Source organism: Bombina bombina, chromosome 4 (genome assembly GCF_027579735.1).
Source record: "Bombina bombina isolate aBomBom1 chromosome 4, aBomBom1.pri, whole genome shotgun sequence".
Lineage (NCBI taxonomy): Eukaryota > Metazoa > Chordata > Amphibia > Anura > Bombinatoridae > Bombina > Bombina bombina.
In genome coordinates this window covers 16972315-17116493 of record NC_069502.1, presented here as the reverse complement: position 1 = coordinate 17116493, position 144179 = coordinate 16972315, and positions in this window count along the sequence as shown.

The following is a 144179-nucleotide window of genomic DNA, read 5'->3' as shown; positions in this document are numbered from 1 at the left end:
CTGTGTTGTTGTCACATATATGTTGTGTTATTGTGTCTGGCTGTGTTGTTGTCACATATATGTTGTGTTATTGTGTCTGGCTGAGGTGTTGTCACATATATGTTGTGTTATTGTGTCTGGCTGTGTTGTTGTCACATATATGTTGTGTTATTGTGTCTGGCTGTGGTGTTGTCACATATATGTTGTGTTATTGTGTCTGGCTGTGGTGTTGTCACATATATGTTGTGTTATTGTGTCTGGCTGTGTTGTTGTCACATATATGTTGTGTTATTGTGTCTGGCTGTGTTGTTGTCACATATATGTTGTGTTATTGTGTCTGGCTGTGGTGTTGTCACATATATGTTGTGTTGTTGTGTCTGGCTGTGTTGTTGTCACATATATGTTGTGTTATTGTGTCTGGCTGTGTTGTTGTCACATATATGTTGTGTTATTGTGTCTGGCTGTGTTGTTGTCACATATATGTTGTGTTATTGTGTCTGGCTGTGTTGTTGTCACATATATGTTGTGTTATTGTGTCTGGCTGTGTTGTTGTCACATATATGTTGTGTTATTGTGTCTGGCTGTGTTGTTGTCACATATATGTTGTGTTATTGTGTCTGGCTGTGTTGTTGTCACATATATGTTGTGTTATTGTGTCTGGCTGTGTTGGTGTCACATATATGTTGTGTTATTGTGTCTGGCTGTGTTGTTGTCACATATATGTTGTGTTATTGTGTCTGGCTGTGTTGGTGTCACATATATGTTGTGTTGTTGTGTCTGGCTGTGTTGTTGTCACATATATGTTGTGTTATTGTGTCTGGCTGTGTTGTTGTCACATATATGTTGTGTTATTGTGTCTGGCTGTGTTGTTGTCACATATATGTTGTGTTATTGTGTCTGGCTGTGTTGTTGTCACATATATGTTGTGTTATTGTGTCTGGCTGTGTTTTTGTCACATATATGTTGTGTTATTGTGTCTGGCTGTGTTGGTGTCACATATATGTTGTGTTATTGTGTCTGGCTGTGTTGTTGTCACATATATGTTGTGTTATTGTGTCTGGCTGTGTTGTTGTCACATATATGTTGTGTTATTGTGTCTGGCTGTGTTGTTGTCACATATATGTTGTGTTATTGTGTCTGGCTGTGTTGTTGTCACATATATGTTGTGTTATTGTGTCTGGCTGTGTTGTTGTCACATATATGTTGTGTTATTGTGTCTGGCTGTGTTGTTGTCACATATATGTTGTGTTATTGTGTCTGGCTGTGTTGTTGTCACATATATGTTGTGTTATTGTGTCTGGCTGTGTTGGTGTCACATATATGTTGTGTTATTGTGTCTGGCTGTGGTGTTGTCACATATATGTTGTGTTATTGTGTCTGGCTGTGTTGTTGTCACATATATGTTGACACAGTTTGCAGAGTGATTTGTTGCATCGTGCAGTGCCATTCTGTGTAAGCTTCTGTTCTGTGGTAAATTTGCTGCAGACCAATCTCTGTCTCAGGTTAGGCGGTTGTTTGAATGCTAGTATGGGGGGTTCAGGAAATATTTTTTTGAGTGTGGGGTCCTCTGAAATTAGTGGTTGTATCTCTTTAATAATTTTGTGCACTCCTTCCAGAGTAGGGTTGTAAGTGACTACTAGAGGGGTTCTTGTTTTGTTTTCCATTTCTTTGTATTGTAGGAGTCTTTCCCGTGGTGTTTTTAGGGCAGATTAGATTTTTTAGATATTGTCCTTTCCTTGTAGCCCTTTTGCCTAAATGACTCTGACAGTGTACTCAGGTGGTGATCTGAATTAAATGAATTAAATGATTTGTGGAAATCTAAGAGGCTTTCTTCTCCTTCTGTCCATATTATGAAAATATCATCGATGTAACGATAATATGTATACGGTTTGTGGGGCTGAGTACATAAGAATCTGTATTCTAGGTACGCCATGAAAAGATTGGCGTATTGGGGTGACATTTTTGTGCCCTTCGCTGTCCCTGTCATTTGTAGGTAGTAATTGTTGTTAAAACTGAAATAGTTGTGTGTGAGTATGAATTCTATAAGCTGGGCAATAGTTGCACTATCATATTTGTGTGTTGTTTGGTGGTATGAGAGAAATTTACTGCAGGCCTCAATACCATCCTTATGCGGGATGTTGCTGTATAAGGATTCCACATCCATAGTAACTAGTATAGTGTTTCTAGGCAGTTCATTTATCTGGTTAAGTTTATTAAGGACGTCTGTAGTGTCCTGTATAAAGCTATCAGTCTTAATAACAAGAGGCTTAAGAATGTTTTCTATTAGGCCAGATATTTGTTCAGTAAGTGTTCCCATACCTGTTATAATGGGGCGTCCTGGGTTTCCTGGCTTGTGGATTTTGGGTAGCATGTAGAAGGTACCCATCTGAGGATTGGAAGGTACCAGATTTTCTAATTCTTGCTGTATGTGTTTGAAATTCTTAAAGGGAATTTCAAAGACTCTCATGAACGAAAGACGTTTGAGATGAAAATGATCACACATTTCAATACCAGAAATGAAGGACTTAATGTAGACTCTGGCTTTCTCACACACTACCATAACTTCTATAATCTCTCATCTTATTGTCCTATATTGGTTTCTTTTTCCTTTTTGTTTTTCCTCTCATCTGGCCTATTTACTCTCCTCTGTTTATTTATTCTTTCTGGCTATTCTCAGCTATTTTCTCCTTCAGACACATTCTCTGCTTTTATGACCCCCCTCTCACCCCCTTCCTCCCTTCCATTTGTTGTATGTGATGTGTATCTATATCAGAATGATCAGTATTGCTTTAGACCTGAGGAAGAGAGGAAAACTCTCGAAAGCTTGTCTTTTAAATATTATGTTAGTCCAATAAAAAAGGTATCACTGCATACTGCAATACTTTGTTTTTTGAGCATCTATATATAAATATATATACATATACACAAATACATACACACACACACACACACACACACACACACATATATATATATAAATATATATACATATGCACAAATACATACACACACACATATGCACACACACACATATACAGGTATACCTCACTTTACAGCGCTTCGCTAATACAGCGCTTTGTGGAGCTGAAGTTCAACCTCCAAGTATTTTGAAACAGTGCTGTAATCATCATGAGATTGCGAGGTGTGACTGGCACCATTTTATTATGCTTAGTTCACTCTGTTTACAGCATTACAGTGCAATCTGTGTCTCAGTGTTATAGTCGGGCAAATTTTACTACAGTAATTGTCACTATTTTACAGGTACAGTATTTATTGAATACTTGCTGTGCTAGTGTTAAGCTAAACATAGCTCTATTGCACCTCTAATATATGTTAGTTCAAACATGTTTTCAAGTTTTTAAACACACTGGCAAGTGAAAAGAAAGCTAAAACTGCCTTGTTTCACTTTAAGGCGGTTTTCACTTTACAGCGGGGCTCCGGTCCCTAACCCGCTGTATGAGCGGGGTATACCTGTACACACACATAAAAACAAATACATTCACACACACACACACACATATATGTTTACAGGAGTAGCTTTATAAAAACAAAATAAAAAAATAAAGCAATTACTATATTGTACAACACTCTCTTTTAGATGCCAATATTTTTTCAATTTTTTTTGCCCCTTAAAGGGACATGAAACCCAAATTATTTCTTTTATGATTTAGAAAGAGCGTGCAATTTTAAAAAACTTTCTAATTTACTTATATTATCTAATTTGCTTCATTCTCTTGATATACTGTGCTGAAAAGCATATCTAGATATGCTCAGTAGCTGCTGATTGGTTGCTGTAAATAGATACTTCGTATGATTGGCTCACCCATGTGAATTGCTATTTCTTCAACAAAGGATAGCTAAATAATGAAGCAAACTAGATAATAGAAGTAAATTTGAATGTTGTTTAAAATTGTATTCTCTACTTGAATCATGAAAGAAAATATATGGGTTTAGTGTCCCTTTAAGGTATAGTGAGAATTAATTATCAGTATGTAAATAAGTCCTTAGTTATTGCAACTGATATTAATAAATTGTATTAATCATCAGTATGTAAATAATTCCTTAGTTATTGCAACTGATATTAATAAATTGTATTAATCATCAGTATGTAAATAAGTCCTTAGTTATTGCAACTGATATTAATAAATTGTATTAATCATCAGTATGTAAATAAGTCCTTAGTTATTGCAACTGATAGTAATAAATTGTATTAATCATCAGTATGTAAATAAGTACTTAGTTATTGCAACTGATATTAATGAATTGTATTAATCATCAGTATGTAAATAATTCCTTAGTTATTGCAACTGATATTAATAAATTGTATTAATCATCAGTGTGTAAATAAGTCCTTAGTTATTGCAACTGATATTAATAAATTGTATTAATCATCAGAATGTAAATAATTCCTAAGTTATTGCAACTGATATTAATAAATTGTATTAATCATCAGTATGTAAATAAGTCCTTAGTTATTGCAACTGATATTAATAAATTGTATTAATCATCAGTATGTAAATAAGTCCTTAGTTATTGCAACTGATATTAATAAATTGTATTAATCATCAGTATGTAAATATGTCCTTAGTTATTGCAACTGATATTAATACATTGTATTAATCATCAGTATGTAAATAAGTCCTTAGTTATTGCAACTGATAGTAATACATTGTATTAATCATCAGTATGTAAATAAGTCCTTAGTTATTGCAACTGATATTAATAAATTGTATTAATCATCAGTATGTAAATAAGTCCTTAGTTATTGCAACTGATATTAATAAATTGTATTAATCATCAGTATGTAAATATGTCCTTAGTTATTGCAACTGATATTAATAAATTGTATTAATCATCAGTATGTAAATATGTCCTTAGTTATTGCAACTGATATTAATAAATTGTATTAATCATCAGTATGTAAATATGTCCTTAGTTATTGCAACTGATATTAATACATTGTATTAATCATCAGTATGTAAATAAGTCCTTAGTTATTGCAACTGATATTAATAAATTGTATTAATCATCAGTATGTAAATAAGTCCTTAGTTATTGCAACTGATATTAATAAATTGTATTAATCATCAGTATGTAAATAAGTCCTTAGTTATTGCAACTGATATTAATACATTGTATTAATCATCAGTATGTAAATAAGTCCTTAGTTATTGCAACTGATATTAATACATTGTATTAATCATCAGTATGTAAATAAGTCCTTAGTTATTGCAACTGATATTAATAAATTGTATTAATCATCAGTATGTAAATATGTCCTTAGTTATTGCAACTGATATTAATAAATTGTATTAATCATCAGTATGTAAATATGTCCTTAGTTATTGCAACTGATATTAATACATTGTATTAATCATCAGTATGTAAATAAGTCCTTAGTTATTGCAACTGATATTAATAAATTGTATTAATCATCAGTATGTAAATAAGTCCTTAGTTATTGCAACTGATATTAATAAATTGTATTAATCATCAGTATGTAAATAAGTCCTTAGTTATTGCAACTGATATTAATACATTGTATTAATCATCAGTATGTAAATAAGTCCTTAGTTATTGCAACTGATATTAATACATTGTATTAATCATCAGTATGTAAATAAGTCCTTAGTTATTGCAACTGATAGTAATAAATTGTATTAATCATCAGTATGTAAATAAGTCCTTAGTTATTGCAACTGATATTAATAAATTGTATTAATCATCAGTATGTAAATAAGTTCTTAGTTATTGCAACTGATATTAATAAATTGTATTAATCATCAGTATGTAAATATGTCCTTAGTTATTGCAACTGATATTAATAAATTGTATTAATCATCAGTATGTAAATAAGTCCTTAGTTATTGCAACTGATATTAATACATTGTATTAATCATCAGTATGTAAATAAGTCCTTAGTTATTGCAACTGATATTAATACATTGTATTAATCATCAGTATGTAAATAAGTCCTTAGTTATTGCAACTGATATTAATAAATTGCATTAATCATCAGTATGTAAATAAGTCCTTAGTTATTGCAACTGATATTAATAAATTGCATTAATCATCAGTATGTAAATAAGTCCTTAGGTATTGCAACTGATATTAATAAATTGCATTAATCATCAGTATGTAAATAAGTCCTTAGTTATTGCAACTGATATTAATAAATTGCATTAATCATCAGTATGTAAATAAGTCCTTAGTTATTGCAACTGATAGTAATAAATTGTATTAATCATCAGTATGTAAATAAGTCCTTAGTTATTGCAACTGATAGTAATAAATTGTATTAATCATCAGTATGTAAATAAGTCCTTAGTTATTGCAACTGATATTAATAAATTGCATTAATCATCAGTATGTAAATAAGTCCTTAGTTATTGCAACTGATAGTAATAAATTGTATTAATCATCAGTATTTAAATAAGTCCTTAGTTATTGCAACTGATATTAATGAATTGTATTAATCATCAGTATGTAAATAAGTCCTTAGTTATTGCAACTGATATTAATACATTGTATTAATCATCAGTATGTAAATAAGTCCTTAGTTATTGCAACTGATATTAATACATTGTATTAATCATCAGTATGTAAATAAGTCCTTAGTTATTGCAACTGATATTAATAAATTGTATTAATCATCAGTATGTAAATAAGTCCTTAGTTATTGCAACTGATATTAATAAATTGTATTAATCATCAGTATGTAAATAAGTCCTTAGTTATTGCAACTGATATTAATAAATTGTATTAATCATCAGTATGTAAATAAGTCCTTAGTTATTGCAACTGATAGTAATAAATTGTATTAATCATCAGTATGTAAATATGTCCTTAGTTATTGCAACTGATATTAATGAATTGTATTAATCATCAGTATGTAAATAAGTCCTTAGTTATTGCAACTGATAGTAATAAATTGTATTAATCATCAGTATGTAAATAAGTCCTTAGTTATTGCAACTGATATTAATGAATTGTATTAATCATCAGTATGTAAATAAGTCCTTAGTTATTGCAACTGATATTAATACATTGTATTAATCATCAGTATGTAAATAAGTCCTTAGTTATTGCAACTGATATTAATAAATTGTATTTCATTTCTAGATCAATAGGTACCTTAGGACAGTGCATTTTACAACCCCAGGAGGAGAATATATCACATTTGACAACAAGGAAAACACAGCTCTATTTGATATTATAAATCTTCTTGCAATGCCAGATGAAAGAGTACAACAAGTTTCCGTTGGACTTTACAACCAATCTGCCAGCGATAATAAACTGTACATTAATGACAGCGCCATCCAGTGGCACCCAGAGTTTTCTCAGGTATTGGAAAATACAGAAATTTTATAGATGTTTCATCAACAAATTAAAGGGACAGTCTAGTCAAAATTAAACTTTCATGATTCAGATAGGGCATGTAATTTTAAACAACTTCCTATTTACTTTTATCATCAAATTTGCTTTGTCCTCTTGGTATTCTTTGTTGAAAGCTAAACCTAGGTAGGTTCACATAGTTGCCAACAGTCCCTAATTTCCAGGGACAGTCCCTAGATTTTGTTGTATGTCCCTAGATTTTTTTTGTCCCTGGAAATGTCCCTGAAAATCTCTTTTGCACAACATTTGTTGTTTGTATATATATATATATATATATATATATATATATATATATATACATACACACATATATACATATATACAGATAGAAGATAGATGCTAAATAGATATAGTGTATTATTTAAATATAATTCATTCCTAATGGAATATTATTATTATTGAATGGGTTCACATATTATTTGTCTTTCTAATTTTGATGCTGTGTTGTAAAAATAACCATATGCCCAGAATGTGTTCCAGAGACTGGGTAGGTGTAAGAGCTTGGTGCTGTAATCTGTATAATAAACTATGGATAAGGCTAAATTATACTATTACTATCAAATGGGTGTGTTTTGATTGCAGAACTGAGGGGGCGGAGCAGTTGAACAGTAGGTCGTCAATACTCCAGTAATCCGCTTGCTTACTCTGCTGCAAAGTGTCCCTGGAATTTTTTTTTAAATGTTGGCAACTATGGGTTCATATGCTAATTTCTAAGCCCTTGAAGGACGCCTCTTGTCTCAGTGCATTTTGACTGTTTTTCACAACTTGACAGTACTAGTTCATATGTGCCAAATAGATAACATTGTGCTCACTCCCGTGGAGTTATTTGTGAGTCAGCACTGATTGGCTAAAATGCAAGTCTGTAAATAGCACTGAGACAAGGGGGCAGTCTGCTTAGATACAAGGTAATCACAGAGGTAAAGGTATATTAATATAATCGTGTTGGTTATGCAAAACTGGGGAATAAGTAATAAAGGGATGATCTGTCTTTTTAGATAATAACAATTCTGGAGTAGTCTGTCCCTTGATACATTGATTGGCTGGCTCTTCGTAGCTTGATACATATTACCCATAATGACACTGGGTTTAAGTCTGCAGTACTAGAATGTAACTGTAAATATATGCATCTAAATACCAAAGGATAACACGTTATCCCGAAAATGTCAAACTCTAAAATCTCCAGATAGCAGAGAAATCCAAGGTAATAATGTGATACAAAGTGAGACAGCCTCAGGGAAAGAATCATTAAACCAATGCAAGCTAAAGTCCAATACCAAGTCAGTGTAAACAAAGGGATTAATACAGAACAAAAGTCAGGGGAAGCCAAAATCAAACCAGTAGAGTAAAAAAAAACAAGCTGCCAGATTACAGGTCAAACACTCAATACAAAAACAGCCTCATGCTGCAAACAAAGAGCTAATATAGACTACTACAATGAAGGCCTACTTGATCTTCTAGGCCTCCTTAAAGGTACAGTATCCTTACTGAAGCAGGGGCAGAAATCACTATCTTCCTGTATAACACTTCTGTTGCTCCACTCAGTAATTAACCTTCTGTAGTCACATTTCCTCCATTTCTACTTCTGCCTCTCCATTAATGGTCTCTTCTAATGCAGTTATCTGCCAGACCCTATTTTTGGAGTAATACGACTCCAACATTAAAGGGACACTAAACCCAATTTTTTTTTCTTTCATGATTCAGATAGAGCATGCAATTTTAAGCAACTTTCTAATTTACTCCTATTATCAATTTTTCTTTGTTCTCTTGTTATCTTTATTTGAAAAAGAAGGCATCTAAGGTTTTTTATTGGTTCAGACCTATGGACAGCACTTTTTAATTGGCGGATTAATTTATCCACCAATCAGCAAGAACAACCAAAAATGGGCCGGCATCTAAACTTACATTTAAAGATACCAAGAGAATGAAGACAATTTGATAATAGGAGTAAATTAGAAAGTTGCTTAAAATTGCATGCTCTATCTGAATCATGAAAGAATGTCCCTTTAATGTAGATATTTTCTTATCTGCTCTATATATATCTTAGATTCCAGTCATTTCTACAACCTCACAAGAGTTACCTTTCTTATCTCAAACTTTAAAGGAGAAGTTTAGACACGGGTGTCTCCATTACTTGAATGCAGTGCAAATATTCTGAGTGGCAAATAAAGATGAGTTGAGTTACAGGAATATATCTGTCTCAGTCCGTACTCCTCTGTATCTGATTAGATGTTTGTTACAATAAAATAAGAGAAGAGAAAAGCTGCCCAAAGATAAAATTAAATGATTTTGTTTGTATTATAGTCATGCCCCATATGGCTATAAAAAGGTTCTGATTATATAAATGACAGAGGTTTTGTCTCTCAACCTTCCCCTTAGATTAAGATACGTCTGCCTGTTATTCTTTACTACAATGCTATTTCCTTAATGGTTCTTTTTCTGATTCTGGAATTTATTCTGAATATATGCCAAGCTCATAATTTAAGATTACAGCAACTATTGGCAAACCCTTAGAGGCCTATTTATCATTTGTCTGTCGGACCTGATCTGACAGTGCGGATCAGGTTCCACAGACATCGCTGAATGTGGAGAGCAATACGCTCTCCGTATTCAGCATTGCACCAGCAGCTCTTGTGAGCTGCTGGTGCAACGCCGCCCCCTGCAGACTCGCGGCCGCCAGCAGGGGGTGTCAATCAACCCGATCGTACCCGATTGGGTTGAATTCTGGCGATTCCTGTCCGCCTCATCAGAGCACGTGGACAGGGTTATGTAGCAGTGGTCTTTAGACTGCTGCTACATAACTGCTGTTTCTGGTGAGTCTGCAGGCTCGCCAGAAACACTGGGCCTCAAGCTCCGTACGGAACTTGATAGATATGCCCCATAGACTCCAACCTGACAGAATATATAACTTGTCCCATTAGTTTTAGTACCTGAAGTCTTCAATCAGAAACCTTGTAGGTCAACATTATTAAATCACCTCACCAGACCATAACTCTGGGACCTAATTTGCTCTTATTATAAATTAAGGCCTCAATCCTAATCTATCGGGAGCAAGTTTTTTGTGCTGTTATGGCCACAAAGACCACTTTTCGATTCGGCACGATTATAATTTTGTCTCTCTCTCTCGCACTTGCAATGGGTTTTTGGATCTTAAAAAAAAGTCCATGGAGCCAAAACTTCTCAGTAATCACCATTTGTTTTCAGCTCAGTTTTCAACTAGTTTTTGAGTCCAGTTTTGGCATATTGAATTCGGCACCTCAAGACACTTAATATGTCCTAAGGGCTTTTCAGACATTACAATATTTTGTGGTACAATATTTTGTGGTACAATATTACAATATTTTCACATACATTGTATTGATTCATTGATTCATTAAACCTCCATTCATCCCTATTGGAGAGGCTGTAGTCAATCAACAGGACACACATTTACATATACAGTATATTTATTTTATTTATTTATTTATAAAAATATTTTACCAGGAAGGATACATTGAGATTTATCTCCTTTTCAAGTATGTCCTGGGATCACAAAACATTGCATTGATACAATAGGGTACAATAAAATACAAAAACAATATTAATACATAATATATACAAAATTTAACATAGAATAGGTAGGACATATTTAATCAACCATGACAGGTGCATTCTGTTTTGAGATATGTAGAGAGGGATCTCTTAAAAGATATTAGGCTTGGGGAAGGTTTGAAAGTGTGCAGGAGGTCATTCCATAACTGTGGCGCTCTGTAGGAAAAGGAGGATCGAGCTGCTTTCTTTTTGTATTGAGGCAAACTAAATAATGTGCTGGTACTGGATCGGAGGTTATAGGAGGTGGGAATAGCAGGGGAGAGCATTCTGCTCAGGTAGGGTGGGAGCTTCCCAGAAAGGCTCTTAAACACAAGGCAGGAAAGATGGAGGGTGCGTCTGGATTCCAGCGACAACCAGTTTAGTTCTTTTAGCATGTCACAATGGTGGGTCCTGTAGTTACATTGTAGCACAAAGCGGCAGAACGAGTTATACAATGTATTAAGTTTATTAAGGTGAGTTTGCGGTGCAGGTGCATATACTACGTCCCTATAATCCATGATAGGCAACAGCTTTTGCTGTACAATCTTTTCTTTTACTGTAGGGCTGAGGCAAGATTTGTTTCTGTACAGGACACCTAGTTTTGGATAAAGTTTAGATGCAAGTTTTTCTATATGGAGGCCAAAAGATAGATTGGGGTCTAACAACATACCCAAGTATTTGAAAGAGTGGACTGCGGTCAGCGTGCAATTGGATTTTGTTTTGATGCGTAGATGAGAATTTTGTAATTTGTGTAATTTTGGTCTCGTTCCAAAGATCATTGTTACAGTTTTGTCAGTGTTTAGGAAGAGTTTGTTTTTTGAGATCCACTTTTCTACCTCTGTGAATTGGTCTTGGAGCACTGTTTCAAGCTGCAGCAGATCAGATTTGTTTGCATAGATTACCGTGTCGTCTGCGTACATTTGTACAGTTGAGGATTTGCAGACATTAGGTAGATCATTTATAAATAATGTGAATAGTAGGGGGCCGAGAATGGAACCTTGGGGAACACCACACGTGACTGGGAGAGGGAGGGAGTCACTGTTAGAAACAGAGACATAATGTGATCGATCCGATACATATGATCTAAACCAGGTTAACGGACGATCAGCAATACCAGAGTTTTTTAGTTTGAGCTGTAGTATGTCGTGGTCTACTGTGTCAAAGGCCTTTGCAAAATCAAGGAAAATAGCTCCAGTTAGTTCTCCTTGTTCCATGCCAGTTTGGATGTCGTTGCAAACTTTTAGGAGGGCAGTTGTAGTGGAGTGATTCAGGCGAAAACCTGATTGATCAGGGGTCAGATAGTTAGAAAGTTGATAATACTCGTATAATTGCATATGGACGCATTTTTCTAAAATTTTTGGCAATACTGGGAGCAATGATATTGGGCGATAGTTAGAAACCAAGGTTAACTCCCCACTTTTATGAATAAGCACTACTCTTGCAGTTTTCCAGAGTTTGGATATGTATCCAGACATCAAGGATTCATTAATTAGGGTTGTGACAGGCTTAGCAATTGCCGACTCACTGAGCTTCAACAGCATTGCTGGGATTTGATCAGGTCCAGATTGTTTTTTTATTTTTAGATTATTAAGGTGTTTCTTAACGACATTGATGGGTATAGGTCTAAAATTGAACTTCTCTATATTGGGTCTTTGCTATTTTAGTGGGGCCTGATCCACATTATATATAGGTGCATATATATTTAGATGTGATGACTATGTGATAGCATGTACAGTTATAGGGATCTGCAGGAAACTCACTTCAGGACACCAATATCTACAAATGGCGAGATTTCATAATGCATTTTTAATATTTGGTTAGACACAACTTTCATAGTTGACTATTGAATTTGGTTTCAATCTTCACCACTGCTAATCCATCTAAAAGCATCTTTTTTAATATGAGGATGGCCAGACCGTGCACTAGTCTATCGCTATTTAAGCATTTTACAACTTTCAAAAGGATTTGTTTAAACTATATTTATTTCCCTTGTTTATTAAAGGCCCTGTTCATTAAGTCGCAAACTGTAAATAAGATGGTGGATACGTGTTTCTGTAGGGGACTCACCTCCATGCAAACTAAGTCAAAACTTGTTCATGGCAGTGCATTTATAATTGAACTTACATCCACAAATTCCTGTTCCAGATTACAAATTCAATATCATATGCACTGCTGTGAACGAGTTTGAATATAGCTTGCATGGAGACCCATCCTTCATAAAAAACTGTTTACAAACGTGAAATCTTGTTTAAGGGTCTCTTAGCAAGATCAAAACCAGCAAGGCCATGTGGTCACAGATTACAGTTTAAAAAAAGTCAAAATCCTTCTACAAAAAAGATATAATAAACTCATATCCACCATTTTGTTTGCAATTCACAACAAAATTGTACACCTGGGACTGGTTGATGCTATTCGTGCCCAGAGGTTTCACACCTGGAATTATGGAAAGGATAAAATGATTTTGAAGCAATGGAGTAAAATATCTATACTATAATTACGTTTGTGATGTCCGTCGCTGCCGGAAGTTGCACACGCATCCACAAAGGAATGTTGGCAGTGTGAGGCAGCCAAAATAATTCACCTAGATGCATTTGGTTTCCGAAAATGGCAAGGTGTGGATTCTTTCACCACCCTGCCATTTTCAGAATCCACCGGGATGCAGTGAAGGCAAACAGAGCATTACAAAAAAACAAAATGCCCGCAATAAGTATTTAAAAAAATATACCTAAAAGCCCGTACAAAGTATTAAAAAAAAAAAAACAACTACCTAATAAAATTATTAACCCCTAAATCCACAAACCTCAACATCCCAAACTACTTAATACATCTATTAACCCCTAAACTGCCAACTAATAATTTTTCTTAATTGTATTTAATAGTATTTAGTTTAGTTAATTTATTTAATTATAGTGTAGTGTTAGGTGTAATTGTAACTTAGGTTGGGTTTTATTTTACAGGTATATTTGTCTTTATTTTAGCTAGGTAGTTATTAAATAGTTAATAACTATTTAATAACTATTCTACCTAGTTAAAATAAATAAAAACTTGCCTGTAAAATAAAAATAAACCCTAAGCTAGATACAATTTAACTATTAGTTATATTGTAGATAGCTTAAGGGTTATTTTATAGGTAAGTATTTAGTTTTAAATAGGAATAATTTAGGTAATGATAGGAATATTTATTTAGATTTATTTAAATTATATTTAAGTTAGGGGGTGTTAGGGTTAGACTTAGGTTTAGGGGTTAATAAATTTAATATAGTGGCGACGGTGTAGGGGGCAGATTAGGGGTTAATAAATATAATTTACGTGGCGGTGGGCTCCGGGAGCGGCAGCTTAATGGTTAATAATTTATTTAGTTGCGGCAGGGTCCGGGAGCAGCGGTTTAGGGGTTAAACAATTTATTTAGTTGTGGCGGGGTCCGGGAGTGGTGGTTTTTAGTTGTGGCGGTGTCCGGGAGCGGCGGTTTAGGGGTTAATAAGTACAATGTAGGTGGCGGCGGTGTAGAGGGGCAGATTAGGGGTGTTTAGACTCGGGGTACATATTAAGGTGTTAGGTGTAGACATTACCATAGGAATCAATGGGATATCGGGCAGCAGCGATCAGGAGCTTTTGCTGCTTTCAGACTCCCATTGATACCTATGGTATCCGCCGCCTCCAGGGGTGGCGGATTGAAAACCAGGTACGCTGGGCCGGAAAAGGGCAGAGCGTATCTGCTAGTTATTTGATAACTAGCAAAAGTAGTCAGATAGTGCCGAACTTGCATTCGGAACATCTGGAGTGACGTAAGTATCGATCTGTGTCGGACTGAGTCCGGCGGATCGTATGTTACGTCACTGAATTCTACTTTTGCCGGTCTGTAGGGTTTGATAACTAAGGCGAATCAGGCTCTCCACAAATACGCTGCGGAATTCCAGCGTATTTGCGGTTGACAGCTTGATAAATAGAGGCCAATGAATTCAACCTAATTTACCTATTAACTCCTACACCGCCAACCCCCACAATGCAAAAAATCTAATTTAATGACTAAGCCCCCTAACCTAACACCCCCTAAATTAACCCCTTAATTACAATAAAAATAAACTACATTACAATAAAAAATACAACAAAAATGAAATTACAATAATCTGATTACAGAAAATAAAAAAGGCTAACATTACAAAAAATAATAAACACATTATCCAAAATAAAAACATTAAACCTAATCCCTATGAAAATAAGAAAGCCCCTCCAAAATAGCCCCCCCTAATCTAATGCTAAACTACCAATAGCCCTTAAAAAGGCTTTTGTATGGCATTGCCCTTAGTTAAACCGCTTTTATATTAAAAATAAACAAAGTCCCCCCTAACAGTAAAACCCCACACCCACCAAACCCCCCAAAAAGACTAACACTAATAAACCTTAACTACCCATTGCCCTGAAAAGGGCATTTGTATGGGTATTTCCCAGGGCATTCAACTATTTTTCACTGACCTTAGAAGGGCATTCAGCTCTTTTGAGATTTGCCCAAAAAAAACCTAATCTAAAATAACAAAACCCCTCAAAAAACTAACACTAAAGCCCCAAATAGGTACTCATGGTTTCAGAAGTCCGGCGGAGAAGGTCTTCTTCCAGACGGGTCCATCAGCGAGGGCGGCGCAGAGCAGAGGTTCAGAGTGGTCTTCCCAGAAGTGGCGATCCGCGGCGTCAGTCATCGGCGGAGGTGGCACTCATTGGCGGCGGTGGCCATGTTCGGCAAAGAAGTGGAGGTTCCTCTTCATGCGATCGTCCGCCGCACACTGAAGAAGAGTTCAAGGTACCCCATATTTATTGGAGTACCTTGAATTCCTATTCGCTGAAATTTTCAAAATCAGCCAATAGGATGAGAACTACTGAAATCTTATTGGCTGATTTGAACAGCCAATAGGATTTTAGTAGCTCTAATCCTATTGGCCAATAGGAATGAAAGGTACCCCAAATTGATTGCGGTACCTTGCATTTAATGTTCAGTATACCATGGACATCGGATGATGTCATTGAGGACCGCCACCGCAGTGGATTGCCACATTTCGGGAAGACCGTTCCGGATCTCCGCTCTGCGCCACCTTTGCCGTGGATGAAGATGATGGACCTGCCTGGAAGAAGACCTTCTCTGCCAGATTTCTGAAACAGTGAGTACCTATTTGGGGCTTTAGTGTTAGTTTTTTTTTTTTTAAGATTAGGGCTTTTTTGGGGCAAATCTCAAAAGAGCTAAATGCCCTTTTAAGGGCAGTGAAAAAGAACTGAATGCCCTTTTAAGGGCAATGCCCATACAAATGCCCTTTTCAGGGCAATGGGTAGATTAAGTTTATTAGTGTTAGTTTTTTTATTTGGGGGGTTTGGTGGGTGGGGGGTTTTACTGTTAGGGGGACTTTGTTTATTTTAAATGTAAAAAAATTGTTAAACTTAGGGCAATGCCCTACAAAAAGCACTTTTAAGGTCTATTGCTAGTTTAGTATTAGATTAGGGGGTGTTTTTATTTTGGGGGGGATTTTTTATTTTTGTAGGGGTATTAGTTTAGGTTTAAGTTTATTATTTTTGATAGCTTTGTTTATTTTTTTCTGTATTTCTATTTTTTGTAGCTTGGGGGTTGTATTTATAACACATAGACTGCCCTCTGGGCAGGCTTATTAACTAGTAAGTAATAACCAGAATTCATATTTATTGTATTCTTGGTCTGTATGTTCTGCAAACAAAAGTGACTGTTTGAATGGCCACCCTTGGTGTACTGTGTCTATAGAAGTGAAAGTGATACAGGCCCTACTAGATTAAAAGAGGTTACATACATAATTACCCTACAGCTGAGATAGTTATTGAAACCTAGAGTGGCTCTGTAAAGTGGTTTATTGGGTTGGTACAAACTGTGGCACACAATATACTAACTGGACGAGAGTTTCCTCATTTTTTGTGCTATGGGTCATTGCTGGAAAATCTACTACTGAGCCAGCAGCTTATTAATGAATTTACATTTTTTTATATTTTGATTGATGAACCAGATAGTAAAGATGTGATTATAAATAATCAGCTAACACCTTTGAAGACATTGGTGAAAAATGTTGTCCTTATTATAACTGAATAAGTTGGCAGTAAGAACATTTATCCCAGACAATATTGGTCACACTGGTGGATTTTCAAAAATTTTATGTATGGAGTTTGATAAATTGAACCCATAACATCATCTACATAATTTATCTTTTTATTCCTAGGTCTACAATTATATTTTTGTTAATTTCTATAATCAAATTGATCTCTTTTTAATGTATTAGCTTTTGAAATAATGAGTTCCTTATATAGTTTTTTCAACATGTTTCACAATATTGTCAAACACTTTTTTTATATTCATCATTTGTTAGCAAATACAGGGAGTCCCTGGGTTACAGACATCCGACTTAAGGGCAAGTCGTACTTACAGAGAAAATAGAGCTTTATCGCCAATCATTCCTTACAGGATAACCCAAAATATTCCAAATCCAATTGTCACAAAGACAGAAAGTGATGTGAAATTTTCTGAACAGGAGCACAGGTAGCAAAACAAACTTTTCCCTATGCTTTCCAAAACTAAAAAAATGTTTGGCTAGAGTTTCACCTAAAAAAAGTGCCTGTTCCAACTTACATACAAATTCAACTTAAGAACAAACCTACAGAACCTATCTTGTTCGTAGCCTGGGGACTACCTGTAATTAATTTGGTCTTCAATCTTGTTAAACACAACCTGTAGTTTTTTTCTAGTTTGCCATCTCTATATTTAATTAGCAGTTTAATCAAATTAATGTAGCACATATCGAGTGCTGCCTCCCATACAGTCATAAATTCAACCACATCAAGTGCAAATGCAGGTTTTTTTTAAATCCATAGGCCCCTTTGGTTAATGTTATGCTTAATAAAATTCTCTAACAAGATGATACCCTGCCAATGCTTGGCATCCTGTATCAATACTTTTTCATTTTGTTTTAGGATCACATCATATTTGACAACATTTATTATCTCTGAAGAGATCAACAGATCTCTTTCTATTCAAACTGAAAGAAAACACCTGCTACGATAAATAGAAAATACAGAAAAAAGTGCTATAGTCCAAAAAATACAAAAAAACAAAACAGTCTTACTTGATGAAGGTTGTAGGATATGTTGCAAAAATGAAGTTATCACAAGCAAAGATATTCGGCCAGATTACGAGTTTTGCGTTAGAGGCTGTGCGGTGCTAACGAGCAGTTTTTTCTCACCGCTCACTTACCTACAGCTCTGGTATTACAGGTTTTTACAAACCCGGCGTTAAAAGGCAAGAAGTGAGCATAGAGCAAAATTGATCTCCATAACGCACTTCAATACCAGCGCTGCTTAAGTCAGCGGTGAGCTGGTTGTATGTGCTTGTGCACGATTTCCCCATAGGAATCAATGGGGAGAGCCAGCTGAGAAAAAATCTAACACCTGCAAAAAAGCAGTGTAAAACTCAGTAACGCAGCCCCATTGATTCCTATCGGGAAATAAATTTTATGTTTACACCTAACACCCTAACATGAACCCCGAGTTTAAACACCCCTAATCTTACACTTATTAACCCCTAATCTGCCGCCCCCGACATCGTCGCCACCTACATTATATTTTTTAACCCCTAATCTACCGCTCCGGACATTGCCGCCACTATAATAAACATATTAACCCCTAAACCACCGCACTCCTGCCTCGCAAACATTAGTTAAATATTATTAACCCCTAATCTGCCGTCCCTAACATCGCTGCCACCTACCTACATTTATTAACCCCTAATCTGCCGCCCCCAATGTCGCCGCCACTATACTAAATGTATTAACCCCTAAACCTAAGTCTAACCCTAACCCTAACACCCTCTAACTTAAATATAATTACAATAAATATAAATAAAAATGAATATTATTACATAAATAATTCCTTTAGATTTAGAGTTTTGCTTTAGAAGGGGTGCGTTAGCTACGCGTGTTTTTTTCCCCCCGCACCTTTTAAACAACGCTGGTATTTAGAGTTCTCTGAAGGGCTGCGTTAGGCTCCAAAAAGGGAGCGTACAGGCATATTTACCGCCACTTCAACTCTCAATACCAGCGTTGCTTACGGACGCGGCCAGCTTAAAAAACGTGCTTGTGCACGATTCCCCCATAGGAAACAATGGGGCAGTTTGAGCTGTAAAAAAAAACTTAAAACCTGCAAAAAAGCAGCGTTCAGCTCCTAACGCAGCCCCATTGTTTCCTATGGGGAAACACTTCCTAAGTCTGCACCTAACACCCTAACATGTACCCCGAGTCTAAACACCCCTAACCTTACACTTATTAACCCCTAATCTGCCGCCCCCGCTATCGCTGACCCATACATATTATTTTTAACCCCTAATCTGCCGCTCCGTACACCGCCGCAACCTACATTATAGCTATGTACCCCTAATCTGCTGCCCCTAACATCGTCGACCCCTATATTATATTTATTAACCCCTAATCTGCCCCCCCAACGTCGCCGCTACCTACCTACATTTAATAACCCCTAATCTGCCGACCGGACCTCGCCGCCACTATAATAAATGTCTTAACCCCTAAACCGCCTCACTCCCGCCTCAAAAACCCTATAATATATAGTATTAACCCCTAATCTGCCCTCCCTAACATCGCTGACACCTAACTTCAAGTATTATCCCCTAATCTGCCGACCGGAACTCACTGCTACTACAATAAATGTATTAACCCCTAAAGCTAAGTCCAACCATAACCCTAACACCCCCCTAAGTTAAATATAATTTAAATCTAACAAAATAAAATAAATCTTATTAAATAAATTAATCCTATTTAAAGCTAAATACTTACCTGTAAAATAAACCCTAATATAGCTAAAATATAAAGAATAATTATATTGTAGCTATTTTAGGATTTATATTTATTTTACAGGCAACTTTGTATTTATTTTAACCAGGTACAATAGCTATTAAATAGTTAATAACTATTTAATAGCTACCTAGTTAAATAATTACAAAATTACCTGTAAAATAAATCCTAACCTAAGTTACAATTAAACCTAACACTACACTATCAATAAATTAATTAAATAAACTACCTACAATTATCTACAATTAAATCAACTTAACTAAATTACAAAAAACAAACAAACACTGAATTACAAAAAATAAAAAAAGATTACAAGAATTTTAAACTAATTACACCTACTCTAAGCCCCCTTAAAAAATAGCAAAGCCCCCCAAAATAAAAAAAAATGCCCTACCCTATTCTAAAATAAAAAGTTAACAGCTCTTTTACCTTACCAGCCCTTAAAAGGGCCTTTTGCGGGGCATGCCCCAAAGTAAACAGCTCTTTTGCATTTTAAAAAAACATACAATACCCCCCCCAACATTACAACCCACCACCCACATACCCCTAATCTAACCCAAACCCCCCTTAAAAAACCTAACACTAAGCCCCTGAAGATCTCCCTACCTTATCTTCACCACGCCGGGTATCACCGATCCATCCAGAAGAGGGTCCGAAGTCTTCATCCTATCCGGCAAGAAGAGGTCCAGAAGAGGCTCCGAAGTCTTCAGCCTATCCGGCAAGAAGAGGACATCCGGACCGGTAGACATCTTCATCCAGGCGGCGTCTTCTATCTTCATCCATCCGGCGCGGAGCGGGACCATCTTGAAGCAGCCGACGCGGATCCATCCTCTTCTTCCGGCGACTCCCGACGAATGAAGGTTCCTTTAAGGGACGTCATCCAAGATGGCATCCCTCGAATTCCGATTGGCTGATAGGAATCTATCAGCCAATCGGAATTAAGGTAGGAAAAATCTGATTGGCTGATTTAATCAGCCAATCAGATTGAGCTCTCATTCTATTGGCTGTTTCGATCAGCCAATAGAATGTGAGCTCAATCTTATTGGTTGATTGGAACAGCCAATCGGATTGAACTTGAATCTGATTGGCTGATTCAATCAGCCAATCAGATTTTTCCTACCTTAATTCCGATTGGCTGATAGAATCCTATCAGCCAATCGGAATTCGAGGGACGCCATCTTGAATGACATCCCTTAAAGGAACCTTCATTCATCGGGAGTCGCCGGAAGAAGAGGTTGGATCCGCGTCGGCTGCTTCAAGATGGTCCCGCTCCGCCCCGGATGGATGAAGATAGAAGACGCCGCCTGGATGAACATGTCTACTGGTCAGGATGTCCTCTTCTTGCCGGATAGGATGAAGACTTCGGAGCCTCTTCTGGACCTCTTTTTGTCGGATAGGATGAAGACTTCTGACCCTCTTCTGGACGGATCGGTGATACCCGGCGTGGTGAAGATAAGGTAGGGAGATCTTCAGGGGCTTAGTGTTAGGTTTTTTAAGGGGGGTTTGGGTTAGATTAGGGGTATGTGGGTGGTGGGTTGTAATGTTGGGGGGGTATTGTATGTTTTTTTAAAATGCAAAAGAGCTGTTTACTTTGGGGCATGCCCCGCAAAAGGCCCTTTTAAGGGCTGGTAAGACAAAAGAGCTGTTAACTTTTTACTTTAGAATAGGGTAGAGCATTTTTTTATTTTGGGGGGCTTTGTTATTTTTTTAGGGGGCTTAGAGTAGGTGTAATTAGTTTAAAATTATTGTAATCTTTTTTTATTTTTTGTAATTTAGTGTTTTGTTTTTTTTGTAATTTAGTTTAGTTGATTTAATTGTAGATAATTGTAGGTAGTTTATTTAATTAATTTATTGATAGTGTAGTGTTAGGTTTAATTGTAACTTAGGTTAGGATTTATTTTACAGGTAATTTTGTAATTATTTTAACTAGGTAGCTATTAAATAGTTATTAACTATTTAATAGCTATTGTACCTGGTTAAAATAAATACAAAGTTGCCTGTAAAATAAATATAAATCCTAAAATAGCTACAATATAATTATTCGTTATATTGTAGCTATATTAGGGTTTATTTTACAGGTAAGTATTTAGCTTTAAATAGGATTAATTTATTTAATAAGATTTATTTTATTTCGTTAGATTTAAATTATATTTAACTTAGGGGGGTCTAATGGTTAGGGTTAGACTTAGCTTTAGGGGTTAATACATTTATTATAGTAGCTGCGAGGTCCGGTCGGCAGATTAGGGGTTAATACTTGAAGTTAGGTATCGGCGATGTTAGGGAGGGCAGATTAGGGGTTATTACTATTTATTATAGGGTTTTTGAGGTGGGAGTGAGACGGTTTAGGGGTTAATACATTTATTATAGTGGCGGCGAGGTCCGGTCGGCAGATTAGGGGTTAATAAGTGTAGGTAGGTAGCGGTGACATTGGGGGGGCAGATTAGGGGTTAATAAATATTATGTAGGTGTCGGCGATGTTAGGGGCAGCAGATTAGGGGTACATAGGGATAATGTAGGTGGCGGCGGTGTGCGGTCGGCAGATTAGGGGTTAAAAAATTTAATTATAGTGGCGGCGATGTGGGGGGACCTCGGTTTAGGGGTACATAGGTAGTTTATTGGTGTTACTGTACTTTAGAGAACAGTAGTTAAGAGCTTTATGAACCAGCATTAGCCCATAAAGCTCTTAACTCCTGACTTTTTTCTGCGGCTGGAGTTTTGTTGTTAGATTTCTAACGCTCACTTCAGCCAAGACTCTAAATACCAGCGTTAGAAAGATCCCATTGAAAAGATAGGATACGCAATTGGCGTAAGGGGATCTGCGGTATGAAAAAGTTGAGGCTGGAAAGTGAGCGTTAGACCCTTTCCTGACTTCCTCTAAATACCAGCGGGCGGCCAAAACCAGCGTTAGGACCCCTTAACACTGGTTTGGATGGCTAACGCAGAACTCTAAATCTAGCCGTAAATACTTACCTGTAAAATAAACCCAAAGCTAGCTACAATATAACTAATAGTTACATTGTAGCTAGCTTAGGGTTTATTTTTATTTTACAGGCAAGTTTGTATTTATCTTAACTAGGTAGAATAGTTATTAAATAGTTATTAACTATTTAATAACTACCTAGCTAAAATAAAGACAAAAGCACCTGTAAAATAAAACAACCTAAGTTACACTAACACCTATCACTACACTACAATTAAATAAATTAACTAAATTAAAAACAATTAAATAAATTAAATTAGCTAAATCACAAAAAAAGACTAAATTATAGAAAATAAAAACAAATTACAGATCTTTAAACTAATTACACCTAATCTAATAGCCCTATCAAAATAACCCCCCCCCCCAAAATAAAAAAAACCCTAGCCTACACTAAACTACAAATAGCTTTTGCGGGGCATTGCCCCAAAGAAATCAGCTCTTTTTCCTGTAAAAAAATACAAACACCCCCTCAACAGTAAAACCCACAACCCACACAACCAACCCCCCAAATAAAATACTAACTAAAAAAACCTAATCTCCCCTTTGCCCTGAAAAGGGCATTTGGATGGGCATTGCCCTTAAAAGGGCAGTTAGCACTTTTGCAGCCCAAAGCCCTAACCTAAAAATAAAACCCAACCAATACACCCTTTAAAAAACCTAACACTACCCCCCTGAAGATCGACTTACTGTTCTGAAGACCGGACATTCATCCTCAAGGAAGCGGCAGAAGTCTTCATCTAACAGGGCCGAAATCCTCAACGAAGTCGGGAGAAGTCTTCATCAAAGCCGGGCAAAGTGGTCCTCCAGCTGGGCAGAAGTCTTCATCCAGACGGCATCTTCTATTTTCATCCATCCGACGCAGAGCGGGTCCATCTTCAAGACTTCCGATGCGGAGCATCCTCTTCATCCGGAGTCTTCTTACTGAATGAAGGTTCCTTTAAGTGACGTCATCCAAGATGGCCTCCCTTAGATTCCAATTGACTGATAGAATTCTATCAGCCAATTGGAATTAAGGTAGAAAAAATCCTATTGGCTGTTCCAATCAGCCAATAGAATGTGAGCTCAATCAAATTGGCTGATTGGAACAGCCAATAGGATTGAACTTCAATCCTATTGGCTGATTGCATCAGCCAATAGGATTTTGTCTACCTTAATTCTGATTGGCTGATAGAATTCTATCAGCCAATCGGAATCGTAGGGACGCAATCTTGGATGACGTCACTTAAAGGTACCATCATTCAGTAAGAAGACTCTGGATGAAGAGGATGCTCCGTGTTGGATGTCTTGAAGATGGACCCGCTCCGCGTCGGATGGATGAAGATAGAAGATGCCATCTGCATGAAGACTTCTGCCCGTCTGGAGGACCACTTCGCCCGGCTTGCATGAAGACTTCTCCCGGGTTCGTTGAGGACTTCGACCCGGTTGGATGAAGTCTTCTGCTGCTTCCTTGAGGATGGATGTCCGGTCTTCAGAACAGTAAGTTGATCTTCAAGGGGTTAGTGTTAGGTTTTTTTAAGGGTGTTGTAGCAGAGAGGCAGTAGGATCTGTAATATATTTTGGGTAGGCAGAGACAAGCAAGTAACTACTCTTGGTAATTGTAGCAGAGAGGCACTAGGATCTGTAATATCTTTTGGGTAGCCAGAGACAAGCAAGTAACTACTCTTGGTAATTGTAGCAGAGAGGCAGTAGGCTCTGTAATATCTTTTTGTTAAGCAGAGACAAGCAAATAACTATTCTTGGTAATTGTAATAATAACCCCTTTCCACCAAGAACTAGACGATACATAGCTTGGGAGTCAACAACCACTTTTTCTTCAACCGGAAAAAACAGTCTCCCCTACAAGAGGTTTCCCAACTGAAACAGCAGGGAGTTTAAACAGTAACATACAGTTTAACATACATTTTAACCATTAGCCTAAATAATAATTCCTGCATAGTTCATAAGTGGCGAGGTTTGCCACAATGCTCCCCCAGAATCAAGCCGGCATACCCAGTCTGATCCCAACGGATTGGCTTGGGGAGGTCCGGAGGAGTGTTCACAGATCAAGGTTCAAGTTCAGTTTGTCTGGACAACCCGTCGGTGTTGCCGTTTTGCTTCCCAGGTCGGTAATGGATTGTTAAGTCAAACGGCTGCAACGCCAAACTCCAGCACAACAGCCGGGCATTGTCTCCGGATACCCTGTTCAGCCACACCAACGGGTTGTGATCTGTTAGCAGGGAAAATTGTTGTCCATATAGATTTGGCTGAAGTTTCTTGAGGGCCCACACCATGGCCAGGCATTCCTTTTCGATGGCGGCGTAGCTAACTTCTCGGGGTAACAGTTTCCTGCTTAGGTAGGCCACAGGATGCTCGCCGCCATCAGCCCCGACTTGGCTCAGCACTGCTCCCAATCCAAATATAGAAGCGTCTGTATGGACAAGAAAGCATTTAGTTGGATCCGGGGCAGCAAGGATAGGGGCATTTACAAGAGCGTTTTTCAGTTCTTGGAATGCTTGTTCACACTCTGGGCTCCAGGTAACAATCTTAGGAAGGTTTTTACGGGTGAGGTCGGTGAGGGGTTTGGCTAGGGTACTATAATTAGGTACGAACTTCCTATAATAGCCTGCGGTACCTAGAAAGGCTAGCAATTGGGTCTTGGTACGGGGAGTGGGCCACTTGGCTACGGCCTCTACCTTGGCCGCTTCGGGCTTCTGCTGCCCGCTACCTACTCGGTGCCCTAGGTACTGTACCTCCGCCATCCCTATATGACATTTGCTAGGCTTAAGGGTTAATCCTGCCACCCTAATGCGATCTAGGATTGCCCCTATATGGTTCAAATGCTCGTCCCAGGAGCTGCTAAATATAGCTATGCCATCTAAATAGGCGCATGCGTGCTCTTGGGACCCATCCAGTAGCCGATCTACCATTCGCTGGAAAGTAGCCGGAGCGTTCTTCATCCCGAATGGCATGACCTTGAATTGGTACAGGCCAAACGGGGTGACGGACGCTGATTTGGGGATGGCATCCTTGGCTAGTGGGATCTGCCAGTACCCCTTACACAGATCTATGGTGATGAGGTAGTGGCCTCGAGCCATTTTATCTAGGAGCTCATCTATCCGGGGCATAGGGTAGGCATCAGAGACGGTTTTATCATTAAGTTTCCGGTAGTCTACGCAGAAGCGGGTCGTGCCGTTCCGCTTCAGCATTAGAACTACTGGCGAGGCCCAGGGGCTGTACGAGTGCTCAATCACTCCTAACTGTAGCATCTCGTCAATCTCCTTCCGCATAGGTTATCTCACAGATTCTGGTATGCGGTAAGGAGGTTGACACATGGGCAGGTGACCTGGGGTTTCTACCCTATGGGTGGCCAGTCAGGTATATCCAGGCACGTTGGAGAACGTGTCTCTCTTTTCCTGCAGTAGCTCTGCTATTTGAGCTCATTCCAGAGGACTTAACTGCTCACCCAATTGTACCTCTCCCAGACCTTCGTTCTGGTTCTTCATTCCTAGGAGGTCGGGAAGAGGTAAACTGTCTTCGTCGTTTGCGGCAGGGGCGCAAATAGCATTCACCCCCTTCCCTGCACGTTCATGGTACGGCTTCAACATATTTACATGGAGCATGCGTCTACCCCCTGCTCCAGTACATGGGCCGATCACATAGGTGGTGTCACAGATTTGTTCCACCACCTTGTATGGGCCCTGCCAGGAGGCCTGCAGTTTATCCTTTTTGACCGGTTTTAAGATTAGCACCTTCTGCCCAGTCTGAAAACTGCGGTCCCTGGCGCCCCTATCATACCAAAGGCGGCGCTGACGGGTTGAGTCGCCTGAAGGTTGGAGCGGACTGCCCGAGTCAGGGCCTGCAGGCGCTCCCTAAACTCCAGCACGTATGGCTCGATAGGAGTACCGTCACTAGTTACTTCCCCCTCCCAATGCTCTCGGATTAAGTCTAGGGGACCCCATACCCTCCTTCCGAATAATAATTTGAAGGGAGAGAACCCCGTGGACTCCTGAGGTACCTCCCTGTAGGCGAAAAGCAAATGGGGTAGAAACCGCTCCCAGTTCTTCTGGGTATCTATGAATGTGCGGAGCATCTGTTTCAGTGTTCCGTTAAACCGTTCACAGAGCCCATTAGACTGGGGGTGATAAGCGGAATTTACAATGGGTTTCACCCCACATGCTCTCCACAACTGGTGGGTAATCTCGGCCGTAAACTGGGTGTCCCGGTCCGAAATAATCTCCCGGGGAAATCCCATGCGGGAGAAGGTTTTGATGAGGGCATCCGCCATGGTCTCGGCATGAATAATAGCCAGAGCCACCGCCTCGGGATATCGGGTGGCATAATCCATGACCGTGAGTATATACCTCTTCCCCGAGGGGCTAGGCTTGGCTAGGGGGCCAATGAGGTCCACCGCCACTCGACTAAAAGGCTCCTCTATTATGGGGAGGGAGTGTAGCTTTGCCTTATATCGGTCTCCTCTTTTCCCTAATCGTTGGCAGGTGTCACACGTCTGGCAATACTGCCTAATATCTTTGGTGATCCCCGGCCAAAATAAATTCTGAGTTAGGCGGGGCTTCGTCCGACTAACTCCTAGGTGGCCTGACAGCGGAATATCGTGGGCAACCCATAGCAGTTCTCGTCTATACCTCTGAGGTACTATTAACTGCTGAATGGACAGGGGAATAGATCCAGCCACTATCTTCTCTGCATACCTGTACAGTAACCCCTTGTCCCAACCGTACCTCTCTCCTTCCAACCCCGCCTGATTCTGGTGTACCTTATCCCTATATACTTGCAACAAGGGGTTAGTGGCCACTTCGCTACCAAACTCTAGTGGAGGGGCCCAAGAGACATTAGGGGGGTGATTGCTTACCTGATCCTCAGAGTGATCAGCTAGTGCGTTGGTGTGGGCCTGTTGCTGGGTAACCACGGGCAGTGCTGCTTGTGGGGAGGTTCGGGGGGGGAAATGCTGAAGTCAGCTCCCCTAAGTCGTTGCCCAAAATAACGTCTGTGGGCAAATTTTGCATAAGGCCCACTTCTACGTTCCCCGACCCTGCTCCCCAATCCAAGTGTACTTTGGCCGTGGGAATCTTGTAAATGGCTCCCCCAGCCACCCGGACAGCTACACAGTCTCCGGTGAGTTGATTGGTGGAAACTAAATGTTGCCGCAGCAAGGTTATGGTGGCCCCAGAGTCACGCAGCCCTTGGACACATCGGCCCTCTATATAGACCACCTGGCGGTGGCTTTGTAGGTTGTCCGAAGCGGCCTGTACTGGGTTTACCTCATGTAAGATGCCCAAGGGTTCCTCGTGGAAGACTGCGGGTTGGGTCTGTAGTCGGGGCTCATTCTGGTAGCAGTGTACAGCTGCCCGGTTGTTTGACAAGTTGTTCTGGTTGTTCCAGGTGGATCGGTTCTTGTTCCTGGGACCGTCTCTCTGAATGTGCCCTTGTTGGTTACAAAGATGGCAACGGATAGCTGATCGAGTCTGGTATCGGGGAGGGAGTGGGTGGATTCCCCCTCCAGGACGGGGTAGCAGAGGTGTGGGAGCTGCAGTGGGGGTTGGGGTGACCCCAATACTGGAGCGTTGCTGTGTTCATGAGCTCTCCGAGCATCTTGGTATTCGTCGGCCAAGGTTGCTGCGGTATGTACCGTGCATGGTTTTCGATCTCTCAGCCAATTTTGCAATTTGGTGGACACCCCTTGGAAGAATTGCTCCATCAACAGGAGTTGTAAAAGGTCTTCCAACTGGGTGACTTGGGCTGCCTGCAACCAGCCTTTAGCGGCCCTGGTTAGCCGATGCACCCACTCAGTATGGGTATCTTTTTCCAGCTTCTTCAGGTCTCAGAACCGCTGTCGGTATGCCTCCGGGGTAATAGCATACCTACTCAGGATGGCCTGTTTTACCTTCTGGTAATCCCTGCTGTCCTCATCTGGTATGGTGCGGTAGGCTTCAGCGGCCTGCCCGGATAACTTGCCAGCCAGTAGGGGAACTTGGTCAGCGGTACTAATATTATGCAGTTGGCATAATCGCTCAAAGTCCTGTATATACCCATCATTATCCTCCGTGTCGGTATGATCCTTGAATGCGTGGTAGGGAATCTTAGCTTTCCCTGTACCAGCACTGTAGTGTACTGGTAGCCCCTCTCCGGATCTCGGGGTGGTTTGTCGGGTCACCATCAAGTACTCCTGTACGTCTGCTGATATCCGTGTCAGGAGATCCTCCGAATGGGGTAGTGGAAAAAAAGCCAACCGGGTCCGCATCTCTTTTCGGAATTCAATTTCATTGTTCGTCATGGGTACGGCCGTACCTGCTACTCGGTCTCCCTCCATGAGCTCCGCAATCAGCCTTGCTTTGGTTTTATTGCTGGCAATAATTCCTCTCACCTCCAGTAATTCCTTCAATGCAGTTCTCTTTAGTCTGGTATAATCTGTCCCCATTCAACGTCTGTTCATATACATCACATGTCCTACAACTTGCTGTGCAGTTTGAATCCCGTCGCTTGCCACCAATTGTAGCAGAGAGGCAGTAGGATCTGTAATATCTTTTGGGTAGGCAGAGACAAGCAAGTAACTACTCTTGGTAATTGTAGCAGAGAGGCAGTAAGATCTGTAATATCTTTTGGGTAGGCAGAGACAAGCAAGTAACTACTCTTGGTAATTGTAGCAGAGAGGCAGTAGGATCTGTAATATCTTTTTGTTAAGCAGAGACAAGCAAATAACTACTCTTGGTAATTGTAATAATAACCCCTTTCCACCAAGAACTAGACGACACATAGCTTGGGAGTCAACAACCACTTTTACTTCAACCGGAAAAAACAAAACTTTTAAAAAAAACAGTCTCCCCTACAAGGGGTTTCCCAACTGAAACAGCAGGGAGTTTAAACAGTAACATACAGTTTAACATACATTTTAACCATTAGCCTAAATAATAATTCCTGCATAGTTCATAAGTGGCGAGGTTTGCCACAGGTGTATTGGGTGGGTTTTATTTTTAGGTTAGGGCTTTGGGCCACAAAAGAGCTAACTGCCCTTTTAAGGGCCATGCCCATCCAAATGCTCTTTTCAGGGCAATGGGGAGCTTAGGTTTTTTTAGATTTTGGGGGGTTGATTGTGTAGTGGTGGGTTTTACTGTTGGGGGGTTGTTTGTATTTTTTTTTACAGGTAAAAGAGTTGATTACTTTGGGATAATGCCCCGCTAAAGGCCCTTTTAAGGGCTATTGGTAGTTTAGTTTAGGCTAGTTTTTTTTTTATTCTAATAGGGCTATTAGATTAGGTGTAATTAGTTTAAATATCTTGTAATTTGTTTATTACTAACCCCCTGAAGATCGACTTACCGTGAGACGTCTTCATCCAAGCCAGGCAAAGTGGTCCTCCAGATGGGCAGAAGTCTTCATCCAAGCCGGGTGAGGTGGTCCTCCAGACGGGCAGAAGTCTTCATCCAAGCCAGGCAGAAGTGGTCCTCCAGACGGACAGAAGTCTTCATCCAGACGGCATCTGCAGGGCGGCTCCATCTTCAAGACATCCGACGCGGAGCATCCTCTTCTTCCGACGACTAAAACAGAATGAAGGTACCTTTAAGTGAAGTCATCCAAGATGGCTTCCCTTAGATTCCGATTGGCTGATAGAATTCTATCAGCCAATCGGAATTAAGGTAGACAAAATCCTATTGGCTGATACAATCAGCCAATAGGATTGAAGTTCAATCCTATTGGCTGATCCTATCAGCCAATAGGATTGAGCTCGCATTCTATTGGCTGATTGGAACAGCCAATAGAATGCAAGCTCAATCCTATTGGCTGATTGGGTCAGTCAATAGGATTTTTTCTACCTTAATTCCGATTGGCTGATAGAATTCTATCAGCCAATCAGAATCTAAGGGACGCCATCTTGGATGACGTCACTTAAAGGTACCTTCATTCTGTTTTAGTCGTTAATAAAAATAATGTAGGTTTCTGTGATGATGGGGGCAGCAGATTATGGGTTAATAAGTATAATGTAGGTGGCGGTGATGTCTGGAGCGGCAGATTAGGGTTAATAAGTATAATGTAGGTGGTGGTGATGTTAGCTGCGGCAGATTAGGGGTTAATAATATTTAACTAGTGTTTGCGAGGCGGGAGTGCGGCAGTTTAGGGGTTAATATGTTTATTATAGTGGTGGCGATGTCCGGAGCGGTAGATTAGGGGTTAAAAAATGTATTTTAGTGTTTGCGATGCGTGAGGGCCTCGGTTTAGGGGTTAATAGGTAGTTTTTGGGTGTTAGTGTACTTTTTAGAACTTTAGTTATGAATTTTATGCTACTGCGTTGTACCATAAAACTCTAAACTACTGACTTTAAGATGCGCTACGGATCTTGGAGGTAGAGGGTGTACCGCTCACTTTTTGGCCTCCCAGGACAGACTCATAATACCAGCGCTATTGAAGTCCCATAGAAAAAAGGGTTTACAAAGTTTACGTAAGTCGTTTTTCAGTACGGCCAAAAAAGTGTGCAGTGCCTCTAAACCTGCAAGACTCGTAATAGCAGCGGTAGTGCAAAAGCAGCGTTAGGACCTGATAATGCTGCTTTTTCAGCCTAACGCACAACTCGTAATTTAGCCGATTGATTGCTGAAAGTTTCTTCATATAAGAGTAAATCAAACTGGGCTCTTTTCACAATGCTAATTATATAAATAATAGATGCCTGCCTGCAGGCAAAGAGAAATCACACACACTGCACAGATCTAGAGCACAAAAGAAAAATGGCCCAAATATTTTAAAATCTTCAATCACACATTTATTATAAAAATATATTTTACTCACAAACATAAGTAGATAGCAAGTATATAAAAAGACAATTTCTCATTTCTCATTACCGAGCTCGCTGTAGCAATTAGCGCTCCGAAAATTAACCAGAAATCAGATGTAAAAGTGCCCAAAATGCCCTCAAAATAGAGGGCATTATAGTTTCTTATTTAAAAAAAAAAATAACATTTCTTTTAAAATATTAATGTATTGCACTAGGTAGTTTTGTGGGTCTGAAGTTGGTGTAAGTGGGGTGTAAGAAAGAAAGAATAAGGAAGAACAGAGGGGCGTCTCATGTGTAGTATCATCAGATGTATATGGATACAGTAAACAATAAAGCCAAATGGGTACTCACATATTCCAAAAGCACAGCAATGTGCTAGTAGGTGCAGGCTGTAGATTTAGACTGGTGTAACAGCTCACCCACAGCAGGATTTTTTCTTGTGCTGTATTACTGGGATAAAGCAAAACACAAAGACAGGCACTACATGTGCAGATCATTCAGAGTACAATTATATTAGCTTTAATAGATTGCCAAATGGGTACTCACATTCAGGCTGAGCACACTAATGTGCTGGTAGGAGCAGGCTGGCAGATTAGGAAGAGGTGCGTCAGCCCACCCCATATGCAGATTTCCAAGATAGGCTGTATTTCAGGAGCATACAGGTTTAAATGGTTTGTCTCCCATATATTGATCAGGATAGCAGGCAGGTAAGGTGTATCCACTCAAAAAGTTTTTTTCATAATTTTTTTTTTAATTAAAAACAAAGTTAAAAAACAGCAATGCCATAAAAATGGATAAGGGGTATTCCAGTGACCCCCTAAAACTGCAACGCGTTTCTCGGTTTAAAACACTGTTTCCTCAGGCATATGTTCACCTTACCACTAACCCTGCCTTATATATCTGCTCCCTGACTGAAATGAACATTCTCCTCCCTTTGGGGGGACGTGTTCTCTAATTAATATGGGACACCTGTTAGCCCTGAATCTGCTTAGGTTTAGACAGGTGAGGGGAGCTGGAAAAATTGTAAAATATATATATATATATATATATATATATATATATATATATATATATATGTGTGAACTTTATGTGTAGTTTTCGTGGTAAATGTGAATTTGAACTGTGCAAATACAGTGGGGAAAAAAAGTATTTAGTCAGCCACCAATTGTGCAAGTTCTCCCACTTAAGAAGATGAGAGAGGCCTGTAATTTTCATCATAGGTATACCTCAACTATGAGAGACAAAATGTGGAAACAAATCCAGACAATCACATTGTCTGATTTGGAAAGAATTTATTTGCAAATTATGGTGGAAAATAAATATTTGGTCAATATCAAAAGTTCATCTCAATACTTTGTTATATATCCTTTGTTGGCAATGACAGAGGTCAAACGTTTTCTGTAAGTCTTCACTAGGTTGTCACACACTGTTGCTGGTATGTTGGCCCATTCCTGCATGCAGATCTCCTCTAGAGCAGTGATGTTTTGGGGCTGTCGCTGGGCAACACAGACTTTCAACTTCCTCCAAAGGTTTTCTATGGGGTTGAGATCTGGAGACTGGCTAGGCCACTCCAGGACCTTGAAATGCTTCTTACGAAGCCACTTTTTCATTGCCCGGGTGGTGTGTTTGGGATCATTGTCATGCTGAAAGACCCAGCCACGTTTCATCTTCAATGCCCTTGCTGATGGAAGGAGGTTTGCACTCAAAATCTCACGATACATTGCCCCATTCATTCTTTCATGTACATGGATCAGTCGTCCTGTTCCCTTTGCAGAGAAACAGCCCCAAAGCATGATGTTGCCACCCCCATGCTTCACAGTAGGTATGGTGTTCTCTCTCCTCCAAACACGACAAGTTGTGTTTCTACCAAACAGTTCTACTTTGGTTTCATCTGACCATATGACATTCTCCCAATCCGCTTCTGGATCATCCAAATGCTCTCTAGCATACTTCAGATGGGCCCGGACATGTACTGGCTTAAGCAGGGAGACACATCTGGCACTGCAGGATCTGAGTTCCTGGTGGCGTAGTGTGTTACTGAAGGTAGCCTTTGTTACGTTGGTCCCAGCTCTCTGCAGGTCATTCACTAGATCCCCCTGTGTGGTTCTGGGATGTTTGCTCACCGTTCTTGTGATCATTTTGACCCCACGGGGTGAGATCTTGCATGGAGCCCCAGATCGAGGGAGATTATCAGTGGTCTTGTATCTCTTCCATTTTCTAATTATTGCTCCCACAGTTGATTTCTTCACACCAAGCTGCTTGCCTATTGCATATTCAGTCTTCCCAGCCTGGTGCAGGTCTACAATTTTGTTTCTGGTGTCCTTTGACAGCTCTTTGGTCTTCACCATAGTGGAGCTTGGAGTGTGACTGTTTGAGGTTGTGGACAGGTGTCTTTTATAATGATAACAAGTTCAAACAGGTGCCATTAATACAGGTAATGAGTGGAGGACAGAGGAGCCTCTTAAAGAAGAAGATACAGGTCTGTGAGAGCCAGAAATCTTGCTTGTTTGTAGGTGTAGAGGAGACAAGGCCGCTGCAGAGCGTGACGTGGAGGGGAGAGTCCTATTGCCGCCCAGCTGTAGGGTAAGTTTTAACACAGCCCGTGAGGTGCAAGCCAAACGCAGCCGGGTGCAAGCCGTAATAATTCAAAGTAGAAAGGGAAAGCAGCACTCGTGGGACACCAAAAGTGATTAAAAATCCAAATTTTATTCCATAGATTTAAAAGTTGAGGTAGGACCAGGGAATTAACCCCTTACGCGTTTCGTACTCCAACTGAGTACTTAGTCATAGGGATAAATGCTTAGACCGGACATGGCCTATTTAAAGGCACAGTGTCCAATCAGGCAGTTTACAAAAAAATTTGGGCTTTGCACCAACCCATAGCTTTTCAGCCTTTAGAACCATTATTGATGTAAATAGGTTTGTGCGCAAACTAACATTGAAACGTTTTTTTAAGGATGATAAAGGCAATGAATATCATGATAGTCCTTCTGTAAAGGAAGCAGGTGATAATCCAACACCACATCAGTCAGACACACAAACCACCCATTTTGATTTCCAAGACTTAACAAGTCTAAACACATTGAGAGATTTAGAAACTTCCAATATAGGTCCTGATGAATTCAATATCTCAACACCTAAACAAAAAACCTCTGATTTTTACCCTGTTCAGTTCAGAGGCAAATTTCTGAATATATTTCAAAAACAAGTGGAGAGGGACATTTTAGAACTAGAACGTAAGTGTAAAACAACATCAGTTAAACCCAATCTCACTAAAGATGAATTCAGAGCCCTGAAAACCTTACAAGTTAATGAGAACATTACTATAAGAGCGAGTGATAAGGGAGGCAATGTAGTCGTTTTAAATAAAACAGATTATATTTTTGAGGCAAAAAGACAGTTAAATGATACCTTGACTTATAGGAAGCTAACAAGAGATCCAACATGTGAATTTAAAAAGAAATTATTAAGGATCTTGGAACAAACAGTATCCTTGGGTATTCTAACAAATAAAGAAATCAATGTTTTGGTTCCAAATTTTCCTTCAATTCCAATATTTCATCACCTCCCGAAGACACATAAGAGTCTTGTTTCCCCACCAGGTCGACCTATCATCTCCGGCATAGGCTCACTTTTTGAGCCTTTGTCGGAGTGGATAGATTCAATATTGCAACCAATTGTAGTTACACTATACAGTTATCTAAGAGATTCCTCACATCTAATCAGCAATTTGCAAAAGGTAAAATGGAAAGCTGGTTATCGTTGGATTGTGGCAGATGTCGCATCCTTGTACTCCTGCATACCGCACTCTTTAGGGGTTAAAGCAATTAGGCATTTCTTAGACCAAGATACCAATTTTTCTGAAGAAACTAAAATATTAATTTGTGAAATAATTGAGTTCCTTTTGCAACATAATTACTGTATGTTTGACAGTGAATTTTATTTACAGGTTTGTGGCACCGCCATGGGTGCAAAATTTGCGCCCTCTTTTGCCAACCTCTATGTAGGTTGGTGGGAGAATAATGTTATTTTTAGTGAAGAAAATCCATACATGAAATCCACTGTCGCATACATGCGTTATATAGATGATTTGCTGTTTATAGTTGATGAATCTGTAGATGTGACAGAATTTATAAAATTTTTGAATAATAATAATTTAAATCTAAAATTCATTGGTGAAAGTAACTGCAACACTGTTAATTTTCTTGATCTTACATTAACAGGTATGATTGACACAGAGAGCATAGTGACAGATACATTTCGTAAGCCAACTGCAGGTAACTCTATCTTGCACGCAAGATCTTGCCATCCACCCCATCTAATTAGGTCAATACCAAGGGCCCAGCTTCTGAGAATCAGAAGAAACACAAACTCAGACGAACTCTTTGAAAAACAGGCAGTAATGCTTAAAGACAGACTCATTAAAAGAGGGTATAACAAAAATCTCTTGGATAACAGCATCCAACAAGTTAGTGCCAATACACAACAGGACCTATTGATGAAACAAAAGAAAGACAACAGGGATTTCAAAGATTTCCCTGTTGTATTTTCTACAGAATACTCTAACCAGTATAACCAAGTATGTGGTATTTTAAAGAAAAATTTACATATCTTACAACAAGATGAGATATTAGGTGGGATTGTAGATAAGTGCAAGTTTGTTCCCAGAAAGGCGCCTACCTTAGCCAATAAATTATCACCTAGCTTAGTGTCAACTAAAAAACAGAATAAAGGTACATGGCTAAATAAGAAAGGCACTTTTAAATGTGGTACTGGTCCATGTTCCACATGTGACATTATAAGTAGAGGGGAAACTTTTACAAGCAATGTCACTATAGAAAGCTTCAATATTGGCTTTTATGCAAATTGTAGGAGTCATTATGTTGTGTACTTGTTAGAGTGCAATCTGTGCCATATGCAATATACAGGTCAGACCAGTAGAGAATTAAGATCTCGCATGAGAGAACATATTTATGATACTAAAATGTATAATAAGAGCTCGGCTATTACACGGCACCATTTTACGATGCATATGACAAATAAATTTAATATGACAGTCAAAGTCATAGATAAAATTTATCCACCTACCAGAGGGGGAAATAGAAATAAAATGTTACTCAAACAAGAAATGTTCTGGATATATAAATTAAGAACAGCAACCCCTGAAGGTCTAAATAAAGAATGGGATATGAGTCTATTCATAGACTGATGTCAATCTATCATAGATATTTCCCTATATCATATTATGTCATATGGACCAAAACCCTTTTAGTATTTAAACGAAGACAACTTAAAAGTCATCACTAACCATGTTCAGCATTATGTGATATGTCATAAATAATTAATCCTTTTAATTAAACAACATGCCAATTAATTTTAGTGTTTACATTTTGCAAACGTACTAGGTTAGCCACAGACAATAAAACCATATATATATTGTTTACATCTAGGGTGTACTTAACATTTTTGATGTCATTATTTTTGCATTTAAATCTCTCATACCATTGATACACAAGGTATATTTAAGATGAAAGTAACGGAATTATGATGGAATATAAAATTACATATTTTTCACATTCATATCATCTGATGTTTGCCAACTTCATGCATACATATTGTTAAATGATCATGTTTTGTGTTAACATGTTTTTAATTTATTGTTTTTTTTAAATTTTTTTGTAAACTGCCTGATTGGACACTGTGCCTTTAAATAGGCCATGTCCGGTCTAAGCATTTATCCCTATGACTAAGTACTCAGTTGGAGTACGAAACGCGTAAGGTGTTAATTCCCTGGTCCTACCTCAACTTTTAAATCTATGGAATAAAATTTGGATTTTTAATCACTTTTGGTGTCCCACGAGTGCTGCTTTCCCTTTCTACTTTGAATTATTACGACTTGCACCCGGCCGCGTTTGGCTTGCACCTCACGGGGCTGTGTTAAAACTTACCCTACAGCTGGGCGGCAATAGGACTCTCCCCTCCACGTCACGCTCTGCAGCAGCCTTGTCTCCTCTACTCCCAGCGTTCAGCGTGCAGTTTGGCCAGCTCGTCCGAGAATCCGGAGGTCACAGATCGTCATCCAGTAAGTGTGAGTTTACCTCTTATACAGCTAAAGAACGTATGTTGAACTTTCAATGATATTGGTGCTTCAATTGTCGATGCATTAAGAGGTTGCTTATGAATGCTTATCACACTGTACTGGGCTGTATTTGGAATACGGCGTATTGCGTAGCCCTAAAGCTGTTTTACTGTAAGGAACTTATAAGGGTATTTGGTTTCTTTCACAGCCCATAAATAAGTGAGAGTGGGTACACTTTAAATACAATATATCTTTGTACTATATACAGTGAGGTTATAAAAGGATCAGTCATTCTTTTTCAATATGGAGCAAGAGGGAGCAAACATCAGTGAAACTATCTTCAACATAGCAAGTAGAAAAGATTTCTTTGAAAAAATATTTATGACAGGAGGAAATAATGGAGAAAAAGGACAGGATTTAAAGGCACTCTTTAATCAATTTGAGAAAATGATGTTAACAGATTTGAGATTAATGTGGGACATTGTTTCATTTACCCACTATATCGAGGTACAGAGAATCCCTAGGGGACTTAGAATAAATAAGTTCCCCACTTTTGATTTGGAAGATGGTGCTTTACAGCAAGAATGGAATGATGCCCTGACTACCTGTTCTCTTACACTGATGGGGATTATAAATAAAAGCAAGACCCTAAAGAGAGATAGGTTAAAGGATAAAATTGACAACATAAAATCGGATTTGAAAAGTCTGAAAGAAAATAACAACGATAAATACAAGGGCTACAAGAAAAATTTGAAGGCAAAAGTGCATAAATTGGATGCTGAACTAGCACAAAGAAAAGGCACTAAATTTTCCAGGGATTGGGAAGACTATGCTAACCAAAGAGTTTATAATTGGTCAAGATTTCAAAGGGGTCCTAGAAGGCGATTTGGAAGAAATTTCTCAAATAAAACTGCAAGAAGAAATGAAGATAAAACAAGAGGGCCTGAGTGGCAAGAGAAAGACAGAGAAACAGTACCCAAATCTATCCTCAAAAATAAAAATAAAAAGGACAAGAAGGTGGCATTTTCATCCACCGACACCTCTGACCATGAGTCCAACTACTCTGAAGGCAGCTGTGTCTCCACAGCCCTATCAACCACTTCTATTTCCTCTTCTTTTTCTTCTTCTTCCTCCTCTTCTTCATCCTCTCTCTCTTCTATCCCTCCTAATACAATTCCTTCCCTACAGGTATCAGATGGCGATATAAATCAAGAAGAAATGGTTGTTAGACCAAAAGTCAGAGCTGTCCCTTTAGGAGACGGACGAGGAGAGCAGGCAGACGACAGAAGAAAATCAACAAGAAAATTCAAGAACCACAGGAAACACTGACTGTGATTAATCTCTCTGATTATCCTCTAACAGAAGGACAAAAAAGTGTATTAAGCAAAGGTTTGGGCTTTGCACCAACCCATAGCTTTTCAGCCTTTAGAACCATTATTGATGTAAATAGGTTTGTGCGCAAACTAACATTGAAACGTTTTTTTAAGGATGATAAAGGCAATGAATATCATGATAGTCCTTCTGTAAAGGAAGCAGGTGATAATCCAACACCACATCAGTCAGACACACAAACCACCCATTTTGATTTCCAAGACTTAACAAGTCTAAACACATTGAGAGATTTAGAAACTTCCAATATAGGTCCTGATGAATTCAATATCTCAACACCTAAACAAAAAACCTCTGATTTTTACCCTGTTCAGTTCAGAGGCAAATTTCTGAATATATTTCAAAAACAAGTGGAGAGGGACATTTTAGAACTAGAACGTAAGTGTAAAACAACATCAGTTAAACCCAATCTCACTAAAGATGAATTCAGAGCCCTGAAAACCTTACAAGTTAATGAGAACATTACTATAAGAGCGAGTGATAAGGGAGGCAATGTAGTCGTTTTAAATAAAACAGATTATATTTTTGAGGCAAAAAGACAGTTAAATGATACCTTGACTTATAGGAAGCTAACAAGAGATCCAACATGTGAATTTAAAAAGAAATTATTAAGGATCTTGGAACAAACAGTATCCTTGGGTATTCTAACAAATAAAGAAATCAATGTTTTGGTTCCAAATTTTCCTTCAATTCCAATATTTCATCACCTCCCGAAGACACATAAGAGTCTTGTTTCCCCACCAGGTCGACCTATCATCTCCGGCATAGGCTCACTTTTTGAGCCTTTGTCGGAGTGGATAGATTCAATATTGCAACCAATTGTAGTTACACTATACAGTTATCTAAGAGATTCCTCACATCTAATCAGCAATTTGCAAAAGGTAAAATGGAAAGCTGGTTATCGTTGGATTGTGGCAGATGTCGCATCCTTGTACTCCTGCATACCGCACTCTTTAGGGGTTAAAGCAATTAGGCATTTCTTAGACCAAGATACCAATTTTTCTGAAGAAACTAAAATATTAATTTGTGAAATAATTGAGTTCCTTTTGCAACATAATTACTGTATGTTTGACAGTGAATTTTATTTACAGGTTTGTGGCACCGGCATGGGTGCAAAATTTGCGCCCTCTTTTGCCAACCTCTATGTAGGTTGGTGGGAGAATAATGTTATTTTTAGTGAAGAAAATCCATACATGAAATCCACTATCGCATACATGCGTTATATAGATGATTTGCTGTTTATAGTTGATGAATCTGTAGATGTGACAGAATTTATAAAATTTTTGAATAATAATAATTTAAATCTAAAATTCATTGGTGAAAGTAACTGCAACACTGTTAATTTTCTTGATCTTACATTAACAGGTATGATTGACACAGAGAGCATAGTGACAGATACATTTCGTAAGCCAACTGCAGGTAACTCTATCTTGCACGCAAGATCTTGCCATCCACCCCATCTAATTAGGTCAATACCAAGGGCCCAGCTTCTGAGAATCAGAAGAAACACAAACTCAGACGAACTCTTTGAAAAACAGGCAGTAATGCTTAAAGACAGACTCATTAAAAGAGGGTATAACAAAAATCTCTTGGATAACAGCATCCAACAAGTTAGTGCCAATACACAACAGGACCTATTGATGAAACAAAAGAAAGACAACAGGGATTTCAAAGATTTCCCTGTTGTATTTTCTACAGAATACTCTAACCAGTATAACCAAGTATGTGGTATTTTAAATTCTTTTTTATTACCGGAAACAAATGTGATACAACAGAAAATCAAACATCACAATAGATAATATAGAGTTATACAGTTTGCATCAGTATTTTGCATACATAATGATTGCATTTACATATACATTTCTGCAGGCGGCTTGTTAGAGCCGGGTGCGCAGAGCAGTTCATGAGAGAGGAAGGTTATGCATTGTCCTTATATGCTTTAATCTGTAGCATTTTGATGTAGCGGAAACCGTTCAGTAAATTTTGCATGTCACATCTGTCTCCATTTTTCACAGTATTTTAATAACATAACAATTAACAATAACAGTAACTATACTATACTAACGTTGTGACAGAGGGGAGGTGTTCAATATGGGAAGGAAAGAAGGGGAGGAAAAGTAGGAAGAGGGGAGAGAGAAGAGGAGAAAAAAAGAAAAAAAAAAAAAAAAAAAGGGACGAGATCTAGAAAAGCATTTCCTCGGTCGGGTAATTGGTGATTTTAAGGGTCTCCCCTTCAGTTTCACCAGGGTTAGAATGAAGAGAAAGCTGAAGCATCATCTCTGACTGGAGAAAGGGTTTCAAAATCTGCTGTTTCAGGTCTGTGTGGAACGTATTGATAAGAGGGCACCACTTTTTCCAGAAGGGCCTTAGTCGTCTGGTCACGTCTAGTCTTACGTCATACTGTTCTATGTAAAGTTGTTTGATCAATAAGTGTTTAAATTGTGCTATTGTTGGGGGATGTTTCGAAAGCCATCTTGTCAGAATACAGTGCCTTGCCAGTATGGTGCACATCGTAAGGATCTTGTGATGTCGTTGATGTGTATCTCCCCATTTGAAGAGATATATTTCGGCCGTAGTGAATTCTATGTCAACCCCAAGGGTGATTTTTGTCCAGTATTGAAAAAGTCCCCAGAAACGTCTAATAGCTGGGCAGGTATAGAAATAGTGCAGAAAAGAGGGGGCTGGACTGCTGCATTTAATACATTGGTTGGGGCACGTGGTGTTCCATTTTGCTAATCTATTAGGAGTAATATAGTCCTTGTGTAATAGTCTAGTCTGTGCCTCTCTATAGGTTATTGCAAGAGTGGCTTGTTTTATGCTGTCCAGACTGTCTTTCAAATCTTGTACCGATATTTCAGTATGGATGTCTGTAGCTAGTCTAGCTAGCATGTTGTTCTGTATGGTGGTCTCAGTATGTTTTATTAGTTGTGTGTAAAAATGTGTGAGGGAGAACCGACCTACCAAGAACAATGTTTGAGCGATAGCGAAAGGTGATTTGTTCCAGAAGCTATCATGGGCTGCTTGTAAAGACATCACATAGTGTCGCAGCTGCAGGTAAGCATAAAAGTGCTGGTTTGGGAGCTGGTATTTCACCTTTAGCTCCTGGAAGGAGCGTATTGTGTGTAGCAATGGGTCCAGTATGTCTCCCACTGTCCTAAAACCTCGGGTTTCCCATATACGGAATGGTGCGTGGTCATCACCTGCTGGGAAGTCTGCATTCCCGCGGATAGGGATATACCGTGGGGAGGGGATGTTGACTTTTAGAAATTTGTGAATCAGCTGCCATGCCTTCAGTGGGTCCCGGTATAGGGCACTGTTAGCGATTCTAGGGGGAAGAGATGACATCCCCGCATAGGGGAGATAAGCCGGTGCCAACGGGGCGATAATCGCTTCTTCAAGCGCTATGTCAGTAAAATGTTTCGTATTCATCTGCCAATCGGTGACCAATCTAGCTAATGCTGCCCAATTGCACAACTTGAGGTTTGGCAATCCTAAGCCTCCCCCCAGGTATGGGAGGTGTAGCTTGTTCGCTGCTATTCTGGGCCTACCTCCCTTCCATATGAATCTCGACATGGCACGCGAGAGTGTCCTAATGTCCCGCCTGGACAGCAAAAACGGTAGCATAAGCAGTGGGTATAAGATTTTGGGTAGTATTGTCATCTTGATCAGGCTAATACGACCCGAGAGGCCTAGAGGGAGGTTGGCCCAATTCGTGAGCTGAGAAGCCAACTCTGAGCATTTACGTGATATGTTAAGATCGTACATCCTGGAGGGATCTCTATGGAGCTTAATGCCCAGGTAGGTTAGCCCCTCCGAGACCTCTACGAATGGATAGCTATGGGTAGAGGACGTATGTCTATGTAGCCATAGGATCTCTGACTTTGAGGTGTTTATTTGGTATCCCGAGAAGGTACCGAAGTTCGAAATCATGCGTAGTATGTGTGGTATATGGACGGTTGGTGTGTCGACAAATAGTAGCATGTCATCGGCGTATAACGCCAGGTGTAGGGGGATCCCTCTTATCGTGATCCCCGGGAAGAGTTGCCGGAGTTTCATCGCGAGGGGTTCCAGTGCTAGGTTGAACAGCAGCGGTGAGAGGGGACAACCCTGTCTGGTGCCCCTGTGTAGCTGAAAATCCGAGGAAAAGAGGCCGTTTGCTATGACCCGTGCCACTGGATGATGGTACATTTTACCTATAACCTCCAAGAACGGACCCGTAAAACCAAACCTCCGCATAGTATCCAGGAGATGTGGCCTTTCTACCCGGTCGAAGGCCTTCTCCGCATCCAAGGATAGCAGGAAGGCCTCCGGCGTGTCATTCCTATCTTTTTCCTGCCCCTGTGCCCAATAATGTTCTATCACCTGCATGACCCTGCGAAGGTTCACCACCGATGAGCGTTTGAAGACGAAGCCCGTTTGATCCGGGTGGATTAGATCAGGAAGAATCACCTTCAATCTGTTAGCAAGAATCTTCATGAACAATTTGTAATCTGTGTTTAACAGAGATATTGGTCTGTAAGATTCAGGCTTTGAGCGGTCTTTGCCCGGTTTGGGAATCAGCGTGATGTGCGCTGAAGTGAAGTTGTTAGAGGGGAGGGTGTCCGTCTGGAGGAAGATATTGTACAATCTGGTCAGGGTAGGGGTAATCTGGGCCTGTAGTGACTTGTAAAATTCAGCCGGTAGACCGTCTGGCCCTGGTGCCTTGCCTACTGGCAGGGATCCCAGGGTGAAGGTAAGTTCCTCGAGTGTCACTGGGGCGTTTAAGCTATCGATTTGGGTCTGCGTTAATTGGGGCGGCTGTAGCAAACGCCAGAATTGCGTCTGGGCTCCCTCTGGAGCCGTGTCCTGTTGGGTATAGAGTTTTGCATAGTACTGTGCGAAGCACTGCGCTATGTCCTCTGGTTTGGTGTATGTTAGGCCTTGCGCTCTTATTGCTGTTATGTTGGCTCTAGCTGTCTGGGGTTTCGACAAGGTAGCCAGCATCCTGCCTGCCTTCCCACCAAATCTATAGAATTTTCCTGCTGTCTTTAAGAGTCCAGCAGTCGCCTGTTGTTTCATAAAAGCCTCAAGGTCTGCTTTTGCTGTTAGGTATGTCTCATAGGTTATTTTCGAGTTAGCTTGTAGATATGTTTGGTATGTTAGGCCCAGTTGTTTTTGTAAGCTCTTTAGTTTATATTGTGTTTTGTGTCTTAACTTGGAGACATATGAAATTATGGCTCCAGCAAACACTGTCTTGGCCGCCTCCCACAGGAGTTGGGGGTTGTCAGTGTGTACTGCGTTATCAGTGAGAAAGTCCGTCCAAGTGTGCTGTAAGTATTTGGTAAATGCCTCTGAGGTGGTCAGATAGGTTGGAAATCTAAGAATGTTTCTGTTAGTGTGCCGTCTTCGGGTCCCAAGTGACAATTCCACTGGAGCATGATCTGAAATCAGAATATTGTGTATCTTACAGTGGTGTACTAATGTGGTCAGTTCTCCAGCAATCATGAATAAATCAATTCTGGAGAGGGTATGTTTGGCCTTGGTCAGACAAGTATAGTCCTTCCCCTCTAGGTTCAGCAGCCTCCAGATGTCACAGACCCCCAGGTCCGCTTCCAGCATGTTAAAGATTTTAGTTTCAAATCTGGCTTTGTAATTTACCTTAGGGTCCCTGACATGGTGGGGTGCCAGCCAAAGTCTATCCAGGATGTGAGTGGGCGAGATATTGAAGTCCCCACCAATTATTAAATTTGAGCCTATGTGGGGAGCTAGTTGCCGGGTTAATTCTGACCAAAAACCAGTAGTTCTCTGGTTGGGGGCATATAAATTACAGAACACATATTTCATAGAATCTACCGTAGCCTGCACTATCAGGAACCGTCCGTCTTTGTCTAGATAGGTGTTGTCTATCTTAGTCGTTAACTTTTTCCCGAACATAATAATTAAACCCCGGCTGGCACTTGTATGAGATAGAAAGACTACCTGTCCCACCCAATCTCTCTGTAGTTTCTGGTGTTCTGGGTCTGTTAGGTGCGTCTCCTGTAATAAAGCTATGTCTGTGCCCAATTTCTTAAGATGAGTGAGTATCAGTTTACGTTTTATGGGTGAGTGTATTCCACCCACATTCCATGTCACTATTTTATGCGACATTCCCAATTACAAAGGATGAGTAGAGGGGGGGGAGAGAGAAAGAAAAAAAAAAAAAAAAAAAAAAAAAAAAAAGGAGGGGGGGGGGGGGGGGAAGAGAGAGAGAAAGAAAGAGAGGGGAGGAGGAGGGGCGGGAAAGGACACTGAAGGATAAAGGTAGTATCTTGACCTATTTCCATGTAGTTAACATCATATATAGTGCATTTTGTGCCTTCAACAGAAACCTTGATATGCAATAGGTATTCATTAAGTTTAGCGTGTACACAGTAAAACCATATATACAGTATATTCCCAACATAAACATTGACAGTTCTAATTTTAACCAAGTGCAATTGTTCTAAACCCTTATCCCTAGTAGGAGGAGGTACTTGTGCTGAGGGGTTTGAGCCTGCCTGAGTCCCCATTTGAAGTAAGAATGGTGCCTCTTGGATAATAGGCGCATAGGGCACCTCTATGATGTAGTTTTTGCTCGTGAGGCACGGAAAATTAAGGGAGGGGTTTACTGTAATGGCAATTATAGGGGTGTAGGCGGGGGAGGTAATCTTTTTAGGGTAGGATGAGGTCAAGATAATGTTAGGGCAGTATAAGTATCTATAGGCAAGACAATTGTGGAGTCGTGAATTACAATCTAGCTTGACTCTGTTGCCATTCAAATGTCTAGGGTACCTTTCGGGTTTTGAGTCTTCCTGCTTAGTGTCCTGTCTATATGGTGTGTTTGTGACTACCCTCGTACCCGTATCAGCACAACTGTCAAGATACGCTATCTGAGCATTTAGATATTTGTAACTACTATGGCCTGTATTAATTGGATCAGTTTGATCATTGTTTTGAGACAGCTCAGTACTCCTAGGGAGGAGTGTATACGTTAGTGACCCGGTGTCATAATCTGTTGGATCTGCTGGATACTGTAAACAACCCAATAACAAACAGAACAATAATAATACAAATGAAACATGTACAACATAAAAAAAAACATAAAGAAACAAGAAACATTTCAACATTACCCAAGAGGCAACGTCCCGCCTCTCTTTGAAGTCCATCAAACCTTTGGGAACCAGATAGGTTCCATTCTTGTAAAGCAACAGAAAGTAACAAAAAAAAAGTTCAGCCATTTTTATCCACTATGGCTCAAAGGAGCAGAAGAGAGAGTCAAAGGGAGAGGATCTCCCAATTGAGCAGGCGATCTTCAGGTTGGGGGGTGCTGATTTTCTGTTGCCAGGTAGCTTTTCACCGCTTGTGGTGTGTGGAAGAATTTAACACCATATGGTGTTTGTAGACGAAGTTTTGCAGGGAAGAGGAGTGCCACTTGTCGTCCTTGTTCGTGGAGTTGGGAGCAGAGCGGTGCGAATTCCTTCCTTTGTCTAGAGACCTCTAGCGAGAAGTCCTGAAACAAGAGTATCTTCGAGCCCTCATATATCAGTTCCTTGTGCGATCTATAGGCTCTCAGAATTTTCAATTTTTCCTGGAAATTCAGGCATTTGAATATCACCTGTCTAGGTTTAGTTCCCATCTGTTCCAAGGTCTTTTCAGGACCTATTCGGTGTGCACGTTCTACATCAATGGGTAGGATGTCATCATGGATACCCAATAGCCTGGGGAGTTTCAGTGCTGTAAACTCAAGCAGGTCTTTGCCTTTGATTGATTCTGGCACTCCTACAATCCGCAGGTTATTGCGGCGACTCCTGTTCTCCAGATCATCTATGCGTTCTTGGAGTAGTTGAGTTTTCTTCACTAATTGTTTGACTGTAGTATCCGAGGCAAATTGCCTGTCCTCTATGTCTGAGATGCGGGTTTCGGCTGCGTTTAAGCGTGTGGAGAACTGCCGCACCTCGCTCGTTAGCGTGTCTACCCCTGCTTGTAGGGAATCCATTCTAGGGAGAAAAAATGATTTTAACTTGTGTAGGAGAGCAGAATGTGAAACTGAATCTGAGATCGCTGTTGGGTCAGGTACAATGGGGCCCTCAGCATGGGGGTCCGATAAATGCTTCAGTCTCTTCTCGCTGGTCTTTGATCTGTGAGACATATCTGGTTTGGCAGAGGGAGACAGCTTGTGGAAGTATTTATCTACTTTCATTAGAGTGGGGTATGAAATCCTCTGGGTGCAGGGCAAACAAATTATATGGGGAAGTGCCCAGATGTGGCAATCGTTGTCACCTGCAGACAGTACAAACGGGTGCCTTGTAAATAAGGTGGCGGGCAGAGGTGTACGTTCAGGGTCTCTCCGTAGTTATGTGAATTTCTAACTTGATGATTCAGATAGTGTGGCCTGTCTGTCTCGCTGTAATCATTCATAAATGATGGGGGTATCTTCCGAAACAGCGCAGACACAGGATGGGTAGGTTTTTTAATTAGGATGTAGGTAACACTTTTCCCGCTCTAGAGCAGCGTGGTGCAGGCAGGATTCAGTGCCACTAAAAGTGAAAGTCATACAAAAAGTATATGTTGCTGCACAGCACTTTTCCCAGTAATAGCCTCTGTAATCCTCTTTCTCAGAATAGTGCATTTCCCTCTGCTATGTTTCTCCCCTCTTTCCCGTGTTTGCATTAGCTTCTGTATGCCAGAACCAAGCCCAGTCTTTCCGGTTACTATCCGGTTACTTACAGCTGTCTGTGATTAGCGATATGCAGAGACTGCGATCAGTGTTCTCTTTGCTTATTCAGCTTTTGTGGGTCGAGGTCCCTCACCTCTCTCCTCCACTGCCAGGAACGGGTAGGATCCAAGATGGCGCCGGCGGTAAAACACCGCTCCAACAGATATTGCCCTCCGGTTGCCGGAGCTGATAGTGAATGCTCCGCGCACTTAAATTGACAACTGGCACTACGAAACTTTAGCCCAGTAAGTCTATCATGCGGGGCCCAGCAGAAATAACGTAATTTGTTCAATATATATGTTCCGACCAGCGGAGTTCAGTCTGAGTGCGTCTGCTTTGCTGGCCCGCCCACCGGAAGTCTAAGTATGTGGTATTTTAAAGAAAAATTTACATATCTTACAACAAGATGAGATATTAGGTGGGATTGTAGATAAGTGCAAGTTTGTTCCCAGAAAGGCGCCTACCTTAGCCAATAAATTATCACCTAGCTTAGTGTCAACTAAAAAACAGAATAAAGGTACATGGCTAAATAAGAAAGGCACTTTTAAATGTGGTACTGGTCCATGTTCCACATGTGACATTATAAGTAGAGGGGAAACTTTTACAAGCAATGTCACTAATGAAAGCTTCAATATTGGCTTTTATGCAAATTGTAGGAGTCATTATGTTGTGTACTTGTTAGAGTGCAATCTGTGCCATATGCAATATACAGGTCAGACCAGTAGAGAATTAAGATCTCGCATGAGAGAACATATTTATGATACTAAAATGTATAATAAGAGCTCGGCTATTGCACGGCACCATTTTACGATGCATATGACAAATAAATTTAATATGACAGTCAAAGTCATAGATAAAATTTATCCACCTACCAGAGGGGGAAATAGAAATAAAATGTTACTCAAACAAGAAATGTTCTGGATATATAAATTAAGAACAGTAACCCCTGAAGGTCTAAATAAAGAATGGGATATGAGTCTATTCATAGACTGATGTCAATCTATCATAGATATTTCCCTATATCATATTATGTCATATGGACCAAAACCCTTAGTATTTAAACGAAGACAACTTAAAAGTCATCACTAACCATGTTCAGCATTATGTGATATGTCATAAATAATTAATCCTTTTAATTAAACAACATGCCAATTAATTTTAGGCCTAGATTTAGAGTTCGGCGGTAAAAGGGCTGTTAACGCTCCGCGGGCTTTTTTCTGGCCGCACCATAAATTTAACTCTGGTATCCAGAGTTAAAACAAATGCTGCGTTAGGCTCCAAAAAAGGAGCGTAGGGCATTTTTACCGCAAATGCAACTCTCGATACCAGAGTTGCTAACGGACGCGGCCGGCATCAAAAACGTGCTCGTGCACGATTCTCCCATAGGAAACAATGGGGCTGTTTGAGCTGAAAAAAAACCTAACACCTGCAAAAAAGCAGCGTTCAGCTCCTAACGCAGCCCCATTGTTTCCTATGGGAAAACACTTCCTACGTCTGCACCTAACACCCTAACATGAACCCCGAGTCTAAACACCCCTAACCTTACACTTATTAACCCCTAATCTGCCGCCCCCGCTATCGCTGACCCCTGCATTACACTTTTAACCCCTAATCTGCCGCTCCGTAAACCGCCGCAACCTACGTTATCCCTATGTACCCCTAATCTGCTGCCCTAACATCGCCGACCCCTATATTATATTTATTAACCCCTAATCTGCCCCCCACAACGTCGCCGACACCTGCCTACACTTATTAACCCCTAATCTGCCGAGCGGACATGAGCGCTACTATAATAAAGTTATTAACCCCTAATCCGTCTCACTAACCCTATCATAAATAGTATTAACCCCTAATCTGCCCTCCCTAACATCGCCGACACCTAACTTCAATTATTAACCCCTAATCTTCCGATCGGAGCTCACCGCTATTCTAATAAATGGATTAACCCCTAAAGCTAAGTCTAACCCTAACACTAACACCCCCCTAAGTTAAATATAATTTTTATCTAACGAAATAAATTAACTCTTATTAAATAAATGATTCCTATTTAAAGCTAAATACTTACCTGTAAAATACATCCTAATATAGCTAAAATATAAATTATAATTATATTATAGCTATTTTAGGATTAATATTTATTTTACAGGTAACTTTGTAATTATTTTAACCAGGTACAATAGCTATTAAATAGTTAAGAACTATTTAATAGTTACCTAGTTAAAATAATAACAAAATTACCTGTAAAATAAGTCCTAACCTAAGATATAATTAAACCTAACACTACCCTATCAATAAAATAATTAAATAAACTACCTACAATTACCTACAATTAACCTAACACTACACTATCAATAAATTAATTAAACACAATTCCTACAAATAAATACAATTAAATAAACTAGCTAAAGTACAAAAAATAAAAAAGATCTAAGTTACAGAAAATAAAAAAATATTTACAAACATAATAAAAATATTACAACAATTTTAAACTAATTACACCTACTCTAAGCCCCCTAATAAAATAACAAAGCCCCCCAAAATAAAAAATTCCCTACCCTATTCTAAATTAAAAAAGTTACAAGCTCTTTTACCTTACCAGCCCTGAACAGGGCCCTTTGCGGGGCATGCCCCAAGAATTTCAGTTCTTTTGCCTGTAAAAGAATAAATACAATACCCCCCCCCAACATTACAACCCACCACCCACATACCCCTAATCTAACCCAAACCCCCCTTAAATAAACCTAACACTAAGCCCCTGAAGATCTTCCTACCTTGTCTTCACCATACCAGGTTCACCGATCCGTCCTGAAGAGCTCCTCCGATGTCCTGATCCAAGCCCAAGCGGGGGCTGAAGAGGTCCATGATCCGGTCAAAGTCTTCATCCAAGCGGGGCAGAAGAGGATCTTCCATCCGATTGAAGTCATCATCCAGGCGGCATCTTCGATCTTCTTCCATCCGGAGCGAAGCGGCAGGATCCTGAAGACATCCAGCGCGGAACATCCATCCGGACCGACGACTGAACGACGAATGACTGTTCCTTTAAGGGACGTCATCCAAGATGGCGTCCCTCGAATTCCGATTGGCTGATAGGATTCTATCAGCCAATCGGAATTAAGGTAGGAATTTTCTGATTGGCTGATGGAATCAGCCAATCAGAATCTAGTTCAATCCGATTGGCCGATCCAATCAGCCAATCAGATTGAGCTCGCATTCTATTGGCTGATCGGAACAGCCAATAGAATGCGAGCTCAATCTGATTGGCTGATTGGATCGGCCAATCGGATTGAACTTGATTCTGATTGGCTGATTCCATCAGCCAATCAGAAAATTCCTACCTTAATTCCGATTGGCTGATAGAATCCTATCAGCCAATCGGAATTCGAGGGACGCCATCTTGGATGACGTCCCTTAAAGGAACAGTCATTCGTCGTTCAGTCGTCGGTCCGGATGGATGTTCCGCGCTGGATGTCTTCAGGATCCTGCCGCTTCGCTCCGGATGGAAGAAGATCGAAGATGCCGCCTGGATGATGACTTCAATCGGATGGAAGATCCTCTTCTGCCCCGCTTGGATGAAGACTTTGACCGGATCATGGACCTCTTCAGCCCCCGCTTGGGCTTGGATCAGGACATCGGAGGAGCTCTTCAGGACGGATCGGTGAACCTGGTATGGTGAAGACAAGGTAGGAAGATCTTCAGGGGCTTAGTGTTAGGTTTATTTAAGGGGGGTTTGGGTTAGATTAGGGGTATGTGGGTGGTGGGTTGTAATGTTGGGGGGGGGGTATTGTATTTATTCTTTTACAGGCAAAAGAGCTGAAATTCTTGGGGCATGCCCCGCAAAGGGCCCTGTTCAGGGCTGGTAAGGTAAAAGAGCTTGTAACTTTTTTAATTTAGAATAGGGTAGGGAATTTTTTATTTTGGGGGGCTTTGTTATTTTATTAGGGGGCTTAGAGTAGGTGTAATTAGTTTAAAATTGTTGTAATATTTTTATTATGTTTGTAAATATTTTTTTATTTTCTGTAACTTAGATCTTTTTTATTTTTTGTACTTTAGCTAGTTTATTTAATTGTATTTATTTGTAGGAATTGTGTTTAATTAATTTATTGATAGTGTAGTGTTAGGTTAATTGTAGGTAATTGTAGGTAGTTTATTTAATTATTTTATTGATAGGGTAGTGTTAGGTTTAATTATATCTTAGGTTAGGACTTATTTTACAGGTAATTTTGTTATTATTTTAACTAGGTAACTATTAAATAGTTCTTAACTATTTAATAGCTATTGAACCTGGTTAAAATAATTACAAAGTTACCTGTAAAATAAATATTAATCCTAAAATAGCTATAATATAATTATAATTTATATTTTAGCTATATTAGGATGTATTTTACAGGTAAGTATTTAGCTTTAAATAGGAATCATTTATTTAATAAGAGTTAATTTATTTCGTTAGATAAAAATTATATTTAACTTAGGGGGGTGTTAGTGTTAGGGTTAGACTTAGCTTTAGGGGTTAACACATTTATTAGAATAGCGGTGAGCTCCGGTCGGCAGATTAGGGGTTAATAATTGAAGTTAGGTGTCGGCGATGTTAGGGAGGGCAGATTAGGGGTTAATACTATTTATGATAGGGTTAGTGAGGCGGATTACGGGTTAATAACTTTATTATAGTAGCGCTCAGGTCCGCTCGGCAGATTAGGGGTTAATAAGTGTAGGCAGGTGTCGGCGACGTTGAGGGGGGCAGATTAGGGGTTAATAAATATAATATAGGGGTCGGCGGTGTTAGGGGTAGCAGATTAGGGGTACATAGGGATAACGTAGGTGGCGGCGATTTGCGGTCGGAAGATTAGGGGTTAATTATTTTAAGTAGCTTGCGGCGACGTTGTGGGGGGCAAGTTAGGGGTTAAGAAATATAATATAGGGGTCGGCGGGGTTAGGGGCAGCAGATTAGGGGTACATAAGTATAACGTAGGTGGCGGTCGGCAGATTAGGGGTTAAAAATTTTAATCGAGTGGCGGCGATGTGGGGGGAGCTCGGTTTAGGGGTACATAGGTAGTTTATGGGTGTTAGTGTACTTTAGGGTACAGTAGTTAAGAGCTTTAGAAACCGGCGTTAGCCAGAAAGCTCTTAACTCCTGCTATTTTCAGGCGGCTGGAATCTTGTCGTTAGAGCTCTAACGCTCACTGCAGAAACGACTCTAAATACCAGCGTTAGAAAGATCCCATTGAAAAGATAGGCTACGCAAATGGCGTAGGGGGATCTGCGGTATGGAAAAGTCGCGGCTGAAAAGTGAGCGTTAGACCCTTTAATCACTGACTCCAAATACCAGCGGGCGCCCAAAACCAGCGTTAGGAGCCTCTAACGCTGGTTTTGACGGCTACCGCCGAACTCTAAATCTAGGCCTTAGTGTTTACATTTTGCAAACGTACTAGGTTAGCCACAGACAATAAAACCATATATATATTGTTTACATCTAGGGTGTACTTAACATTTTTGATGTCATTATTTTTGCATTTAAATCTCTCATACCATTGATACACAAGGTATATTTAAGATGAAAGTAACGGAATTATGATGGAATATAAAATTACATATTTTTCACATTCATATCATCTGATGTTTGCCAACTTCATGCATACATATTGTTAAATGATCATGTTTTGTGTTAACATGTTTTTAATTTATTGTTTTTTTTAAATTTTTTTGTAAACTGCCTGATTGGACACTGTGCCTTTAAATAGGCCATGTCCGGTCTAAGCATTTATCCCTATGACTAAGTACTCAGTTGGAGTACGAAACGCGTAAGGGGTTAATTCCCTGGTCCTACCTCAACTTTTAAATCTATGGAATAAAATTTGGATTTTTAATCACTTTTGGTGTCCCACGAGTGCTGCTTTACCTTTCTACTTGTTTGTAGGTGACCAAATACTTATTTTCCACCATAATTTGCAAATAAATTCTTTCCAAATCAGACAATGTGATTGTCTGGATTTGTTTCCACATTTTGTCTCTCATAGTTGAGGTATACCTATGATGAAAATTACAGGCCTCTCTCATCTTCTTAAGTGGTAGAACTTGCACAATTGGTGGCTGACTAAATACTTTTTTTCCCCACTGTAATTATAAATAATTGAAAGATTAAAAATAAGAAGGTATGACTACAAGAGGTTAAATAACATAATATTTAATTGTTGCGCTAAAAATGACTTTAAAATTATACAAAGTAAAAGATGAAAATTAAAATACAAAATGCGGTAAAGAGCTCTATTACCTTAGAACAAAACAAATTATTGGTTACAATGGGTTAGATGCGATTATCTAGCAATATAGTTATCAGACAATATAGGGTATATTGATAAAAACAATTTAATCTATCAAAACGGTGATATTAATGTTCATCTATGGTTTGCGTTAATCCCTTTGTGTAACTTTTGATAAAACGGTATATGCAAAATAAGGGCACAATAAATTTGTGTCTCCTAAGGGAATTTGATCCGATGGTATAAGGGTAGTGCTCACAGTTAGTACTCACAGTTAATATGATCGTATTCCGATGTGTCTGATTGGTTGAAACGGCTCAGCCTTTATGTAAAGGATTTTGAAGTTCTGCTGAGTTTGGTTTAAAAACTATTATAAACCTGTTTTGTTCTATTCATGAAAACAGGCTAAAAGGGTGTTGGAATTTTGAACTTTGAGAGGTGTGGATAAGGTGTACAGGGTTTTCAAATTGCTGAATAGGATAGATATCTTATCCGTGAGGTGGATGAAGCTGTTTACCTTCTAGCGGCTTGAAGGAGTTTCAAGTAGCCTGATGGTGTTTTCTAAAGTTGCTGGAACTGTATACTTTGGAATGCTGTGGATTCAAAGTGTAGAAAAAGCGCTTTTTTGTATAGTTGCTGAAACTGTGTACCTTCACAAGGTTTGCAGGAGTTTCAGTTGGTGATATGCGATCAAAATGTGTTCCGTTAGGTAACTGAAACTGTATACCTTTGATTGGTTTGCAGGAGTTTCAGATTACCTAATTATATGGGGGTGTTTTCCGTATAGTTGCTGAAACAGTATGCTTTTAACAGGGTTACAGATATTTCACATGTCTTTATGGACATCCGTTTGTGTTGCTGAAACTGTGTACCCTCACAGGGTTTGCGGGAAAAATGTTTTCCGTTGGGAAACTGAAACTGTTTACCTTCAATTGGTTTGCAGGTCACCAAATTATGTGGAGGTGTTTTTCCATATAGTTGCTGAAACTGTATACCTTTGACAGGGTTTGCAGGAGTTTCAGATATTTCAAATGTCCGCTTGTGTGTAAAAACACATAGGGGGGTAGTTATCAAGCCGTCTACTTTTCTGGCTTCGCCGGCCCAATACGCCCGCCTAAGCTCGCCTACCTTCGCCGCCGCGGACCTGAAAAAATACGCCTAAGTTATCAAATAAAGCTGTCAAAAAGCCGCGGGGCGATGAGCAGCGGACTGTGACAGTTATCACTCATCCGATCTCGCTGCTCTTCGGCTTTTTCCCAGCTTTATTGCTAGCCTGTCACTAAGCACTCACACTAAACTACACTGTTCTATCCCTATACCGGCGCCCCCGGAGCCCCCCACAACTAAAAAAAGTTACTAACCCCTAAACCGCTGCTCCTAGACCCTGCCGCAACTCTTATAAATGTATTAACCCCTAAACCGCCGCTCCTAAACCCTGCCGCAACTCTTATAAATGTATTAACCCCTAAACCGCCGCTCCCGGACACCGCTGCCACCTACAGTATACCTAGTAACCCCTATCCTGCCCCCCCGACACCGTCGCGCTCTATAATAAAGTTATTAACCCCTATCCTGCTGATCCCGCACCTCTCCGCAACTAAATAAATAGTTTAACCCCTAAACCGCCGCTCCCTGAACCCGCCGCAACCTATATTAAACCTATTAACCCCTATCCTGCCCCCCCTACAGCGTCGCCACCTATAATAAATTTATTAACTCCTAATCTGCCCCCCCTACACCGTCGCCACCTATAATAAATGTATTAACCCCTAATCTGCCCCCCCTACAACGTCGCCACCTATAATAAATTTATTAACCCCTATCCTGCCCCCCACTACGCCGCCGCCACTGTAATAAAATTATTAACCCCTAAACCTAAGTCTAACCCTAACCCTAGCGCCCCCCTAACTTAAATATTAATTAAATAAATCTAAATAATATTTTTATTATTAACTACATTAATCCTATTTAAAACTGAATACTTACCTATAAAATAAACCCTAATATAGCTACAATATAAATAATAATTATATTCTAGCTATCTTAGGATTTATTTGTATTTTACAGGTACCTTTCAATTTATTTTAACTAGGTACAATAGCTATTAAATAGTTATTAACTATTTAATAGCTTACCTAGCTAAAATAAACAGAAATTTACGTGTAAAATAAATCCTAACCTAAGTTACAATTACACCTAACACTACACTATACTTTAATAAATTATTCCTATTTAAAAATAAATACTTACCTGTAAAATAAACCCTAATATAGCTACAATATAATTAATAATTATATTGTAGCTATCTTAGGATTTATATTTATTTTACAGGTAACTTTGTATTTATTTTAGCTAGTTAGAATAGTTATTAAATAGTTATTAACTATTTAATAACTACCTAGCTAAAAGAAATACAAAATTACCTGTAAAATAAATCCTAACCTAAGTTACAATTAAACCTAATACTACACTATCATTAAATTAATTAAATAAACTACCTACAAATAACTACAATTAAATACAATTACATAAACTAACTAAAGTACAAAAAATAAAAAAAGCTAAGTTACAAAAAATAAAAAAATAAGTTACAATCCAAAATTTTATAGGTGCACTCAATCTAAACTGCTTTTTACCCCTGAATCTGCTTACTTATGTTCAAGTTGTGATGTTCTACATATATAGTATAACTATTATAAGACACATATTGCATCCATTAGATTAACTTAAATATAGAAAGACAACTATCAAACAAAATAAATACAAACCTTAATTAATTTGCCATCATTCCTTTTTATATATTCTTTTTTATATAAAAAGTATATTGTTTAATTCCATACTTTATATATTGCAGTTTCTAACAAAAACAAACAACCTTTCCTCCATATGATGTGGGTATCATGTTTCACGTTTCAGATGGATTAGATCTACCACTTAGTTTCAATGGGTGATAAGTTAAAGTTCCTTTTATCATTATTGTTGACCTATTATTTAATGAAGTTCTCATTTATTAACCCCCCCAAACAATAGTAGTGAAATAGACAAAGTTCCCTACGTATATACTTACATCCTACCTTTGTATGTGTGACCCGTTCATTTTTCTCCCCTAAAAGCTATTGTCTACATTGTTACCATCTCGACCTGTATCAGTTTATCAGTGTATCACTAGCTAAATGCTTGGATGCTCTGTGTAACAGGCATGATACACCTCCGTATTTTATTTCAGCTGTAGTTTAACTGTAATACAAACACGGTATACTTGCGTGTTTGATTTCAGCTGAAATCTGATTGGACCATATGCATTGATGCCGGGGTACGGCGTGTATACTAACAAAATAACCTATCAGAGCGGAGATGTATATGCTCATACTAACGCCCCTTTGGACAGCTGATAGCTGTCACCGATATCTTTAACCCCTTTCTTATTAAATTTAAAGGTTTATCCTGTTCGATTCTAGTTGTTTACGATGGGAGCTTGTCTTATATTCCCTTCTCAAATATCATAAAGTGTGTATCTACTATACGCTAATCCGGCATCATACGTGATTCTGAAGTTTAACCCCTTTTGTGACTTAATCTAAATTCCAATGAGTTTTATTAGTGTGATACTTAATATAGGTTCTAATAAATTTTAATAGTGCAAAGTGTATCACCTGACTAATCAATAAATGGTTTGAAATATATCATCTAGCTAATCAATTAAATCCATCTACAAGTGATATATCCAAAGGGATTAATCCCTCTGGGTGTGTATATTTGCCTAATGGCACCATTTTCTGTTTAGCAATTCTTTTGTTCTTACAGTTCGGATGCTATTGTATAAAATTTTATATATGTATATAATAATCTTAGGTTCCTATGTATTAATGTAGATATTCTACATTAACTGTTTAAGGTATAAGGTGTGGTAAAAACTATAAAAGTGTTTATGGTATTATGTGTGGTATAACTATAAAAGTGATCTAGCTATTGTCAGGAACTTTCTATTGCCAATAAACAAGACTTATAAAATGATACCTACGATGTTTAATATTATTATTGCGATGTGAAATATGATATGACCTATAAATATGATCTGTGTGTATAAACTATATATATGTGATCTAACTGTAAATAAGTGTTTCCTACTACCAGTGCACTTGATCTAATTTGTATAAAAAATGTACATATATATATATATATATATATATATATATAAAGTATCCATCTTAGATAAATGTACTAAAATATAATAGATTAGAAATTGCTAGTGCTTATAAAAGACAATAAGTGTTAGTGTGAGAATAAGGTGATAGTGTAAAATTTAATAGTGTACCCTAAGTTAGGAGCTAAGTCCACAAAGAGGCCTCTTACGTCCAGAAGAGGGTCCGAAGTCTTCATCCTATCCGGCAAGAAGAGGTCCAGAAGAGGGTCCGAAGTCTTCATCCTATCCGGCAAGAAGAGGGCATTCGGACCGGTAGACATCTTCATCCAGACGGCATCTTCTATCTTCTTCCATCCGGCGCGGAGCGGGACCATCTTGAAGCAGCCGACGCGGATCCATCCTCTTCTAACGACGTCCTAAGTCCGAATGAAGGTTCCTTTAAGGGACGTCATCCAAGATGGCGTCCCTCGAATTCCGATTGACTGATAGGATTCTATCAGCCAATCGGAATTAAGGTAGGAAAAATCTGATTGGCTGATTGAATCAGCCAATCAGATTCAAGTTCAATCCGATTGGCTGATCCAATCAGCCAATCAGATTGAGCTCGCATTCTACTGGCTGATCGGAACATTGCGGCCACGATGATAGGATTCTATCAGCCAATCAGAATTAAGGTAGAAAAAATCTGATTGGCTGATTGAATCAGCCAATCAGATTCAAGTTCAATCCGACTGGCTGATCCTATCAGCCAATCGGAATTCAAGGGACCCCATCTTGGATGACGTCCCTTAAAGGAACCTTCATTCGGATTAGGACGTCGTTAGAAGAGGATGGATCCGCGTCGGCTGCTTCAAGATGGTCCCGCTCTGCGCCGGATGGAAGAAGATAGAAGATGCCGCCTGGATGAAGATGTCTACCGGTCCGGATGCCCTCTTCTTGCTGGATAGGATGAAGACTTCGGACCCTCTTCTGGACCTCTTCTTGCAGGATAGGATGAAGACTTCGGACCCTCTTCTGGACGGATCGGTGATACCCGGCATGGTGAAGATAAGGTAGGAAGATCTTCAGGGGCTTAGTGTTAGATTTTTTAAGGGTGTTTGGGTTAGATTAGGGGTATGTGGGTGGTGGGTTGTAATGTTGAGGGGGTATTGTATGTTTATTTAAATGCAAAAGAGCTGTTTTCTTTGGGGCATGCCCCGCAAAAGGCCCTTTTAAGGGCTGGTAAGGTAAAAGAGCTGTTAAATTTTTATTAGGGCATTTTTTTTATTTTGGGGGGCTTTGTTATTTTTTTAGGGTGCTTAGAGTAGGTGTAATTAGTTTAAAATTCTTGTAATCTTTTTTTATTTTTTGTAATTTAGTGTTTGTTTTTTTTGTAATTTAGTTTAGTTGATTTAATTGTAGATACTTGTAGATAGTTTATTTAATTAATTTATTGCTAGTGTAGTTTTAGGTTTAATTGTAACTTAGGTTAGGATTTATTTTACAGGTAATTTTGTAATTATTTTAACTAGGTAACTATTAAATAGTTATTAACTATTTAATAGCTATTGTACCTGGTTAAAATAAATACAAAGTTGCCTGTAAAATAAATATAAATCCTAAAATAGCTACAATATAATTATTAATTATATTGTAGCTATATTAGGGTTTATTTAACAGATAAGTATTTAGCTTTAAATAGGAATAATTTATTTAATAAGAATTATTTTATTTCGTTAGAATAAAATTATATTTAACTTAGGGGGTGTTAGTGTTAGGGTTAGACTTAGCTTTAGGTGTTAATACATTTATTATAGTAGCAGTGAGGTCCGGTCGGCAGATTAGGGGTTAATAATTGTAGGTAGGTAGCGGCGACGTTGGGGGGGCAGATTAGGGGGTAATAAATATTATGTAGGGGTCGGCGATGTTAGGGGCAGCAGATTAGGGGTACATAGGGATAATGTAGGTTGCGGCGGTGTGCAGATTAGGGGTTAAAAAAATTTAATAGAGTGGCGGCGATGTGGGGGGGCCTCGGTTTAGGGGTACATAGGTAGTTTATGGGTGTTAGTGTACTTTAGAGCACAGTAGTTAAGAGTTTTATGAACCGGCGTTAGCCCAGTAAGCTCTTAACTCCTGGCTTTTTTCTGCTGCTGGAGTCTTGTCGTTAGACAAAATGAGAAGTGATATACAACAATTGGAGGATTGGACAAACGACTGGGATCTAAAGTTTAACACAGCAAAGTGTAAAATAATGCATTTAGGGAAGAAAAATCCAAATGTTAATTACAGACTCAATGACACTTTACTGACTGTTACAGACGAGGAACAGGACTTGGGAATTATTATTTCAGATGATTTAAAACTTAGTAAACAATGTAGTAAGGCAGCGAGTAAGGCTAGCAGAATGCTTGGATGTATTGGTAGAGGTATTTGCAGCAGAAATAGTAAGGTTCTTATGCCACTTTATAGATCATTAGTTAGGCCTCATCTTGAGTATTGTGTGCAGTTCTGGAGGCCATATCTTCAGAAGGATATTAACAAACTTGAATCTGTGCAAAGGAGGGCTACCAAAATGGTACATGGTCTAAAAAATAAAACTTACCAGGATAGGCTCAATTACCTAAATATGTATAGCTTAGAGGAGAGAAGGGAAAGAGGTGATATGATAGCAACTTTCAAGTACATTAAAGGGTTTAGTAAAACTGAGGCTGTGGGTATTTTACATAAAATGGAAAATTCAAGAACAAGGGGTCATGAGCTCAAGCTAAAGGGTAGTAGATTCAGGAGTAATTTGAGGAAGCACTTCTTTACAGAAAGAGTGATTGATTTATGGAATAAACTTCCTCAAGAGGTAGTAGCAACAAACACTGTGGGGGACTTTAAAAATGCATGGGACAAGCATAGGGCTATCCTACGAACTAGATAAGTTTATACTGTTAGGTAAGGTGGGGCAGACTTGCTGGGCCTATGGCTCTTATCTGCCGTCAATATCTATGTTTCTATGTTTCTATTTCTAACGCTCACTTCAGCCAAGACTCTAAATCCCATTGAAAAGATAGGATACGCAATTGGCGTAGGGGGATCTGCGGTATGGAAAAGTTGCAGCTGGAAAGTGAGCGTTAGACCCTTTCCTGACGGAAAAAACCAGCGGCGGTAAAAAACAGCGTTAGGACCCCCTAATGCTGGTTTGGACGGCTAATGCAGAACTCTAAATCTAGGCGTTAATTAATTTAATGATAGTGTAGTGTTAGGTTTAATTATAACTGAGGTTAGGATTTATTTTACAGGTAATTTTGTAATTATTTTAACTAGGTAGCTATTAAATAGTAAATAACTATTTAATAGCTATTGTACCTAGTTAAAATAAATACAAAGTTGCCTGTAAAATAAATATAAATCCTAAAATAGCTACAATATAATTATTCGTTATATTGTAGCTATATTAGGGCTTATTTTACAGGTAAGTATTTCGTTTTAAATAGGAATACTTTATTTAATAAGAGTTAATTTATTTCGTTAGATTAAAATTATATTTAACTTAGGGGGTTGTTAGGGTTAGGGTTAGACTTAGCTTTAGGGGTTAATACATTTTTTATAGTAGCAGCGAGGTCCGGTCGGCAGATTAGGGGTTAATACTATTTATTATATGGTTTGCGAGGCGGGAGGGCGGCGAGGTCCGGTCAGCAGATTAGGGGTTAATAAGTGTAGGTAAGGTAGCGGCAATGTTGGGGGGGGCAGATTAGGGGTTAATAAATATTATGTAGGTGTCGGCAATGTAAGGGGCAGCAGACTAGGGGTTCATAGGGATAATGTAGGTGGCGGCAATGTGCGGTCTGCAGATTAGGGGTTAAAAAAAATTATTATAGTGGCGGCGATGTGGGGGGGCCTCGGTTTAGGGGTACATAGGTAGTTTATGGGTGTTAGTGTACTTTAGAGCACAGTAGTTAAGAGCTTTATGAACCGGCGTTAGCCCAGAAAGCTCTTAACTACTGACTTTTTTCTGCGGGTGGAGTCTTGTCGGTAGAGGGTTTACCGCTCACTTCAGCCAAGACTCTAAATACCGGCGTTACGAAGATCCCATTGAAAAGATAGGATACGCAATTGGCGTAAGGGGATCTGCGGTATGGAAAAGTCACGGATTGAAAGTGAGCGTTAGACCCTTTCCTGGTTGACTCTAAATACCAGCGGGCGGTAAAAAGCAGCATTTGGACCCCTTAACGTTGCTTTTGACGGCTAACGCCAAACTCTAAATCTAGGCGCTTGTTAGTTATATATGAATGGTGCTAGCAAAATAACAATACCTTATAACAAAGCAGCTAAAAAGGAGGACAAAGTATGTTTTTTATATATAGGAATATATGGCATTATAACAATTCATAGATCTACCATAAAGATATAAATTCTTAATCTACAAAGAAAAATTACCCTTTTCTTCTAGTAATCTTAAAAAGGTGAATATTTGTCATGTTGTACAACTAAGAAAGAAGTATGTATGTGATGTTGTGTAAATATGCTAAAAATGAATCTGCTTAAGTTTGTACCTTTATAATAAAAGTTAAAATTCACAATAATACTGGAACCTAACTTAAATACATATTATTCAATAAATAGACTAATATCCCATTCCTTATTTAAGGTTCTCTAGTGTTAAGTGTCAGAATCCAAAATAACTCTTTTCTCATAAGGATCTTATTTTTATTGCCACCTCTAGGTGGTCTAATTACTACATCAATTACTTTTACATTCAAATTAGATAAATGAGTAAGATGATGGCAATTAAAATGCCTTGCTATGGACGAATCTTTGGAATAATTCTTGACGTCCCTTTTGTGCTCCCCAACTCTTGTTCTCAATGAGTGTGAGGTTTGACCTACGTATTGAATCTTGCAAAGGTTGCACTCTAAGAGATAAACCACAAAAGTGGTAGCACAATTAGCATATACATTCCTTGAATGAGAGCTGCTAAATGTATCACCTCTTGAAACATTTTCACAAGTGCCACAGTTAAAGGCTAAACATTGAAAGGTTCCTTTCTTATTAAGCCATGTCTTTGGTCTTTTTTTGTCGATAGAACCAACCATACTCGGGGCTAGCTTATTGCCCAAAGTGGGCGCTTTCCTGGGGACAAATTTCATATGTTCTACATAATTGGAAAGTATATCATCACCTTTAAGGTAAATAAGATTGCGCTTAATAATGTTGCAAATATCTCCATATTGAGATGAATATTCAGTGGAAAACATAACGGAATCACTGGTAAAACTGCCTGTTCTCTTAGTAGCTTTCTTCTTAAGACTATCCAAGGGTTTGTCTATTACATCCTTTAATGCATTAGCCAATAAGCCAGAATCATATCCCGTGTCAATAACCTCTCTGTAAGTAGATCTGCCTGTCTTCTAAATAAATCATCTGAAGAAGCATTTCTTTTAAGTCTTAGGTATTGGCTCTTCGGTATGGCCTTAATCAAATGTCTTGGATGACACGATCTTGCGTGTAAGATCGTGTTTCCAGCTGATGGTTTTCGAAAAGTATCTGTCATGATAGTATCATGACGTCCTGATAAGCTAAGGTCCAAAAATTGGACCTCTTGTTTGTTCACCATTCCTGTAAATCTTAAATTCAAATCATTATGATTTACATAAGTCAGGAAATCATCAAATACAAAGTCGCCCTTAAATATGAAGATCAGGTCGTCTATGTACCTCATGTAAAACTGTATAGACTCCTTGAAGGGATTGACAGCACTGTAAATGAAGTTGAGCTCCCACCATCCCATAAATAAATTGGCAAAAGAGGGGGCAAATTTTGCCCCCATTGCCATACCACGTGTTTGTAAGTAATAATTATAGTCAAACATAAAGAAATTATGGGACAGTAGGAACTCAACACATTCACAAATAAATTCTCTATACTCTGCTGAAAAATCAGTTTTGTGCTGTAGAAAAAAGTCAATTGTTCTAACTCCCAAGTTATGAGGGATGTTAGAGTATAAAGAAACAACATCAACCACCACCCACTCAAACTCATGAGACCAACCAGTGCTACTCAACAAGGTAATAAGATGTCCTGAGTCCCTCAAATAGCTGCTCAGGCCTTGAACTAAAGATTGTAGAATAGAGTCAACCCACTCCGACAATGGCTCAAATAGTGAGCCTATCCCAGATATAATTGGGCGGCCGGGTGGGTTGACCATACTCTTATGAGTTTTAGGTAGGTGGTGGAAGATAGGTGTGATGGGATGTGAAGGAATTAAAAAATCTTTCTCATTAGATGTAAAGATGCCCAGATTTACTGCTTCATCTAACAACTTTTCAAGTTTTCGTCTGAAAGTATTAATTGGTTTACACCATCACTGTTACACCATCACTGAGCTGTTTCTTAGCTTCATTGATGTAATCGACTTTGTTTAAAACCACGACATTGCCACCTTTGTCCGAAGACCTGATGACAATGTCGTGGTTTTCACTCAACTGTTTTAAGGCTTGTCTCTCTTTAACAGAAAGATTATTAAACTTTTTCTTATCACCAGATATCTTTACATCAACATTTAATTTTTTTTTTTTTTTTTTATAAATTTTTTATTGAGGTTATAGGGATAATACAACAAATGCGAGATACCATAAAACAGAGATATCTGATTAAATAACAAACAGATTTATATTGGATAAGTTAGGTGTGATGCATTAAAGCTGTATGGTTAGTTTTCTGAAACCTCTTTTATATAATATGTATTAGGATGAGCTGAGATGAAATCCTCCATGAAAACAAAGGTTACTTTTGAACCCGACTAAGCTAATGAGCACTGAGGGAGGAAATTAGTATTATGAATGGTCACTTTTGGACCTGGTATTGGGAAAAAGAAGATGGGAAAGATCAGCTGACCAGAGCTGCTTGAAAGGGGTGAAGAAGGGGGAGAGAAGAAAAGGTGAGGAGAAGGAGAGATCAGAGGAAGTGGGGGAGAAGGTAGGGGGGGGAAGGAGAATTGGCCCCTGTTAGCCACGTATATTATCTGGGGTTGAGCGACAGAAAGAGCAGGGGGTTATTAGGACTCAGTAAATACAGATAGTCTACAGGGTGATGGATCGGACTAAGGCTAGGTCTAGAAACATCTGAGACATACGTTCCAAGCTAAATTAGTGGCTATGCAGAACATAAATTAAATACATAATGCAAAAAAAAATAAAAAAAAATACATCTACATAAATTATGAAGTTAATAGCTAATGAACATACATAACAATTGAGATTCTCTGAAAGACACTTACTCATATCAGTACTTGGAGACGGAAATGCATCTATGCAGTTACAGTACTATACCATGAGGAGATTAAATGGTGTATCTGTGAGATCAGCTACTAAATACCCAGGTCATCCCCAGGTTGGGAGCTATGTATACATGCTAGTAGTTCTTTCAAGTAGTTGATATGTCTCCCATAACCGTAAGGAAATGCGGCTAAGTTAATGTAAATATATGACTTTGTAATACCCTAATATGTGAGTAGGTGAGTAGGGGATCTGTATATTATGAAACTAACTACTGGGCTGAAAAGAGTAAGTGGCCCCATGTCATGTGAGATCTCACATAGGAGGGAAAGTGTTATAACAAAAAAAAAAAGACATATATTTATATATGAGTATATATGAGTGAATGGAGTTAGAGTCATTCAGTTCGCTATCACAATGCAGTAAACTCACATCTAGATATATTCAGTGCATGAGGCAAACACTTGAAAGCAATTACAAGTCATATTAGGCTCCTAAAAATGGTGGAGAGGTCTCTGATATAGGGTGCTCCTGGGGCTTGCAATAAGTTGACACCAGAATCTATAGTCCCGGACAAGTTGATAGCTGCTTCTGATCAAGAGTGTTAGAGATATACAGAAGGCAGACTAACTATTACGGGAGATCAGCCAATGCCTCTTCTGAAGCTAGGGAGCGTAGGAGCGGCATTGAAAATAGAGAGGCAAGGGAAGTTGCGGCGCCGGGAGTGAGGTGCGGGAGTAAGGCGATCAAAGTCTCTAGTCACCGGTCGAGTGGTTGCAGGAGATCTCGGTAGCCGGGGGTAAAGCTTGCCTTCCGCCATCCGCAGAGCTGTTGGTCGTTCCGACTTGAGCAGGCTATCATCTTCAAGTGTATCATGTGTTTCTTTAGGCAGAGGTGGTGCTTCATGTAGAGCTGCGGTGGGAGCTACCGTATGCTCAAGCTGAGTCGGGACCTGAGGAGTAGCGTAAGGGACACAGCTCAGTAATACTGTCCCGGTTTCCTCTTGGCTAGTGTCGCTACATGCAGGCTCTGTGCGAATTGAATAAAGTAATTCCCCAAAACACACATCCATTTTGTGTTCAAAAGCCTTGAGATTATCCATGATGAGTGTGTGGAAGGGGTGCTCTGCCATGTTAGAGAAGATATCAGGGCTTTAGTACACTACTTTCATAGAGGTGATAGCAGCGTGGCTGAGTAGCCAAGATGGCGCCTTCCTCCTTTGCTGTGGTGATCTCTGCAGACTTAAGGTGTACCGCTGAGCCAAAGCCTTAGTCCATCCTGGTTGCAGAGGATACTCTGCTGCTTAGTCCATTGCTGATCAATGAAGAAGTTGCCTGCTCCGAGCGGTCAAGATAAAAGATATATCTAGGGAAAATAGCCGCAGCTCATGTATAGTGCGACCGCTCAGGAGCAGGGCTAGCTCCTCCCCCCTCAACATTTAATTTTAATATTTCTTGTTCAACCTTCTTCTGAAACAAGTTAATATGTAAACCCCTAGATTGAATAGGGTAAAAATCTGATGATGATTTTTTAGGTCTCTGGATATTAGCATCATCCAGTCGTCCATCACCCTGATCCAAATCCCTCAAGACTTCTAGGGCGACAATATCGTCAAAACCCAAAATGGAAGCAGGATATACATTATCTGCTTCAACATAATGAGTAATCTGATTTTGATTAGAAAGGATACTATCTGATTCATGAAAAAACCTTTTAAGAGCTAATTTTCGAACACATTTATTTATGTCCAATAGAGTGGAAAAAACTGAGAATGAATTTGTCTGCAAGTAACGTTTATATTATGAGTATCGCTTATATCATGAGTATTCTTATCTTTTAAAGCCACTTTTGCTTCTTTTGTCAGTTCATTATCATTGTCAAAGATCATTCATGTTTGCCGTGTATTGTGATTCTATTTGTAATCCTTTCACATGTAATCTTAGTATCCCCTTACTCACCTGTTCCTATATTTTCTCTGTATTGTGATTGGTGGGACGGGGTATAAACTTACCTGGTTCTCACTTACCTATTATCCTATGACTAAGTGCCACGCGGCACGAAACGGGTAAGGACATGCCCCCTTCTGCCTCTCTCTGTGTTGGTATGTCTGTGTAGCGACTGAAAACATGGAATAAACCTCCGACTTTGTTTTTCTAATACCAAGTGTGCCGCCTCCTTCTTTCTTCGTGACTTGCTGGATTGACTTTTCCATTTTTCGGTGAGCACCTCTCTAACTCCAGCTATTTGTGAAGACTCTGTGTTCAATTTGGGTTCGCCGCTGTTCGTGGAGACTGCTTTGGAGCCGCGCTGCCTTCTTTCTCTTTCTGTTAATAAATGTAGGTAGGTTGCAGCGACATTGGGGGAGGCAGAGTAGGGGTTAATAAATATAATGTAGGTGTCGGCGATGTTGGGGTGGCAGATTAGGGGTCCATAAGTAAAATGTAGGTGGCGGCGATGTCGGGGGCGGCAGATTAGGGGTTAATAAGTGTAATATTAGGGGTGTTTAGATTCGGGGTTCATGTTAGGGTGTTAGGTGTAGACATAACTTTTATTTCCCCATAGGAATCAATGGGGCTGAGTTAGAAGCTGAACGCTGCCTTTTTGCAGGTGTTAGGTTTTTTTTCGGCCGGCTCTCCCCAATTGATTCCTATGAGGAAATCGTGCACGAGCACGTTTTATCAGCTAACCGCTAACGTAAGCAGAGCTGGTATTGAGGTGAGATGTGGAGCAAAATTTTGCTCTTCGCTCACTTTTTTGCGGCTAATGCCGGGTTTCTAAAAACCTGTAATACCAGCGCTGTCTGTAAGTGAGCGGTGAGCATAAACTGCCCGTTAGCACCGCACCTCTGTTAACGCAAAACTCGTAATCTAGGTGTATATTTTTTTTCATTACAAGAGCTTTCAGGGGATGCCAGTTTCAACTAGCTATTTATTTACAGAATTAAAACAATTATTGTAAAATTGCAATAAAAAATTATTAATTATAACATTACACAAAAACATGTAGTTTTCTAACTTTAGAAACCATTCTCAAAAGACCCAATCTGTGTATATATATTTTTTATTGGTCTTGATCTGCAACTATGTATATCTAAAATGATGACTTGGGTAACTCTTATTTGGTATACCAGAACTGCCTGAATTCTCAAAATTGACCAAAAATAAATATATTTACAGTCATTACCAAAAATATTGGCACCCCTGCATTACTGGCAGATAATGCACCACTTCACCCAGAAAATTGTTGCATTTACAAATGTTTAGACATTCTCATGTTTATTTCTTTTGTTTGTATCGGTGTGCCACAATAAAAGTGGAGAAAAAAAGCCAAATGTGACACATTTCATGCAAAACTCCATAAATGGATTGGACACAGGTGAAGACCGCTGCAGCTGATGAAGACCAGCACTCCACACCTCCGGGAAGAAGATAGAAGATTGTGCCACCCTGGAAGAAGATCTTCGCCACCTGGATGAAGACTTTGCAACCTCCTGGAAGAAGACGGATGCCCGGACATTTTTTTTTAGATTAAGGCATATTTATTTTTTAATGGGCAGCAAAAGAGCTGATTGCCCTTTTAAAGGCAATGCCGATACAAATGGGTAGATTACATTTTTTGTAATAGGTTTTATTTTTTGGGGGGTTGGGTGGGTGTTTTTACTCTTAGGGGTTAATTTGTATTCTTTTACGTAAAAGAGCTAATTTCTTAACGGCAATGCCTTACAAAAGGCCCTTTTAAGAGCTATTGGTAGTTTAGTGTTAGATTAGGGGGTGTTTTTATTTTGGGGTGGCTTTTTTGTGTTATTGGGGTATTAGATTAGGTTTAAAAAAATATTTTGGATAATGTTTATTTTTTTCTGTAATTTTAGATTTTTTTCTTTTTTGTAAAATTAGATTTTTTTATTTTAATTTAATCTTAGTTTTTATGTAACGTTAGGATTTGTTATTTTAATTTCAAGTTAGGATTTTTTTATTTTGGTAATTTATAATTAATTTATTAGTAAAATAGACTTTTTTATTGTATGTAATTGTGGTTAACTTAGGGGGTGTTCTGTTATTTGGTTTAGTGATTAGTTTAATACTTTGCATTATGGGGGGTGGCAGTTTAGGGGTTAATAGGTTAATTAGGTAGATTGCGTTGTGGGGGTTGGCGGATTAGGGGTTAATAGTTAAATAAGATACTTTCGCCTAGATTTAGAGTTCTGCGTCAGCCGTCAAAAGCAGCGTTACGGGGTCCTAATGCTGCTTTTGGCCGCCCGCTGGTATTTAGAGTCAGCCAGGAAAGGGTCTAACGCTCACTTCCCTGCCGCGATTCCAGGCTACCGCAGATCCCCTTACGCCAATTGCATATCCTATCTTTTCAATGGGATCTGCCTAACGCTGGTATTTGGAGTCTTGGGAGAAGTGAGTGGTAGACCCTCTACCGACAAGACTCCTAACGCCAAAAACAGTTAAGAGCTTTATGGGCTACCGCCGGAATATAAAGCTCTTAACTACTGTGCTCTAAAGTACACTAACACCCATAAACTACCTATGTACCCCTAAACCGAGGCCCCCCACATCGCCCCCACTCTAATAAAAAAATTTAACCCCTAATCTGCCGACCGGACACCGCCGCCACCTACATTATCCCTATGAACCCTTAATCTGCTGCCCCTAACATCGCCGACCCCTATATTATATTTATTAATCCCTGATCTGCCCCCCCCAACGTCGCCACAACCTAACTACAATTATTAACCCCTAATTTGCCGACCGGACCTCGCCGCCACTATAATAAATGTATTAACCCCTAAACCGCTGCACACCCGCCTCGCAAACACTATAATAAAGAGTATTAACCCCTAATCTGCCCTCCCTAACATCGCCGCCACCTACCTACAATTATTAACCCCTAATCTCCTGCCCGCACCGGCGCCGCTACTATAGTAAAGTTATTAAACCCTAAACCTAACTCTAACCCTAACCCTAACACCCCCTAACATAAATATAATTTATATTAAACGAAATAATATTCCTATAATTAACTAAATTATTCCTATTTAAAACTAAATACTTACCTATCAAATAAACCCTAATATAGCTACAATATAATTAATAATTACATTGTAGCTATTTTAGGATTTATATTTATTTTACAAGCAACTTTGTATTTATTTTAACTAGGTACAATAGCTATTAAATAGTTAATAACGATTTAATAGCTACCTAGTTAAAATAATTACAAAATTACCTGTAAAATAAATCCTAACCTAAGTTACAATTAAACCTAACACTAAACTATCATTAAATTAATTAAATAAATTACCTACAATTAGCTAAAATAAAATACAATAAAATAAACTATTCTATAATACAAAAAAACCCCCACTAAATTACAAAAAATAAAAAAGAATTACAAGCAGTTTAAACTAATTACACCTAATCTAAGCCCCCTAATAAAATAAAAAAGCCCAACAAAATAAAAAATTCCCTACCCTATTCTAAAATACAAAAGTAATCAGCTCTTTTACCAGCCCTTAAAAGGGCTTTTTGCGGGGCCTTGCCTCAAAGTAATCCGCTTTTTTGCATGAAAATAAAAATACAACCCCCCCAACATTACAACCCACCACCCACACACCCCTACTCTAACCCACCCAAACCCCCCTTAAAAAACCTATCACTAACCCCCTGAAGATCTCCCTACCTTGAGTCGTTTTCACCCAGCCGAGCTGAATTCTTCATCCAAGCGGAGCAAGAAGATGTCCTCCATTCGGTAGAAGTCTTGATCCAAGCGGCAAAGAAGAGGTCTTCCATCCGGGCAATGTCTTCTTCAAAGCGGCATCTTCTATCTTCTTTCTTCCGGATCCATCTTCATCCCGCCGATGCGGAACATCCTCCTTCCCCGACGGACTAACGATGAATGAAGGTTCCTTTAAGGGACGTCATCCAAGATGGTGTCCCTTCAATTCCGATTGGCTGATAGAATTCTATCAGCCAATCGGAATTAAGGTATAAAAAATCTGATTGGCTGATGCAATCAGCCAATCAGATTGAAGTTCAAACCGATTGGATGATCCAATCAGCCAATCGTATTGAACTCGCATTCTATTGGCTGATCGGAACAGTTAATAATTGTAGGTAGGTGGCGGCGATGTTAGGGAGGGCAGATTACGGGTTAATACTATTTATTCTAGTGTTTGCGAGGCGGGAGTGTGGCGGTTTAGGGGTTAATACATTTATTATAGTGGCGTCGAGGTCCGGTTGGCAGATTAGGGGTTAATAAGTGTAGTTAGGTAGCAGCGATGTTGGGGGGGGGGCAGATTAGGGGTTAATAAATATAATATAGGGGTCGGCGATGTTAGGGGCAGCAGATTAGGGGTTCATAAGTATAATGTAGGTTGCGGCGGTGTCCGGAGCGGCAGATTAGGGGTTAATAGTATAATGTAGGTGTCAGCGATAGCGGGGGCGGCAGATTAGAGGTTAATAAGTGTAAGGTTAGGGATGTTTAGACTCGGGGTACATGTTAGGGTGTTAGGTGCAGGACTTAGAAAGTGTTTCCCCATAGGAAAAAATGGGGCTGCGTTAGGAGCTGAACGCTGCTTTTGTGCAGGTGTTAGGTTTTTTTAAGCCAAAAATGCCCCATTGTTTCCTATGGTATATCGTGTACGAGCACGTTTTGCCATCTTACCACTACCGTAAGCAACTCTGGTATTGAGGGTTGAAGTGGAGCTAAGTTAGGCTTAACGCACCCTTTTTTGAGCCTAACGCAGCCCCTCAGACAACTCTAAATACCAGCGTTGTTGGAAGGGTGCGTTGGCAAAAAAAGCAGCGTTAGCTACGCAGCTTTTTACCGGCAAAACTCTAAATCTAGCCATTTGTGTTTTGGGTGGGTGGGGGATTATGTGTTAATAACTTTCGCCTAGATTACGAGTCTTGTGTTAGCCTTACAAAGCAGGGTTGAGAGGTCCTAACGCTGCTTTTTTAACGCCTGCTGGTATTACGAGCCTTGCAGGTACAGGTGTACCACTCACTTTTTTGGCCAGACTCAAAAATACCGCAAATCCACTTACGTCAATTGCGTATCCTATTTTTTCAATGGGATTTGCCTAATGCCGGTATTAAGAGTCTGACAAAAATTGAGCGGTAGACCCTCTCCTGTCAAGTCAGTAGTTAAGAGTTTTATGGGCTAACGCCGTAATATAAAACTAAAGTGCTAAAAAGTACACTTACACCCATAAACTACCTATTAACCCCTAAACCGACGCACCCCCCACATCGCAAACACTAAAATAAAATTTTTAACCCCTAATCTGCTGAACCGGACATTGCCGCCACTATAATGAATATATTAACCTCTAAACTGCCGCACTCCCGCCTCACAAACACTAGTTAAATTTTATTAACCCCTAATCTGCCATCCCTAACATCGCCGACACCTACCTACATTTATTAACCCCTAATCTGCCGCCCCCAACGTCGCCGCAACTATATTAAATGTATTAACCCCTAAATCTAAGTCTAACCCTAACCCTAACACCCCCTAACTTAAATATAATTTAAATAAATCTAAAGAAAATTACTACAATTAACTAAATTATTCCTATTTAAAACTAAATACTTACCTATAAAATAAACCTTAAGCTAGCTACAATATAACTAATAATTACATTGTATCTAGTTTAGGGTTTATTTTTGTTTTACAGGCAAGTTTGTATTTATTTTAACTGGGTACAATAGTTATTAAATAGTTATTAACTATTTAATAGTGATGTCGCGAACAGTTCGCCGGAGAACAGTTTACGGCGAACATAGCTTGTTCACGTTCGCCGCGGCGGGTGAACATATGCGATGTTCGATCCGCCCCCTATTCATCATCATTGAGTAAACTTTGACCCTGTATCTCTCAGTCTGCAGACACATTTCAGCCAATAAGCAGCAGACACTCCCTCCCAGACCCTCCCAGCTCCTGGGCAGCAGCCATTTTAGATTCATTCTGATCCTGCATTCTTAGTGAGAGGAAGGATAGTGCTGCTGCTGCTGCTGCTGATTTTATAGGGAAATTGATAGCTAGGCTAGTGTATTAAGTGTCTACTACAGTCCTGAAGGACTCATCTGATCTCTGCTGTAAGGACAGCACCCCAAAAAGTCCTTTTTAGGGCTAGAACATCAGTCTTTTTTTTCTTCTTCTTTGTAATCTAATTGCATTTGCCTGCCTGTCAGCATGTGTCAGGCTCACAGCATATACTGTGCCTACTTGCTCAGTGCCACCACTCATATCTGGTGTAACATTAGTGTAAATTTAAAAAAAAAAAACTTTTACATCAGTCTGCTAGTGTAATCTAATTTCAGTTGCCAGCAGGCCAGCCTGCCACTGCCAGCCTGTGTGTCAGGCTCACAGCATATACTGTGCCTACTTGCTCAGTGCCACCACCAGTCATATCTGGTGTAACAGTAGTGTAAATTTTTTTAAAAAAACTTTTACATCAGTCTGCTAGTGTAATCTAATTTCAGTTGCCAGGCCATCCTGCCACTGCCAGCCTGTGTGTTAGGCTCACAGCATATACTGTGCCTACTTGCTCAGTGCCCCCCACCACCAGTCATATCTGGTGTAACAGTAGTGTAAATTTAAAAAAAAAAACTTTTACATCAGTCTGCTAGTGTAATCTAATAGCAGTTGCCTGCCTGCCACTGCCAGCCTGTGTGTCTGGCTCACAGCATATACTATGCCTACTTGCTCAGTGCCACCACTCATATCTGGTGTAACATTAGTGTAAATTTTTAAAAAAAAACTTTTACATCAGTCTGCTAGTGTAATCTAATTTCAGTTGCCAGCAGGCCAGCCTGCCACTGCCAGCCTGTGTGTCAGGCTCACAGCATATACTGTGCCTACTTGCTCAGTGCCACCATCAGTCATATCTGGTGTAACAGTAGTGTACATTTTTTAAAAAAATTTGTTTACATCAGTCTGCTAGTGTAATCTAATAGCAGTTGCCTGCCTGCCACTACCAGCCTGTGTGTCAGGCTCAAAGCATATACTGTGCCTACTTGCTCAGTGCCACCACTCATATCTGGTGTAACATTAGTGTAAATTTAACAAAAAAAAAAACTTTTACATCAGTCTGCTAGTGTAATCTAATTTCAGTTGCCAGGCCATCCTGTCACTGCCAGCCTGTGTGTCAGGCTCACAGCATATACTGTGCCTACTTGCTCAGTGCCACCCACCACCAGTCATATCTGGTGTAACAGTAGTGTAATTTGTTTTAAAAAAAAACTTTTACATCAGTCTGCTAGTGTAATCTAATAGCAGTTACCTGCCTGCCACTGCCAGCCTGTGTGTCAGGCTCACAGCATATACTGTGCCTACTTGCTCAGTGCCACCACCAGTCATATCTGGTGTAACAGTAGTGTACATTTAAAAAAAAAAAACATTTACATCAGTCTGCTAGTGTAATCTAATAGCAGTTGCCTGCCTGCCTGCCACTGCCAGCCTATGTGTCTGGCTCACAGCATATACTGTGCCTACTTGCTCAGTGCCACCACTCATATCTGGTGTAACATTAGTGTAAATTTTTTTTAAAAAACTTTTACATCAGTCTGCTAGTGTAATCTAATTTCAGTTGCCAGGCCAGCCTGCCACTGCCAGCTGGTGTGTCAGGCTCACAGAATATACTGTGCCTACTTGCTCAGTGCCACCACTAGTCATATCTGGTTCTGGTGTAACAGTAGTGTAAATTAAAAAAAAAAAAACTTTTACATCAGTCTGCTAGTGTAATCTAATAGCAGTTGACAGCCTGCCACTGCCAGCCTGTGTGTCAGGCTCACAGCATATACTGTGCTTACTTGCTCAGTGCCACCAGTCATATCTGGGGTAACATTAGTGTAAATTAAAAAAAAAAACTTTTACATCAGTCTGCTAGTGTAATCTAATTTCAGTTGCCAGCAGGCCAGCCTGCCACTGCCAGCCTGTGTGTCAGGCTCACAGCATATACTGTGCCTACTTGCTCAGTGCCACCACCAGTCATATCTGGTGTAACATTAGTGTAATTTTTTTTTAAAAAAAAAACTTTTACATCAGTCTGCTAGTGTAATCTAATTTCAGTTGCCAGGCCAGCCTGCCACTGCCAGCCTGTGTGTCAGGCTCTCAGCATATACTGTGCCTACTTGCTCAGTGCCACCACTAGTCATATCTTGTGTAACAGTAGTGTAATTTTTTTTAAAAAAACTTTTACATCAGTCTGCTAGTGTAATCTAATAGCAGTTGCCTGCCTGCCTGCCACTGCCAGCCTGTGTGTCAGGCTCACAGCATATACTGTGCCTACTTGCTCAGTGCCACTACTCATATCTGGTGTAACATTAGTGTAAATTAAAAAAAAAAAAAACTTTTACATCAGTCTGCTAGTGTAATCTAATTTCAGTTGCCAGGCCATCCTGTCACTGCCAGCCTGTGCGTCAGACTCACAGCATATGCTGTGCCTACTTGCTCAGTGCCACCCACCACCAGTCATATCTGGTGTAACAGTAGTGTAATTTGTTTTAAAAAAAAACTTTTACATCAGTCTGCTAGTGTAATCTAATAGCAGTTGCCTGCCTGCCTGCCACTGCCAGCCTGTGTGTCTGGCTCACAGCATATACTGTGCCTACTTGCTCAGTGCCACCACTCATATCTGGTGTAACATTAGTGTAAAAAAAATTTTAAAAAAACTTTTACATCAGTCTGCTAGTGTAATCTAATTTCAGTTACCAGGCCAGCCTGCCACTGCCAGCTGGTGTGTCAGGCTCACAGCATATACTGTGCCTACTTGCTCAGTGCCACCACCAGTCATATCTGGTTCTGGTGTAACAGTAGGGTAAATTTTTTAAAAAAAAACTTTTACATCAGTCTGCTAGTGTAATCTAATAGCATTTGCCAGCCTGCCACTGCAAGCCTGTGTGTCAGGCTCACAGCATATACTGTGCTTACTTGCTCAGTGCCACCACTCATATCTGGTGTAACATTAGTGTAAATTTAAAAAAAAAAACTTTTACATCAGTCTGCTAGTGTAATCTAATTTCAGTTGCCAGCAGGCCAGCCTGCCACTGCCAGCCTGTGTGTCAGGCTCACAGCATATACTGTGCCTACTTGCTCAGTGCCACCACCAGTCTTATCTGTTGTAACAGTAGTGTAAATTTTTTTTAAAAAAACTTTTATATCAGTCTGCTAGTGTAATCTAATAGCAGTTGCCAGCCTGCCACTGCCAGCGTGTGTGTCAGGCTCACAGCGTATACTGTGCCCACTTGCCCAGTGCCACCACTCATATCTTGTTTAATAGTAGTGTAAGTGTACATTTAAAAATAAAAAAAATATTTTGACTGTGAAACATCAGTCTGCTTTTTTGTGTCAGGCTCACAGCGTATACTGTGCCCACTTGTCCAGTTCCACCACTCACATTATCTTGTTTAATAATAGTAGTGTAAGTGTACATTTTAAAAATAAAAAAACTATTTTGACTTTGAAACATCAGTCTGCTTTTTTGTGTCAGGCTCACAGCATATACTGTGCCCACTTGCCCAGTGCCACCACTCATATTATCTTGTTTAATAGTACTGCACTGTCAGTGTACATTTAAAAAAAAAAAATTTTTGACTGTGAAACATCAGTCTGTTTTTATGTGTCAGGCTCACAGCGTATACTGTGCCCACTCACAGTAGCTTGCACGCATAGTAACACTAATTGAAAAAAAAATGACAGGCAGAGGCAGGCCGACCCGCAGGGGCCATCGTGGTCATGGTGCTGTGATTCCATTTGGCCATAGAATAATGCCCAGTGTTAGGCCACGTACCATGAACACGAAAAGTTCTGATGAAATAGTTGACTTTATAACACAGGACACCCAAACTTCTACAGCTTCCGCTCATAACCTTGACACACTATCCTCCTCCTCTAGCTTAGCTTCAGGCACCTCTCAACTTACCACTCGTCCAACTGCCGTCACCACCGACACTAGTACCACAGCCGCCTCACTTGATCTGTCAGAGGAGTTATGTACACCTCAGTGTGAAGAAATGAGTGATGCGCAACCATCATTGACAGAGGATGTAGATAACTGTGATATGTCTCAGTCAGGCAGCATTACAGACATGGACGACGCACGGTGTGATGATGATGATGATGTTGTACCCGCCGTAGCTTCCGTTGTTGAGTTGTCAGATACAAGTGAAGGGGTTGATGATGATGATGCGTCCATGGATGTCACGTGGGCGCCCGGTAGAAGAGAAGAAGAACAGGGGGAAAGTTCAGATGGGGAGACAGTGAGGAGCAGGAGGAGGATATGAGTTGGAAGCAGGTTGAGGTCGTCGCAAGGAGCTAGTGGCACAGTCAGACAGCATGCATCGGCACCCGGGGTCAGCCAGACAGCACGCCAATCAACACATGCTGTTTCCACCACCGGAATGCCGTCATCACAGAGCTCAGCAGTGTGGATTTTTTTTTATGTGTCTAACTCTGACAACAGCAATGCCATTTGCAACCTGTGCCAAAAGAATCGGTGGGAAGTCCAACACCCACCTAGGTACAACTGCTTTGCAAAGGCACATGATCTCACATCACAAACGCCTATGGGATGAATACATGAGGACAAGCAGCACACAAACTCAAAGCCGCCATCCTCCTCCTGGTCCAGCATCTTCAGCCACGTCAACCACTGCTTTGCTCCTTGCCCCCTCTCAACCATCCGCCAATCCGTCTCTCTTCCGGAGCAGTTCCTGCTCATCTGCCCACAGTCAGGTGTCTGTCAAGGACATGTTTGAGAGTAAGAAGCCAATGTCACCAAGTCACCCCCTTGCCCGGCATCTGACAGCTGGCTTGTCTGAACTCTTATCCCGCCAGCTTTTACCATACAAGCTGGTGGAGTCTGAGGCGTTCAAATAATTTGTAGCTATTGGGACACCGCAGTGGAAGGTACCCGGCCGAAATTTCTTTGCACAAAAGGCAATCCCCAACCTGTACTTGATTGTGCGAAAGGAAGTAATGGCATGTCTGGCACACAGTGTTGGGGCAAGGGTCCATCTGACCACTGATAGCTGGTCTGCAAAGCATGGTCAGGGCAGGTATATCACCTACACTGCGGATTGGGTAAACCTGCTGATGGCTGCCAAGCATGGAATGCCTGGCTCTGCAGAGGATGAGTTGGTGACACCGCCATGACTTGCAGGCAGGCCTGCTGCCACCTTCTCTACTCCTCCTACTCCATCCTCTTTTATAACCTCCTCAGCTGAGTCCTCTTCTGCTGCTGCGTTTTGCTCCACATCAACGGCATCCCCCAGCTCCCCAGGTACTATTCCACATCCCGGATACGGCAGTGTCATGCCGTCTTGGGGTTGACTTGCCTGAAAGCAGAGAGTCACACCACAGCAGCACTCCTGTCCGCTCTGAACGCACAGGTGGATCAGTGGCTGACTCCGCACCAACTGGAGATCGGCAAAGTGGTTTCTGACAACGGAAGTAATTTGGTGGCGGCATTGAAATTGGGCAAGTTGACACATGTGCCGTGCATGGCACATGTGTGTAATCTGATTGTACAACGCTTTGTGCATAAGTACCCAGGCTTACAGGACGTCCTGAAGCAGGCCAGGAAGTTGTGTGGCCATTTCAGGCATTCCTACACGGACATGGCGCACTTGTCAGATATCCAGCGGCGAAACAACCTGCCAGTGAGGCGCTTGATTTGCGACAGCCCGACACGTTGGAATTCAACACTCCTAATGTTCGACTGCCTGCTCCAACAAGAAAAAGCCGTTAACGAGTATTTGTATGACCGGGGTGCTAGGACAGCCTCTGGGGAGCTGGGAATTTTCTTGCCACGTTACTGGATGCTCATGAGCAATGCCTGTAGGCTCATGCGTCCTTTTGAGGAGGTGACAAACCTAGTCAGTCGCACCGAAGGCACCATCAGCGACATCATACCATTTGTTTTCTTCCTGGAGCGTGCCCTGCGATGAGTGCTGGATCAGGCCATAGATGAGCGTGAAGAGGAAGAGTTGTGGTCACCATCACCACCAGAAACAGCCTTATCAGCATCGTTTGCTGGACCAGCGGCAAAGCAGGAAGAGGATTGTGAGGAAGAGGAGTCAGAGGAGGAATGTGGCTTTGAGGAGGAGGAGGAAGACCAAGCACAACAGGCATCCCAGGGTGCTCGTTGTCACCTATCTGGTACCCGTGGTGTTGTACGTGGCTGGGGGGAAGAAGATACCTTCAGTGAGATCAGTGAGGACGAGGAACGGAACATGAGTAGCTCGGCATCCAACCTTGTGCAAATGGGGTCTTTCATGCTGTCGTGCCTGTTGAGGGACACTCGTATAAAAAAGCTGAAGGAGAACGAACTGTACTGGGTGTTCATGCTACTAGACCCCCGGTATAAGCATAAAGTGACTGAAATGTTACCGAATTCCCGCAAGTCGGAAAGGATGGAGCAGTTCAAAAATAAATTAAAAAGTATGCTTTACACAGAGTATAAGGGTGATGTCACAGCACAACGGGAATCTAACAGGGGAAGAGGTGAAAGTAATACTCCTCCTCCCACGACCACGCCGGCAAGGACAGGACGCTTTCCAGATGTGTTGTTGATGGAGGACATGTGGACCTTTTTAACTCCTATGCATCGCCACAGCCCTTCGGGATCCAGCCTCAGAGAATGACTCAGCCGACAGGTAGCAGAGTACCTCAATTTAACTGCAGATCTCGACACTCTGAGGAGCGATGAACCCCTTGACTACTAGGTGTGCAGGCTTGTCCTGTGGCCTGAGCTATCCCAATTTGCAATTGAACTTCGGGCCTGCCCCGCTTCAAGTGCCCTGTCAGAAAGGACCTTCAGTGCAGCAGGAGGTATTGTCACTGAGAAGAGAAGTCGCCTAGGTCAAAAAAGTCTTGATTGCCTCACGTTTATTAAAATGAATGAGGGATGGATCCCGAAGGGACTGACATTGGGCGATACATTAGAGTAAAAAAGGCCTGATGAGATGAGCTGCCTTGGGCTAAAAATGGTCCACACACTGCTGTATTTTATCTTCGAATGCCGGATGACTTGCGTGACTTATCCGCCAACAACTAGGGTTCAAGCCGCAATGTTTTAGGGCACTTTCTAACTGTCAAACAAACATCAATTTTTCTGGCCGCTGCTACAGCAGCGGCTGCAACAATACCTAATTTTTCAGGCATGTGTACATGCCTAATTTTTCTGGCCTCTGGTGCTGCACTGTGGCTTCAAAACCCAAACCAAAAAAAAGGCACATAACAGGGATTAAAATGCTAAGAATAGTACTACTTAAAACACCACTCATATCTGGTGGCACAGTAGATTGCACGCGCAGTGCCCCAAATTTGAAGTAGGAGGAACGACCAAGCATTTTTTTCCATCTCCCGGTTCCTAAAATCCATGCCATATACACGTCCCCTGGATCAGCAACTGCCTCTGGGAACCTTACCACACATCTTGTAATTCTCTGTCTGGGAAATTATATATCTGTCAAACCTATCTATTTATCTATCAAATCTATCTAACTATCAATCATATCTATCAAATGTATATTGCATCTATTGATCTATGTAATTCGTATCTATCAAATGTATATTGCATCTATTGATCTATGTAATTCGTATCTATCAAATGTATATTGCATCTATTGATCTATATAATTCGTATCTATCAAATGTATATTGCATCTATTGATCTATGTAATTTGTATCTATCAAATGTATATTGCATCTATTGATCTATGTAATCTATGTATCTATCTATCAAATCTATCTATCTCGTGGCCGGACTGTTTTGTGACAGTCAGCCACTTGTGTTTCAGCCAAATTTGAAGTAGGAGGACCGACAAAGCATCTTTTTCCATCTCCCGGTTCCTAAAATCCATGCCATATACACCTCCCCCGATAGGGGGAGTAACAGGTATTAAACTGATCAGAATAGTACTACTTAACACACCACTCATATCTGGTGGCACAATAGATTGCACGCGCAGTGCCCCAAATTTGAAGCAGGAGGACCAACCAAGCATCTTTTTCCATCTCCCGGTTCCTAAAATCCATGCCATATACACGTCCCCTGGATCAGCAACTGCCTCTGGGAACCTTACCATGGGTCCCAGACCGCACATCTTGTAATTCTCTGTCTGGCAAATTATATATCTATCAAATCTATCTATTTATCTATCAAATCTATCTAATTATCAATCGTATCTATCAAATGTATATTGCATCTGTTGATCTATGTAATTCGTATCTATCAAATGTATATTGCATCTATTGATCTATGTAATTCGTATCTATCAAACGTATATTGCATCTATTGATCTATGTAATTCGTATCTATCAAATGTATATTGCATCTATTGATCTATGTAATTTGTATCTATCAAATGTATATTGCATCTATTGATCTATGTAATCTATGTATCTATCTATCAAATCTATCTATCTCGTGGCCGGACTCTTTTGTGACAGCCACTTGTGTTTCGGCCAAATTTGAAGTAGGAAGACCAAGCATCTTTTTCCATCTCCCGGTTCCTAAAATCCATGCCATATACACCTCCCCCGATAGGGGGAGTAACAGGTATTAAACTGATCAGAATAGTACAACTTAACACACCACTCATATCTGGTGCCACAGTAGATTGCACGCGCAGTGCCCCAAATTTGAAGTAGGAGGACCGACCAAGCATCTTTTTCCATCTCCCGGTTCCTAAAATCCCTGCCATATACACGTCCCCTGGCGCGGCAACTGCCTCTGGGAACCTTACCATGAGTCACAGACCGCACATCTTGTAATTCTCTGTCTGGAAAATTATATATCTATCAAATCTATCTAATAATCTATCAAATCTATCTAACTATCAATCGTATCTATCAAATGTATATTGCATCTATTGATCTATGTAATCTATGTATCTATCTATCTATCAAATCTATCGATCTCGTGGTTGTGCAAATGGACAGTTTGCGGTTGTTTGCGGTGCGTTACATAGGGAGTTTGGTCTGTCACTGTGAAGTGGGCGTAACCCTTACACTACCTGATCGATACAACATCATACCTGATGTTTTAAAGCACGTTATTCCAAACAATTTAGGAATGTTAGGTGATTTATGCCCTTTATGGATTAAAACCAGACTCTGCATCAACTATGTAATTTTCCGTGGGAGTTTTGCCATGGATCCCCCTCCGGCATGCCACAGTCCAGGTGTTAGTCCCCTTGAAACAACTTTTCCATCACTATTGTGGCCAGAAAGAGTCCCTGTTGGTTTTAAAGTTCGCCTGCCTATTGAAATCAATGGCGGTTCGCCGTTCGCGAACCGAAATTTTTAGGTTTGCAACATCACTACTATTTAATAGCTACCTAGTTAAAAAAGAAAAAAATACCTGTAAAATAAAACCTAACCTAAGTTACAATTACACCTAACAATACACTATAATTAAATTAATTCCCAAAATTAACTACCATTAAATACAATTAATTAAAATGATCTAAAGTACGAAAAAAAAACATTAAATTACAGATCGTGGGCCTTTATCAAGTCTTGATAAAGGCCCACGATCCAGGGCTGAAACACGTCAACAGTTTTGGTAAGCCTTATTCTATTTGTTGTATGATAGTTTTAGCTTTATTGCACTATTGTGATATATTTCTACAGGTCACTAACAAGTTACAACGAACCAACACTTTAGAAGATTCACTACACCACAGAGGGATTTCATGTGAGGATCACATTACCTTCATAGATTTTATGTTCTGACATCGCCCATCTTTATTATTTTTTCACATCTCACTTATCACTTGTTGATAATTTTTTGTGACTCATTTTTGTGATTCATCAATTTTTTACACATTTTGATTTTCATTTTTTCACATTTTTTATTTTTTCTATTTTTTGGGAATTTTTTCACCATCACACATTGGAATACGTCATCACTGGAACACGTCAACACATGGACACTATATATATGTGACTTTGCCTATTGTTTATTTTGGGACTATAGACAAGTATTTTGCTCTTAAGGTGCACCTTAGAGTTTGTTTTTATTTTTGGACTTTTATTTTTGGACTTTTAGTTCTATATGTTTTTAATATACTGTGTTTAATATGTTTGTACTATCCTTTTTAGTATTTTATATAAATACTAGTCCTAAAGCCCTTCACACGGGCCATTTTTTGCAGTACAGCGGTCCCACCCCTTGCGCTCTATCCCTCCCCCTCTCTTTTGATCTCTCTATCTCCCCCCTCTCTTTTGCTCTCTCTCCCCCTCTCTTTTGCAGTCTCTCCCCCTCTCTTTTGAGCTCTCTCTCTCCTCACTCTCTTTTTAGCTCTCTCTCTCCCCCTCTCTTTTGTGCTCTCTCTCTCCCCCCTCTTTTGCGCTCTCTCTATCCCCCTCTCTTTTGCGCTCTTTCTCTCTCCCTCTCTTTTGCGTTCTCTCTCTCCCCCTCTCTTTTGCGCTCTCCCCCCTCACTCCCCTCTCTTTTGCACTCTCTATCCCCCCTCTCTTTTGCTCTCTCTCTCTCCCCCTCTCTTTTGTGCTCTCTCTCCCCTCTCTTTTGCGCTCTCCCCCCCTTCTCTTTTGCCTTCTCTCTCCCCCCTCTCTTTTGTGCTCCCTCTCCCCCCTCTCTTTTGCACTCTACCCCCCTCTCTTTTGCGCTCTCTCCCCCTCTTTTGCGCTCTCTCTCCCCCTCTCTTTTGCGCTCTCTCTCCCCTCTCTTTTGTGCTCTCTCTCCCCCTCTCTCTTTTGCTCTCTCTCGCCCCCCCCTCTCTCTCTCCCACCTCTCTCTCTCTTCCCCCTCTCTTTTGCGCTTTCTCCCCCTCTCTTTTGCGCTCTCTCCCCCCTCTCTTTAGCGCTCTCTCTCCCCCCTCTCTTTAGCGCTCTCTCTCCCCTCTCTCTCTCTCTCTCTCTCTCTCTCTCTCTCTCTCCCCTCTCTCACCCCTCTCTCTCCCCCCCTCCCCCCTCCCTCTCGACCCCCTCTCTCCCTCTCCCCCCCTCCCCCCCTCACATGGGCCATTTTTTGCAGTACAGTGGTCCCGCCCCTTGCGCTCTCTCCCTCCCCCTCTCTTTTGCTCTCTCTCCCCCTCTCTTTTGCTCTCTCTCTCCCCTCCTCTCTTTTGCTCTCTCTCTCCCCCTCTCTTTTGCGCTCTCTCCCCCTCTCTTTTGAGCTCTCTCTCTCCCCCATCTCTTTTGTGCTCTCTCTCTCCCCCTTCTCTTTTGCGCTCTCTCTCTCCCCCTCTCTTTTGTGCTCTCTCTCCCCCCTCTCTTTTGCTCTCTCTCTCTCTCCCCCTCTCTTTTGCGCTCTCTCTCTCCCCCTCTCTTTTGTGCTCTCTCTCTCCCCCCTCTCTTTTTGCGCTCTCTCTCTCCCCCTCTCTTTTGCGCTCTCTCCCCTCTCTCTCTCTCTCTCTCTCCCCTCTCTCTCCCCCCTCTCTCTCTCCCCCCCTCCCCCCTCTCTCCCTCTCCCCCCCTCACATGGGCCATTTTTTTGCTCGCTCTCTCTCCCCCCTCCCTTTTGCTCTCTCTCTCCCCCTCTCTTTTGCGCGCTGTCCCCCTCTCTTTTGAGCTCTCTCTCTCCCCCTTCTCTTTTGCGCTCTCTCTCTCCCCCTCTCCCCCCCCTCTCTCTCTCCCCCCTCTCTCTCTTCCCCCTCTCTCTCTCTCCTCTCTCTCCCCCTCTCTCCCCGATCTTTTTATTTCTCCCCCCTTTCTATCTCTCTCCCCTCTATCTCGCGTGAACGACCGCACCCGGCCACGCCCCTTCACACCTGGCCATGCCCCCTTAATAAGCCTTCACGCCTGGCCACTTCCCCTTCACACCAGGCCACGCCCCCCCGCTCATGCCCGCCCCCTTCTCTTTTGCTCTCTCTCTTTCCCCTCTCTTTTGCGCTCCCTCTCCCCCTCTCTTTTGCACTCTTCCCCCCTCTTTTGCGCTCTCTCCCCCTCTTTTGCGCACTCTCTCTCCCCCCTCTCTTTTGCGCTCTCTCTCCCCTCTCTTTTGCGCTCTCTCTCTCCCCCTTCTCTCTTTTGCTCTCTCTATCCCCCCTCTCTCTCTCTCCCACCTCTCTCTCGCTCTCCCCTCTCTTTTGCACTCTATCCCCCTCTCTTTTGCGCTCTCTCTCCCCTCTCTCTCTCTCTCTCTCTCTCTCTCCCCTCTCTCTCCCCCCTCTCTCTCCCCCCTCCCCCTCTCTCCCTCTCGACCCCCTCTCTCCCTTTCCCCCCTCCCCCCCTCACACGGGCCATTTTTTGCAGTACAGCAGCCCCACCCCTTGCGCTCTCTCCCTCCCCCTCTCTTTTGCTCTCTCTCTCCCCCCCCTCTCTTTTGCTCTCTCTCTCCCCCTCTCTTTTGCGCTCTCTCCCCCTCTCTTTTGAGCTCTCTCTCCCCCCTCTATTTTGCGCTCTCTCTCTCCCCCTCTCTTTTGCGCTCTCTCTCTCTCCCCCTCTCTTTTGTGCTCTCTCTCTCCCCCCTCTCTTTTGTGCTCTCTCTCCCCCCCCTCTCTTTTGCGCTCTCTCTCCCCCCTCTCTTTTGTGCTCTCTCCCCCTCTCTTTTGCGCTCTCTCTCTCCCCCTCTCTTTTGCGCTCTCTCTCTCCCCCTCTCTTTGCGCTCTCTCCCCTCTCTCTCTCTCTCTCTCCCCTCTCTCTCCCCCCTCTCTCCCCCTCCCCCCTCTCTCCCCCTCCCCCCTCTCTCCCTCTCCACCCCCTCTCTCCCTCTCCCCCCCGTCCCCCCTCACACGCGCCATTTTTTACAGTACAGCAGTCCAAACCCCTTGCACTCTCTCCCTCCCCCTCTCTTTTGCTCTCTCTCTCTCTCCCCCTCTCTTTTGCTCTCTTTCTCTCCCCCCTCTATTTTGCTCTCTTTCTCTCCCCCCTCTCTTTTGCGCTCTCTCTCCCCCCTCTCTTTTGCGCTCTCTCTCTCCCCCTCTCTTTTGAGCTCTCTCTCTCCCCCCTCTCTTTTGCGCTCTCTCTCTCCCCCCTCTCTTTTGCTCTCTCTCTCTCTCCCTCTCCCCCCTCTCTCTCTCCCCCTCTCCACCCCTCTCTCTCTCCCCCTCTCCCCCCTCTCTCTCTCCCCCTCTCTCTCTTCCCCCTCTCTCTCTCTCCTCTCTCTCCCCCCTCTTTTTATGTCTCCCCCCTCTCTATCTCTCTCCCCTCTATCTCGCGTGAACGACCGCGCCCGGCCACGCCCCTTCACACCTGACCACGCCCCCTTAATGGGCCTTCACGCCCAGCCAATTTTACCTTCATGCCAGGCCACGCCCCCTGCCCACGCCCGCCCACGCCCACTTCTGCCACAGATCAGGTAGGGACTCAAAGGCCAGGTGTGTTTGTCCTCGTGCTGTCTCTACTGCGCATGACAGCTTCGGACAAACACACTTGGCCTTTTATATAATAGGATACATCACTCAATCTTTTGGCGCTCTTGACACTCTTTTAATTATAAAATGTATTTGCCCATAGGAATCAATGCGACTCCAGAAATGTCTATTTCCGCACATTTCTGAATATAAGCAGTTTATCTGATTTACAGCAGTTTATCATCTGATGGCAGCATATATATGATTCACCCGATGTGAGAGGGGAATTTACGGGCAGCGTGGGTTTCAACAGTTACGCTGAAACCTACGCCTTATATGCAATCTCGCCCATAGAGGCCTATCTATCAAAGTGTCAACCGCAAATATACCAGAATTCTGCATCGTAATTGTTGCGAGATTGATCCGACCTAGTTATCAAAGCCTCAAGCCTCAATTTGTGACGTAACATTTGATCCGCCGGTCTCAATCCGATGCAGATCGATGCTTACGTCATTACAGATGTTTCGAATACACCTTCGGCTCTATTTGACACCTTTTCCCATTTATTAAACTTTTGAAAGGTACGCTCGTGGCTATTCAGATGCAGCGTACCTGGTATTCAGTCCGCCACCCTTGAGGCCGCAGATGCCATAGAAATCAATGGGAGTATGAAAGCACCGAAAGCTTATGTTCGATGCTGCAAGAGAATGAAGCATACCCCATTGATTTCTATGGTAGAAAACAAGTGATGTTTACACCTAACACCCTAACATAAACCCCGAGTCTAAACACCCCTAATCTGCCCCCCCGATATCGCCGACACCTAAATAAAATGTATTAACCCCTATCCCGCCGCTCCCTGACACCGCCGCAACATAAATAAAGTTATTAACCCCCTCCCACATCACCACCACTAACTAAACCTATTAACCCCTAATCCGTCAGCCCCCCACATCGCCAAAACCTAAATTAAGCTATTAACCCCTAAACCTAACAACCCCTTAGCTTTAAATTAAAAATACAACATCCCTATCTTCAAATAAATTAAAACTTACCTGTAGAATTAAAATAAAATTAATTTTAAACTATTATTTAACCTACCCTAAATATTATACTAAAATGACATTAAACTACCAATTAAATAAAATAAATTACATATTAAAAACCCTAACCCTACTAAAATTATTTAAAGTAAACATTATTAAAAGTACTAAATTACAAAAAAAACTCTGTTACAAAAACTAACAAACCAAATTATAAAAAATAAAAAAGAATTGCACCTAATCTAATAGCCCTATCAAAATAAAAAGCTCCCCCAAATAAAAAAAACAATAGCCTACAATAAACTACCATTGGCCCTTAAAAGGGCCATTGTGGGGCATTGCCCCAAAGATATCAGCTCTTTTACCTGTAAAAAAAAATACAAACACCCCCCAACAGTGAAACCCACCACCCAACCAAACCCCCAAATAAAAACCCTAATTTTAACAAAAACCTAAGCTACCCATTGCCCTGAAAAGGGCATTTGTATGGGCATTACCCTTAAATGGGAATTTAGCTATTTTACTGCCAGACCCTAATTTAAAAAAAAAACCACCCAAAAAACCCTTACAGTTATTGAAGTCCCGCTTAAAGGATCCATCCAGCCAACGAAGTCCTCATCCAGGCGGGAAGAAGTCTTCATTCAGATGGCGAAGTCTTCATCCATGCGGCAAGAAGTCTCCATCAAGACAACATCTTCTATCTTCATCAATCCGGCGCGGAGAGGGTCCATCCTGAAGACATCCCCCGCAGAGCATCCTCTTCATATGGTCGCCACCGTACACTGGACCTTCAATGCAAGTGAAGCCATCAAAGATGGCGTTTCTTGCATTCCTATTGGCTGAAAGATTAGGATTTGAGCAGCTCTTATTCTATTGGCTGTTCCAATCAGCCAATAGGATTTGAGCTCTCATTCTATTGGTGGTGATGTGGGAGGCCAGAGGTTTAGGGGTTAATAAGTTTATTTAGGTTGCGGTGGGGTTGGAGAGCGGCTGGATAGGGGTTAACAACATTATTTAGATTGTGGCGGGGTCAGGGAGTGGCGGGATAGGGGTTAATAACTTTATTTAGGTTGCGGGGGGTCGGGAAGCGGCGGAATAGGGGTTAATAAGTTTATTTAGGTTGCGGCAGGGTCAGGGAGCAGCGGGATAGGGGTTAATAACTTTATTAAGGTTGGGAAAAACACGAATAGACGCAAGATCGAAAACTGTTAGTTAACAACAGTCCGATACTCTTTGCCCCGTACTTGGTGTGCTTGTTTTTGACGGCTTTTTTTTATAAATAAGGAGAGAGTATTAATATCTGCAGCCGTGATGTTTGGCGATGTTAGGCGAGCGTATTGATGCCGGCGAATGCAACATAGTTGACAGCTTGATACATATCCCCCATAATGTTAAATAGCAGATGTATTTATATTTGTGATTTTTTTAAAAAGATAATTCTCTAATGCAGATACTTTGCAGTTTTCTATTCTCATCTCATTTCAATGAAATCTTAATCTATCAGACACAGGTGAAATGAGTTATCCAGGTGAAGAAAGTAGCTAGGTGAATAACGAGTGTTAAAAGCTCATTACTACTGATGATCTACACTTTTATAGCGAGTGATATATAGCTCATTACTACTGATGATCTACACTTGTATAGCGAGTGATATATAGCTCATTACTACTGATGATCTACACTTGTATAAAGATTAATATATAGCTCATTACTACTGATGATCTACACTTGTATAATGAGTGATATATAGCTCATTACTACTGATGATCTACACTTGTATAAAGAGTGATATATAGCTCATTACTACTGATGATCTACACTTGTATAACGAGTGATATATAGCTAATTACTACTGATGATCTACACTTGTATAATGAGTGATATATAGCTAATTACTACTGATGATCTACACTTGTATAACGAGTGATATATAGCTCATTACTACTGATGATCTACACTTGTATAACGAGTGATATATAGCTCATTACTACTGATGATGTACACTTGTATAGCGAGTGATATATAGCTCATTACTACTGATGATCTACACTTGTATAACTAGTGATATATAGCTCATTACTACTGATGATCTACACTTGTATAAATAGTGACATATAGCTCATTACTATTGATGATCTACACTTGTATAACGAGTGATATATAGCTCATTACTACTGATGATCTACACTTGTATAAAGAGTGATATATAGCTCATTACTACTGATGATGTACACTTGTATAGCGAGTGATATATAGCTCATTACTACTGATGATCTACACTTGTATAACGAGTGATATATAGCTCATTACTACTGATGATCTACACTTGTATAACGAGTGATATATAGCTCATTACTACTGATGTTCTACACTTGTATAACAAGTGATATATAGCTCATTACTACTGATGATCTACACTTGTATAACGAGTGATATATAGCTCATTACTACTGATGATCTACACTTGTATAAAGAGTGATATATAGCTCATTACTACTGATGATCTACACTTGTATAACAAGTGATATATAGGTCATTACTACTGATGATCTACACTTGTATAAAGAGTGATATATAGCTCATTACTACTGATGATCTACACTTGTATAATGAGTGATATATAGCTCATTACTACTGATGATCTACACTTGTATAATGAGTGATATATAGCTCATTACTACTGATGATCTACACTTGTATAACTAGTGATATATAGCTCATTACTACTGATGATGTACACTTGTATAGCGAGTGATATATAGCTCATTACTACTGATGATCTACACTTGTATAACAAGTGATATATAGCTCATTACTACTGATGATCTACACTTGTATAACGAGTGATATATAGCTCATTACTACTGATGATCTACACTTGTATAACGAGTGATATATAGCTCATTACTACTGATGTTCTACACTTGTATAACAAGTGATATATAGCTCATTACTACTGATGATCTACACTTGTATAATGAGTGATATATAGCTCATTACTACTGATGATCTACACTTGTATAACTAGTGATATATAGCTCATTACTACTGATGATGTACACTTGTATAGCGAGTGATATATAGCTCATTACTACTGATGATCTACACTTGTATAACAAGTGATATATAGCTCATTACTACTGATGATCTACACTTGTATAACAAGTGATATATAGCTCATTACTACTGATGATCTACACTTGTATAACGAGTGATATATAGCTCATTACTACTGATGATCTACACTTGTATAAAGAGTGATATATAGCTCATTACTACTGATGATCTACACTTGTATAATGAGTGATATATAGCTCATTACTGCTGATGATCTACACTTGTATAACAAGTGATATATAGCTCATTACTACTGATGTTCTACACTTGTATAACGAGTGATATATAGCTCATTACTACTGATGATCTACACTTGTATAAAGAGTGATATATAGCTCATTACTACTGATGATCTACACTTGTATAATGAGTGATATATAGCTCATTACTACTGATGATCTACACTTGTATAACGAGTGATATATAGCTCATTACTACTGATGATCTACACTTGTATAATGAGTGATATATAGCTCATTACTACTGATGATCTACACTTGTATAACGAGTGATTTATAGCTCATTACTACTGATGATCTACACTTGTATAGCGAGTGATATATAGCTCATTACTACTGATGATCTACACTTGTATAACGAGTGATATATAGCTCATTACTACTGATGATCTACACTTGTATAGCGAGTGATATATAGCTCATTACTACTGATGATCTACACTTGTATAGCGAGTGATATATAGCTCATTACTACTGATGATCTACACTTGTATAAAGAGTGATATATAGCTCATTACTACTGATGATCTACACTTGTATAGCGAGTGATATATAGCTCATTACTACTGATGATCTACACTTGTATAGCGAGTGATATATAGCTCATTACTACTGATGATCTACACTTGTATAACGAGTGATATATAGCTCATTACTACTGATGATCTACACTTGTATAACGAGTGATATATAGCTCATTACTACTGATGATCTACACTTGTATAAAGAGTGATATATAGCTCATTACTACTGATGATCTACACTTGTATAACGAGTGATATATAGCTCATTACTACTGATGATCTACACTTGTATAAAGAGTGATATATAGCTCATTACTACTGATGATCTACACTTGTAAAAAGAGTGATATATAGCTCATTACTACTGATGATCTACACTTGTAAAAAGAGTGATATATAGCTCATTACTACTGATGATCTACACTTGTATAAAGAGTGATATATAGCTCATTACTACTGATGATCTACACTTGTATAACGAGTGATATATAGCTCATTACTACTGATGATCTACACTTGTATAAAGAGTAATATATAGCTCATTACTACTGATGATCTACACTTGTATAACGAGTGATATATAGCTCATTACTACTGATGATCTACACTTGTATAAAGAGTAATATATAGCTCATTACTACTGATGATCTACACTTGTATAATGAGTGATATATAGCTCATTACTACTGATGATCTACACTTGTATAAAGAGTGATATATAGCTAATTACTACTGATGATCTACACTTGTATAACGAGTGATATATAGCTCATTACTACTGATGATCTACACTTGTATAACGAGTGATATATAGCTCATTACTACTGATGATCTACACTTGTATAACGAGTGATATATAGCTCATTACTACTGATGATCTACACTTGTATAAAGAGTGATATATAGCTCATTACTACTGATGATCTACACTTGTATAACGAGTGATATATAGCTCATTACTACTGATGATCTACACTTGTATAAAGAGTGATATATAGCTCATTACTACTGATGATCTACACTTGTATAAAGAGTGATATATAGCTCATTACTACTGATGATCTACACTTGTATAACGAATGATATACAGGGAGTGCAGAATTATTAGGCAAGTTGTATTTTTGAGGATTAATTTTATTATTGAACAACAACCATGTTCTCAATGAACCCAAAAAACTCATTAATATCAAAGCTGAATAGTTTTGGAAGTAGTTTTTAGTTTGTTTTTAGTTATAGCTATTTTAGGGGGATATCTGTGTGTGCAGGTGACTATTACTGTGCATAATTATTAGGCAACTTAACAAAAAACAAATATATACCCATTTCAATTATTTATTTTTACCAGTGAAACCAATATAACATCTCAACATTCACAAATATACATTTCTGACATTCAAAAACAAAACAAAAACAAATCAGTGACCAATATAGCCACCTTTCTTTGCAAGGACACTCAAAAGCCTGCCATCCATGGATTCTGTCAGTGTTTTGATCTGTTCACCATCAACATTGTGTGCAGCAGCAACCCCAGCCTCCCAGACACTGTTCAGAGAGGTGTACTGTTTTCCCTCCTTGTAAATCTCACATTTGATGATGGACCACAGGTTCTCAATGGGGTTCAGATCAGGTGAACAAGGAGGCCATGTCATTAGATTTTCTTCTTTTATACCCTTTCTTGCCAGCCACGCTGTGGAGTACTTGGACGCGTGTGATGGAGCATTGTCCTGCATGAAAATCATGTTTTTCTTGAAGGATGCAGACTTCTTCCTGTACCACTGCTTGAAGAAGGTGTCTTCCAGAAACTGGCAGTAGGACTGGGAGTTGAGCTTGACTCCATCCTCAACCCGAAAAGGCCCCACAAGCTCATCTTTGATGATACCAGCCCAAACCAGTACTCCACCTCCACCTTGCTGGCGTCTGAGTCGGACTGGAGCTCTCTGCCCTTTACCAATCCAGCCACGGGCCCATCCATCTGGCCCATCAAGACTCACTCTCATTTCATCAGTCCATAAAACCTTAGAAAAATCAGTCTTGAGATATTTCTTGTCCCAGTCTTGACGTTTCAGCTTGTGTGTCTTGTTCAGTGGTGGTCGTCTTTCAGCCTTTCTTACCTTGGCCATGTCTCTGAGGATTGCACACCTTGTGCTTTTGGGCACTCCAGTGATGTTGCAGCTCTGAAATATGGCCAAACTGGTGGCAAGTGGCATCTTGGCAGCTGCACGCTTGACTTTTCTCAGTTCATGGGCAGTTATTTTGCGCCTTGGTTTTTCCACACGCTTCTTGCGACCCTGTTGACTATTTTGAATGAAACGCTTGATTGTTCGATGATCACGCTTCAGAAGCTTTGCAATTTTAAGTGTGCTGCATCCCTCTGCAAGATATCTCACTATTTTTTACTTTTCTGAGCCTGTCAAGTCCTTCTTTTGACCCATTTTGCCAAAGGAAAGGAAATTGCCTAATAATTATGCACACCTGATATAGGGTGTTGATGTCATTAGACCATACCCCTTCTCATTACAGAGATGCACATCACCTAATATGCTTAATTGGTAGTAGGCTTTCGAGCCTATACAGCTTGGAGTAAGACAACATGCATAAAGAGGATGATGTGGTCAAAATATTCATTTGCCTAATAATTCTGCACTCCCTGTATAGCTCATTACTACTGATGATCTACACTTGTATAAAGAGTGATATATAGCTCATTACTACTGATGATCTACACTTGTATAGCGAGTGATATATAGCTCATTACTACTGATGATCTACACTTGTATCACAAGTGATATATAGCTCATTACTACTGATGATCTACACTTGTATAACGAGTGATATATAGCTCATTACTACTGATGATCTACACTTGTATAACAAGTGATATATAGGTCATTACTACTGATGATCTACACTTGTATAACAAGTTATATATAGCTTATTACTACTGATGAGCTACACTTGTATAACGAGTGATATATAGCTCATTACTACTGATGATCTACACTTGTATAATGAGTGATATATAGCTCATTACTACTGATGATCTACACTTGTATAATGAGTGATATATAGCTCATTACTACTGATGATCTACACTTGTATAATGAGTGATATATAGCTCATTACTACTGATGATCTACACTTGTATAACGAGTGATATATAGCTCATTACTACTGGTGATCTACACTTGTTTAAAGAGTAATATCTAGCTCATTATTACTGATGATCTACACTTCTATAACAAGTGATCTATAGCTCATTACTACTGATGATCTACACTTGTATAAAGAGTGATATATAGCTCATTACTACTGATGATCTACACTTGTATAAAGAGTGATATATAGCTCATTACTACTGATGATCTACACTTGTATAATGAGTGATATATAGCTCATTACTACTGATGATCTACACTTGTATAACGTTTGATATATAGCTCATTACTACTGATGATCTACACTTGTATAACGAGTTATATACAGTATAGCTTATTACTACTGATGATCTACACTTGTATAACGAGTGATATATAGCTCATTACTACTGGTGATCTACACTTGTTTAAAGAGTAATATCTAGCTCATTACTACTGATGATCTACACTTGTATAACGAGTGATATATAGCTCATTACTACTGATGATCTACACTTGTATAAAGAGTGATATATAGCTCATTACTACTGATGATCTACACTTGTATAACGAGTGATATATAGCTCATTACTACTGATGATCTACACTTGTATAACGTTTGATATATAGCTCATTACTACTGATGATCTACACTTGTATAATGAGTGATATATAGCTCATTACTACTGATGATCTACACTTGTATAACGTTTGATATATAGCTCATTACTACTGATGATCTACACTTGTATAATGAGTGATATATAGCTCATTACTACTGATGATCTACACTTGTATAAAGAGTGATATATAGCTCATTACTACTGATGATCTACACTTGTATAACGAATGATATACAGGGAGTGCAGAATTATTAGGCAAGTTGTATTTTTGAGGATTAATTTTATTATTGAACAACAACCATGTTCTCAATGAACCCAAAAAACTCATTAATATCAAAGCTGAATAGTTTTGGAAGTAGTTTTTAGTTTCTTTTTAGTTATAGCTATTTTAGGGGGATATCTGTGTGTGCAGGTGACTATTACTGTGCATAATTATTAGGCAACTTAACAAAAAACAAATATATACCCATTTCAATTATTTATTTTTACCAGTGAAACCAATATAACATCTCAACATTCACAAATATACATTTCTGACATTCAAAAACAAAACAAAAACAAATCAGTGACCAATATAGCCACCTTTCTTTGCAAGGACACTCAAAAGCCTGCCATCCATGGATTCTGTCAGTGTTTTGATCTGTTCACCATCAACATTGTGTGCAGCAGCAACCCCAGCCTCCCAGACACTGTTCAGAGAGGTGTACTGTTTTCCCTCCTTGTAAATCTCACATTTGATGATGGACCACAGGTTCTCAATGGGGTTCAGATCAGGTGAACAAGGAGGCCATGTCATTAGATTTTCTTCTTTTATACCCTTTCTTGCCAGCCACGCTGTGGAGTACTTGGACGCGTGTGATGGAGCATTGTCCTGCATGAAAATCATGTTTTTCTTGAAGGATGCAGACTTCTTCCTGTACCACTGCTTGAAGAAGGTGTCTTCCAGAAACTGGCAGTAGGACTGGGAGTTGAGCTTGACTCCATCCTCAACCCGAAAAGGCCCCACAAGCTCATCTTTGATGATACCAGCCCAAACCAGTACTCCACCTCCACCTTGCTGGCGTCTGAGTCGGACTGGAGCTCTCTGCCCTTTACAAATCCAGCCACGGGCCCATCCATCTGGCCCATCAAGACTCACTCTCATTTCATCAGTCCATAAAACCTTAGAAAAATCAGTCTTGAGATATTTCTTGTCCCAGTCTTGACGTTTCAGCTTGTGTGTCTTGTTCAGTGGCGGTCGTCTTTCAGCCTTTCTTACCTTGGCCATGTCTCTGAGGATTGCACACCTTGTGCTTTTGGGCACTCCAGTGATGTTGCAGCTCTGAAATATGGCCAAACTGGTGGCAAGTGGCATCTTGGCAGCTGCACGCTTGACTTTTCTCAGTTCATGGGCAGTTATTTTGCGCCTTGGTTTTTCCACACGCTTCTTGCGACCCTGTTGACTATTTTGAATGAAACGCTTGATTGTTCGATGATCACGCTTCAGAAGCTTTGCAATTTTAAGTGTGCTGTATCCCTCTGCAAGATATCTCACTATTTTTGACTTTTCTGAGCCTGTCAAGTCCTTCTTTTGACCCATTTTGCCAAAGGAAAGGAAATTGCCTAATAATTATGCACACCTGATATAGGGTGTTGATGTCATTAGACCACACCCCTTCTCATTACAGAGATGCACATCACCTAATATGCTTAATTGGTAGTAGGCTTTCGAGCCTATACAGCTTGGAGTAAGACAACATGCATAAAGAGGATGATGTGGTCAAAATACTCATTTGCCTAATAATTCTGCACTCCCTGTATAGCTCATTACTACTGATGATCTACACTTGTATAAAGAGTGATATATAGCTCATTACTACTGATGATCTACACTTATATAAAGAGTAATTTATAGCTCATTACTACTGATGATCTACACTTGTATAACGAGTGATTTATAGCTCATTACTACTGATGATCTACACTTGTATAAAGAGTAACATATAGCTCATTACTACTGATGATCTACACTTGTATAACAAATGATATATAGCTCATTACTACTGATGATCTACACTTGTATAAAGAGTGATATATAGCTCATTACTACTGATGATCTACACTTGTATAGCGAGTGATATATAGCTCATTACTACTGATGATCTACACTTGTATAAAGAGTTATATATAGCTCATTACTACTGATTATCTACACTTGTATAAAGAGTGACATATAGCTCATTACTACTGATGATCTACACTTGTATAACAAATGATATATAGCTCATTACTACTGATGATCTACACTTGTATAAAGAGTGATATATAGCTAATTACTACTGATGATCTACACTTGTATAACGAGTGATATATAGCTCATTACTACTGATGATCTACACTTGTATAATGAGTGATATATAGCTCATTACTACTGATGATCTACACTTGTATAACAAATGATATATAGCTCATTACTACTGATGATCTACACTTGTATAAAGAGTGATATATAGCTCATTACTACTGATGATCTACACTTGTATAAAGAGTGATATATAGCTCATTACTACTGATGATCTACACTTGTATAGCGAGTGATATATAGCTCATTACTACTGATGATCTACACTTGTATAAAGAGTTATATATAGCTCATTACTACTGATTATCTACACTTGTATAAAGAGTGACATATAGCTCATTACTACTGATGATCTACACTTGTATAACAAATGATATATAGCTCATTACTACTGATGATCTACACTTGTATAAAGAGTGATATATAGCTAATTACTACTGATGATCTACACTTGTATAACGAGTGATATATAGCTCATTACTACTGATGATCTACACTTGTATAATGAGTGATATATAGCTCATTACTACTGATGATCTACACTTGTATAACAAATGATATATAGCTCATTACTACTGATGATCTACACTTGTATAAAGAGTGATATATAGCTAATTACTACTGATGATCTACACTTGTATAACGAGTGATATATAGCTCATTACTACTGATGATCTACACTTGTATAATGAGTGATATATAGCTCATTACTACTGATGATCTACACTTGTATAACTAGTGATATATAGCTCATTACTACTGATGATCTACACTTGTATAGCGAGTGATATATAGCTCATTACTACTGATGATCTACACTTGTATAAAGAGTGATATATAGCTCATTACTACTGATGATCTACACTTGTATAACGAGTGATATATAGCTCATTACTACTGATGATCTACACTTATATAACGAGTGATATATAGCTAATTACTACTGATGATCTACACTTGTATAACGAGTGATATATAGCTCATTACTACTGATGATCTACACTTGTATAAAGAGTGATATATAGCTCATTACTACTGATGATCTACACTTGTATAACAAGTGATCTATAGCTCATTACTACTGATGATCTACACTTGTATAACTAGTGATATATAGCTCATTACTACTGATGATCTACACTTGTATAGCGAGTGATATATAGCTCATTACTACTGATGATCTACACTTGTATAATGAGTGATATATAGCTCATTACTACTGATGTTCTACACTTGTATAATGAGTGATATATAGCTCATTACTACTGATGATCTACACTTGTATAATGAGTGATATATAGCTCATTACTACTGATGATCTACACATGTATAACAAGTGATCTATAGCTCATTACTACTGATGATCTACACTTGTATAACTAGTGATATATAGCTCATTACTACTGATGATCTACACTTGTATAACAAGTGATATATAGCTCATTACTACTGATGATCTACACTTGTATAACTAGTGATATATAGCTCATTACTACTGATGATCTACACTTGTATAACTAGTGATATATAGCTCATTACTACTGATGATCTACACTTGTATAACTAGTGATATATAGCTCATTACTACTGATGATCTACACTTGTATAAAGAGTGATATATAGCTCATTACTACTGATGATCTACACTTGTATCACAAGTGATATATAGCTCATTACTACTGATGATCTACACTTGTATAAAGAGTGATATATAGCTCATTACTACTGATGATCTACACTTGTATAACGAGTGATATATAGCTCATTACTACTGATGATCTACACTTGTATCACAAGTGATATATAGCTCATTACTACTGATGATCTACACTTGTATAACAAGTGATATATAGCTCATTACTACTGATGATCTACACTTGTATAGCGAGTGATATATAGCTCATTACTACTGATGATCTACACTTGTATAACGAGTGATATATAGCTCATTACTACTGATGATCTACACTTGTATAACAAGTGATATATAGCTCATTACTACTGATGATCTACACTTGTATAATGAGTGATATATAGCTCATTAGTACTGATGATCTACACTTGTATAACAAGTGATATATAGCTCATTACTACTGATGAGCTACACTTGTATAATGAGTGATATATAGCTCATTACTACTGATGATCTACACTTGTATAACAAGTGATATATAGCTCATTACTACTGATGATCTACACTTGTATAACAAGTGATATATAGCTCATTACTACTGATGATCTACACTTGTATAACAAGTGATATATAGCTCATTACTACTGATGATCTACACTTGTATAAAGAGTGATATATAGCTCATTACTACTGATGATCTACACTTGTAAAAAGCCCATTTGTATTTAAGTTGTTTTTTGTCTTGTATCAGAGCAAAGAGTAAAACACTCCCAGCTTATCAAGTGCATGATTTAAGGGCAAACAATTGAACTTTTAACCTGTGTTGATGTAGTCTACTTCCATGTGTGGCATTATGAAATATACATTTAATAGTAAAATATTAGTGTTCATAGAGAAAAGGCCAAACATGTTTTTGTTTGTTTATAGTCTAAAGTAGATCATTTCCACTTAGAGATTAATACAAAAAATGTACCCACATTTACATTGAATGAGAATTTAAACTGTTTTCTTTTATTTCAATGCATTTATGCAATAACACAGATAATACTGTACAAGCAAATATCTAATATTAATATTGCAGAAAAAATGTATTAATCTTTTATAAGGTCAGTATTGTTAGCAATGTTACTAGCTTTACAGAACTGATTTCATAACACTCTGTCCCTGGTATTCCCAGATCCCTCGTTCTGTCTGCACTGAGAGCTGTCTCCTGGGATACAGACGGGTCCCACAGGAAGGGCGACCCAAGTGCTGCTATGACTGTGTCCCATGTCCAGATGGAGAGATCACTAACGTAACTGGTACTTAATCTGCTGAGTAAAATATTTAGTTATTACACACAAATTACATCTCTCTCTGTCTCTCTCTCTCTCTTTCTCTATCTCTCTCTTTCTCTAGCTCTCTTTATATCTCTAGCTCTCTCTCGCGCAAAACCTCACTCTCAACATACACAACATGATTTCAGAAATTCACTCTCATTGTACAGATCCTCATTTCAGACCGTCATTCTCACTATAAAGAACATGATTTTATAATCTCACTCTCACTTTACAGACCATGATTTCAGAACCTCATTCTCACTATACAGACTGTGATTTAAGAACCTCAGTCTCACTATACAGACCATGATTGAAGTTTCTCTCTTTCTCCCCCCCCCCCTCTCTCTCATGATTTCAGAATACTGATCTCACTGTACAGTCTATGATTACAGAACTTCGCTTTCACCATACAGACCATAATTTGAGAACCTCACTCTCTCTGCACAGGCCATGATTTCAGAAACCCTCTCCTACTGTACAGAATATGATTTCAGAACCCCTCTCTTACTGTACAGACCATGATATCTGAACCACACTCTCGCTGTACAGACCATGATTTTAGAATCTCAATCTAACTATACAAGCCATTATTTCAGAATCTCACTATCACTATACAGATCATGATTTCAAAACCCAACTCTCACTGTACAGACCATGATTTCAGAACCTCACGCTCACTGTACCAATCATGATTTCAAAACCTCACTCTCACTGTACTGATCATGATTTTAGAACCTGACTCTAACTGCTCAGGCCATGATTTTAGAATTTTACTCTCACTGTACAGACCATGATTTCAGAACCTTACTCTTATTGTACAGACCATGAATTTAAAACCCAACTCTCACTGTATAGACCATGATGTCAGAATCCAACTCTCACTGTACAGATCATGATTTTAGAACCTCACTCTAACTGTACTGATCATGATTTCAGAACCTCACTCTCACTGTGCAGATCATGATATCAGAACCTCATTTTTATTATAAAGAAAATGATTTCGGAAACCTCCCTTTCACTATACAGACCATGATTTCAGAACCTCACTCTCACTATACAGACCATGATTTCAGAACCCTTATTCTCACTATACAGACCATGATTTAAAAACACCATTCTTACTATACAGACTATGATTTAAAAACACCATTCTTACTATACAGTCCATCATTTTAGAACCTCGCTCTCACTATATAGACCATGATTTCAGAACTTCACATTCACTGTACAGTAGAGACCATAATTTAAGAACCTCACTCTTACTGTACAGACCATAATTTAAGAATCTCGCTAGCACTGTAAAGACCATGAATTCAGAGCCCCCCTCTCACTGTAAAGGCCTGATTTTAGAACCCCTCTCTCACAATACAGACTACAATTTTAGAATCTCACTCTCACTGTACCAACCATTATTTCAGAACCTCACTCTCACTGTACTGATCACAATTTTAGAACCTGACTCTAACTGCACAGGCCATGGTTTTAGAATTGCACTCTCATTGTACAGAACATGATTTCAGGACCTTTCTCTCATTGTGCACACTATGATGTTAAAACCCATCTCTCACTGTACAGACCATGATGTCAGAATCCAATTCTCACTGTACAGATCATGAATTCAGAACCTCACTCTCACTACACAGACTATGATTTCAGAACCTCACTTTCACTGTACAGACCATGATTTCAGAACCTCATTTTAATTGCACATAATTTCAGAACCTTACTATCTCTTTACATACCATGATTTCAGAAGCTAATTTTCACTGTACAGGCCATGATTTCAGGACCTCACTTTTATTGTACAGACCATGATTTCAGTGCCTCCCTCTCACTATACAGACCATGATATCAGAACCTCACTAGCACTGTGCAGACCACAAATTCAGACACCCACTATAAATATCACAATTTTAGAACCTTACTCTCACTGTACAGACCATGATTTTAGAACCTCACTGTACAGACCAGTATTTTGTAACTTCACTCTCCCTGTACAGACCATAATTTGAGAACTTCACTCTTACTGTACAAACCATGGTTTCAGAATAGGGTGACCATATTGCCGCTTTAAAAAGGGACACATGTGAAAAATATATATGTCAGGGTTCTTATACAAAAAATTCTTTAAACAGCCCTGAAAGCAGCCCTGACATATGCATTTTACATATGCGTCCCTTTTTAAAGCGGCAATATGGTCACCTTATTTCAGAACCTCACTCTCACTATACAGACCATGATTTCAGAACCCTACTTTCACTAAATAGACCATGATTTCAGAATCTCAATCTCATTGTAGAGAACATGATTTCCAAACCTCACGTTCACTATACAGTCCATGATTTCAGGACCTCCCTTTCACTGTAAAGGCCACAATTTCAGAACCTCTCTTTAATTGTACAGATCATGATCACAGAACCTTAGTTTAGCTGTACTTATCATAATTACAGAACCTTACTCTCTCTATACAGACCAGGTTGATTTCAGATGCTCACTTTAACTGTACAGACCATGATTTAAGAAGCTCACATTCACTGTACGGACCATGATTTCAGAATCTCACTTTAACTGTACAGACCATAATTTAAGAACTTTCACTTTCACTGTACAGAATAAAGTTTTAAATAAGCAAGACAGACTGGCCCGGATTACAAGTTGTGTGGCATGGTACGATATGGTCTTTGCGTGCAGAATGGTCACCTACTTGATATTACAAGTTATGTCGTATGGCTTTTCTGTGATCGTTATGGCCTTTACTGCAACGATGCACAAAAGTATGGTATTTTGGTGCGCAAGTCCTACCCCTGCATATACACTAATCTGTACCCATAAACAGATGTGGGAAAGGACAAGGATAAATATAAAATATGCCTGTGTATGCGCTAAACAGCAATGGGGATAAGTGGATAAAACTAAAAAGATTTCTGAAATAGGATATCTATTAAAATGAATGATTTATATACATCAGCTAAAACAAAGTACTAAAAACAGTGTAGAAAATAGATGAAGATATGTAGTATCTTAAAAATAAAGCATTTATTATAATACATACATATATATGACCGGTCATAAACAAGACAAAATATATTAAAAATCCTGGGTAATTGTGCAACTAGAAATTAAGTATATAAAAGTACGTGTATACAAATATTGCTATTGGGACTGTCAGTCCCTATGAACTTCAGAAGTTAAAATGAATAAGGCAATATCTTGTTACAATCGGTGGTTAACTCCTTATATCAAGATGGATCTTGATAAAGCCACAAGAAGTGGCGAAACGCATTGATGGTTATGTACAAGATACGATCAGAAGTCTCCCAAGCCATATTTATCTAAAGGATCAAAGGATTATTAAGGATCCTAAGTGGAACTACTTCCAGCATCGAAATACTCTGCGCAGAGTTGAAGATCAATACACCAGACGGATCTACTTTGCTTGGGATCCCTGACGTTGCGTGTGACGTCACCGGCTACAGGAGAGCTGTACAGACACCTGTGCTATCCCGGGAGTGGACAGAATATACCCACAGAAGAACAGGTAGGCACTTAGAGGTGTATCAGCCCGGTAGTGCGGTGGACGTACATGGCATGTAGCAAGGAATTTTTAGTGCTATTTGATGAACGTTTTAGCTTTGAGGCATTCGTAAATTAACTGCCAAAGACTAGTTCAAGAAATCATTTGGAGCATTAACTTGTTTTACCTATTGGAGTATCCAGGACTGGTAATAAGAACATAAGTAATAGCATGCATCGAGTGATATAAGGAGTTAACCACCGATTGTAACAAGATATTGCCTTATTCATTTTAACTTCTGAAGTTCATAGGGACTGACAGTCCTAATAGCAATATTTGTATACACATACTTTTATATACTTAATTTCTAGTTGCACAATTACCCAGGATTTTTAATATATTTTGTCCTGTTTATGACCGGTCATATATATGTATGTATTATAATAAATGCTTTATTTTTAAGATACTACATATCTTCATCTATTTTCTACACTGTTTTTAGTGCATTGTTTTAGCTGATGTATATAGATCATTCATTTTAATAGACATCCTATTTCAGAAATCTTTTTAGTTTTATCCACTTATCCCCATTGCTGTTTAGCGCATATACACGTATATTTTATATTTAACCTTTACCGCAACGATCCATTCCGCATTTAAAGACCTGTAGTTATGTGTTTTACTAAACAAAGAAAGTTTCACAAAACACATAAAATATATGTTAAAAAAGTACACTAACAACCATAAACTACACTATTAACCCCTAAATTGCCACTACCTGCATAACAACTAAAAATATTATAATATTCATCTTGGTCAATGTATCCGAAGTTATAAAATAGACCTGCAAATAAAATATAATGGAACACAACATGAACACAGAAAAAAAAAAGAATTCCAAAGAATTATTCACCGGGAAAATATTTGTTTGATTTTACCATAATTTGTCAACAGAATAATTTGGATCAGTAGGATTTCTGTAAAAAAATACATGATTTATACTTACCTGATAAATTATTTTCTTTCCTGGCCTGGAGAGTCCACAAATCCATTCAGTTACTAGTGGGAATTGAACTCCTGGCCACCATGTGGAGGCAAAGAACACCCCTGCAAAGCTTCAAGTATCCTCCCACTACCCACAATCCCCAGTCATTCAGGTGAGGATTTATGGAAAGAGAAGAAGACACAAAGGCTATAGAGGTGCCTGAGGTTTAGAAAATGACAAAAATCCATCTTAAAATAAGGGCGGGTAGTGGACTCTCTATGCCAGGAAAGAAAATAATTTATCAGGTAAGTATAAATTATGTTTTATTTCCAATGGCATGGAAAGTCCACAAATCCATTCAATTACTAGTGGGAACCAATACCAAAGCTAGAGTCCACAGAATGGAAGAGTGGGATAGACAAGACAGGCAAACCTAAACAGAAGGCAACACTTCTTGAAGAAATGTCCTCCCAAAAGAGTCCTCAGCTGAGTCAAAAAACATTAAATTTGGAAAATTTGGAAAAAGTATGCAATAATGACCAAGTGGCTACCTTGCAAATCTGTTCCATAGAAGCATCATTCTTAAAGGCCCAAGAAGAAGTGACAGCACTAGTGGAGCAAGCCGTTATTTTCTCTGGAGGCTGCTGTCCAGCTGTCTCATAAGCCAATCGAATAACACTTCTCAACTAGAAGGAAGGCAACCGGAGGAAACAGATAAATTAGACCGAAATCTCATGGCACTGCCAGGGCGACTACAAGAGCTGCTTGATCTCTTGTTCTTGCTCCAAATTTTGGAAGCTTGGCTTTTAGACGAGATACCATCAGATCCAACTCCAGAACTCCCCATTTGAAGGTTACCATAAGAAACATCCAGATGGAGAACCCATTCCCCTCGATGAAATGCCAGCCTGCTTAGATAATCCGCTTCCCAGTTGTCCTGGGATATGAATAGCAGAGAGATGACAATTGTGAGACTCTGCCCACTGAAGAATGCGAGTCACCTCCTTCATAGCTAACAAGCACCGAGTTCCTCCTTGTTGGTCGATATACACCACCGAACTGAAGTTGTCTGATTGAAATCTGATAAACCAGACTAAACTCAGTTGAGACCAAGCTGTTAGAGCATTTAGAATTGCTCTCAATGCTATGATATGTATAGGGAGGGCAGACTCCTCCTGAGGCCAAAGTCCCTGAGCTCTTAGAGACCCCCAAAGTGCTCCCCAGCCTAACAGGCTGGCATCCATGGTCACAATCTCCCAAGAAGGTCTCAGGTAACAAGTGCCCTGAGACAAGTGGTCCTGTGAGATTCACCAAGACAGAGAAATCCTTGTCTGTGAGTATAAAACTATCATCTGAGAGAGATTCAAGTGGTCTCTGTTCCATTGAGCATACATAACTGTAGAAGTCTCAAATGGAAGCGAGCAAATGGAATAATGTTAATGGATGCCATCATGAGACCAATTATTTCCATGCATACTGCCACTGATATACGAACAGAGGACTGAAGAGAACGACAGTCCTCCCAAAGCTTGAATTTTCTGATCTCCATCAAAAATATCTTCATAGATACTGAGTCTATTATTGTCCCTAGAAAACATACCCTTGTATTTTGCACCAAGTAACTTTTTCCTAGATTCACCTTCCACCCGTGAGAGTGGAGAATGACTAACAGAAAATCTGTATGTGATCTTACTAACTGAAAAGATGGTGCCTGAACCAAGATATTATCCAGGTAAGAAGCCACTGCAATCGCTAGAGACCTGTCCACAGGCAGAAGATCCCCTAGAACCTCCGTAAAGATTTGAGGATCAGTGGCGAGGCCGAAAAGAAGGGCTACAAATTGGAAATGTTGATCCAAAAAAGCAAACCTCAGGAACTTGAAATGTTCCCTGTGAATATGCAAATGAAGTTATGCATCCTTTAAGTCTATGGTGGTCATAAAGTGACACTCCTGAACCAGAGGGAGAATAGAACGAATAGTCTCCATTTTGAAGGACAGAACCTTGAGAAACTTGTTGAGAGACTTGAGTTATAGAAAGGGTCAAAAGGTTCCCTCCATTTTTGGGAACTACAAAAATATTTGAATACAATCCCTGACCCTGTTCTGATAGAGGAACTTGGATAATTACTCCCAGAGAAGACAGATCCCTTATGTAGTTTAAGAAGGCCTCTCTCTTTACCTGGTTTAAAGATAATCTGGATAATAGAAATCTGTCCCTGGGGGGACAAGAGTTGCATCCTATCCTGTATCCCTTGAAACTACACTGTCCAAGAGGAAGATTTCTGTCCCTTAAAGTTATGAAAGGAACGAAAAATAGAAGTCTGACAACCTCTATTCCTCTTATCCTGTGGTAAAAAGACTCCTTTTCCACCAGTAACCGTGGAAATTATCTCTGCCAGACCAGGACCAAATATAGTCTCACCCATAAAAGGTAGAGATGGAAGCTTGGATTTGGAAGTCACATCCGTAGACCAAGACTTTAACCAAAGGGCTCTGCGGGCTAGTATTGCAAAAATAGAAATCTTGGCTTCCAACCTGACAACCTGCATACTGGCATTACAAATAAAAGTATTAGCCAACTTTAGAGCCTTGATCCTATCTTGGATCTCCTCTATATTAGTCTCCTCTGAAATTAGAACAGACAATGAGTCACACCAATTAGAGGCTGCACCAGCAACTGTCGCAAAACTAGCAACTGGTTGCTGCTGCAAACCCTAATGAAGATTTTTTTTTCTTAAATAACCCTCCAATTTCTTATCCATAGGGTCTCTAAAAGAGGAACTATCCTTAAAAAGAATAGTAACATATAAAAAAATATGTTAAAAAAGTACACTAACCCCTAAACTGCCACCCCCTGCATCACAACTAATAAATAAACCTATTAACCCTTAAACGGCAATTCCCCCGCATCACAATTACCTAAATTAAACTATTAACCCCTAAACTGCCACCCCCACATTGCCAAAACTAAATTAAGCTAATAACCCCCAAACCACCATCTCCCAATAGACAAATACCTAAATTAAACTATTAACCCCTAAAGCTAACACCCCTAACTTTGACAAAATTAAAACATACCTTAAAATAAATAAAAAGTTACCTGTGAAAAACAATTAAAACCTAAGCTTAAACTAAAAAAAAACTAGCATTACAGAAAATAATAAAACCTAACATTACCAAAGAAAAAAAAAAAACAACCATTACAAAAAAATAAACACTAAAATTACAAAAAACAAACAAATAAAATTATCCAAAATAATAAAAAATATTCCTATTCTAATACCCCCAAAAAAAACATCCCACAAAAAATAAAAACCCCTAATCTAAAAATAAACCACCAATAGCCCTTAAAAGGGCCTTTTGCAGGGCATTGCCCCAAAGCTAGCAGCTCTTTTACCTTAAAAAATACCAATTACCCCATAACATTGCAACCCCCCACTACTGAGACCCCCCAGAATAAAAAAACCTAACTAAAAGAAAACTAATCTCACTATTGCCCTGTGAAGGGCATTTGTATGGGCATTGAGCTCTTTTTCTCTTTTTCAGCCCCCACCCCAAAAAAACCCCAATAACCTTAAACCACCCCCCAAAAAAAAAAAATTACTCTGATCCCCAAATTGGTACTCACCATGATAAAGGGCTGAGATCCATCCTCATCCCAGTGGCGAAACATCTTCATCCATCAGCGGAGCATGTTCTCCAAACTTCATCCAGGCCACTCACAATCTTCTATCTTCATATTGCGACGGCAAAGTCCTCCAGTGATGTCATCTACGACGTTGGTCCTCTGGATCAACACGGAGCTCCTCTTCATGCGGTCCATAGCAGAGTACCTTGCATTTAATCTTCAGTGTGCAGCTGGAGACAGCATGAAGAAGAGCTCTGTGTTGATGCTCTGACGAGGATGACCGACATCACCAAGGACTTCACCCAAGGACTACGCCATTGTCAATGGGATGAAGATAGAAGATGGACCGCAGCCTGGTTGAAGATTGGAGAATATACTCCGCCAATGGATGAAGATGTTTTGACGCTGGGATGAGGCTGTATTGCTGCCCTTCATCATTGGTGAGTACCAATCTGGGAATTAGGGGCATTTATTTATCAAGACCGCTGCTCCATAACCTGTCTGCCTGCTCTGCGGACAGCAATCAACCCGATCGAATTACGAATACAATCGGGTTGATTGACACCCCCTGCTAGCGGCCGCAAATCTGCAGGGGACGGCATTGTACCAGCAGTACTGCTGGTGCAATGATAAATGCTGAAAGCATATGCTGTCGGCATTTATCGATGTGCAGCGGACATGATCCGCAATATTGGCTCATGTCCGCTTGCACATTAATAAAAAGGCTCCTTAGTGTTAGTTTGTTTTTGATTTTTGGGGTGGTTTTTTTTTAAGATTTTGGATTTATTTTTTTTGGCTGAAGAAGAGCTGAATGCCCTTCCAAATGCCCTTTTTGTGGGAAATTGTTAGGTTTTTTTAGTAAGATTTTTTTTTATTTTGGGGGTGAGGGTTGTAATGTTTGGGGGTAATTGGTGTTTTTTTAAGAAAAAAAGAGCTGTAAGATTTGGGGCAATGCCCTGCAAAAGGCCATTTGTTTTTTTTATACTTTTTGGGGTGTTTTTTTGGGGGGGCATATTAGAATAGTAATAATTTTTATTATTTTGGATTTTTTTTGTAATGGTAATTTTTTTTAAATTGTATTAATTCTAGTGATGAATACGTGCACAAGCACGCCAAGTTTGAACTTGTTTTGCGTGCGGTATGTGGGTTTGCGCAGCATCACACACGCAAAAAGAAAGTTTGATTGAAAATTGTAATGGAGGCGCAATGGAAATAGTGTTATAGCCACATTCCGCGCGGTGTGTTTGCAATGGATTTACAGCGCAACTTGTAATTTGGACCACTGAGAAATATTTAACTCATGATCAACATAATTGCAGAGAGAAATCCAATTTCTAAAGATAAGAATACTGTACTTTACAATCCCAAAAATGTGAGTATGAAAAAAATTAAAGTAAGATTGTCATTACAGATTTGCAATCATTGCAATCAGGATTTGCGGTTTCTTGTGAATAGCTTTATGGGATACCAAGTATATATATATCCACAGGTAAAAAGCATTCACATGTATATTTATTTTATATATTCGGGGGCAACCCCGAAACGTCACATATATTAAACTGTTATTCTGCTTAAAGACCCGGTGAGTGCTTTTTACCTGTGGATATATGTACTTTGCTTTTTAAAGCACCCCGGGCAGGATGGATTAACTTTGTTACTGTGAGTGCTATACCGGCTTGGATATATATATATATATATATAAAATACATATACATGTAAATGTAAGTCATGTCCACTACCTGCAGAGTGTACAAAAGCAATCATATGTTACATAATCAAATCTAAGGAAAAATGCCTGAATTTTCCTTTACATCTGCCGAGATTTCACCAGGTGGTAAAATGCAATAAAAAAAAGTTGTAAACTGGTTGTAAAACAGTAAATGATGCAGGGTTTTGAGAGCTAAATCATTACTACTATTTATAACTGCCCATTATCTACAAAAATCTCAATGCAAGCTTAGATTTCTACTATTTTATGGCTAAGATGCTAAAGAAGACATTGGTCATATAATGTTAGAAATACAATTTTGAATCAGAGAAATGTCACCAATGAACAAAGCTATTTTAGTGGCTGAAAGTGGTTCTTAAAAGTGGAATGATATGGACTTGTTGGGATAGCATTTGTGCAGAGTAAAATTCATAGGTCAAAAAAATTCTTACAACTATCATATATCTATAGCTCCACATAAATTTATTTTTTCTTAATACCTAGGACAAACATGTAAACAATTACTGGATTTCCTCTGCTAAGTGCAAGTTGGGCATGATCTATATAGTAAATGACTTGTCATTTAGAATGTGCACTATAACTATTAAAAATAACAATTGATAAACATTGGTACAAAGCAAAAAACAAACTGTAGCATAGATTAATATTAATATATTTTAAATGTATAGCTAGTGGATGCTTTAGTTCATAAAAGGCTTTCCTTTATATGTTGTTTTATTTCTGCAGATATGAATAGTTGCATCAGATGTCCTGATGACCAGTGGGCTAACCCTAGAAGAGATAAATGTGTCCCTAGAAACATAGAGTTCCTCTCGTATCATGATCCCCTTGGTATAGTGTTTGCTCTATCTGCTATTTCACTCACCGCTGTGACTGTAACCGTATTTGTGATATTTATTAGACACAAGGAAACTCCAGTCGTAAGAGCCAACAACCAGAACCTCAGCTATGTGCTCCTCACCACCCTCATGATGTCATTTCTCTGTTCCTTCCTATTCATTGGACGTCCCACAAAGATTTCCTGTCTTCTTCGACAAGCAGCTTTCGGAAATATTTTCACTGTTGCTGTGTCTTGTGTGTTGGCAAAAACAGTCATTGTTATCTTTGCTTTTAGGGCAACAAAACCCGATGGTAGAATGAGGAGGTGGTTTGGTAAGAATATCACAAGTTCCCTGGTACTTATCTGCTCCTTTGGGGAGGTTTTCATATGTGTTGTATGGGTCATATACTCTGCTCCATTTCCTGAATTGAATACCCAGGTAGAGATTGCCAAGACAATACTACAATGTAATGAAGGGTCTATAACGGCATTCTACTTTAGTATTGGTTACATGGGGCTGTTGGCTTTATTTAGTTTTATTGTAGCATTTTTATCCAGAAAACTGCCGGACACTTACAATGAAGCTCAGTACATTACCTTCAGCATGCTGGTGTTCTGCTGTGTTTGGGTCACATTTATCCCAGCCTACCTCAGCACCAAAGGCAAATACATGGTGGCTGTAGAGATATTTGCTATCCTGGCATCTGGTGCAGGACTCCTTTCTTGTATCTTCATACCCAAATGTTATATTATACTAATGAGACCTGATCTAAATGTGAGGGTCAGTATAAAGATGGGAAAAAAAACTAATTTGTAAGTAGATAAATACCTTTTAAATATCCATTAATATCAATATAATATTTCTAGAAAACATAACTAACTAAAATATTCATGTTGGTCAATGTATCCAAAGTTATAAAATAGACCTGTAAATAAACTATAATGTAACACAACATAAACACAGAGAAAAAAAAATATATTTTCAAAGAATTATTCACCGGGAAAATGTTTGTTTGATTTTACCATAATTTGTGACCAGAATCATTTGGATCAGTAGAATTTCTGTAAAAAAAAAACCATAATTTATACTTACCTGATAAATTATTTTCTTTCCTGGCATGGAGAGTCCACGGATCCATTCAATTACTAGTGAGAATTCAACTCCTGGCCACAAGGTGGAGGCAAAGAACACCCCAGCAAAGCTTCAAGTATCCTCCCACTACCCACAATCCCCAGTCATTCAGCCGAGGAATTATGGACAGAGAAGAAGACACAAAGGGTATAGAGGTGCCTGAGGTTTAGAAAATGACAAAAAGTCATCTTAAAATAATGGCCGGTCGTGGACTCTCCATGCCAGGAAAGAAAAGTATTTATCAGGTAAGTATAAATTATGTTTCCTTTCCAATGGCATGGAGAGTCCACAATTCCATTCAATTACTAGTGGGAACCAATACCAAAGCTAGAGACACAAGACAGGCGAACCTAAACAGAAGACAACACTGCTTGAAGAACTGTCCTCCAAAAAGAAGCCTCAGTTGAGGAAAAAAAATGTTTTAGAAAATTTGGAAAAAGTATGCAATGATGACCAAGTGGCCGCCTTGCAAATCTGTTCCATAGAAGCATCATTGTTAAAAACCCAAGAGGAAGCGACAGCCCTAATGGTGCGAGTCAAAATTTTCTCTGGAGGCTGCTGTCCAGCTGTCTCATAAGCCAATCGAATAATACTTCTCAACCAGAAGGAGAGAGTAGAAGAAGTGGCCTTCTGACCCCTCCGTTTACCAGAAAAGACAACAAAAAGAGCAGAATATTAGCAAAAATATTCAGCTACCTGTAAATAGCACTTCAAAGCACGCACGACATCCAGATTGTGTTTAAGGGTTAAGGTTAACATTCTTATTGTCTCTGTCCCTTTAAGACCTTCCCTATAAGAAAGCACCTCCTCCAGCTCTCATTGCTGGTTTATTGAGTTACAATTACAGCTCAGATTTCAGTAGGATTGATACCTGCTGTGATTTTTCCTTTTGCTAACTGAAAAGATTCTGTTACAATTTTGGACTTTCAATTATACTTGCTCACCGCATGTGGATAGCAGTTTCTATTTCTACCTGATACAAACTAACCTGCTGTATTAACAATTTCTTGCTGCTTTCTTCAGTTAACCAGGCTCTACAGTTACAAAGGGCTGTGTTCACCTGCAGCAGCTACGTCATCAGCTACAGCCTACAAGCAGCTCACGCTGAAACTCACAGCAAGCAGGGAGAAGCGTTATCGCACACAGGATTCAGGTCAGACTTACATTTGCCTAAAAATACTTTGTCTTATTATGCTATAAGTGATCTGTATCTACAATACGCAATATTCTATTGACTTTCAATACAACCTACAAGTAAAATTCTTATTCAATAATTTAAACTGCCTAAAGAAACGAATACAGCTTCAGCAGTTCCTGAGCTGTCTCTAACTTTGGCAAACATTAAAACATCAGAGAAACATTAACTACTCATTCATTACGTTTCTCTTATGTAACATCCACCAATTTAAAGGGCTAGCTTAAGTATTGAGCTGAAACAAAACTTCAAGTTTTCAATATATAGCCTGCCATTACAGAATAAACCAGCCAAAAAGTATTAGGATTTTGTGTTTGTGTACACTAACATATCCTAACCATTAGAATTTACTCAGCTTTACAAAATACTAAACATGGAACCTGACCCTTTAAGTGATAGGGTGCAAATCCTCTCAGATAGATTGGAAGCCCTATCTGGTTCTTTTCATGAACTACAAGTGGAGAATCAGGCTTTAAAGGCCTGCTTAAGGGAGACTCTTGCACCTAAACCCTCCACAGTTGATTCTACGCCAGAACCCATGGTCTCCCCCCCAGAAAAGTTTTCTGGAGACCGTTTTAGAGAGTTTAGGAACTCTTGCATGCTTCTATTTGAAATGAAACCTCACACTTATCCATCAGAAAGGTCAAGAGTGCTCACTGTAATTTCTTATTTGAGGGGGGAGCCCAGGGCCTGGGCTGACACTTTTTATGAAAGTGATGATTTAATTCTGGGATCTTTAAATGCCTTCTTCAATCAAATGTCAGCACTATATGATGACCCTTTTAAAAAAGGTCACAGCTGAAACCACACTCAGGGCTTTAAAACAGAGGAAGAATCCTGTGGAAACTTATATAACGCAATTCAAGATTTCTGCCAAAGATTCTGAATGGAATGAGGTTTCACTCAAAACTCAGTTTCGCTTGGGGTTATCTGAGGAAATAAAAGATGAACTTTCACGCACAGGCATTCCAGAATCCTTGGAGGATTTTTTCACTCTTACAATTAACATAGATAGACGCCTTAGGGAACGTCGCTCTGAAAAGGCTACTGGTTCAAGGAATTTACCATCTACAGCTGTCTATCAAAATAAGGATACCCCTCAACCCATGGATATAGGATTCATGAAGGGACCACTAACCCCTCAAGAGAAAACTAGGAGGAAGTTGCACAGTTTGTGCATGTACTGTGCTAGCCCCGCTCATGAAGTAAAGGACTGCCCTGTCCTCGTAAAGAATAAGAAGGGTGGGTTACCTAGTTTAACAGAATCTCTTGTAATGAAGATTGCCAAACCCTCTTATCTAACTATTCCTATTGTTTTACAGTGGGATCAAGTCCAGATAACAACTGATGCAATTTTGGACACTGGGTCTAGCAGAAATTTTGTTGATCTTTCTTTTGTGAAACGCAATAAAATACCTTTAGTGTGTAAGCTTACTCCGGTCTCTGTGAAGGTCATTGATGGCTCATTGCTTAAATCTGGTCCAGTTACGCATCAGACTACACCATTACAGGTAACATCTTGCACACATATCACAGAAACACTCATTTTTGATGCAATATCCTCTCCAATGTTTGATGTAATACTTGGTATTAATTGGTTACGCAACCATAAACCTAATATCAATTGGAGTGATCTTAGTCTATCTTTTCCTTATCTCACTCAAGATAACGTAACACCTTCTAATTTAGTGTTATTGCAGGTTGATGACAATAAGTTACCTATGCATTATGCTGACTTTTCGGATGTTTTTAATAAAAAAGAAGCCGAGAGTTTACCTCCCCATAGGGATTACGACTGTCCCATTGATCTACTCCCATCAGTGTCAATCCCTTATGGACATATTTATCCCCTTTCTAAGCCAGAATTAAAACATCTTAAAAATTATATTGCCGAAAATCTTAGAAAGGGTTTTATTAGACCCAGCACCTCTCCCGCAGGTGCAGGAATATTTTTTGTCACCAATAAAGATTGTACGTTAAGACCCATTATTGATTACAGGGAGTTGAATTGGCGTACCAGAAAAAACAGGTACCCCCTCCCACTGATCCCTGAGTTAAGTGAAAGATTAAGGGGGGCCTATATTTTCACTAAATTGGATCTTCGAGGTGCCTATAATCTTATACGAATGAGAGCTGGCAACGAATGGCTCACTGCTTTTCAGACTAGGTACGGGCTATTCGAATATACGGTGATGCCATTCGGTCTATGCAATGCCCCAGCAACATTCCAATGTCTAATCAATGATCTTTTTAGAGATATCTTGGATGTATGCATTGTTGTTTATTTAGACGACATTTTGATTTATTCACAAGATATTGATCAACACAGAGTCCATGTCAGGGAGGTACTTTCTAGATTACGTAAGTATAACTTATATGCTAAATTAGAAAAATGTATATTTGAGTCTAACAACATATCCTTTTTGGGTTATGACATCTCCCCAATGGGAATCAAGATGCAAGACGAAAAGGTACAGGCGATCCAGGATTGGCCAGTTCCTCAATCAAAAAAAGATGTCCAACTATTCCTGGGCATTTCTAATTATTATAGAAAATTTATTCCAGGATTCGCAGCCATCACCAAACCCCTAACAGAATTGACTAAACTGAATCTCCATTTTAGGTAGACAAGTCAAACTCAATCGGTTTTTGACTGCCTAAAAACCAAATTCACCACCGCTCCCATTCTGCAGTACCCTGATCTGGATAAACAGTTTACACTGGAGGTTGACGCTTCCGAATTCGCCATTGGGGCAATCCTTTCACAAAAAAGATGATCCTTTAAAGAACCATTACATCCAGTTGCCTTCTTCTCTAGGATGATGCAACCTGCAGAATTAAATTACCCTGTAGGCGAGAAGGAATTACTTGCAATAAAGTGTTCCTTTGACCATTGGAGACACCTGTTGGAGGGGGCTACTCAACCAACGGTCATATATACTGACCACAAAAATCTGCAATACCTGCAATCCAATCGAATATTGTCCTCCAGACAATTACGTTGGAGTCTTTATTTTTCCCGTTTCAACTATGTCATTATGTACAGGCCAGGGATGAAGAATGGCAAGGCAGACGCCCTTTCCAGACAAGCATCTAAACCCTCAACTCCTAACATACCTTCCACTATTGTCCCAAAAGATTGTATCATTGGAATTATGGCAGATCTAACAACTTTACTCAAAGATGCAACCGCTATCGACCCATCAGTACCTCATACAGATCTCATTTGCAACTCTGATGGCTTACTATACAAGGAAGGAAAGCTGTATATTCCTCCAACACTTAGACTCTCAATTCTAAAGTCAGTGCATGAATCTCCTCTTGCTGGATACATGAGAAGAGATAAAACTTCTGATTTGTTGAAACAATCTTTTTGGTGGCCATCTCTTAATTATGATCTTAAGGATTACCTTTCTAAGTGTATTGTTTGTGCAACATCCAAACCCTCAAGACAACTTCCTATGGGGCTCTTACAACCTCTACCGGTACCACGAATACCGTGGGAGGCAGTCTCTATAGATTTTATTGTTGATTTGCCAGTTTCTAGTAATTACACTACCATCATGGTTGTCACAGATTTATTTTCAAAAATGGCTCACTTTACTCCTATCTCTTCCCTACCCACTTCAAAGACTACTTGTGAGTTGTTCATTCAAAATGTAGTACGGTTACATGGCATACCCAAAACCATCCTCAGCGACCGTGGTACCCAATTCACATCCAAATTTTGGAGGTCTTTATGTACAGCCTTGCATATCAAGCAAAAACTCACCACTGCCTACCATCCTCAAACAAATGGGCAAACGGAGAGGGTGAATCAGTGGCTCGAACAGTATCTACGCTATTTCTGCTCTCATCAAAAGGATTCCTGGGCATATAATAACAACAAAAGTTCCTCCACTGGCACATCTCCATTCTATGTAAATTACGGTCTACATCCCAACTTCACTCTTATTCCGAAAGTTGATACTCCTTGTCCACAAGTTAACGATCTTGTCAATGATATCTCTGCTAATTTCTCTTCCATTCGTGAACATATACTTCAGGCACAAGCTTCACAACGTAGGTACTATGACCTCCGCCATCGACCTAGCCCAAAATAGGACAACTTGTGTCTCTACAAGAAACCTCAGGATACCATATCCATGCAAAAAATTAGGTAAACTCTTTTTAGGACATTACCCTATCATCCGTGTCAATGGCATTAATACTGTCACATTACAACTACCACCCACCTTCAAGATACATCCTACCTTTCATGTGTCTCTGATCAAACCATGTAACGTACCTGTATCCAGTACTGTTCCAGATGACTCCATACCTACTCTTGTATCTGAAGTTGAGTATGAGTTGCATAGCATCTTAGATTCTAGACTCCGTCGTGGGAATCTTTTTTATCTGGTACACTGGAAGGGTTTCGGACATGAGGATGATTCCTGGGAGCCTGCTTCGAATATTTCTGCTCCGCGACTTGTCTCTCTCTTCCACAGACGTAATCCTGATCGTCCGAGGCCATGAACCTCGCAGTGGTTCTTTTTTAGGGGGGATCTGTAAGGGTTAAGGTTAACATTCTTGTTGTCTCTGTCCCTTTAAGACCTTCCCTATAAGAAAGCACCTCCTCCAGCTCTCATTGCTGGTTTATTGAGTTACAATTACAGCTTAGATTTCAGTAGGATTGATACCTGCTGTGATTTTTCCTTTTGCTAACTGAAAAGATTCTGTTACAGTTTTGGACTTTCAATTATACTTGCTCACCGCATGTGGATAGCAGTTTCTATTTCTACCTGATACAAACTAACCTGCTGTATTAACAATTTATTGCTGCTTTCTTCAGTTAACCAGGCTCTACAGTTGCAAACGGCTGTGTTCACCTGCAGCAGCTACGTCATAAGCTACAGCCTACAAGCAGCTCTCACACAGAGACACGCTGAAACTCACAGCAAGCAGGGAGAAGCTTTATAAAACACTGGATTCAGGTCAGAATTACATTTGCCTAAAAATACTTTGTCTTATTATGCTATAAGTGATCTGTATCTACAATACGCAATATTCTATTGACTTTCAATACAACCTACAAGTAAAATTCTTATTCAATAATTTAAACTGCCTAAAGAAACGAATACAGCTTCAGCAGTTCCTGAGCTGTCTCTAACTTTGGCAAACATTAAAACATCATAGAAACATTAACAACTCATTCATTACGTTTCTCTTATGTAACATCCACCAATTTAAAGGGCTAGCTTAAGTATTGAGCTGAAACAAAACTTCAAGTTTTCAATATATAGCCTGCCATTACATTGTGCAACAACCGCTCCTTCTTAGAGGAAGGATTAGGACAAAAAGAAGGAACAACAATTTATTGGTTAATATTGTGTTCCGAAACCACCTTGGGTAGGAATCTTGATTTAGTACAGAGAACTGCCTTATCCGCATGAAGAACAATATAAGGAGAATCACACTGTAGAGCCGAAAGTTCCAAAACTCTATGGGCAGAGGAAATTGCCAGCAGAAGCAAAATCCTTTCAGGACAATAACCTAATATCAACATAATGCATAGGCTCAAATGGAGCCTGCTGCAGAACTTTAAGAAGTAGATTAAGACTCCAAGGAGGAGCAATTGACCTAAACACAGGCCTGATTCTAACCAAAGCCTGGACAAAAGATTGAACATCTGGCAAAATTGCCAGATGCTTCTGCAGAAGAATTGACAGAGCTGAAATCCAACCCTAACAGGCTGGCATCTGTGGTCACAATCTCCCAAGAAGGTCTCAGAAAGCAAGTGCCCTGAAACAAGTGGTCCTGGGAGATTCACCAAGACAGAGAAATCCTTGTCTGAGAGTCTAAAACTATCCTCTGAGAGAGATCCAAGTGGTCTCCATTCCATTAACTGAGCATACATAACTGTAGAGGTCTCCGATGGAAGCGAGCAAACAGAATAATGAGACCAATTATTTCCATATATACTGCCACTGATGAATGAACAGAGGACTGAGAGAACAACAGTCATCCAGAAGCTTTAATTCTCTTCATAAATACTTAGTTTATGATTGTCCCCAGAAAACATACCCTGGTATTTGGCACCAAGTAACTTTTCCCTAGATTCACCTTCCACCCGTGAGAGCGGAAAATAACTAACAGAAAATCTGTATGGGATCTTGATAACTGAAAAGATGGTGCCTGAACCAAGATATTGTCCAGGTAAGAAGCCATTGCAATCCCTAGAGACCTGGCCACAGCCAGAAGAGCCCCTAGAACCTCCTTAAAGATTTGAGGAGTAGTGGCGAGGCCAAAAAGAAGGGCTAGAAATTCTAAATGTTGATCCAAAAAAGCGAACCTCAAGGACTTGAAATGCTCCCTGTGGTTAGGCACATAAAGTTATGCATCCTTTAGGTGGTCATAAAGTGACACTCCTGAACCAGAGGGAGAATAGAACGAATAGTCTACATTTTGAAGGACAGAACCTCGAGAAACTTGTTGAGAGATGTAGGTTCTAGAAAGGGTCAAAAAGTGCCCTCCCTTTTTGGGAACCACAAAACAATTTGAATAAAATCCCTGACCCTGTTCTGCTAGAGGAACTGGGATAATTACTCCCAGAGAAGACAGGTCCCTTATGCAGTTTAAGAAGGCCTCTATCTTTACCTGGTTTACAGATAGTATGGATAATAGAAATATGTCCCTGGGGGGACAAGATTTACATCCTATCCTGTATCCATGGAGACTACACTGTCCAAGGATCTGGAAAATTGCAAATCCAAGCCTGCTAAAAGAAGGAAAACCTGCCCCCTACCTGATCCAGAACTGGATCTAGGGTGGCCCCTTCATGCTGACTTAGCATCAGCGGAAGGCTTTCTGGACTGCTTACCCTTATTCCAGGGCTGGCTAGCTCTCCAAGAAGTCTTGACTTGTTCAGATTTAGAAGAGAACGATTTCTGTCCCTTAAAGGTATGAAAGGAACAAAAAATAGAAGTCTGACGACCTCTATCCCTCTTATTCTGTGGTAAAAAGACTCCTTTTCCACCAGTAACCATGGAAATGATCTCTGCCAGACCAGGACCAAATAAAGTCTCACCCATAAAAGGTAGAGATGGAGGCTTGGATTTGGAAGTCAAATATGCAGACCAATACTTTAACCAAAGGGCTCTGTGGGCTAGTATTGCAAAACTAGAAATCTTGCCTCCCAGCCTGACATTCTGCATACTGGCCTCACAGATAAAAGTATTAGCCAACTTTAGAGTCTTGATCCTATCTTGGATCTCCTCTATATTAGTTTCCTCTGAAATTAGAAAAGACAATGAGTCACACCAATAATAGACTGCACCAGCAACTGTCACAATACTAGCAACTGGTGGCCGCTGCAAACCCTGATAAAGAAATATTTTTTCTTAAATAACCCTCCAGTTTCTTATCCATAGGGTCTCTAAAAGAGGAACTATCCTCAGACGGGTTAAAAGAATCACCCGGCTTCTCCGATTCCCGAGATATAATGTCAAATCTGGAACAGAAAAACCTCCACAGATTTAGGTTTGACATAAAAAACTCTATTCAGTTTATTAGACTTCTAAGGAGCCTTTGCAGTTGTTTCAGAGTCATCTAAAGTATATAACACATCCTTCAAAAGTAAAAGCAGATGCTCCAGTTTAAATCTAAAATTAACCTACTCCAAATCTACTGTTCAAGGAACTGCAGATTCCGAATTAGAGATTTCACACTCAAAAGCTGCAGAGGAATGATCCTCGCTAGATAAATGAGAAAGTCTAACCAAATCAGTCTCGGTGTAAACAGAACCCATAGAAATGTTCTTTTATTTCCTCCTACTTTTTCCAGAACTAGGTAAAGCCCTTAGGGTTGCAGAAACTGCAGAAATCAACTGGGCAGCACACATTTTTAGGCAAACAAGCACTCCAAGAAACTGAGAGGAACCACAGGGCACTGCATGCAAATCTGTCAAAGACTGGGACATGTTAGAGGAAGTCTGAGACAACCCCTGATCATCATTATCCTGAGAAAAAGAAGGCTCAGATAAGGAAACTTTATCACTTAATAAGAAAACCTTATTATGGCAAGGGGAACAAAATTGCACAGTAGGAAAAACCTGGGCATCTGCACAATAAAGACATTTATCAAATGACAGAGAAAGCTTGGGGTCAGCATCCATAGTAAAAATAAAATAGCCTTTTATTTTTCTTATACATTTTATATCGAAAATTAGAATAATAATAAAAAAACTTTAGGCATAGATATTAAATAATTATTAAAACCGGCACCTTCTACACCCCAGCGTATCACCCAACTGAGAAGCAGGAATCCAATCTACACCAGCAGATAAAACAATCTTGTTCAAACTGCAAATCCTAGAAAGCTGCAACCATCAGAGAGAAGCGACAGGCAGGAAAAAATGATCTTATGGAAGGAAAACTGCTCTGACTCCTTGAAAATCCGGCTTCCAAACAGCCGGCTACAAACAAACTGTTCAGCACTCAGGAAGTAACTGAGTGGTCACATGATCGCAAATTCAAAAGTAAGGTGCGGTCCAACAACTTTCTTAAAGAGATATTACACAAACAAAATAAAAGGTAACTTTGTGCAAACACATCTCCATAGCCAAAATAAAAAAAGCCTGGCCCTTCACATGACAGAACAGTGCCATGAACTGCTGCCCAAAAAAATCCCCAAACTTTAAAAGGGATATTCAGTCCCATAAGGATCCACTCCTCAAACTATCCTTTTCTTTCTTTTTTTCTTTTAAAAACAAGGAATTCTTAAGTGCTGCATCCTTCTCACCTAGAAGGTAAAATAACTTACCTGTAGATCCGCTGTAGGGCAGGTACAGCAAACAGGTGTAAAAGAATCCTCACTGACAGAGACCTGTAGATAAAGAAAGAACAGAGTAACCAACCCTGGTTTTCTATATAGGGGTAGCAAAAATGTTGGAAGCTAAGCAAAGACCACCTCACCATCTTCCAACTGCTAAAAGCCACCATTACTCTTACTAAAGAGAATTACATGGACACAGCTTAACCACAATCCTTGCTTGCAGGGAAAGGTACCCATTTAAGGATTAAAAACTTGATATCTTCAGACACATTCTTTGCAAATCACCTACAATGTTACGCAGTGAAAGAATGACTGGGGATTGTGGGTAGTGGCAGGATACTTGAAGCTTTGCCGGGGTGTTCTTTGCCTCCACCTTGTGGCCAGGAGTTGAATTCCCACTAGTAATTAAATTGTTTTGTAGATTCTCCATGCCATTGGAAAGAAAAGTATATTAAAAATGTGCCCCCTTTTATTCCCTAAAAACTTGAGGAACAATGTCCGTACAGTGCACAGTAAACAAGGGGACAACAGGACAACCGGGCAAGCTGGCATTCAGAGAAGCAGGACATGGCTGAGTAGTCCACAACAAAGTTACAAAAAGGAGTGGGCAGAAGATAGGACACACCATTTGAGAGTTATCTCTGGGAATGCCAAGTGGGCCCCCAAGGCATCAGCTGAGAAGCCCTGGTGGAGTATATATTTGGAGCAACTAACAATTGGATAAATGAAATTTAGGCATGCAGGGCACACAGGGCAGTATCATAAGGTCTGTGACATATTATTTGTACACTTTGGGGTAGATTTATTAACTGTGGGGTGGACAGCATACACTGTCAGCATTTAACATTGCACTAGCATTTCTAGTGAAATGCTGGTGCAATGCCGCCCCCTGAACATTTGCAGCCAAACGGCTGCTAGTAGGGGATGTCAATCATTCCGATCATATCAGATCGGGATGATTGCTTCTTCTTAACTTCAGTGTCTAGAGAACCGGAAACTACGGAGGTAGATTGCAGCATTCGCTGCTTGGTAAATTTACCCCATAGAGTAAATTTATATTTTGGCTGGTCGGCCATCCAGGACAGCCGCACAGGTAATGTGGAATATGGGAGGTGTATACATAGGCCCCTATTTATCATTGCGTCAACTATGTTGCATTTGCGGGCGTCAATACCCTCTCCAAACATTGCGCATTTATAAAAAAAAAACGTCAAAAACACTTGCGTCAAGTACGGCACTATGAGTATCGTACTGGGCAGCATCTTTTTGATAAATCTGAGTATTTGATTTTGCAAATTTCCCTGCTTAGCTAATTTTTCAACTTGCATTTATATCATATGAAGATTTTTTTACTCTTCTTATTGCAACTGTATTCATAACATTTGCACATATCTTTGTTAATATACACATTGATATATATATATGAATATAACACACAGAGAAAGTCCAGCACTCACTCACAAGCTCTCAACTAATGGAAGAGTTAGTTACCGCATCTGGCCAAATGGGAAAAGCCCAGGTACCTCGTCAAGGTCTCTTCCAAAAAAACCTGGGTCCCTAAACATCCACACAATGCAGATGTTACAGACCCCATTCAGGAGGCCAGTAAGCAAATTAAATGTTACCTGTTTAAACAGGAAATAAGGAGAATGGGTGTGTACTTCACAGAATCCTCAATGGTTATAATTATTAAACATATATTTGTTTACAATTGTATGCAAACAATAAAGTTTTGCAATTGAATTCAAACAATAAAGTTTTGCAATTGTATTCAAACAATAAAGTTTTGTAATTACATTCAAGCAATAAAGTTTTGCAATCTTAATAACCAAGTCACATGTAATTTGTGCTTATTTATCATAAATATTAAACATGCACATATTCATTTTTCCCTACAGTATTCCTCTATCACTTTTCATGTAAATCAATCTCACAAACTTTACATTCTTATCTATACAAGGGAAAGTCATACATAACAGGACTAGTGATGTCGCGAACATAAAAATTTGGGTTCGCGAATGCAAACTTCCACAACTGTTCACGAACGGGCGAACCGGGCGAACGGCCATAGACTTCAATAGGCAGGCGAATTTTAAAACCCACAGGGACTCTTTCTGGCCACAATAGTGATGGAAAAGTTGTTTCAAGGGGACTAACACCTGGACTGTGGCGTGCCAGAGGGGGATCCATGGCAAAACTCCCATGGAAAATTACATACTTGATGCAGAGTCTGGTTTTAATCCATAAAGGGCATAAATCACCTAACATTCCTAAATTGTTTGGAATAACGTGCTTTAAAACATCAGGTATGATGTTGTATCGATCAGGTAGTGTAAGGGTTACGCCCGCTTCACAGTGACAGACCAAACTCCCCGTTTAAAGGGACAGTCTACACCAGAATTTTTATTGTTTTAAAAGATAGATAATCCCTTTATTACCCATTTCCCAGTTTTGCATAACTAACACATTTATAATAAAATACTTTTAAGCTCTGTGATTATCTTGTATCTAAGCCTCTGCAAACTGCCCCTTTTTTCAGTTCTTTTGACAGACTTGCAGTCTAGCCAATCAGTGCCTGCTCCCAGATAACTCCTCGTGCACAAGCACAGTGTTATCTATATGAAATATGCGAACTAGTGGTGAAAAACTGTTAAAATGCAATCTGAAAGAGGTGGGCTTCAAGATCTAAGAAATTAGCATATGAACCTTCTAGGTTAAGCTTTCAACTAACAATACCAAGAGAACAAAGCAAAATTGGTGATAAAAGTAAATTGGAAAATTGTTTAAAATTAAATGCTCTATCTGAATCATGAAAGTTTATTTTGGCCTAGACTGTCCCTTTAATGCACCGCAAACAACCGCAAACAGTCCATTTGCACAACCGCAAACTCCCCATTTGCACAAGGTTGGATACCAAGCTAGCCATGTCCTGTTCCTTGTCCTCACTAATGTCATTGAAGGTCTCTTCCTCCACCCAGCCACGTACAACACCAAGGGTCCCCGAAAGGTGACAACAAGCCCCCTGGGACGCCTGCTGTGTTTGGTCTTCCACCTCCTCAAAGCCACCTTCCTCCTCTGACTCCTCTTCTTCAGACTCCTCTCTCTGCGTTGCCTCTCTCTGCATTATTATAAGGTGTGTTAAGTAGTACTATTCCTATCAGTTTAATCCCTGTTATGTCCCCTATCAGGGGACGTGTATATGGCATTGATTTTAGGAACCGAGAGATGGAAAAAGATGCTTGGTCGGTCCTCCTACTTCAAATTTGGGGCACTGCGCGTGCAATCTAATGTGCCACCAGATAGGAGTGGTGTGTTAAGTAGTACTATTCTTATCAGTTTAATCCCTGTTACGTCCCCTATCAGGGGACATGTATATGGCATCGATTTAAGGAACCGGGAGATGGAAAAAGATGCTTGGTCGGTCCTCCTACTTCAAATTTGGGGCACTGCGCGTGCAATCTAATGTGCCACCAGATAGGAGTGGTGTGTTAAGTAGTTCTATTCTTATCAATTTAATCCCTGTTACGTCCCCTATCAGGGGACGTGTATATGGCATCGATTTTAGGAACCGGGAGATGGAAAAAGATGCTTGGTCGGACCTTCTACTTCAAATTTGGGGCACTGCGCGTGGAATCTAATGTGCTACCAGATAGGAGTGGTGTGTTAAGTAGTACTATTCCTATCAGTTTAATCCCTGTTATGTGCCTTTTTTTTGGTTTGGTTTTTGAAGCCACAGTGCAGCACCAGAGGCCAGAAAAAGTAGGCATGTACACATGCCTGAAAAATTAGGTATTGTTGCAGCCGCTGCTGTAGCCGCGGCCAGAGAAATTGATGTTTGTTTCCCAGGCATAAAGTGCCCTAAAACATTGCGGCTTGAACCCTAGTTGGTGGCGGATAAGTCACGCAAGTCATCCGGCATTCAGAGATAAAATACAGCAGTGTGTGGACCATTTTTAGCCCAAGGCAGCTCATCTCATCAGGCCTTTTTTAGTCGAATGTATCGCCCACTGTCAGTCCCTTCGGGATCCATCCCTCATTCATCTTAATAAAGGTGAGGTAATCTAGACTTTTTTGACCTAGGCGACTTCTCTTCTCAGTGATAATACCTCCTGCTGCACTGAAGGTCCTTTCTGACAGGACACTTGAAGCGGGGCAGGCCAGAAGTTCTATCACAAATTGGGATAGCTCAGGCCACAGGTCAAGCCTGCACACCCATAGTCAAGGGGTTCATCGCTCCTCAGAGTGTCGATATCTGCAGTTGAGGCGAGGTAGTCTGCTACCTGTCGGTCGAGTCGTTCTCTGAGGGTGGACCCCGAAGGGCTGTGGCGATGCGTAGGACTTAAAAAGCTCTGCATGTCCTCCATCAACAACACGTCTGTAAAGCGTCCTGTCCTTGCTGGCGTGGTTGTGGGAGGAGGAGGATTACTTTCACCTCTTCCCCTGTTAGATTCCCGTTGTGCTGTGACATCACCCTTATACGCTGTGTCGTTCTCCTTCAGCCTTTTTATACGAGGGTCCCTCAACAGGCACGACAGCATGAAAGACCCCATTTGCACAAGGTTGGATGCCGAGCTACTCATGTCCGGTTCCTCATCCGCAGTGATCTCACTGAAGGTATGTTCTTTCCCCCAGCCACGTACAACACCACGGGTACCAGATAGGTGACAACGAGCACCATGGGATGCCTGTTGTGGTTGGTCATCCTCCTCCTCCTCAAAGCCACATTCCTCCTCTGACTCCTCTTCCTCACAATCCTCTTCCAGTGTTGCCACAGGTCCAGCAAGCGATGCTGATAAGGCTGTTTCTGGTGGTGATGGTGACCACAACTCTTCCTCTTCCTCTTCACGCTCATCTACGGCCTGATCCAGCACTCTTTGCAGGGCACAATCCAGGAAGAAAACAAATGGTATGATGTCGCTGATGGTGCCTTCGGTGCAACTGACTAGGTTTGTCACCTCCACAAAAGGACGCATGAGCCTACAGGCATTGCGCATGAGCATCCAGTAACATGGCAAAAAAATTCCCAGCTCCGCAGAGGCTGTCCTAGCACCGCGGTCATACAAATAGTCGTTAACGGCTTTTTCTTGTTGGATCAGGCGGTCGAACATTAGGAGTTTTGAATTCCAACGTGTCAGGCTGTCGCAAATCAAGTGCCTCACTGGCATGTTGTTTCACCACTGGATATCTGAAAAGAGCGCCATGGCCATGTAGGAACACCTGAAATGGCCACACACCTTCCTGGCCTGCTTCAGGATGTCCTGTAAGCCTGGGTACTTATGCACAAAGCATTGTACGATCATATTACACACATGTGCCATGCACGGCACATGTGTCAACTTGCCCAAATTCAATGCTGCCACCAAATTTCTTCCGTTGTCACTAACCACTTTGCCGATCTACAGTTGGTGCGGCGTCAGCCACTGATCCACCTGTGCGTTCAGGGCGGACAGGAGTGCTGGTTCGGTGTGACTCTCTGCTTTCAGGCAAGTCAACCCTAAGATGGCGTGACACTGCCGTATCCGGGATGTGGAATAGTACATGGGGAGCTGGGGGGGTGCCGTTGATGTGGAGCAAGACGCAGCAGCAGAAGTGGACTCAGCCAAGGAGGTTATGGAAGAGGATGGAGTAGGAGGAGTAGAGGAGGTGGCAGCAGGCCTGCCTGCAAGTCGTGGCGGTGTCACCAACTCCTCTGCAGAGCCACGCATTCCATGCTTGGCAGCCATCAGCAGGTTTACCCAATGCGTAGTGTAGGTGATATACCTGCCCTGACCATGCTTTGCAGACCAGGTATCAGTGGTCAGATGTACCCTTGCCCCAACAATGTGTGCCAGACATGCCATTACTTCCTTTTGCACAATCGAGTACAGGTTTGGGATTGCCTTTTGTGCAAAGAAATTTCGTCCGGGTACCTTCCACTGCGGTGTCCCAATAGCTACAAATTTTTTGAACAACTCAGACTCCACCAGCTTGTATGGTAAAAGCTGGCGGGCTAAGAGTTCAGTCAAGCCAGCTGTCAGATGCCGGGCAAGGGGGTGACTTTGTGACATTGGCTTCTTACGCTCAAACATGTCGTTGACAGACACCTGACTGTGGGCAGATGAGCAGGAACTGCTCAAGGCGAGACACGGAGTGGCGGATGGCTGAGAGGGGGCAAGGAGGACAGCAGTGGTTGACGTGGCTGAAGATGCTTGACCAGGAGGAGGATGGCGGCTTTGAGTATGTGTGCTGCTTGTACTCATGTGTTGATCCCATAGGCGTTTGTGATGTGTGATCATGTGCCTTTGCAAAGCAGTTGTACCTAGGTGGGTGTTGGACTTCCCACGACTCAGTTTCTTTTGGCACAGGTTGCAAATGGCATCGCTGTTGTCAGAGGCAGACACACACAAAAAATGCCACACTGCTGAGCTCTGCAATGACGGCATTCTGGTGGTGGCAACAGCATGCGTTGATTGGCGTGCTGTCTGGCTGACCCCGGCTGCCGATGCATGCTGTCTGACTGTGCCACTAGCTCCTTGCAACGACCTCCACCTCCTTCAAACTTGTCTCCTCCTCCTCTCTGTCTCCCCATCTGAACTTTCCCCCTGTTCTTCTTCTCTTCTAGCGGGTACCCACGTGACATCCACGGATGCATCGTCATCATCAACCGCTTCACTTGTATCTGACAGCTCAACAAAGGAAGCAGCAGCGGGTACAACATCATCATCATCACACCGTACGTCCATGTGCGTAATGCTGCTTGACTGAGACATATCCCTGTTATCTACATCCTCTGGCAATAATGGTTGCGCATCACTATCACTCATTTCTTCCAACTGATGTGTAAATAACTCCTCTGACGGATCAAGTGAACCGGCTGTGGTGCTATTGTTGGTGGTGGCGGCAGGCGGGCGAGTGGTAACTTGAGAGGTGCCCGAAGCTAAGCTGGAGGAGGATGGTGCGTCAAGGTTCCGAGCGGAAGCTGTAGAAGATTGGGTGTCCTGTGTTAGCCAGTCAACTATGTCCTCAGAACTGTTCGAGTTTGGGGTACGTGGCATCTGAACACTGGGCATTATTCTAGGGCCAAAGGGAATCACACCACCATCTCAAACACAACGGCCCCTGCGGGGTGGCCTGCCTCTGCCTGTCATTTTTTTTTTTCGATTAGTGGTACTATGCGTGCAAGCAACTGTGACAACAGATATGAGTGGCACTGTGCACTGGCAGAAGTTGGCAGAGTAGACGCTGTAGGCCTGACACACACGCTTGCAGACAACTAACTGCTATTCAATCTATTACAGTCACATTTTTTTTTTTTTTTAAATGTACACTACTGTTCCATCAGATATGAGTTGCACTGGTGTGACACTGTGCCCTGGCAGGCCCTGAAACGCACACGTGTGAAGGAAACTGACTGCTATTATTTAACACAGTAAAAAAAGTGTTTTTTTTTTAAAATGTACACTAATGTTACACCAAATATGAGTTGCACTGGGGTGACACTGTGCCCTGGCAGGCACTGAAACGCACACGTGTGAAGGAAACTGACTGCTATTATTTAACACAGTCAAAAAAGTGTTGTTTTTTTTTTTAAATCTATACTACTGTTACACCAGATATGAGTTGCACTGGGGTGACACTGTGCCCTGGCAGGCAGGCAGGCACTGAAACGCACACGTGTGAAGGAAACTGACTGCTATTATTTAACACAGTCAAAATAGTGTTGTTTTTTTTAAATCTACACTACTGTTACACCAGATATGAGTTGCACTGGGGTGACACTGTGCCCTGGCAGGCAGGCACTAAAAAGCACATGTGTGAAGGAAACTGACTGCTATTATTTAACACAGTCAAATAAGTGTTGTTTTTTTTAAATCTACACTACTGTTACACCAGATATGAGTTGCACTGGGGTGACACTGTGCCCTGGCAGGCAGGCACTGAAACGCACACGTGTGAAGGAAACGGACTGCTATTATTTAACACAGTCAAAAAAGTGTTGTTTTTTTTAAAATCTACACTACTGTTACACCAGATATGAGTGGTGGCACTGGGCAAGTGGGCACAGTATACGCTGTGAGCCTGACACACACGCTGGCAGGCAACTGCAATTAGATTACACAGGAAAAAAAAAAGCAGACTGATGTTCTAGCCCTAAAAAGGGCTTTTTCGGGTGCTGTCCTTACAGCAGAGATCAGATGAGTCCTTCAGGACTGTAGTGGACATTGAATACACTAGTCTAGCTATCGATTTCCCTATTAAATCAGCAGCAGCTACACTGTCCCTCCTCTCTCTAAGAATGCAGCTTCCAAATGAATCTAAAATGGATTCTGTCCAGGAGGTAGGAGGGTCTGGGAGGGAGGGTCTGCTGCTTATTGGCTGGAATGTGTCTGCTGACTATGAGGTACAGGGTCAAAGTATTACTCAATGATGATGAATAGGGGGCGGATCGAACATCGCATATGTTCACCCGCCACAGCAAACACGAACAAGCTATGTTCGACAAGAACTATTCACCAGCGAACTATTCGTGACATCACTAAACAGGACATGTAATAAATATTTTCTAATAGAAGACAATAATGTATCTGAAATTATCTGCATATAAAGTACATTTAACTGTAAATAACTGTCAGGTTATGTGTCAGGCAGTGCTGTTACCAATACACATTTTATATTAACATTAACATCATATAGCATTTAACACCAATGAATACTGCATTAATAAAATAATTTAGAAGTAACTGGAATGAATACTACATTACTAAAATAATTTAGAAGTAACTGGAATGAATACTGCATTAATAAAATAATTTAGAAGTAACTGGAATGAATACTACATTAATAAAATAATTTAGAATTAACTGGAATGAATACTACATTAATAAAATAATTTAGAAGTAACTGTAATGAATACTACATTAATAAAATAATTTAGAAGTAACTGGAATGAATAATACATAAATAAAATAATTTAGAAGTAACTGGAATGAATACTACAATAATAAAATAATTTAGAAGTAACTGGAATGAATAATACATTAATAAAATAATTTTGAAGTAACTGGAATGAATACTACATTAATAAAATAATTTAGAAGTAACTGGAATGAATACTACATTAATAAAATAATTTAGAAGTAACTGGAATGAATACTATATTAATAAAATAATTTAGAAGTAACTGGAATGAATACTACATTAATAAAATAATTTAGAAGTAACTGGAATGAATACTACATTAATAAAATAATTTAGAAGTAACTGGAATGAATACTGCATTAATAACATAATTTAGAAGCAACTGGAATGAATACTGCATTAATAAAATAATTTAGAAGTAACTGGAATGAATAATACATAAATAAAATAATTTAGAAGTAACTGGAATGAATACTACATTAATAAAATAATTTAGAAGTAACTGGAATGAATACTGCATTAATAAAATAATTTAGAAGTAACTGGAATGAATACTGCATTAATAAAATAATTTAGAAGTAACTGGAATGAATAATACATTAATACAATAATTTAGAAGTAACTGGAGCCTTACAATCTTATTTTGATTAGCTAAGACATATTTACAGATCAACTGATTCATTAAATACAGTAATATTAACAAATCTCTTATTGTCTCCCATCTGACAGTGTGCACATGTAATAAAGCTGTACATAAAATATCTCTTTTACACCTGAAGTGTTTTGTGTGGTATTTCTTTAGGCATAGCTGTTAAACAGGAAATAAGGAGAATGGGTGTGCACTTCACATAATCGTCAATGGTTATGAGGTAAAACAAAAACAGTCTCTTTGCTCCACCCATGATCACCCACAATCCTTCAGGATCATAAGTCCATGTCAAAATAAGAGTCTCATGCTCTCACAACAGAGAGTTGCATTCTCATAGTAAATTATTACAAAATAGGAGTCCCATGCTCTCACAACAGAGAGTTGCATTCTCATAGTAAATTATTACAAAATAGAAGTCCTATGCGCTCACAACAGAGAGTTGCATTCTCATAGTAAATTATTACAAAATAAGAGTCATATGCTCTCACAACAGAGAGTTGCATTCTCATAGTAAATTATCACAAAATAGGAGTCCGATGCTCTCACAACAGAGAGTTGCATTCTCATAGTAAATTATTACAAAATAGGAGTCCGATGCTCTCACAACAGAGAAGTGCATTCTCATAGTAAATTATTACAAAATAAGAGTCTTATGCTCTCACAACAGAGAGTTGCATTCTCATAGTAAATGATTACAAAATAAGAGTCCCATGCTCTCACAACAGGGAGTTGCATTCTCATAGTAAATTATTACAAAATAGGATTCCTATGCTCTCACAACAGAGAGTTGTATTCTCAAAGTAAATTATTACAAAATTGGAGTCCTATGCTCTCACAACAGAGAGTAATTGGAATGAATAATACATTAATAAAATAATTTAGAAGTAACTGGAATGAATACTACATTAATAAAATAATTTAGAAGTAACTGGAATGAATACTGCATTAATAAAATAATTTAGAAGTAACTGGAATGAAAACTACATTAATAAAATAATTTAGAATTAACTGGAATGAATACTACATTAATAAAATAATTTAGAAGTAACTGTAATGAATACTACATTAATAAAATAATTTAGAAGTAACTGGAATGAATAATACATAAATAAAATAATTTAGAAGTAACTGGAATGAATACTACAATAATAAAATAATTTAGAAGTAACTGGAATGAATAATACATTAATAAAATAATTTAGAAGTAACTGGAATGAATAATACATTAATAAAATAATTTAGAAGTAACTGGAATTAATACTACATTAATAAAATAATTTAGAAGTAACTGGAATGAATACCACATTAATAAAATAATTTAGAAGTAACTGGAATGAATACTATATTAATAAAATAATTTAGAAGTAACTGGAATGAATACTACATTAATAAAATAATTTAGAAGTAACTGGAATGAATACTACATTAATAAAATAATTTAGAAGTAACTGGAATGAATACTGCATTAATAACATAATTTAGAAGCAACTGGAATGAATACTGCATTAATAAAATAATTTAGAAGTAACTGGAATGAATAATACATAAATAAAATAATTTAGAAGTAACTGGAATGAATACTACATTAATAAAATAATTTAGAAGTAACTGGAATGAATACTGCATTAATAAAATAATTTAGAAGTAACTGGAATGAATACTGCATTAATAAAATAATTTAGAAGTAACTGGAATGAATAATACATTAATACAATAATTTAGAAGTAACTGGAGCCTTACAATCTTATTTTGATTAGCTAAGACATATTTACAGATCAACTGATTCATTAAATACAGTAATATTAACAAATCTCTTATTGTCTCCCATCTGACAGTGTGCACATGTAATAAAGCTGTACATAAAATATCTCTTTTACACCTGAAGTGTTTTGTGTGGTATTTCTTTAGGCATAGCTGTTAAACAGGAAATAAGGAGAATGGGTGTGCACTTCACATAATCGTCAATGGTTATGAGGTAAAACAAAAACAGTCTCTTTGCTCCACCCATGATCTCCCACAATCCTTCAGGATCATAAGTCCATGTCAAAATAAGAGTCCCATGCTCTCACAACAGAGAGTTGCATTCTCATAGTAAATTATTACAAAATAGGAGTCCCATGCTCTCACAACAGAGAGTTGCATTCTCATAGTAAATTATTACAAAATAGAAGTTATGCGCTCACAACAGAGAGTTGCATTCTCATAGTAAATTATTACAAAATAAGAGTCATATGCTCTCACAACAGAGAGTTGCATTCTCATAGTAAATTATTACAAAATAGGAGTCCGATGCTCTCACAACAGAGAGTTGCATTCTCATAGTAAATTATTACAAAATAGGAGTCCGATGCTCTCACAACAGAGAAGTGCATTCTCATAGTAAATTATTACAAAATAGGAGTCCCATGCTCTCACAACAGAGAGTTGCATTCTCATAGTAAATTATTACAAAATAAGAGTCTTATGCTCTCACAACAGAGAGTTGCATTCTCATAGTAAATGATTACAAAATAAGAGTCCCATGCTCTCACAACAGAGAGTTGCATTCTCATAGTAAATTATTACAAAATAGGATTCCTATGCTCTCACAACAGAGAGTTGTATTCTCATAGTAAATTATTACAAAATTGGAGTCCTATGCTCTCACAACAGAGAGTAATTGGAATGAATACTACATTAATAAAATAATTTAGAAGTAACTGGAATGAATACTACATTAATAAAATAATTTAGAAGTAACTGGAATGAATACTGCATTAATAAAATAATTTAGAAGTAACTGGAATGAATACTACATTAATAAAATAATTTAGAATTAACTGGAATGAATACTACATTAATAAAATAATTTAGAAGTAACTGTAATGAATACTACATTAATAAAATAATTTAGAAGTAACTGGAATGAATAATACATAAATAAAATAATGTAGAAGTAACTGGAATGAATACTACAATAATAAAATAATTTAGAAGTAACTGGAATGAATAATACATTAATAAAATAATTTAGAAGTAACTGGAATGAATACTACATTAATAAAATAATTTAGAAGTAACTGGAATGAATACTACATTAATAAAATAATTTAGAAGTAACTGGAATGAATACTACATTAATAAAATAATTTAGAAGTAACTGGAATGAATACTACATTAATAAAATAATTTAGAAGTAACTGTAATGAATACTACATTAATAAAATAATTTAGAAGTAACTGGAATGAATACTACATTAATAAAATAATTTAGAAGTAACTGTAATGAATACTGCATTAATAACATAATTTAGAAGCAACTGGAATGAATACTGCATTAATAAAATAATTTAGAAGTAACTGGAATGAATAATACATAAATAAAATAATTTAGAAGTAACTGGAATGAATACTACATTAATAAAATAATTTAGAAGTAACTGGAATGAATACTGCATTAATAAAATAATTTAGAAGTAACTGGAATGAATACTGCATTAATAAAATAATTTAGAAGTAACTGGAATGAATAATACATTAATACAATAATTTAGAAGTAACTGGAGCCTTACAATCTTATTTTGATTAGCTAAGACATATTTACAGATCAACTGAATCATTAAATACAGTAATATTAACAAATCTCTTATTGTCTCCCATCTGACAGTGTGCACATGTAATAAAGCTGTACATAAAATATCTCTTTTACACCTGAAGTGTTTTGTGTGGTATTTCTTTAGGCATAGCTGTTAAACAGGAAATAAGGAGAATGGGTGTGCACTTCACATAATCGTCAATGGTTATGAGGTAAAACAAAAACAGTCTCTTTGCTCCCCCCATGATCTCCCACAATCCTTCAGGATCATAAGTCCATGTCAAAATAAGAGTCCCATGCTCTCACAACAGAGAGTTGCATTCTCATAGTATATTATTACAAAATAGGAGTCCCATGCTCTCACAACAGAGAGTTGCATTCTCATAGTAAATTATTACAAAATAGAAGTCCTTTGCGCTCACAACAGAGAGTTGCATTCTCATAGTAAATTATTACAAAATAAGAGTCATATGCTCTCACAACAGAGAGTTGCATTCTCACAGTAAATTATTACAAAATAGGAGTCCGATGCTCTCACAACAGAGAGTTGCATTCTCATAGTAAATTATTACAAAATAGGAGTCCGATGCTCTCACAACAGAGAAGTGCATTCTCATAGTAAATTATTACAAAATAGGAGTCCCATGCTCTCACAACAGAGAGTTGCATTCTCATAGTAAATTATTACAAAATAAGAGTCTTATGCTCTCACAACAGAGAGTTGCATTCTCATAGTAAATGATTACAAAATAAGAGTCCCATGCTCTCACAACAGAGGGTTGCATTCTCATAGTAAATTATTACAAAATAGGATTCCTATGCTCTCACAACAGAGAGTTGTATTCTCATAGTAAATTATTACAAAATAGGAGTCCTATGCTCTCACAACAGAGAGTTGCATTCTCATAGTAAATTATTACAAAATAGAAGTCCCATGCTCTCACAACAGAGAGTTGCATTCTCATAGTAAATGATTACAAAATAAGAGTCCCATGCTCTCACAACAGAGAGTTGTATTCTCATAGTAAATTATTACAAAATAAGAGTCCTATGCTCTCACGACATAGAGTTGCATTCTCATAGTAAATTATTACAAAATAGGCGTCCCATGCTCTCACGACAGAGAGTTGCATTCTCATAGTAAATTACTACAAAATAGGAGTCCGATGCTCTCACAATAGAAAGTTGCATTCTCATAGTAAATTATTACAAAATAGGAGTCCCATGCTCTCACAACAGAGAGTTGCATTCTCATAGTAAATTATTACAAAATAGGAGTCCCATGCTCTCACAACAGAGAGTTGCATTCTCATAGTAAATTATTACAAAATAGGAGTCCCATGCTCTCACAACAGAGAGTTGCATTCTCATACGCATAGATTTAGAGTTTTGTCGGTAAAAGCCGCATAGCTAACGCTGCTTTTTTTCCCAACGCACCCTTCCAACAATGCTGGTATTTAGAGTTGTCTGAGGGGCTGCGTTAGGCTCAAAAAAGGGTGCGTTGAGCCTAATTTAGCGCCACTTCAACCCTCAATACCAGCATTGCTTACGGTAGCGGTAAGCTGGCTAAAACATGCTTGTGCATGATATTCCCATAGGAAACAATGGGGCTCAGCTGGCTGAAAAAAAAAACTAACACCTGCAAAAAAGCAGCGTTCAGCTCCTAACGCAGCCCCATTGTTTCCTATGGGGAAACACTCTCTAAGTCTGCACCTAACACCCTAACATGAACCCCGAGTCTAAACACCCCTAACCATACACTTATTAAGCCCTAATCTGCCACCCCCGCTATCGCTGACCCCTGCATATTATTATTGACCCCTAATCTGCCGCTCTGGACACCGCCGCAACCTACATTATCCCTATGAACCCCTAATCTGCTGCCCCTAACATCGCCGACCCCTATATTATATTTATTAACCCCTAATCTGCCCCCCAACGTCGCCGCTACCTAACTACACTTATTAACCCCTAATCTGCCGCCCCCGCTATCGCTGACCCCTGCATATTATTATTGACCCCTACATTACCCCTATGAACCCCTAATCTGCTGCCCCTAACATCGCCGACCCCTATATTATATTTATTAACCCCTAATCTGCCCCCCAACGTCGCCGCTACCTAACTACACTTATTAACCCCTAATCTGCCCACCGGAGCTCGCCGCCACTATAATAAATGTATTAACCCCTAAACTGCCGCATTCCCGCCTTGCAAACACTAGAATAAATAGTATTAACCCCTAATCTGCCCTCCCTAACATCGCCACCTACCTACAATTATTAACCCCTAATCTCCCGCCCGCACCGTCGCCGCTACTATAATAAAGTTATTAACCCCTAAACCTAACTCTAATCCTAACCCTAACACCCCCCTAACATAAATATAATTTATATTAAACGAAATAATATTCCTAAAATTAACTAAATTATTCCTATTTAAAACGAAATACCTATCAAATAAACCCTAATATAGCTACAATATAATTAATAATTACATTGTAGCTATTTTAGGATTTATATTTATTTTACAGGCAACTTTGTATTTATTTTAACTGGGTACAATAGCTATTAAATAGCTAATAACTGTTTAATAGCTACCTAGTTAAAATAAGTACAAAATTACCTGTAAAATAAATCCTAACCCAAGTTACAATTAAACCTAACACTACACTATCATTAAATTAATTAAATAAATTCACTACAATTACCTAAAATAAAATACAATAAAATAAACTTTTCTATAATAAAAAAAAAAAAAAACACTAAATTACAAAAAATAAAAAAGAATTACAAGCAGTTTAAACTAATTACACCTAATCTAAGCCCCCTAATAAAATAAAAAAGCCCCCCAAAATAAAAAATTCCTTACCCTATTCTAAAATACAAAAGTAATCAGCTCTTTTACCAGCCCTTAAAAGGGCTTTTTGCGGGGCCTTGCCCCAAAGTAATCAGCTCTTTTGCAAGAAAATAAAAATACAATACCCCCCAACATTACATCCCACCACCCACATACCCCTACTCTAACCCACCCAAACCCCCCTTAAAAAAACCTATCACTAACCCCCTGAAGATCTCCCTACCTTGAGTCGTCAACACCCAGCCGAGCCGAATTCTTCATCCAAGCGGAGCAAGAAGATGTCCTCCATCTGGTAGAAGTCTTGATCCAAGCGACAAAGAAGAGGTCCTCCATCCAGACGAAGTCTTGATCCAAGCGGCAAAGAAGAGGTCTTCCATCGGGGCGATGTCTTCTTCCAAACGGCATCTTCTATCTTCTTTCTTATGGATCTATCTTCATCCCACCGACGCGGAACATCCTAATTCCCCGACGGACTAACGACAAATAAAGGTTCCTTTAAGGGAAGTCATCCAAGATGGTGTCCCTTCAATTCCGATTGGCTGATAGAATTCTATCAGCCAATCGGAATTAAGGTAGAAAAAATCTGATTGGCTGATGTCATCAGCCAATCAGATTGAAGTTCAATCCGATTGGCTGATCCAATCAGCCAATCATATTGAACTCGCATTCTATTGGCTGTTCTGATCAGCCAATAGAATGTGAGTTCAATACGATTGGCTGATTGGATCAGCCAATCGGATTGAACTTCAATCTGATTGGCTGGTGGCATCAGCCAATCAGATTTTTCTACCTTAATTCTGATTGGCTGATAGAATTCTATCAGCCAATCTGAATTGAAGGGACGCCATCTTGGATGATGTCCCTTAAAGGAACCTTCATTCGTCGTTAGTCCGTCGGTAGAAGAGGATGGCTCCGCGTTGGCTCCTTTGAAGATGGCTCCGCTCCGCTCTGGATGGATGGATGAAGATTCAAGACGCCGCCTGGATGAACACTTCTACCAGATGAAGGACCTCTTCTTGCCCCGCTTGGATTAAGACTTCTACCGGATGAAGGACCTCTTCTTGCCCCGCTTGGATGAAGACTTCTACCGGATGATGGACCTCCTCTGTGCACCTTGGATGAAGAATTCAGCTCGGCTGAGTAAAGACGACTCAAGGTAGGATGATCTTCAGGGGGTTAGCGATAGTTTTTTTTAAGGGGGGTTTGGGTGGGTTAGAGTAGGGGTATGTGGGTGGTGGGTTGTAATGTTGGGGGGTATTGTATTTTATTTTTAAGAGATGATTACTTTGGGGCAAGGCCCCGCAAAAAGCCCTTTTAAGGGCTGGTAAAAGAGCTGATTACTTTTGTATTTTAGAATAGGGTAGGGAATTTTTTATTTTGGGGGCTTTTTTATTTTATTAGGGGGCTTAGATTAGGTGTAATTAGTTTAAACTGCTTGTAATTCTTTTTTATTTTTTGTAATTTAGTGGGGGGGTTTTGTATTATAGAATAGTTTATTTTATTGTATTTTATTTTAGGTAATTGTAGCTAATTTATATAATTAATTTAATGATAGTGTAGTGTTAGGTTTAATTGTAATTTAGGTTAGGATTTATTTTACAGGTAATTTTGAATTTATTTTAGCTAGGTAGCTATTAAATAGTTAATAACTATTTAATAGCTATTGTACCTAGTTAAAATAAATACAAAGTTGCCTGTAAAATAAATATAAATCCTAAAATAGCTACAATGTAATTATTAATTATATTGTAGCTATATTAGGGTTTATTTTATAGGTAAGTATTTAGATTTAAATAGGAATAATTTAGTTAATTTTAGGAATATTATTTTGTTTAATATAAATTATATTTATGTTAGGGGGTGTTAGGGTTAGAGTTAGGTTTAGGGATTAATAACTTTATTATAGTGGCGGCAATGGTGTGGGCGGGAGATTAGGGGTTAATAATTGTAGGTAGGTGGCGGCGATGTTAGGGAGGGCAGATTAGGGGTTAATACTATTTATGCTAGTGTTTGCGAGGCGGGAGTGCGGCGGTTTAGGGGTTAATACATTTATTATAGTGGTCGGCAGATTAGGGGTTAATAAGTGTAGTTAGCTAGCGGCGACATTTGGGAGGGCAAATTAGGGGTTAATAAATATAATATAGGGGTCGGCGATGTTAGGGGCAGCAGATTAGAGGTTCATAGCTATAATGTAGGTGGCGGCAGTGTCCGGTTGGCAGATTAGGGGTTAAAAAAATTTTTATAGCGCCGCCGATGTGAGGGGGCCTCGGTTTAGGGGTACATAGGTAGTTTATGGGTGTTAGTGTACTTTAGAGCACAGTAGTTAAGAGCTTTAAATTCACGCGTTAGCCCATGAAGCTCTTAACTACTGACTTTTTTTGGCGTTAGGAGTCTTGTCGGTAGAGTTTCTACCGCTCACTTCTCCCAAGACTCCAAATACCAGCGTTAGGCAGATCTCATTGAAAAGGTAGAATACGCAATTGGCGTAAGGGGATCTGCGGTAGCCTGGAATTGCGGTAGGGAAGTGAGCGGTAGACCCTTTCCTGGCTCACTCTAAATACCAGCGGGCGGTAAAAAGCAGTGTTAGGACCCCTTAACGCTGCCTTTGACGGCTAACTCAGAACTTTAAATCTAGACGATAGTAAATTATTATAAAATAGGAGCCCTATGCTCTCACAACAGAGAGTTGCATTCTCATAGTAAATGATTACAAAATAAGAGTCCTATGCTCACACAACAGATAGTTGCATTCTCATAGTAAATGATTACCAAATAAGAGTCCTATGCTCTCACAACAGAGAGTTGCATTCTCATAGTAAATTATTACAAAATAGGAGTCCCATGCTCTCACAACAGAGAGTTGCATTCTCATAGTAAATGATTACAAAATAGGAGTCCCATGCTCTCACAACAGAGTTGCATTCTCATAGTAAATGATTACAAAATTGGAGTCCTATGCTCTCACAACAGAGAGTTGCATTCTCATAGTAAATTATTCAAAATAGGAGTCCCATGCTCTCACAACAGAGAGTTGCATTCTCATAGTAAATTATTACAAAATAAGAGTCCCATGCTCTCACAACAGAGAGTTGCATTCTAATAGTAAATTATTACAAAATAGAAGACATATGCTCTCACAACAGAGAGTTGCATTCTCATAGTAAATTATTACAAAATAGGAGTCCTATGCTCTCACAACAGAGAGTTGCAATCTCATAGTAAATTATTACAAAATAGGAGTCCTATGCTCTCACAACAGAGAGTTGCAATCTCATAGTAAATTATTACAAAATAAGAGTCCTATGCTCTCACAATAGAGAGTTGCATTCTCATAGTAAATGATTACAAAATAAGAGTCCTATGCTCTCACAACAGAGAGTTGCATTCTCATAGTAAATGATTACAAAATAAGAGTCCCATGCTCTCACAACAGAGAGTTGCAATCTCATAGTAAATTATTACAAAATAAGAGTCCTGTGCTCTCACAACAGAGAGTTGCAATCTCATACGGCTAGATTTAGAGTTTTGTCGGTAACGACCCGCGTAGCTAACGCTGGCTTTTTTCTGGCCGCACCTTTAAAATAACTCTGGTATTGAGAGTCCACAGAATGGCTGCGTTAGGCTCCAAAAAAGGAGCGTACAGCATATTTAACGCCACTGCAACTCTCGATACCAGAGTTGCTTGCGGACGCGGCCAGCCTCAAAAACGTGCTCGTGCACGATTCCCCCATAGAAAACAATGGGGCTGTTTGAGCTGAAAAAAAACCTAACACCTGCAAAAAAGCCGCGTTCAGCTCCTAACGCAGCCCCATTGTTGTCTATGGGGAAACACTTCCTACGTCTGCACCTAACACCTTAACATGTACCCCGAGTCTAAACACCCCTAACCTTTCACTTATTAACCCCTATTCTGCCGCCCCCGCTATTGCTGACCCCTGTATATTATTTTTAACCCCTAATCTGCCGCTCCGTAAACCGCCGCTACTTACATTATCCCTATGTACCCCTAATCTGCTGCCCCTAACACCGCCGACCCCTATATTATATTTATTAACCCCTAATCTGCCCCCCACAACGTCGCCTCCACCTGCCTACACTTATTAACCCCTAATCTGCCGAGCGGACCGCACCGCAATTATAAAAAGTTATTAATCCCTAATCCGCCTCACTAACCCTATAATAAATAGTATTAACCCCTAATCTGCCCTCCCTAACATCGCCGACACCTAACTTCAAACATTAACCCCTAATCTGCCGACTGGAGCTCACCGCTATTCTAATAAATGTATTAACCCCTAAAGCTAAGTCTAACCCTAACACTAACACCCCCCTAAATTAAATATAATTTACATCTAACGAAATTAATTAACTCTTATTAAATAAATTATTCCTATTTAAAGCTAAATACTTACCTGTAAAATAAATCCTAATATAGCTACAATATAAATTATATTTATATTATAGCTATTTTAGGATTTATATTTATTTTACAGGTAACTTTGTATTTATTTTAACCAGGTACAATAGCTAAAATAGTTAAAATAATTACAAAATTACCTGTAAAATAAATCCTAACCTAAGTTACAATTAAACCTAACACTACACTATCAATAAATGAATTAAATAAAATACCTACAATTACCTACAATTAAACCTAACACTACACTATCAATACATTAATTAAATACAATATCTACAAATAAATATAATGAAATAAACTAACTAAAGTACAAAAAATAAAAAAGAACTAAGTTACAAAAAATAAAAAAATATTTACAAACATCAGAAAAATATTACAACAATTTTAAACTAATTACACCTACTCTAAGCCCCCTAATAAAATAACAAAGACCCCCAAAATAAAAAATGCCCTACCCTATTCTAAATGACTAAAGTTCAAAGCTCTTTTACCTTACCAGCCCTGAACAGGGCCCTTTGCGGGGCATGCCCCAAAGAATTCAGCTCTTTTGCCTGTAAAAAAAACACATACAATACCCCCCCCCAACATTACAACCCACCACCCACATACCCCTAATCTAACCCAAACCCCCCTTAAATAAACCTAACACTAAGCCCCTGAAGATCTTTCTACCTTATCTTCACCATATCAGGTTCACCGATCGATCCAGAAGAGCTCCTCCGATGTCCTGATCCAAGCCCAAGCGGGGGGCTGAAGAGGTCCATGATCCGGCTGAAGTCATCATCCAAGCAGGAGCTGAAGAGGTCCATGATCCGGCTGAAGTCTTCATGCAAGCGGGAGCTGAAGAGGTCCATGATCCGGCTGAAGTCTTCTATCAACGGCATCTTCAATCTTCTTTCTTTGGGAGCCATCACCTTCCATCCGACGCGGAACATCCTCTTCTCCCGACGCCTACTCGCCGAATGACGGTTCCTTTAAATAACGTCATCCAAGATGGCGTCCCTCGAATTCCGATTGGCTGATAGAATTCTATCAGCCAATCGGAATTAAGGTAGGAATATTCTGATTGGCTGATGGAATCAGCCAATCAGAATCAAGTTCAATCCGATTGGCTGATCCAATCAGCCAATCGGATTGAACTTGATTCTTATTGGCTGATAGAATAACGTAGGTGGCGGTCGGCAGATTAGGGGTTAACAAAATTTAATAGAGTGGCGGCGATGTGGGGGGACCTCGGTTTAGGGGTACATAGGTAGTTTATGGGTGTTAGTGTTTTTTAGAGCACAGTAGTTAAGAGCTTTATGAACCGGCGTTAGCCCAGAAAGCTCTTAACTACTGACTTTTTTCTGCGGC